Genomic DNA, 144,179 nt, shown 5'->3' on the forward strand with positions numbered 1-144,179 from the left:
ACTCATCAATAGAGCTAAAATATACTATAACTCATGTCAGCCCATCAATAGAAAATAAAACAATATTCACAGACATATCGGCATAACTCTAAACATGTCAAAGTTACTCAATATTAACTATAACAACTCATAAAGTCTTACTCTACAAATTCAACAACTCAAAATTAACTCCTTCGAGTGGCAGCCTTAAGTAATAATATAACTCAAAAGAACTCTAAATATTCAAATACAATCAATTTCAACTCTAAAGCTCATCAAATTTAACTTTAAACTACTCGAAAACATGTCAAAGCAACTCCAACAACTCTATAACACTTAAACAAGCTCCCACATAACAAATATGACTCTCAAACTTATTATTAAGGTAACGAAAAGTCAATGAACTCAAAATTTCTCAAAACTCGCCAAAATGGACAATAAACTTGTAAACGTTGATCTGCCCCTCGTCGATCTGTAAACTGATGCTGCCACCATATTGCCCAAGCGATATGTCATTATCGCGCGGCTACCGCCGACTGCGTCTACCCGCCGTTGAGTCGCGATATTCTACTATGGGTAAAATTACGTTGTGCTGCTGTGGCACCTGGCCACATGCGCACATTAGCGTCGTCACGACCATTATCGTGCATGCCCATTTCTGACCGCGGCTCTTGCCCGTGCGCGCCGCTGATGCCAGTCCATCGCAACTTCGCTGTGCAACCCAATTTTTCAACTTTTCTATTTTTTTATGTTTCGGGAAAAAATGCCATTTGGGATTTTCCATGGTTTTTCAATTATCGCTAAAAAAAATAAATCAACCACATACAAGTTATATACCATAATCCAATTATAAAAAACTTGCCCAAAAGATACAACCACATATTATTATACAACAACAAGGCATCAACAAGGAATTCAGTAACAACAATTATAACATATTCATGAGTATAAGAAAAACCTATCTATCAATGCCTTAAAAGGTTTTTCCCAAACCCTTTTTTGGCCACAAACACAGAAGGAGAAGAAAAAGATAGGAGGGTAAGGATCCCTCACTATCTGACTGCCTAAACATCCATGTGTAAAGAGTTTTCCCCCTTACCTCAAAATTGTCGATTGATGAAAATCTTTGGCCTTTTGGGATTTTTCCTCTCTCAAAATTCTCCTAGATCTGCCTCTTTTCCAACTTTTTCATGTACATTACGAAATTCCCTCCATTTTATCTATTTATTTAATCTAAAAGTCTCAATTACTTCTCTCACTCTAAAACTTTCCTCACACCCTACTAAAACTCTATTTTTTTATTTTATTTCTATTACTTAATTAAATAAATAATATTCTAAAATAATTATTTCATTTTAATTTAATTAATTTTCTAATTAAATAGTTATCTAATTATTCTAATAAACTCGATTATCTCAATTATTTTATTACTTCACTAATTCTCACTACACCCTTAACTCTTACTCAAAACACTTATATCTCAAATATATCTAATTATATAGTAAATAATTAAATAACAATAATTCAAATAAAATACATATAATACTCAATTAAATAAAATAAATTCATATAAAATCAATTAAAAATAATTAACTAAAGTTGCAGTGTTACATTATACCTTGAGTAATTGGATATCAAGTCTGCATTTTTTTCACAGAGACTTAGACGAGGAGATCTACATGCATCAACCTAAACATTTCTTAGAGGAAGGGAAAAAGAATATGGTATGCAGATTAAAGAAAAGCTTATATTGTTTGAAATCAGCTTCAAGACAATGGTATAGAAAGTTTGAAAGCTTCATGCACAAGGAATGTTTTCAGAACTGCAATGTCGACCACTATTGTTTCTTCAAGAGATATTTGTCTAGTTATATTATTTTGCTACTTTATGTCGATGATATGTTAGTAGTAGGTCCAAATATGGGTGAAATTGGAAACTTGAATGTGCAATTATCAAAAGAATTCGTCATGAAGGATTTAGGTGCAACAAAGAGGATTTTTGGAATGCAAATCACGAGTGATAAACAAAGACGAATTTTGCAGTTATCTCGGGCAGCGTACATCAATTGTGTTTTGCAAAGATTCAACATTGGAAAGGCCAAGCTGGTTAGCACACCGTTGTCTAGTCATTTTCGCCTAAGGATCAGTCCTCTCAGACAGAGGAAGAGATAGAATTCATGGCTAATATTTTGTATGCTTTAGCCATAGAAAGTTTGATGTACGCAATGATCTATACTAGGCTAGACATTGGCCATGCAGTGGGAGTTGAAGCAGGTTTATAGCAAATCCAAAAAAGCTCATTAGGAAGCAGTCAAGTGGATTTTAAGGTATCTACGAGAAACCACACAGAATTTTTTCTACTTTGGAAAAGGAGAGTTAAAAGTACAAGACTACGTAGATGCATATTTCAAAGGTAAAGTTGATCATTGAAGAAGTATAATTGATTACATTTTTACTCTTTGTACTACAACCATCATTTGGATGTCACCAGGGGCGGAGCTATAGCCCAGCGAGCCCGAGCACGCGCCCGGGCTCAACTCCTCCTTTTGTTGTATACTCCCTACCTAATAGTTGATTTTTTAGATAACACTAGGGGCAAAATTAGTAATATTTAGACAAAATTAAGGGCAAAATTAGTAAATACAGGGTGTAAAATTTTTGGACAAAATTAAGGGCCAAATTTTTAGACAAAATTAAGGGTAAAATTAGTATAAACATGATGTAAAATTAGTAAAAACAAAGTATACATTTTTTGCCCTGACTCCCCAAAAATTCTGGCTCCGCCACTATGTCACATATATATAAGATTATTGCTTTGTCTATTTCAGAAGTTGTAGCATTAACAACAGCCAGTAAAGGGTTGATATGGCTTCAAGGATTGTTAACAGAGCTGGGATTAATCTCGGAGAAGAGTGTTTTGCACAGTGATAGTCAGAGTGCAATACTTTAAAAAAAGAATTCAATATTTCACGCTAGGACAAAACAAATTGATATACGTTACCACTTCATCGGGTCTTTGCTTGAAGATGATGTGCTAAAATTGAAGAAGATTGTAGAAAGTAAAAACTCAACATACATATTAACAAATATAGTGACTATTGACAAACTGATGTTATGTTCAATGTCAATTGAAATCATTCTTTAAATGAGAGATTGTTAGACTATGTACAATGGTTACATTATTCAACACCCTACTTTTTCACTTTTTATCTTCCACATCATCTTCTCTCTCTTCCACCTAATAATTCAACACCTATTCAATTTTTTTTCACTACAATGGTTTTGTTTAATAAAATTCAACACCCTACCCCACATCATATTCTTATTTTCTTTTAAAATTTTGTTTTTATGATTATATATTAATATCTATTATCAATTAAAAGTGAATTTTTTTTTATGAGTCCAAATCAAATGAACCAAGTCTCTATTTATAGAGGAAAAAAAATAATGAATTTTGATAAAAATAAAAATAAATAAAAAATTTATTTACTATGAAATAATTAATTTTAAATGATTAAAAGAAAATAAAATCTAAATAATCACAACAACCAATAAAATTGTGTAAAGTGTTGCATGTGGCCCCACTTTTTTCTCATTCAACATGTTGAATCTTTTCAACACCAATTAATCCACATCACATTAAACACCTCATTCAACAAACCATTGTAGACATTCAACTATTGAATAATTTTTTCAACACCCCCATTGTAAATGGTCTTAGAGATTGTTGGTTAATAAGAAAAATAGAAAGAAGAAAAAATAAAACAAAAAATAAATAAATAAATAACCAACGTATTTTGAGAACTTTAAGGAGATTTTAATTCGATAAAAGTTTTGTGTTTTTATTTGTAATACAAAACATCAAATTTCAATAAATATTTTAACGTAACTAAGTTCTAATTTTTTTCAGGATTAATTAATTTATAGTTTTAATTTTTTTTATTTTAGTATACTGAATTATTTTCTCTTTTATAAATATGATAATATGAAGAAATTTTGATGTAATTTTCTAACAAGATATGACATATTGTGCTTCTCTTCTAGAATGGAAGAAAAAGCACCACCACATGATATACTTATCTTTTAGTTTATTAGGAGACAAAACTAAACTTTCATCCATTCTCACAAGAAAAATCACTTTTATTTAATTAATAACCTAAATAAACAAATGGTGCATCAAAGCAACATAAAATCTATAAAAAAATATATTTTCAATTTTCATCAGTTATTATCCAGATATTGAAATATGTGTTTGGCAGATATCACTTTAAAGACATGAAAGAAGAATCATGATAGATTCAGATGAAGAGAAAAATGATTATTTGTCATCCTTGATCTGAATTTGGAAAGCGACGGCCAGGATGAATTGTAGTCACGGATGTAGTATTGTGTTGTGGGGACCACCATACCGAATAAAGGAATACTGTAGCGAATAATAATGCAATAAGATGATAGTAGTAGTATCACGCGCTTCACGTGCTCCAATCATATGGATTCTAAGTGCGAGTAGGTTTGCTTTTGTCACAAGAGTGTGGATCTACAACGATAATACCGCGCGTGGGCTCTGAATATTATATGGGGACAATGATTCTCCTTCCTGATCTCTGTCTTTTTTTCTTCTATTGTTTTTTTTTCCAAAGAAAATCAAACTCTTACAACAACAATATAAATTATTTTTATTCTGTCAATTGGAGTGGGAATAAGTTCGGTCGAGCAGCGTGTTAGATTTTGTCAAGCCTGAATATGGTCGATTAAATTTACAAAATTTAAGTCTGGTCTATGGCCTATCATAAATTTATTTTTAAGTCTGCGTCTGTTCTTTTTGAATGTCTATTTGACATATTAGTCTATATAAAAGCCTATTTAATTTGAATATTTATAAATAATCAATTTAAGTATTCAACTAATGTTTAATTTGACTAAATAAATGGTCAATTAGACTTAATGCTTATTTGCATTTACTTATTCAAGTTTACCTATTTTAATATAAGTTTTGAGATAATATCTGTTTAAGAGAACTCATGAAAACAACTTAGACATTGTTCATAAGTTTTTTCCAGCTTATCTTCAAAAGTTTTTCAAGATAATTAAACTTTATTTTTGTATTTTATTTCAAAGTATATATTTAATAATAATAAATTTATTCTTATTTATTTAAATAGGTCAGTTTGATAGGCTTAAAAAGCTTTTTATATGGCATGTGGCCTAACCTTTTTAACTAAGTATACTTATAAAAAAGCCTAAGCTTTTTCTATTTTTTTAAAAAACCTGTTCTGGCCTAGGCCTGTGTAGGCTAGATCATAGGCCTCTGTTAACCGGTCCGACCTATTCTCATCCCTAACTGTCAACCCATAACAATCATGTATTTCGTCAAATCAAATTATTAATTTTAAATTACTTGTATAATTTGACACTTTGAAATATTCTGAATGGATTAATGTGTAATTTTTTTTATACTAACAGTGTACTATTATTAAACTAAAAAAATAATGTATTAAATAAGTTTTGGCTAAATATTATTTCTTCCATAATAGAAAAAATTCCACTTTCATGGAAGAATATTAAAAAAAGAAAGGATTTTCAAGCATAAAAATGAGGATGGGGAGGAATGGGATAATCACATTCAATTAGAAGAAAAGTATCGCAAAGAAGAAGATACTAAAGACTAACTTATTCATAAGAAAATATATGTTGTGAAAGATGTGAATGTGAGAAAAACACAAGAAAGGAAAGTTGAATTGTGTTGCCTTTTGCTTTCTTTTTGAAACTCTCTTATCAGATTCTGAGTATAAAGCCTAGAATCTGATTCAGGTAAGTTGTTTACAACAGATAAAACTATATCAGAGTTAGAGAGTAAGGCTTTGTTTGGATTGTTGGAATCGAATGGAGCGGAGTGGAATGAGATTGAATGGAGCAGAGCGGAATGAAGTGATATAGATTTCATTCTATTCCGTCACATACCACCATATTATTTCTCTTCTGATTTGGGTGGAATGAAAAACTTACGTTGTTCTGTCCTAAAATTTTCAAACAATGGTATGATATCTTCGTTCTGCTCTGCTATGCTCCATTTCACTCTATCTCACACCACTCTGCTTCATTCCGCTCCGTTCATTTCATAATATTCAAACATAGCCTAAGATAAAGATAGACACAAGCAATTATCCTGGTTCCTCCCACAAATCAGAAGTAATTCAGTCCCCTTGTAGTCTCAAGGGATTTTCACTATAATCACTTTTGATTACAATTTGTTTAAACACACAACCAAGAGACTTCCAATGCTAAAACACACAAGTAAAAGGCTTCTAATGCTCAAGAACACAACAATAGACTTCAGATGCTCAAACACACAAGCAAGAGACTTCAAATGCTCAAGCATACAAGCAAAATACTTCTAACGATCTAACTTAAAAATGAGCGATTGCATGCGTATTACACTTGATATATAATCATAGGTGTACACAAAATACAACATAGAAAGACTCTTAAGATTTAGAAATTTCTGAAATATAAAAGTGTTAATAAATTATAAGTTAAACTTGTGCTTTTATTTTGACAGAGTAACAACTCTTTGTTTGTTAGTGGTTCGTTGTATTTCTTCGTGTCTTCATCGCCTTATATAAAGAGAGATAGAATGATTCATTGAAGAACTTGCACAAGAGAGTCATGGAGAAGCTAGATCAGAGACATTGAAATGTTTCTTCAAATGGTTAATGCATGGAAAAAGTTTTTGAAAATCCTTTGCCCCAAATGAAATTATTTGTTTCATCTCTGCTGTCTTTGAACTTGAATCTTCATGTGATCAAATGAATACAAATTTCTCTCTGAGTCTGATAATGACATATATGAGTTTCTTGATCCTAGCGATTAACTGACTTCTAAGTCTTTAGAGTCTGGATCTTCAGAGGTTAACTTTCTTCAGACTCTGGTGTTCAGAAGCTGACCTCTTGATAGTCTTCTTGATCTTTGTGATGGCCAACTTCAGAGATTGACTTTCTTCAAACTCTGGTCTTTAGAAGCTGACCTCTTTAGAGTATGATACTTTGAATCTTCAAATTTAGGATCTTCAAGCTTCTCTTTGTTGTTCAATTTTAGTGTCAAAACTTAACTTGTATCACAAATTTTAGCATATGATCCTGCACACTTGAACAAACATTAGTATACCCATTTGTTCTTTAAATACTTTATTATCATCAAAGTCTTAGGGATACGATACAAACTAATTTTGATCCAACAGGATGGAAAATCTAACAAGTCCAATGATAATAAGGACATAGATAATGAAGAGGGTCATGACAATAATGGAAATGGATAAAGAGAAAAATTCAAGTGCACGAAAAGATCATTTTGTTGCATAGAAGTAACTTCCAAAAATTACTCATTTTTAAAAATGTGTATTCAGTGTTGAAAATGTTATAATTAAGTGTGTTGTATGTAAGAAGATGTAGTTTTTATTTTGTTCGCAGAATTAATCACGTGTTATATTTATATGAGAGTGAGATTTATATTTATTTACAAAAAAAATTAAATATAAAATTTGGTTATTAATATCTCCATAAATATTGATATTAGAACACATTTATTTGTTAAAGTTATGATTATCAAATTTTTAGAATGATTGGAGTATTAAATTGGGAATTTCTTTCTCTAATCACGTGCTTCAGTATTTATGGTTTTCAATGGAGCAAACTTCAATTAAGTGTATTTCAATGTGACAGAAAATGAGACATATCATATCTATTTATAAGATAACTATGGAGACAAGATCAAATTAGAATATGATTATGATGAAGACAAATGACTATTAAAGAAGGATAAAGATCTCAATTAAGGTTCAAGAAAAAGATCAAACTTGCAAAGCCTAAGATAATTTGGAATTCAAATGTAACTGATCATTAAGTAAGGTACAATAACAATTCACTTTGTATAAAACTTTAGGTGCTCAAAAATCTTCATATCATCTTCTCTAAAGGTTTCCCAAATATCCATACATCATACACTATCAAGCCATAAGCTTTCAAAGGCAAAATTTCAAGTTTTTCAATAGTGTAACCGGTTACACTAAAAGTGTAATCGTTTACGCATATTCTCTTCCTGAAAAAATATGAATATTTTAAAGGATGTAACTGATTACACTTAAAATTTAACCGGCTACACCTGCAAAAATTACAAAGAATCTGAACCATTGTGATAACTTTGTATTTCAATTGTTCATGAATTTTCTACAAACAGTTGCATCAAATACCATAGGTATGGGTGCAGTTACCGTGCATAGATAAAAATTTATGCACCGTGCATAGATTATTATGGACCCTTGGATCATTGGATCAAATTCTAGACATCAATTGTTATTACTCAATACTCAATACTCACCACTCAATACTCAATACTCAATACTGGATTAAAAACATGATCCAATGGCTTATGTAGGCTTATGCATGGTGCATAAGGAAAATCCTTATGCATATTAGCCTAAGCCCCATAGGTATTATGGGATGTATTTAAGCCAAAATAAGTCAGATTTTAAACTCACCTCTTTCACTCAAATTTTCAAACAATTCATTCAAATTTCAAGTGTCCAAAATACAAAGTTATTAGAAACTTTTGTTGCATAATTTTCATTTATCATAAAAAAAGTTTACTAAACCATTTGAGCACTTAAGTTTTATATTATCGTGAGTTGTTTATTGAAAAGGGAGATAAAATGTTAAAAGATTTTAAAGTGTCTAAAATAATTGTTACTCAAAATATCTTTTTATCAATTTGTTGTAACTTGTTCACCAAAGTATGGTGACAAGCAACTATAAAAGAAAGTTGTGTACTTTCTTGTTTGTGTTAGAATATTGTAAAAGAGTCTTTGAGTGAGGCTTGTACAAAGATATAACATAATGAAAATACTTCATGTTGTGAAGGGAATGGATGTACCCTTATGTTTTTTTACTAGAAAACAACTTTCATTCAAAGAAAAAAGGTTGAAACAACCGTTACAACTGTTAGAACAAGATTTGTTCTTATCAATTATCTTAGTTTTGATGATAACAATAATATGAATTTTGCTTAAGATAATATGGTACTCTAATCCAATGCAATTTCCCTTTCAGGAAATATATATAAAGAGTACGCATAATTCAGCGCTCAGAAGTTGTGTCTCAAATGGTTCAGCATGCAACATCAGAACATGGTCTGGCAAGACATCAGAAGATGGTCGAAGCAGAATCAGAACATGGGTCTATGGAAGCATCAGAAGAACATGAGATCAGAAGCACTGAAGATCAGAAGATGGTATCACGCTCAGAAGCACTTCAAGGTCAGAAGATCAGAAGATGCTATGCACCAAGCTGTTTGACTCTGATGATATTCAAACGTCGTATTCACAAACATCAGATCAGAAGGAAGTACACGTGGCAGACTACGCTGACTGACAAAAGGAACGTTAAAGCTACTAAAGGCTACGTCAGTAGACACAGCGTGAACAAGGCTCGAGGTAGTTGACAAAAGCGTATAACATTAAATGCAAAGCTGTACGGAACACGCAAAGCATTAAATGCATTCAACGGTCATCTTCTCAACGCCTATAAATATGAAGTTCTGATGAGAAGCAAGGTTAACGATTTCGCACAAATACAATTCAAATTAACTTGCTGAAACGCTATTCAAATCTAAACTCAGAATCTTCATCTTCATCAACTCACTACATTGCTTTTGTAATATACTAGTGAGATTAAGCTTAAACTGTAAGAGAAATATCACAGTTTGTGATTATCGCTTTTAAGAAGCATTTGTAATACTCTTAGAATTACATTAAGTTGTAAGGAACTAGAGTGATCGTGTGATCAGTATACTCTAGGAAGTCTTGGCAGTTGGCTGAGCAGTTTGTAACTAGAGTGATCAGGTTGATCAGAATACTCTAGAGGAAGTCTTGGCAGTTGGCTGAGCAGAAAGTCTTAGGAGTGAACTAAGCCTAGAGTGATCGTGTTGATCAGTAGACTCTAGAAAAGTCTTAGGAGTGAACTAAGCAGTTGTTCCTGGAGTGATCAAGTTGTGATCAGAAGACTCTGGAAGACTTAGTTGCGGACTAAGTGGAAAACCATTGTAATCCGTGCGATTAGTGGATTAAATCCTCAGTTGAGGTAAATCATCTCTGCGGGGGTGGACTGGAGTAGCTTCGTTAACAGCGAACCAGGATAAAAATAATTGTGCAATTCATTTTTATCGTCCAAGATTTAAAGTCACACTTATTCAATCCCCCCCTTTCTAAGTGTTTTTCTATCCTTCAATTGGCATCAGAGCGCCGGTTCTAAGGTGCAAGCACTTAACCGTGTTTAGAAAAGATTCAGGAAGAGAAAAACGCTTCATTTAAAAGATGGTTGATGAAAGTGAAAGGACTACACCTACACCTGCATCTACATCTGGCTCTGCTGAGCAATACAACGGTAACAATGGTTATACTAGACCGCCGGTATTTGATGGTGAAAACTTTGAATACTGGAAAGATAAACTGGAAAGTTACTTTCTGGGTCTAGATGGTGATCTATGGGATCTTCTGATGGATGGTTACAAACATCCTGTGAATGCCAGAGGCGTAAAGCTGTCAAGGCAAGAAATGAATGATGATCAAAAGAAGCTTTTCAGGAATCATCATAAATGTAGAACTGTTTTGCTGAATGCTATCTCTCATGCTGAGTATGAGAAGATATCTAACAGGGAAACGGCCTATGACATATATGAGTCCTTGAAAATGACTCATGAAGGAAACGCTCAAGTCAAGGAGACCAAAGCTCTAGCGTTAATCCAGAAGTATGAAGCCTTCAAGATGGAGGATGATGAAGACATTGAAAAGATGTTTTCAAGATTTCAAACTCTTACTGCTGGATTGAGAGTTCTTGACAAAGGATACACCAAGGCTGATCATGTAAAGAAGATCATCAGAAGCTTACCCAGAAGATGGGGTCCGATGGTGACTGCATTCAAGATTGCGAAGAATCTGAATGAAGTTTCTCTGGAAGAGCTGATCAGTGCCTTGAGAAGCCATGAGATTGAGCTGGATGCAAATGAGCCTCAAAAGAAAGAAGAAGATCAGAATCTGAAGAAGAAGATGAACTGTCCCTGATCTCCAGAAGGCTAAATCAACTCTGGAAGACCAAGCAAAGGAAGTTCAGAGGCTTCAGAAGTTCAAGGAAATTTGAACGTGGAGAATCTTCTGATGAAAGAAGATTTGACAAGAAGAAGGTCATGTGCTATGAATGCAATGAGCCTGGACACTACAAGAATGAATGTCCAAATCTTCAGAAGGAAAGTCCCAAGAAGAAGTTTCATAAGAAGAAAGGTCTTATGGCAACCTGGGATGAGTCAGAAGATGATTCAGAAGATGAGCAGGCCAACTGTGCGCTGATGGCGACAGAAGATGACGGATCAGAATCTACATCAGAATCAGATTCTGAAGAGGTATTTTCTGAACTTACTAGAGATGAGTTAGTTTCCGGTCTAACTGAACTTCTGGAACTCAAGTCTCAGATCAGTCTCAAATACAAAAAGCTGAAAAAGCAATTTGAATCTGAAACAAAGAAGCTTGAGTTGGAGAATTCTGAATTAAAAGAAAAACTTTTAAAATTATCCAATAATGTTGGATCTCCTTCTGATTCAGAAAAATCCACTCCCAGTCTAAACCATATTCTGAAAGAATATGATCTAAGTTTCAGGAAGTTCTTATCTAGAAGTATTGGCAGAAGTCAGCTAGCTTCTATGATATATGCTGTGTCTGGAAACAAAAGAGTTGGCATTGGTTATGAGGGTGAAACCCCATACAAACTTGAACCTGTTGATGAAATGAAAATTACATACAAGCCATTGTATGATCAGTTCAAGTATGGCCACTCTCATGATATTAGGCACACCTCACATGCACAAAGTTTTCACATAACACACACTAAGAAGCATGTGACACAACCTAGGAAATATCATGAAACTCACATTAAGAATTATCATGCTGTTCCTCCTATTGCTTACAATGTTAAACCCAAGTTCAATCAGAACTTGAGAAAATCTAACAAGAAAGGACCCAAAAAGATGTGGGTACCTAAGGATAAGATTATTCCTATTGCAGATATCCTTGACTGCAAAAAGGACAAGGCACAACATGTCATGGTACCTGGACTCTGGATGCTCGCGACACATGACAGGAAGAAGGTCTATGTTCCAAGACCTGGTGCTTAAGTCTGGAGGAGAAGTCAAGTTCGGAGGAGATCAGAAGGGCAAGATAATTGGCTCTGGAACTATAAAGTCTGGTAACTCTCCTTCCATTTCTAATGTACTTCTTGTAGAAGGATTAACTCATAACCTCTTATCTATCAGTCAATTAAGTGACAATGGTTATGATATAATCTTTAATCAAGAGTCTTGCAAGGCTGTAAATCAGAAGGATGGCTCAATCCTATTTACAGGCAAGAGGAAGAACAACATTTATAAGACAGATCTGCAAGATCTTATGAGTCAGAAGGTGACTTGTCTTATGTCTGTTTCTGAAGAGCAGTGGGTCTGGCACAGGAAATTAGGTCATGCTAGTTTGAGAAAGATCTCTCAGATTAACAAACTGAATCTTGTCAGAGGACTCCCTAATCTGAAATTCCAATCAGATGCTCTTTGTGAAGCATGTCAGAAGGGCAAGTTCTCCAAACCTGCATTCAAGTCTAAGAATGTTGTTTCTACCTCAAGGCCATTAGAACTCTTGCACATTGATCTGTTTGGACCAGTCAAAACAGCATCTGTCAGAGGAAAGAAATATGGATTAGTCATCGTAGATGATTATAGCCGCTGGACATGGGTAAAATTCTTGAAACACAAGGATGAGACTCATTCAGTGTTCTTTGATTTCTGCATTCAGATTCAATCTGAAAAAGAGTGTAAGATCATAAAGGTCAGAAGTGATCATGGTGGTGAATTTGAGAACAGATCCTTTGAAGAGTTCTTCAAAGAAAATGGTATTGCCCATGATTTCTCTTGTCCTAGAACTCCACAGCAAAATGGGGTTGTAGAACGAAAGAATAGGACTCTGCAAGAAATGGCCAGAACCATGATCAATGAAACCAATATGGCTAAGCATTTCTGGGCAGAAGCAATAAACACTGCATGCTATATTCAGAATAGAATCTCTATCAGACCTATTCTAAATAAGACTCCTTATGAATTGTGGAAGAATAGAAAGCCCAACATTTCATATTTCCATCCTTTTGGATGTGTATGTTTTATTCTGAACACTAAAGATCATCTTGGTAAGTTTGATTCCAAAGCTCAAAAGTGTTTTCTTCTTGGATATTCTGAACGCTCAAAAGGCTACAGAGTATACAATACTGAAACATTGGTTGTAGAAGAATCAATCAATATCAGGTTTGATGATAAGCTTGGTTCTGAAAAACCAAAGCAGTTTGATAATTTTGCAGGTTATGATATTGACATATCAGAAGTTGTTGAGCCAAGATGCAATGCATCAGAAGCAGAGCTTCTCAGAAGCAAAGAACCTGAAGATCAAGTATCAGCTTCTCTGGAGGATCTGAGTATTTCTGAAGAACCATCTGTCAGAAGATCATCCAGACTCATCTCCGGTCATTCAGAAGATGTCATTCTTGGAAAGAAGGATGATCCAATCAGAACAAGAGCATTCCTTAAGAACAATGCAGACTGTCAATTAGGTCTTGTATCTTTGGTCGAGTCAACTTCTGTTGATCATGCTCTAGAAGATCCAGACTGGATAATTGCTATGCAAGAAGAACTGAATCAGTTTACAAGGAATGATGTTTGGGATCTTGATCCTAGACCAGATGGATTCAATATCATTGGTACAAAATGGGTCTTCAGAAACAACCTCAGAATGAGAAGATGAGAAATTCTTACGTATGAGTATCCTTTGATATGAAATTATTTTTTAAGAAGTTCTGATAGAAATCAATTAGAAATTGTGATTCAGTTATTACTAACGTTTCAGTGTTTAAGTTGATTCAGAATCTCTCTAAAAGCAAAACAGCTGTAACTGGCTATCCAGATGGTAAACACGTGTTCACTATTCCTGGACAAGCGTGCGTGCAGTTGAGGGGACGTCTACTTAGGTAACTGTGCAAATCACGTCTTTTGTCATTATTATCTCTCCTCATGTCACGTAACATTAAATGCTTTTCATCATTTACTCTCTTTCAGTTTTTTTTTATATACTCTTCAAAATGGTTTTTGGTTTTCTATCTCCTTGCATTCCTCTTAAAGTTTGTCTCTCTCCCTTCCATATCAAACCCTACCTGTTCATTTTTTTCTGCAAACCCATCATGAACTCTTCATCAAGCCCAGGAAATAATGAAAGTGATCAAAACAACAAAAGAAAAGCTGTTGAAACATCACCTCCCAAACCCAAAAAGATCAAAATCACCTATGATCCTCTCAAGGTGAATCCATTCGAAGCAATGCTGTCTGGAAATTATTCTAGACGAGTGTTTCATCCTCCTGGTGAAAGCCCTCCATCATCTCCATCTTCTTCCTCATCTTTCGATCTTCAAGACTCAGCTTCCTCTTCATCTAACCTTTCCTCTCCCTTAATCTCTTCTGAAGAAATCTCTTCATCTCCACCAGCTGGTAAAGATGGTGGAAGATCTGCTTCAGGACCAAGTCTCCCTGATCCCTCGCCTGAAAGCCCAAGAAGCAGTCAATGAGGCGTTTCACTCCTTCATGGCATGCTGGCTCAAACGGTGTCTTAGCTAGGGTCCTAGGATTTGGTCTTAGTAGTTTTATTTTTCTTGATTGTCAAACATCTTCTTGTAATCCTTTTTTGATTATCAATGAAAAACTTTCTTTGTTTTACATTCCAGTGATTCTATTTGTCTTATGCATCTAATTCTTTTTAAATATTCTTTTTGATGTTATGACAAAAAGGGGGAGAAAGATAAATGATAAATGATTTGATTAAATCTATCAGTTGCTGGGTAAGGCTCCCACACATTCACTAACAAGAACTGCAAGTTCTATATGGTTTAAGTGTTTTGCAGGTACAGAAGTGAATCTTCAGAAGCAAACACTAGAAGCAAAACCATAAGAAGCGTTATTCTGTAAAAGGAATAAGCTCTTGGAAACTGAAGCAAGCTGAGTGCTGTCAAGCTTCAGAGATCAGAAGCAAGAAAGAAGAATGAATCAGAAGCACTGATAATAGAATTTGAATATCATTGTCTATCCTGTTATGACAAAATTCTATTTGCTCTGATACATATAATGTTATGGCTCTGATACATTATTTGCTCTGATACACGTTTTTAGCCTAAATGCTCTGATACATTTGGCTCTGATACATATCATGTATTTGAATATACATTTTATGTTCTAACTCGTTCATGCTGACTTTTGTCGTTTAGTTTTTGTTCTGTAACATTTCAGGATGTAGAGATGCTCTGATGATGCTCTGGTACATTCAACAATGTTCTGATACAAATCTAGCATGAAGTGATGATTGGTAGACATTCAAAGTTCTGAAGCTATCCGAAGGAAGCAGAAATCAGAAGATGTGAATGTTCTAAAAGATCCAGTAATTCAAGTTCTGAAGCTGTCCTGAATGGAAGCACAAGTCAGAAGCTGTGAATGTTCTGAAGATCAAAGAAATTCAAGTTCTGAAGCTGTCCAATGGAAGCAGAAGTCAGAAGCTATGAATTCTCTGAAGACAAAAGCTTATATGATCGTCTCTACCGAAATAATCAGGGAAGTCTTTTATCAAAGTTCTTCGAGTATTTATTTCAGGGGGAGATTATTTATCTCAGGGGGAGATTGTTAATCTCAGGGGGAGACATATTCATATGCTTATGCTATAGCTGTGTAATTTGTCTTTTGCCGTCTACTCTTTCTGATCGCAAATTCATATCATTTATATATGTTTTTGTCATCATCAAAAAGGGGGAGATTGTTAGAACAAGATTTGTTCTTATCAATTATCTTAGTTTTGATGATAACAATAATATGAATTTTGCTTAAGATAATATGGTACTCTAATCCAATGCAATTTCCCTTTCAGGAAATATATATAAAGAGTACGCATAATTCAGCGCTCAGAAGTTGTGTCTCAAATGGTTCAGCATGCAACATCAGAACATGGTCTGGCAAGACATCAGAAGATGGTCGAAGCAGAATCAGAACATGGGTCTATGGAAGCATCAGAAGAACATGAGATCAGAAGCACTGAAGATCAGAAGATGGTATCACGCTCAGAAGCACTTCAAGGTCAGAAGATCAGAAGATGCTATGCACCAAGCTGTTTGACTCTGATGATATTCAAACGTCGTATTCACAAACATCAGATCAGAAGGAAGTACACGTGGCAGACTACGCTGACTGACAAAAGGAACGTTAAAGCTACTAAAGGCTACGTCAGTAGACACAGCGTGAACAAGGCTCGAGGTAGTTGACAAAAGCGTATAACATTAAATGCAAAGCTGTACGGAACACGCAAAGCATTAAATGCATTCAACGGTCATCTTCTCAACGCCTATAAATATGAAGTTCTGATGAGAAGCAAGGTTAACAATTTCGCACAAATACAATTCAAATTAACTTGCTGAAACGCTATTCAAATCTAAACTCAGAATCTTCATCTTCATCAACTCACTACATTGCTTTTGTAATATACTAGTGAGATTAAGCTTAAACTGTAAGAGAAATATCACAGTTTGTGATTATCGCTTTTAAGAAGCATTTGTAATACTCTTAGAATTACATTAAGTTGTAAGGAACTAGAGTGATCGTGTGATCAGTATACTCTAGGAAGTCTTGGCAGTTGGCTGAGCAGTTTGTAACTAGAGTGATCAGGTTGATCAGAATACTCTAGAGGAAGTCTTGGCAGTTGGCTGAGCAGAAAGTCTTAGGAGTGAACTAAGCCTAGAGTGATCGTGTTGATCAGTAGACTCTAGAAAAGTCTTAGGAGTGAACTAAGCAGTTGTTCCTGGAGTGATCAAGTTGTGATCAGAAGACTCTGGAAGACTTAGTTGCGGACTAAGTGGAAAACCATTGTAATCCGTGCGATTAGTGGATTAAATCCTCAGTTGAGGTAAATCATCTCTGCGGGGGTGGACTGGAGTAGCTTCGTTAACAGCGAACCAGGATAAAAATAATTGTGCAATTCATTTTTATCGTCCAAGATTTAAAGTCACACTTATTCAATCCCCCCCTTTCTAAGTGTTTTTCTATCCTTCAACAACAAGGTCCAACTCGGGATACCCACATAGCCAGGTTCGAGAACCATGCAACTTCCCTAGCAACACCAAATTGTGAGCGTCAGCATTAAATTGTCTGTTTAAGAAAATTACAGAAACAAAAGAAAAATTATGAACCAAAGACCTACATTCCGCCGTAATGGGCTCAAGGACAACATTACAAACAAGAGAGTTAATACAATCGACCACAGAAAGCGCATCCGATCGGAAAACCACTTTATTCAACTTAAGCTCAATATCCAACATGATACACCATCAAATTGGCAAAAGCTCCGCAAGGCTCAGGTTAACATCAATGAAATCCTTCTTGCTAGCAGCCAGAATAATGATGTACCCTTATGTTGAAAAGGGGAACTAGGATAAATATCTTGTGTCTTTTATTTTCTTGCATTTTATCTTTTATACATTTCATTCAAAGTTTAAACACTAAATTCTAGAAAAAAAATTAAAATGAAAGAATCGTCGTATAAAATAAGAAAAATTCAGAAAACCTAATTCACCTCCTTTTAGGTTGCTCTCTATAGTTATAATTGGCATCAGAGCAGGTTAAGGTAACTTGTTCCTTGATCTAGCTAAATATGGCTTCTCCTAAACTGTTCTTAGAAGATGGTGGCAACAACAATAAACATCCATATTTTGCTGATGAGTCTAATGACTTATAGAAGATTTGCATGTAAATGTAGTCAGAAGCACAAGGAGAAGAAATATGGGATGCTGTTGAAAATGGACATTCATTCCTACAACTATCATAAATAATGTAGAACAACCAAAGGTGGGAGGATATTGGAACGATGATGATAAAAAGATAGTGATGTATGACAAGAAGGCAAAGAACATACTTGCGTCGGCATTAGGAATGAACAAATTTTTTCGAGTATTGAATTGTAAAACTTACAAAGAAAATTGGAATACATTGGAAGTAACACATGAAGGCATAGTGGAAGTAAAAAGTTCCAAACTAAACACTATATCCTAAGAATATGAGATGTTTAGAATGTAGTCTGGTGAAACAATTCTTGATTTGCAAAAGAGATTTACACACTTGACAAATCACTTGATGGAACTTGGAAAATAATTCACAAATTATGAGTTAAATCTCAAAGTCCTTATATCATTGACAAGAGCGTGGAAACCAAAGGTGACAGTTATATCGGAGAAGAAAAGTCTTTCCAAAATATATTCGATGACATTGTTCAGAAAACTTCAAGAACATAAGTTAGAACTTGGAAGGCTAGAAAAGCATGAAGATCATGAAAACAAACCCAAAAGTGTTGTCTTAAAGGTGGATGCAAAGGAAGAAGTGCAATATAATGAGTCAGATGAAGAGGAAAATATTACCTTACTTGTCAAAAAGTTTAGAAATTTCTTTCAAAACTACAAGACTATATGGTTTGGTAAATGAAGAAAAAATTTCAAGAAAAAGAAGGCTTCAACATTAAATCAGAATTTCACTTGTTTTGAATTCGGTAAGCAAGGTGACATGAAAGTAGATTGCCCATCACTAGCAAAGGAAAGAAAGAATTCAAATCAAAGAAGGCCTACATCACATGTAAGGACAACGAATTAAGTTCATCTTCTAATTCAGCAAATGAAGATTGTGCAAACTTAACATTGATGACCTACCATTTAGATGATGAACATGGGGTTAGTGATTTTGAAATTAATGATAAATCTTCAAACGATGAATTATAAAATTCCCTTTGTGAATTGTATGAGGAATGTTAGACACTTTCTAGGACATGTTTAAAACGAAAGAAAATAATTTTGTCTTTAGAAAACAACGCTAATGACACTAAAGTGGAATTAGATAAAATCAAAATTCATGTAATAAATGTCAATTATATTAATCTAAATTTTTTGAATTAAACCAAGACATAAAAAATATATGAGAAAGGTAAAAATGGTTTGAATAATGTGCGAAGTAGACAAAGATACTCAAATGATAAATGTAAATTTGGTTTCTCTAATTTTAATAAACCAAGTACAAGTAAAACTAACTTTTTTAATGCTCGCAATAAATTTAACATTGTAGAACCAAAGAAAGTGCATGTTGTAATTCATCCTAAGAGGTCTTATGCTAGCAATAATTATTATGTCGATAAAAACAACCATGTCTTTAAACTTGTATGTTTTTATAGCAAATAAAAAGGTCATACCCCTAATGCTTTTTATATAAGAAACTTTGGTGTTCCTAATAATGAGTGTGCATGGGTTAAGAAAGGACCAAACTAACATGAACATAAAGCACATTGGGTACCTAACAAAGTTTAGCTTGTTTTGTAGGTATGCTTGAAGACCGCTACTAATATGTGGTATCTAGATAGTGGTTGTTCCAAGCACATGATTAGAGACAAGTCAAAATTTTCATCTCTTACTCTAAAATCTAAAGGATTTGTGACATATGGATACAACAACAGAGGAATAATTCTTGGTATTGGCAAAGTTGGGACTCCTCCATTTACTACTTGTTCTGTTGCAGAACCATAAATGGAGAAGATTGTGGAAGCTACAGCAGAGTGAAGCTTCTTAAGCGATTGAGTGATGTGAGACCTTGGATAAGAGGTTGCAATTGTGATGCCTCTTGAATCTGAGACGTTGATCTTGAACTTATGTTGTTAATCTCCATTGCGGCAAGTCAAAAGGGGGTACACAATTTCTAACATCCAATTCATTTTAGGCTTCAAGTTAAACATAGTGAGAGTGGAGATTAGAAATTGTGTACCTGAAAACACTTTATGAAGGTATTTCAACCTTGGGCTCAATGGAGAAGTAGAAGAAGTGGGACTTATATTATTAGGTCTTTGGCCGGCACAAAATAATTTCCCCTAAGACTTGTCGGGCACTCTAGATGTCGGGGGAGTCTTTTAGCAGTCGTGGCCAGCCTTTCAAGAAAGGTTGGCTAGGTGTCGAATGACATGCACTGCTCTGGTTTCTAAAAATTGTGATGGGGAATATGAACATTAAATGCAGTTTCACCATTGAAACGTTTCGTCGTTTTTCTCGATGTGTGACCAGAAAAGGTAGAGAATGGTGTGACACTACTTACTATGCACTTGAGTGTACTTGAGTTTGGTTTTGTTCCCAAGATAAAATATGATTGTTAATCCGCACTTGCCTTTTACTTTTAATCTGATCCTCCCGATAGTATTCACTTATATAAAGATATAGGAAATACGGAGAAACTTTTTTTGCAATCTTTTAGATTAAGTTTCCCTTGTTTTCTTTGAGTCTTTCCCTTTTCTCTTAGAGCGTATTTACAGGAGTAATCGTCGTCACGTATTCAAAGCTTAAAAGCTTTGACTTTTAGCCTTATTTTTTGCTTACTAGCTTCGACCTTATATTTCTAAGTACATTTTCTTCACCTCAGCTTAATCAAGCATTTATTGTACCGTTGTTACGATGATCGATAGCCCTACCATCATAGAGAGTGACTCAGAGGGAAGTGCTTCTTCCTTTTCGAGAAAGAGGATGGAACTTGAATTGTACTTTCTTCCCTCAACTAGGGAGAAATTTTTTATCAGAGGTCATTTATGTGATTAAGGATTTCAAAACAGAATGAGTGTCTAGGGACTATTTTTTGAGGAAACTTCTTTCGACAACTTTTCAGATGCCCTCCTTTTAGGAAAAATCGGTTGGGTTGAGGATTTTGTTAAGAAACTGATGCATTCCACTGCCTTAACTGAGGCAGAGATAGAAGTTTCCCAGCAAAGGTAGGAATATATCGGTAACTTTGTCAAGGTATACCGGGGAATGAATGGTTGTGAGCCTAGCGATTCTGAAATCGCACGTTATTTGGAATGTCAGGGACATTCTAAATTTGTCTCTTGGATTAGTCCTAATGACCACTTTAAAGCTTATGAATTGGCTTGCAAGGGATTTGAGTTATTAGAGCCGGATAACGTCAATAGATATCATTGTGTGGCCACCAAAGTGATTAAGACTCCTTCCATCTTGAACACTATCACGACTATAGAAAATGCTGATATTATGGTCGACAACCCCTTCACATTGGTTGATTCTAATAGTAGGTCCGCTGGAGAGGATGTGAAACTCTTTTAAAGAATGTTCGGCTCCTCTGTATGAATTCCTCTTCACCAGGTTGGATATATGTTTTCTCTTTTTTGGTTTCGAGGTGGTCGTGATGAACTGTTTGAGAATTTCCCCTTCGCAACTTTATCCCAGAGTCTGGGCTTTCATGAAGGTGTTCTAACTCTATGTTGAGCATAAGGCTGAGAAAAATACACATTCATGATTATTTATTGTCTGTTACATAACCTTGATGATTTGGCCAAGTAAAATACTTAAAAAATTGGCTTGGTGAAGAAACAAGATTACTCTTTGATTCTTTTGTTGGAGACACCATGTTAAACAAGTCTCTTACTGTAGTAAAAGAATTGATATATGACATGGCCCAAAATGAGAATTGTGTGTTACCTGACTAAGATGTTAGAAGATAAGGAAGTGGATCAATTGATACTCATAATGCACTATTAGCCTACCACAAACAAATGAAGGCATAATTGTACGTACTGCATTGTAAAATGGTGGATCCCCTAAGGGGTTATCATCAGGTAAAATACGTGCAACAAACTATTGCATGTGAGTACTGTGGTGAAGATCGCGAAATTGTCCAATTTAAATTAGGTGGGTACATTGAAGAAGTTAATTTCATTGGAGAATTCATCCAAATTTCAGATGGAGTGATAATCTTGATAAGGATCAATCAAGGGTGGGAGTATTAAAAAAAATATCAAGATCAAAATCCAAGATCATCACACCAACAATACTCAAATCAACAACATAAGTATTCAAACAAGCAACAACAATGCTTGATTCAACAAGAATAATACTAATATTATCAACAACCTCATCAAATACAATAGAGGTACCATAATGATAACCAACGACGATACCAAGATTAACTATTAATCTTCTAATAGTAGTCTTCTTTTCCCCTTCTTCTTGATATCAAAATTGTAGGAAAATTAGACTGTTGAAATTCTTGTCTTTCTTATTAAATAGGCATTGTAATGGACTTTTAGAGTTTAGAGAATAACCTAATTTTATCCATCGACATTGTAAGATCATCATAATTTTACTTGTTATTTTATAGTCTGAATTAATCTTTTGACTTCTTCATGAAAGTTATATCTCAGGAAGTTAGCTTTCCTAGTTTCACTTCAACCAGAGTTACGAATCTCCAGATATGATCAATATATTGCACATAGGTAAAATTGAATTTGTAGCAATGTGTTGCTATTTATCCAAACTATGCTGCTATTTTGTGTTTAATCTAACGTGGAAGTTTGGCATGGTGAGAATCGCGTTGCACCTTCCTTGAGGAGCGAAGTTATTGTTTGGCAAAATGTATGGATTGCGTTGTTGTGCTAAGTAGTTTTGCATAAAACATTGAAGAGGATTATAAATATTATGCACAAATTGAGGCTTGCAACTTACAACCAAATTCAGCATAATCTATATATACAAGCAGGAATCCTAAAACACAAACCTCTAATTAGAGCCAACCCTACACAAAGTAGAATTTCTCTATAATGAGGTCGACTTCAGCTCTGGCAGTAGTTTGTAGATTTAATTAAGCCTTCAACCTTCTGCACCTGAATTCTGAAGTCGCGCAGTGTCTAGTTCAGACCGCATCAGCACGTTAAATAAATTTATTCTGCAGCGTTAAACAAAACAAATTAATCAACTTTCAGTAAAAGATAAAAGTATTTGGAGGGTTGTATATGCCGAATCCAGTAGAAAAAGTCAGAGTTTGTGTTCTTATACCGTACCCGTCATCAGTTATGCAATATTCATTGAGTACAATAATCTTATTGTGCTTTTCTGTCTTGCGTCCGGTCCTGTTTCTCCAGGGGTAAAAGCGATAAAATCCACATCCTACATAAACCAAAATTGAAGTATTCGGCTACAATGATAATATCTCAATAGATGCGATTTTAATGCAATGTGAAAGAATAAGTAATGAAGAGCTTACGACACATTATTTGAAACATAAAATATCGGAAGCCTTTCCACTCCTGCAGGTCTCCATTTAGATCTTTCAAAAGATATTTCTTGGTCAGCCTCCGATCCAGTTGCAGTTAGAACAAACTGAAACGTACGATGTAACATACCAATTTACTATCACTCATAACTATAACATGTTATTTTAGTATTTGACTAACAAAACAAAAAATGTGAAAAATTCGTAAGTCAAAACGCAAGGGTAACACTCACAACCAACACAGTCACACATACCAGTGGAAAAAGTATAGCCATAATCCCATAACTCACAAGAGGAGAGAAAAAGAATATAGCCAAAACGCATGGACTTCCTGTAATGGCACAAATCACTTATTAATCTCAAATATGAAGAGAATCATAGGATGAAGTATCATACATGAAAGAAAAATGTATTCCATAGTTCAACACTCTTCAACAAGAAAATGCTGCTAGACTAAACTTTAAACATCAACAAGCCTAGTAGGCAACAACATATATTGAATTATTAGCATTCTGTTCTGTAAGTGCACAATTCTTAAAGTTGAAGATTCTCAATTCCCATTCTCATACACCAAATCTATCCTTGCACAAACAACCCTTAATATTATCTCTAAGCAGATATGTTAAGGACTGGTTGTATGATTGTATCATATCTTTTATTATCAAATATACAGAGAAAAAGAATTGTTCTTCTTAAGGTTTGTAAAATAAGTCGTTTTATCTGAGAGGCGTCAAAAAAGAGATCACGTGATTTTGAACATGTATTTTTGGTTAGTGAAACAAACAGGTGTTCTTTATAAACTTAATTGCAAAAAAAGATTGTCTATAAAAATCTTACCAAAACCAGCAAAAAATGGCCAGTAAGACTGAAAGTAGTCCAGCCTTCTGTCAAGAGCCACTTCATTGAAATTCCATTTATACCTAATCAAAAAGCATACTTTAAAACATGTATCCAATTGGTGAAGGAGAACCTTAAGCAAAGGTGTATTAGGACTACATACTCGAAGCAGTAATATGCATACATCCAGGAAAGGAGTAAAAAGTTGAGCACCTTCCCTATGAATGGTATGAAACCAGTTGCATAAACCTGCAAATAACATTGGATATTGCATGATTCTAAACGAATAGGAAGGATAAAACAAACCAAAATCAAATTTATTGAATATAAGGCATAGATAGTATATTTCCCAACATGGGAACAGAAAGTATAACAATTTATTACCTCAAGAAAGAAAACACTCAAAAGGAGTATCGAGTACACCTGCTCTCCTATTCCGATCATAACCCTGAGTTAAGCAAACAAAGTAGCTGAACCTTTTAGTGTTGATTTACTTGGTAACAATTAATATCAATAAGAAAGAGAGAAAAAATGCAGTATGAAGCAACTATTAATTAGATCTTTACCCTTCAAGGCCAGATGGTCTTTTTGCTTGAATAGCATTTTGCATAATTGGTGTGTTGTTTTGGCTGGAGACTTTGTCCACAGTAAGCTTAGATCTTCCCATTGCAGCATACCCATACTTGGCAATGTCATTGTACCTAAATACACACCCTTAGCACTTTTTATAGAAATAAATCCTACCTTTCAACTCGGCATGAAAACAAATATGAAAAATAAAAGCAAGAGTTCCCAGAAGGGGACAGAGCTCCTAACAGTCAAAGCTTTCAGCTAGAAAAGAAGCAAAAAATGTGCCCTCCTCCTTTCTTTGTGATTCACCCTCCTTTCACCAGACTCATTTTTCATTTCCTCTAAAAGCTCACTCCCTCCAATCTCTCATACTCTCAGAAGTCTTGCGAATTAGGTAAGCCTACAGAATAAACCCTTAGGACCTTAGCTTTTGGATCCTTGTTACCACAAATTCTCATTTAGATAACAATATACTAGTTCATGACCACTTTATGGAAAGTTAATTAGATATGGAAATCCAATTGACATTACTTTGTTTGAGATTGCAATGAAAACATGACAATCAACTGAAAACTCGCCTATGGAACCAAACACTATTTCGCAATATTGATGTGTTTTGACACCTGTGTTGGGATTTGTAAGCTAGAATCTCCAACAAGAATTTCAATTCAGCATTGTTTTGGTAGAAAAAGAAGCAGTCCAGAATATCCATTCTGTAGGATTTGACACATGGGTGCAAAAAGGGATTGGATGGCTACACTATGTCTCTACTTTGTGGTGTTTAATGACCTTTCAAAGAATAAATCTTATTCTCTTAAAATACTTCCATGATTTATGAAATTTCATTTCTACGTAATGAAGGCGCAGTGAAATAAGTAATAACTTGACAAGGAAAATCACAAAGAAGGCCAGCACAATGCATCAAACATGACAAAAAAGATGGGCAGAATAAATTAGAGAGTGAAAATTACCATAAGGTGCTTAGAACTATGCTAAATACATATAATGGGTAAAACCAAAGAGCCTGCAAGGAGACAATCACAAAAGATTAGTTGGAAAACCACATTCATTCAAAGCCTTTGCATGGTGGCAGTCTAGATATTGAAAGATATCTAGAATACATTTAACAATAAAAAATGAGAAAATTCTCAAGAGCAATTATGTAATTATCTCGACAAACACTAGCTTTTGAAACTTATATTTCTCGTAGGCATTCCATACTTTTATTTATCGTAAGTTTCAATTGGCGTGTAATTTTTCTTCTCGAGCGCTTGGCTCGGTTTTTTTGTAACAAGCTTTGAGAACTTGGGTTCTCCTTTCTATATATTCTTGATTACAAAAAAAAAAATCAACTTATGGGTCAGCCGGTCTGTTTAACCTGCCTGTAACATAGTATGTAGATCAACTTATTGGTGAAAATCTGATTCAGCGCAAATATTTGAACCGTATTGCTATCTTAGGCATATTATATAAGATAACAAAAAACCCAAAAGCTGTGATGCAGAAAGTCCATGATCAGATCTGCTTCCAAAGTGATATTAGCTCAAAAAAATCGATTTTTTCATACATAAACTAAAATGCTGAAAATCCATGCTAGTTATAAAGGCAAGCGGATAAGAACGAGCAACAAAGCGATTTTTCAGATCAAAGTACAGTTCAAAAATAACATATTATATACTTACATAAAAGAGCTGAATGAGAGCAAGACGTAAGAAAGAATAAAATTTCAAAGTTCCACCTAATGCACAGAGTTCATGAGAAACAAGCTGCGAGCATCGATCAGGTAATATCCACCACAAAGTAGGAATGACAACCGAGTTTAGGACAAATATACTGCAAAAAAAATTTAAAGATGTTCAAATCATCAAACACATCGATTATGCATGTATGTATCAACCAATAATGTTCAGGTAAGTCAAAACAGATCTTCACATATCACTGATCAGTTCACTCATCTGATCTGAGAACAGTCAAAACCAGTGAATAGGATATCAAAGACACACTAGTAACAAAAAGAAACAAAAAACATGGCAAAAATACAAGGGTCATTCTAACAAACACCTTAAGGGCACTGTTTAAAGAATCCACACAAGGAAAACCTAGGGTTAGAAATTGATTGGTAAAAACAAAAATAGTAAGTAAAAGTAGATACCTTCCTAAGAAAATGAAACCATTGAGGAGAAAACACTGGCCTGTTCGCATCAAAAGATTCTTTGACCTACAAAACACCAAATTCAATTTCAATTTCAATTTTCAATTTCAAGTTCAAATTCAAATTGGTGAAGTGAAAGATGAGTAATTGAGTATGAAAACTTACCTGAGACAGAGAATAACAACGCGGTGAAGGCAACATGCTTCTTTCAAACCCTCAAGCCATAGAACACCGCAAGACTTCACCTTTTCCGTTATCTGCTTCATCATCAACGCTTTACTTTTACTTCACCTTCAAAATTCGCATATTCATGATCATCATCAAATCAATATTTATTTTTTATTTTTTATTTTTTTTATTAATAAGAACCGATCAACTAAATTTATAGAACAAAAGTAACTTGTTCTGTTTTTATTTGAAACATAGTAACAAACTTTGATGAATTTAAGGATTTGAAACAATAACCTTAAAAATAACACAATTTGATAAAGCTAAGGATTTTAAAAAATAGCCTAAAAACAACTTAGTTGTCAATTAATTTTAACTTGTTTGGTTTTTATTTTTCTTCTCATTTTTTAATTGTGATTTGACAATTCATGTCTCATACATACACACATCTATTGTAAACCAAAAATGATATAATTAGGTCTTTAAATAAATTAAAGAAAATTTAGTCCTTAAAAAAACTTTATTCAAAAAATAAATTAAAATTTTAAACATTTTTGTTATATATATATATATATATATATATATATATATATATATATATATATATATATATATATATATATATATATATATATATATATATATATATATATATATAGGGAGCGTATCCGGTGAGAACTCATATCTTTTATGAGAAACGAGAACTATCAATATCAACCATCTGATTTAATTAACGCTTAAGATTTAATAATTCCATATAAAGAGCACCTTATTGAATCTTTTCTATTATATTTAATATTTAAAATTTTCATAAATATAAAATCTTTCCAAAAATATTTTTCAATATGATATTTAATTTTACTATTAACATATAAATTTAAATTTTTTACAAGATATCTCGTATAATGTTTTTTAAACTCTCGTGATCCTTTATAACTGTTTCAAAAAGAAATCATATATTTATTGGTATGGAACTCTGTTATTATTTATTTTACCAAAATATACATGTCTAAAATATATAATTTTTTTCAATTATTAATCGTTGTATTGTTAAGGAGTTCGAAATATTACTATTTACAAAAAAAATCATATTCTATATTTTTGTTAATTGTTAAGAATTTTTTTTGATATTTTAATTTGGATTATTTATTTCTTACTAAATTTTTTTTCTTCAAATTTTACCATTGTGATTATTTTAAATAAATTTTATTTTTATTATTATAATATTTTAATAATTGTTGCCTCTTTTGAATATTGACGAACTAGAAATTTTAGTCTTATTTTTTATTTAATTTTTTTATATGTTATCATTCTTGCAAGTAGCATATTGAAAATTATTTTCATTCTTTCAAGAATAATAATTTTATATCGAAACAAAAGGAATAAATAATAAGATTAAAAATTATAATTTATTAATAGTTAAGAGGGGTCATAATTATTAAAATATTATAATAATAGTATAAATTATTAAAATAGTCACAATGATAAAGTTTGTAAAAATAAAAAATTTCCAAACACGCAAATAAATAAATTAAAAAAATTAAAATATTAGTAATACTTTCATATTTTTTAAATATTTTTAATAAAACATAAGTGATAAATTAAATAAAAATATTTTTTTATAAAAGAAATATTTTTAATTAAATAAAAATATAGATGATAAATCAAGAATGTACTTTTATTTTAGTAGAATTTGATAAAAGAATAATTTCCTAACTTGTAAGTAAATAAACCAGACACAGTAAAATAGAGGTAATAATTTTAAATTCTTCAATATTATTAATAAAACAATTTACAAGTGATAAATAAATAAAGTTCTTTGTCCAAAATAAAATTGTATACCTTAGACATGTCTATTTTACTGTCATGTATATTTTAGTAAAATAAATAATATCAAAACTCTCCAACAATAAAAAATAAAATAAAATATGATTTGTTTTGTAATAGATGTAAAGAATCAAAAGAGTTTGAAAAAAAATGTACGAGATAAGATGAAAAAATTAAAACTGATATGTTAATGATAAAATTAAATATGATATTGAAAAATATTTTTGGAAAGATTATATTTTTATGAAAATTTTAAATATTAAATATAATAGAAAAGATTCAGTAAAATGCTCTTTATATGGAATTATTAAATTTTAAGCGTTAATTAAATCAGATGGTTGATATTGATAGTTCTCGTTTCTCATAAAGATATCAGTTATGAGACATAGTAACAAACTTTGATGAATTTAAGGATTTGAAACAATAACCTTAAAAATAACACAATTTGATAAAGCTAAGGATTTTAAAAAATAGCCTAAAAACAACTTAGTTGTCAATTAATTTTAACTTGTTTGGTTTTTATTTTTCTTCTCATTTTTTAATTGTGATTTGACAATTCATGTCTCATACATACACACATCTATTGTAAACCAAAAATGATATAATTAGGTCTTTAAATAAATTAAAGAAAATTTAGTCCTTAAAAAAACTTTATTCAAAAAATAAATTAAAATTTTAAACATTTTTGTTATATATATATATATATATATATATATATATATATATATATATATATATATATATATATATATATATATATATATATATATATATATATATATATATATATATATAATAGGTAATATTTTCTTAGGAAACTAATATAATTTTTTTTAGTACAGACTAAATTAATACTTTCATCTTTTATTCTATTAAATTGCTATTTTATTTTATTTTTAATACATGTTTTGGAATTATTCGGTAAGAAGAAGTCGATTTTGACTCTCAAAGTAATTAATGATTATTTAATTATTAAGTAAAAGTATTCTATAGGTGTAAAACTTAATGTACATGTATTTTAACCAAGCGTTTGGGTTTGAGTGGCAAACGAGTCTCTACAAAGGACGACATTCGGGGAATATCGAGTTTGATTCCTGATAGAAACAACGCTTGGCTAGTGCACGTGCCTCCGTAGCACGACCCGGATTAGTCGATCTACTAAGTAGGTCGGAACCGGTGGTGATAAAAAAAAAGTACATTTATATTACCCAATAACACTTGGATGAGATGGCGGAGGTCTTTTTCAACTTAATCATAGGTCCTAGGTTCAATCATTGTCTTGGGTATGCAGGACTCTTAAATCTCTTAAGGGTTTTTTGGTGTGGGAGTGCTAACCTTGCAGTCCATGATTTTGGTGTTGGAGTGCTAACTTTGCAGTCCATTCTTTTAAGGGTTTTTTGGTGTGGGAGTGCTAATCTTACAGTCCATTCTTTTAAGGTTTTTTTGTGTGGGAGTGCTAACCTTGGAGTCCAGGATTTTGGTGTTGGAGTGTTAACCTTACAGTCCATTCTTTGTGATATACTGCATTGAAGACTTCTAGATCCGCTCCATTCTTTGTGATCTGCTGCATCGAAGACTTGTAGATCTGCATCTGATGTGAAAGTCAATTTGCCATAGCGAAAGGCCAAGATAAGGAAGAATGATCTCTATTTAGAACTCCTTCATACCCTTTCTACCCGACGTCCCTTCCAATTTTTGACATCGATGAGGCCAAAAGGAATCACCGAGCAAGGGGAAGTGGCAACAAAAATCTCAATAGCTTGTGTAACGCCCCCGACTACTTTCGGGATTATCGACTAACTCCACAAATTAACACTGATTTTTTCAGCATGATTTGTCCTCACTCACAAGCTTTTTAGAAAACTTCCCAGAAGGTCACCCATCCTATTGCTCCAAGTAAAGCACGCTTAATTGTGAAGTTCTTATAGAATGGGCTACCGAAAAGAAGATGCATTTGGTTGGTATAGGTAGTACCTATCAATCTTGATAAGACATCTTTCAACCATGCAGTCTCTTTCCTACACAGCCTCAGGATCCCTCTCATTCCGATGTGAATTTGGTTTTCCCCTAAAAGCTGCTAGGAGTGTCTCATTGTCATGCCTCGTGCACCGACAAGCACTCCCCCGCCCTAGGGTGTTACATGTAACCACTCTCCGTCCTCTTGGCCTCGAGTGTTACATGCCCTCCAGTATGGATGGAAATTGACTAGGCTAGGCTTTAGAAGGCCTGAGTCTGGCCTACGATAAACTTACAAGACCTAAGTCTGGCCTATGACATACTATAGGCTCTTTATTTTGGCCCGGTCTAGCCTTTTTAAAAGCTTAGCCTCACCTGAAAGCCTACTTAGAAGCCTGTTTCTCATTAAGATTTTCAATTAATCCATATTACTTAAGAAGCCTTATAGGTCGGTTTATATATGCATATACAGGCCAACCTATTTAAAATTTTTTCTAATATATATGCATATATAGGCCAACATATTTAGTTTTTTTCTAATATATATGCATATATAGGTCAGCCTGTTTAGATTATTTTTAATATATATGAAAATATAGGCCGACCTATAAGGCTTCATAGGCTTTTTTAATAGCCTAAGTTTGCCCTATCTAATTAAATAGGCTTTTAAAAAAGCTTATACTAAATAAGTCTGGCCTGGCCTGGCCTTAAATAGGCTAGACTTTAGGCCCTTGTAGACCGGTCTGTCCTATTCTCACCTCTACCAGCCAGCTTCCACATGGTTCATTCCCGAACCACATCTTACTGGGAGAGGTCTGACTCTAATACCATTTGTAACGCCTCAGACTGCTTTCAGGATTATCGAAATTGCTCAAAGTCAAGCACGCTAAGTGTAGAGTTCTTATGGAATGGGCTACCGAAAATAAGATGCATCTTATTGGTACATGTAGTACTTATCAGTCCTTATAAGACATCTTTCAATCATGCAGTCTCTTTCCTACACAGCCTCGGGATCTCTCTTATTTCGATGTGAATTCTATTTTCCCTTAGAAGTTACTAGGAGTGTCTCATTGACATGTCTCGTGCACCGACAACCACTCTCTCGCCCCCGGGTGTTACATGTAACCACTCTCCGTCCTCTTGGCCTCGGCTATTACAGCTTGCTGGGCATACCTTGAGATGGTCATGATGTGAGTATACATGCACGTAGTCCGGGTCAACGGGAGATCCCGATTTGCTAGGTTACATCTCGATCTTGCCACTCATCAACACGGGAGTAAGGACATGCCAAAGCCAGATACAAAGCAAATAGATAGAAAATCAGCGAACGTGTATTTCATTGTTATAATTTTTTAGAAGTAGTTGTCAATGCCATCGAATGGATTGGGGCCAACTGCGTTGGACGCATAACTACCTCGTTCCAACTAACAATAGGCCGAGAAACTACCCCAACCGAGGGGTCTGAACAATATTCATGCTAAGTATTTTAGAAAAGGAACTCGAATTTCTAATAATTTTGTATTACCCTCTAATATGAATAACATTATAATATTTATCAAAATGGTGTGAAATGCCCCCCAATTTATTTTTAAAACATAGGGAAAGAAATAAAATGCATTAAGTTGCAGATGGTGCACCACCCCCTAGAAGCTAGCCACTCCAAAGGCATGGGCAGTGGAGTCCGGAGACGTCAACCTCGAGCCAGGCTTAAACCAGGGGGCACGGAGTGAGAATTACGCCAGTTCCCCACATGCAGGATGGGTAATGATGTAACGCTTAAAGATCATGTTAATTCCCAACAAGTAGAAAGGTCAAACAAAAATATATTAAGTTACCCTACTCCCGACAAGGATGAAGCACGATACCAATCAACAGGGAAAACATCAAATCCTAGGCTAATAGGTCAATAAAAAAGGAAAACAACTTAAATAGATTAAACCATTAAAGCAACCCAGTGGTAGGGAAGAAGGATGATTAACATAACAAAAACAATTTAGTACAAATCCTAAAAGTGCAACAACGGCACTCAAGCCTGGCCAAGACAAAAGGCTATATATAAGGATCTCCTTTGGGGTCTTCGTTATCTTTTATAATGGCTCTATCCCAAGCCATTTTCTTTGGGTCCAGTTTTGTCTGAGGATGAATGTTAGTACATAGAAGCTTCACCTTATCGGTCGTATCCTTAAAAGCACCAAAGGTAGCCTTAGGACCCTCGTCAATAGCTTTATTGACTCACTTGTGCAACACCGTCAACTTTTCAGTATGAATCTCTTGCTCCTTGGCATGATAATTTTCTCCTTCTTTGGGGCTTCTTCAGCCACAGTCAGTTGAGAGGTCAAAAAGACCAAAGAAGCCTTTGTATCCCTAAAGGCCTTATCTTTGGCCTCTAAATATGTCTGCATATCGGACATGTGGGAAGCCAGAGTATAGGGTGTTCCATGGGTGTCTACCTCCTTCTGAAGGACATATTACCTAGCCATTTATTTCTATAGGTCGAGCAACTTCTTCTGTAGTCACGATCGGTCAAGGAAAGTTGTGTGATACTTCTTCTTCTAGATATCTCTATCCTTATATGGATTACCTGGAGTAAGAACATACCCTCGACATGAACCATCCATGGACACCGAAAAATCACTAGGAACATATGGAACGTGTTCTCTGAAATCGACTTCATCTTCTCAGCTTCAGAAAATTTTTGGAGGAAAGCAAGGTATTGCTCTGGCACTCAAGCATGTGCCTCCTATAAAGTGAGTGGTATCGCATATTATAGGACATCAGGAAACTTGAAGAGAGTATACAGAGTCCCAGAGCCAAGAGCAGCAAGTCCTTTGGGAGAAGAATTAGATAGCTTGAACCTCTTACTTGAACTTTACCCTGGGAAGCATCTAAATCCCAACCTCTATGGGCATTATCAATATAAGTTAAAGCCCAATCATTTGAACCTTTTCCATCCCAATAGAAAAAGTCTTCCCCCGACCAAAAAGGGTCGAGGAAGATTAAGTCGCAGATGGACCCCTAGTGTCACCTAGAAGTTTCTTCGGAACTCCCCCATTAGAGTGGCGGTAGAAGAAGTAGAAGGAGAATAAGTGGTCACCCCAACTTTCTGCTAAGCTTTATTCCTGTCAAAAATACTTTTCACTACATGAATACCGCCCGAAGCACTCGTATTGCAAACGGATGTATATATTTGTTAAGGAATTACATAAGTAAATAGAAATTAAAGTCAATTTCTCTCCTCACCAAAAAGTTCCATCCTCTCATTAGCATCAACGACACCTATTATGACTCAGGTATCAATGAGCCACTTCTTCTGGAGTGAGGGACCCACATCTTAAGGGTCGACCTTGGACCTTCCAACAGGCCGCCATGTTTTTCTTCATTAATTCCATAAGTAAATAAAAATCAAATTCAATTTTCTCTCCTCACCAAAAAAAAAAATACCTCCTCTCATTAGCATCAATGACACATATTATGACTTAGGTGTCAATGAGCCACTTCTTCTGGATTGAGGGACCCACATCTAAAGGGTCGACCCCTTCCTTGTAACATAGGACCTTCTAAAAGGCTGACATGATTTCCTTCATTAGAACTTCCTCTAGGTCATAGAACCCAAAGGAACAATGCATGTATTAGATCCTCGATTAAAATGGTTTTAAGCCCAGATTATCCAAATCTGGTATCCATAACTAACTCTTCCTATCTGAGAGAGATCAAAAATTATAGACTTGTCACCAAAGTTTTCTCGAAAGATAAGGAGTGCCTTCAAAATATGAGGGTGCGCCAAGAAGAAACAATCTTTGAAATCCACCCAATTCTCGTAGTAATTACTAAATTGTTTGACCTCTTGCCCTAACGAAATCAACCCCTGATTTTAAAGCCTGCCAATGGGGGTAAAACCCACAAAAAGAAGGTGAAAGAATAGGTTTAAGGAGGGATACCAACCCCATTATTCACACCAAAGCTGGAACACCATTAGAAAATCACAAGCATTAGGGTGCAGTTGGGAGGGCACAACCTTCAAATGTATCAACACTCTAACTTTAAATTTGTTAGACAATCAGAAATTTAGTTAATTGAACAGACGCTCATAAAAGGGGATGGAACACCCATCACAACTACTAAATATCCTCTCATCAGAGTCTACTAGAAAGATCGTCCAGTCAAGGAGTGCACCTATTTCTATAAGAGCATTCTCCATCTCGTATACACTATAAAAAACAAATGCGATCCTCAATAATCCATAGTCCACCCAATGATATAGATCTGCAACATTCGACTCTTGAGATGGAAACTCGCCCTGATCCTCGGTCAGCGGATATCGTCACCCAATCACGTCTAACATATTTAGAATTTCAATTTGGTGTATAATCTTGACCTCATTAGGATTAAAACCTTTTGTCCTTATATATGAGTGATGACATTTTATCATTACATATATTTCGTTGAAGAATTAGAGAAAAAGTCAAAGATGAGCAAATATGAAATATAAAAGCCAAAGAATGGTGCAAAAATCACTAAGTATGAAGAAATTGGGACTTAGTGAAAATTGGCCGAAAAGAGAGCAAAAAGAACAAAGTTATTTGAATAATCACGCTCTGCATCGCGCACCATGGCGCGCATGATAGAGTAGTACACATAGCATCGCGCGCACGCGACACTGTCCATGACGCGTCATGAATCCTTTTTCTGGGCTTTTTTTAATGTGTTATAACTGCTTCAAAAGGGTTTTTTTGGCATCTTTTGAGGGGTTCTGCGAATTTAGACTGAAAGTAACGGAAAAAAAGAGTACTGGGAGTGGAATTCTGAGAGCATCGGAAGCCATTAGAGGCCATATCTTCAAGGATTTTCTCATGCAATCTTTGTCTTATCACTTGGTATTTGTTTGTATTAGTATGAGTAGCTAAACACTCTTAGGTTAGGTTTTGTATGATGAACTTGTTTTGAACCTGTTGGAACATATGTTTAATTTGTCAGTGCATGAATAATTGGATTTATATTTCTATTTAATTGCCTCTTGTTTAGAATAATTGGAACATATGTTTTTTATTTTAGATACTCTGTTAATCTGATTATGGGCGCATAAGGAATACTGACCATTAGTCTATATGTTGGAACTAGGGCAATTATTGTAATTACGCTAGTTGAATAGGATATGAGAACTCTAGTCATGGCACTTGAATTAACATCTTGTTGCATTGTGTGAATACAAGATTACACTCAAAGATGTTTTTGATTCATGGCAAACTCAAATAAGCATTCAAACAACAAGACTGAAGCAGAAAACTTAAAGAAAAGCAAGCATTGATCACTCATAAGTCAACCCATTATGTGTATATGTTTATAGGTTGCCTCAACACAAGCAAAACAAGAAGAATGCAGAAAAACAGCAGTTAGGTCGACCTACCATCAACCCAGGTCGACCTAAAATGGAGAAAAACTCATATGTCCCTGCTAGGTCGACTCACACATCATTTAGGTCGACCTAAATTGATGAATTCTACATACCAGCCTGTTAGGTCGACCTACACATCAACTAGGTCGACCTAATCTGTGAAAATGTCCCCAGAATGCATCAGAAGAGGATTCTGGTCGACCTACTCCTTCAACAGGTCGACCTAACTGGGAGCAAAATTCTGCAAGCTCTGTTAGGTCGACCTAAGCACTACAAGTGGTCGACCTAACTGATCAAGAAAGTTCAAAAATCAGTTTTTCTTGTTTCTAACTGTTATGCAATCATATATATTGTACAAGGGTAATTATTCAAGCAACACCAACGACTGAAAGATACACAAACGCTTCTCATCTTCGTTCTTCATCATCTCCAACACAATTACACATAATCATTCTTGCGTTGCGGGTTAGTGATGAGTTCGATAACGTCCATGGAACGGAATTGAAGATTCCTAGTGGGTGAAGGTTTGTGGGGTTTGTTGGTGAATAAAATCTGCGGGTTTTGTCCTCCACGACGGGTGGTTCTTGGGGGTTTTTATCAAGAGGCGTTCATTGAGGATTCGGCTGAGTGTAACGATTGAGGAACGGGGAGTTCAAGGAATCAAGACACTGCAGAAGGGAATCAAAGTGAAGCTCTTGGATAACCTTGATCTGGCTCAAGATTAAGGGGGAAGAAGATTCAAAGGATCGACATAATTGGTTTATCGTTTATCGCTTTGTTATCTTCTTTGTATATACTACTTTCAACATTAATGAAAGATTACCCAATTTCAATTTGGAATTGGGGGCAGACGTAGTCGTAGCGAGGACGATCGACGAACTGCCTAAACAAATATCGTGTTCTTGTCGCTTTTACTTTCTCTTTTACTTTCTGTTCATAATTGGTTATAAGTGCAAAATTGATCAACGATTCAAGTGTTAAAATTGTGAATTAAAGTTCTGCACAAACATCACAATTCACCACAACTTGAATCACTATCAATTTGAACCTATCACCAAGTGTTTGTGTTTTTGCTTAATCCAATCTTACTGCATTGCAAATCAAAGTTGTCAATCTAGAAGTTAATTGGATTTCAGTTGTTAAACGTATTGGTTAGCTATCATATTACTTCACCATCAATTCCACTTACTCTTTGGTTTTGAAACACATACGACCTTTGCAATAGCGGTCCAGAATAGACGCAAGTCGATTCAGAACCGCTTTCGCTCGAGTCTGTAGAAAAATCTGTAAAAACTTAGTGAGATCTATTCACCCCCCCCTCTAGATCTATAGGCCAGCGTCTAACAAGTGGCATCAAGAGCTCTGGTTTATTCCGTGCTACGTGAAACACTTATTGGAAAGATGGCTTCTGGACCTAAAGGGGCTCATAATAGAGCTCCAGTTTTCAACGGAGAAAACTACGGCTATTGGAAGGATTGTATGTGTGTCCATATCAATGCAATTGATAGGAACATCTGGACAGCTATTGTCAATGGTCCATTTCAGATCACTATGACAAATGCAGCTGGTGCAGTTGTTCCAAAACCAGAAGATACTTGGAATGCTGAAGATGAAAAGAAATATGCATACGATTGGAAAGCGAGAAACATTCTAATCTCAGCTCTAGGAGTTGATGAATACTATCGCGTTTCCCATTGTAGATCAGCTAAAGCTATGTGGGACACATTGCAAGTTGCCCACGAGGAAACGGATGATGTCAAACTAGCTAGGATCAATACGTTAACTCAAGAGTTCGAACTTTTCCACATGGAAGATGGTGAAACCATCGAAAGCATGCAGAAAAGATTCGTTCACCTGAAAAATCGATTAAATTCTCTTGATAGACCTGTTTCCAATGCAGTTGCTACTAACAAAATCTTAAGGTGTTTGAACAGGGAATGGCAGCCCAAAGTTACAGCAATTAAGGAAGCAAATGATCTCAACACTTTAGACATTACCACTCTCTTTGGTAAACTAGAGGAACATGAACAGCATCTTAAATGCCTTGACATGCATGAGAAGAGGACAAAGAAAGAAAAGAACATGGAGAAAGAGGTAGAGAAGAAGTCAATAGCTCTAAAAGCTTCGAGCTCCAAGACCTCAAAACGAGAGCCAAAGGATAGTGACACAAGTGATGACGAAGACTCCGATGATGAGGAAATGGGACTGTTTGTGCGAAGATACAACAAATATCTAAAGAAAAATGGAGCAAAACATTCCGACAAAGGATTGATCAACTATAGAAAGCAATCAAACATGTTCAAACAAGATGACGACAACAAAGGAAAGATCAAAGGTCTTTGCTTCAATTGTGGGAAAGCCGGTCACTACAAACCGGATTGTCCATACCTTAAGAAAGAAAAGGAGAAGAACCAAAGCAAAGGTCATAACAAATCTAAAAGAGCTTACATAGCATGGGAAAGTGATTCATCTAGTGAAAGCTCGTCAAGCGATGAAGAAGAATCAGCAAACCTATGTTTCATGGCTCATCAAAACAAGAAAAAGAAAGCTGTAAGTCATCTTAAACCTGAACTCGTAGATAAGGTATCTCATTCTCAACTAAAACTTGCTTTTGAAGAATTACATAGAGATGCAATTAAAGCTTTCAAACTTTTGGCCTCAAATAAGAAAATATTTTCATATCTTGAATCAAAAGTTGAGAAAACCGAAAGGGATATGGAAGCTTTAAAACAATCTATGCTAGACATTCAAAAGGACAAAGTTGAATTAGATCCTACATCATGGTTTGGTTGTGAGACATGTCACATTTGGCAAAAAGAAGTGAGAGATCTAAAAGCCAAGTTAGACAAGGCTCTACAACCAAAAGTGACTTTTGAGGTTGATCCAAACAAGTTCAAAAGATCGTATACTCCTTTATATAGTAAATACACTTTTGTACCAAAAGTATCAACTAGCAAAACTCCATATTCTCATCATATTACCTGTCATTATTGTTGCAAAAAGGGACATACCATTGAAAAATGCAAATTTAGGAGAATTTTAGTTCCTAAAGGAGTATTTCAATGGTTGCCTAAGTGCAACAAATTGTGTACTCACTACCAAGGACCCAATGAAAATTGGGGACCTCCCTCTTTAAATTAATCCTGCAGGAAAAGTGTCTTGACATTGCCGAAAGGTTGTGGTTCCTTGATAGCGGATGTTCAAGACACATGACTGGAGACCTATCTCTTTTCGTTGAGTTTCAAGCAAAGAAAAAGGGGTATGTCACCTATGGAGATAACAATCGTGGAGCCATACTTGGTAAAGGAAGTGTTGGTAACCCTTCTACCACTACTATAACTGATGTGCTGCTAGTAGAAGGTCTTAAACATAATCTTTTAAGTATAAGTCAATTGTGCGACAAAGATTTTAAAGTAATGTTTACAAATTCTGGATGCACAATAGAACATACTAAGAAAAGAGACATTATGTTTAAGGGCTTAAGAGTAAACAACATCTACATGCTAAACTTGGATGAGGTATCTAAGTCTAGTACCAAATGTCTAGTTGCTCTAGGCGATGACTCATGGCTTTGGCATAGACGTCTCGCCCACATAAATTTTGACTTACTAAATAAAGTTGTCTCAAAAGATTTAGTAATCGGCTTACCCAAAATGAAGTTTTCAAAAGATCATCTATGTGATGCTTGTCAAAAGGGAAAGCAAACAAAAATCTCTTTTAAATCAAAGAACGTGGTTTCAACATCACGCCCTCTTGAACTACTTCACATGGATCTCTTTGGCCCTTCAAGGACTAAAAGCATAGGTGGAAACACCTATGGTTTTGTCATTGTCGATGATTACTCGAGATTTTGTTGGACAATCTTTTTACCTAGTAAGGATCAAACTTTTTCAGCCTTTACTCAATTTGCAAGATTATGTCAAAACAAAATGAACAACAAAATAGTTGCAATTCGAAGTGATCACGGTGGAGAATTTGAAAACATTCTCTTTGAAAAATACTGTGATAAACATGGAATTGAGCATAACTTTTCAGCTCCTAGAACACCTCAACAAAACGGAGTAGTTGAACGTAAAAATCGAGTTCTAGAGGAGCTGGCAAGAACAATGCTGAATGAGGGTAATCTACCAAAGTATTTCTGGGCTGACGCGATTAGTACAGCATGTTATGTTTTGAATAGGATAACAATACGTCCTATACTGAACAAAACTCCCTATGAATTACTAAAGGGTAGAAAACCAAATGTATCTCATCTCCATGTATTCGGTTGCAAGTGTTTTGTTTTGAACAATGGTAAGGATAATCTTGGCAAATTCGATGCTAAAGCTGATGAGGGCATATTCCTTGGTTACTCACAATCTAGCAAAGCATATCGAATATATAATAAGAGATTACTTATAGTAGAAGAGTCAGTACACGTTTCTTTTGATGAATCTTATGCAAAATATGTCGAGAAAGGTCTTTCATTTAATGGTGCAGGCCCATCCACTGAAGACATTGTAAAGGATAAGGAAGATGAGGATGAAAGTATTGTAAAGAAAGATGCTGAGAGAGAGAAAGATGAGTCTCACAATGAAAATGAAAAAGAAAGCATCTCAAACAATGAAGAACTTCCCAAGGCCTGGACAAACGTGAAAGACCATCCAATTGACAATATAATAGGAGACATCTCAAGGGGCGTTACAACACGCTCAAAGATAAGTAACTTCTGCCATCATTTTGCTTTTGTTTCACAAGTTGAGCCGAAAAACGCTAAGGACGCATTACTTGATGAGCATTGGCTAATGGCCATGCAAGAAGAATTAAACCAATTTAAACGGAATGATGTTTGGGACTTAGTCCCTCATCCGGGAGATCATCAAGTAATAGGCACTAGATGGGTTTTTCGTAACAAACTTGATGAAAACGGTGTTATTACTAGAAACAAAGCTAGATTAGTTGCTCAAGGTTACAATCAAGAGGAAGGTATTGATTATGAAGAGACATACGCTCCTGTAGCAAGTCTTGAAGCTATTCGCCTTTTACTTGCTTATGCTTGTTCTAAAGACTTCAAACTATTCCAAATGGATGTTAAGAGTGCCTTTCTAAATGGCTATATAAATGAAGAAGTCTATGTTGCTCAGCCACCCGGCTTTGAGAATTACATGTATCCAACTCATGTTTATAAGCTGAAACGTGCTCTATACGGTCTTAAACAAGCCCCTCGGGCTTGGTACGAACGTTTGAGCAAATTTCTCCTTAGTCAAGGGTACTCTAGGGGTAAAGTTGATACTACTCTCTTTATTAAAAGAAAAGATAAGGATATTCTCTTAGTCCAAATTTATGTAGATGATATTATATTTGGGTCCACTAATGCAAAACTTGTCAAAGACTTTTCTAAGCTTATGCAGAGTGAATTTGAGATGAGTCTCATGGGTGAGCTAAATTTCTTCCTTGGCCTACAAATCAAGCAACTCAGTCATGGAACGTTTGTGAATCAAACTAAATATTGTACGGAGCTGCTCAAAAGATTTGGAATGAGTGAAGCAAAGGAAATTGACACACCTATGGCAACAAATACAAATCTAGACAAAGATGAGAAAGGTAAAGAGGTTGACGTGAAATTATACCGAGGTATGATAGGTTCACTATTGTATCTTACTGCCTCAAGACCAGACATTATGTTTAGTGTGTGTATGTGTGCAAGATATCAATCTTGTCCAAAAGAATCTCACTTGAAAGCTGTCAAGAGAATTCTGCGATACTTACGTGGAACTACTACATATGGCCTATGGTATCCAAAAGGAAATGAGTGTCATTTGGTAGGATTCTCCGATTCAGATTTTGCTGGCTGCAAATCCGATAGAAAAAGCACTAGTGGAACGTGTCATCTATTCTCAAACTCATTAATAAGTTGGCATAGTAAGAAACAAGTATCGGTTGCATTATCCACTGCTGAGGCAGAATATGTAGCTGCTGGAAGCTGCTGTGCACAAATATTATGGCTCAAGCAACAACTTCTTGACTTTGGTATTAAGCTTGATCACATACCTATCATGTGCGACAACACAAGCGCCATAAACTTGAGCAAAAATCCTGTCTTACACTCACGTACCAAACACATTGAAATAAGGCATCACTTTCTACGAGATCATGTAGAGAAAGGAGACGTTACTTTTGAACATGTAGAAAGCAAGAAGCAACTAGCTGACATCTTCACCAAACCGCTAGCAACGGAGCAATATTTCAACATTCGTAGGGAATTAGGGATACTCGATATCTCTAATTTGGGCTAATTACGTTTGTTTTCTCTTAATATTATTTCTTTACTTTATGTATATATCTATTTGTCTTGCTAACATTTTTTTAGCATAAAGGTAGTTCATCATCAAGCCAGGCGTCATATTGAAAAAGCGGTAACGTAATTGTTGTTCACTTCCAAAAATATTATTGATACTATAATATGCTATCAATTAACATGCTTATAGTGACCTCATGCATAAAAAAAAAAAAAAAAAAACTGCTCCTGCTCACATATGTGTCTCATTCTACCATTAACTACCTTTTACCTACTATACTATACATGCTAGCATTATTATCTATGGTTCTCTTGTTACTCCTCTATTCTCCTGTTTTCGCTTTTTGATGTTGACAAAGGGGGAGATAGATGCTGGATGTACGGGGGAGCTTCTGGATGTACGGGGGAGCTTTGTTGAGAGATTGCCCTGTTGAGAGATAGATGCTGGATGTACGGGGGAGCTCTGCTGAGTCTTTATCATTTACTACCAGAGCTTAGTCGAATGGTTTGCCATCATCAAAAAGGGGGAGTATGTGAATACAAGATTACACTCAAAGATGTTTTTGATTCATGGCAAACTCAAATAAGCATTCAAACAACAAGACTGAAGCAGAAAACTTAAAGAAAAGCAAGCATTGATCACTCATAAGTCAACCCATTATGTGTATATGTTTATAGGTTGCCTCAACACAAGCAAAACAAGAAGAATGCAGAAAAACAGCAGTTAGGTCGACCTACCATCAACCCAGGTCGACCTAAAATGGAGAAAAACTCATATGTCCCTGCTAGGTCGACTCACACATCATTTAGGTCGACCTAAATTGATGAATTCTACATACCAGCCTGTTAGGTCGACCTACACATCAACTAGGTCGACCTAATCTGTGAAAATGTCCCCAGAATGCATCAGAAGAGGATTCTGGTCGACCTACTCCTTCAACAGGTCGACCTAACTGGGAGCAAAATTCTGCAAGCTCTGTTAGGTCGACCTAAGCACTACAAGTGGTCGACCTAACTGATCAAGAAAGTTCAAAAATCAGTTTTTCTTGTTTCTAACTGTTATGCAATCATATATATTGTACAAGGGTAATTATTCAAGCAACACCAACGACTGAAAGATACACAAACGCTTCTCATCTTCGTTCTTCATCATCTCCAACACAATTACACATAATCATTCTTGCGTTGCGGGTTAGTGATGAGTTCGATAACGTCCATGGAACGGAATTGAAGATTCCTAGTGGGTGAAGGTTTGTGGGGTTTGTTGGTGAATAAAATCTGCGGGTTTTGTCCTCCACGACGGGTGGTTCTTGGGGGTTTTTATCAAGAGGCGTTCATTGAGGATTCGGCTGAGTGTAACGATTGAGGAACGGGGAGTTCAAGGAATCAAGACACTGCAGAAGGGAATCAAAGTGAAGCTCTTGGATAACCTTGATCTGGCTCAAGATTAAGGGGGAAGAAGATTCAAAGGATCGACATAATTGGTTTATCGTTTATCGCTTTGTTATCTTCTTTGTATATACTACTTTCAACATTAATGAAAGATTACCCAATTTCAATTTGGAATTGGGGGCAGACGTAGTCGTAGCGAGGACGATCGACGAACTGCCTAAACAAATATCGTGTTCTTGTCGCTTTTACTTTCTCTTTTACTTTCTGTTCATAATTGGTTATAAGTGCAAAATTGATCAACGATTCAAGTGTTAAAATTGTGAATTAAAGTTCTGCACAAACATCACAATTCACCACAACTTGAATCACTATCAATTTGAACCTATCACCAAGTGTTTGTGTTTTTGCTTAATCCAATCTTACTGCATTGCAAATCAAAGTTGTCAATCTAGAAGTTAATTGGATTTCAGTTGTTAAACGTATTGGTTAGCTATCATATTACTTCACCATCAATTCCACTTACTCTTTGATTTTGAAACACATACGACCTTTGCAATAGCGGTCCAGAATAGACGCAAGTCGATTCAGAACCGCTTTCGCTCGAGTCTGTAGAAAAATCTGTAAAGACTTAGTGAGATCTATTCACCCCCCCTCTAGATCTATAGGCCAGCGTCTAACACATTGTTTAATCTCACCTACGCTGGTTGAATATGGATATGAGACTTGTAGTATTGATTAGTGAACTATACACCAAGGGATTGGGTATAATGGTTGTGTTAATTTGTCGTGGAAGTATAATAACTTTATCATTCATGTAATACATTAAACATCAACAGGGGATAAATAAGGGATTCTATGCAAAACCTGGTCGTTTTCACATTATTTTCATAACAACTTTAATTTTTCAGAACAACTTTTATTTTTCAGAATTAAACTTGAACCCTCCCCCCTGTTAATTTTTAAACTTGCACAACTATTATTTTGTTAAATAGTATTCCATGTGAATACGATCTTATTTTATTACTATGACACTATCGGTACACTTGTCGAGAATTGGTAGTGTTGCTGGAAAATGCTCATTCGGATGAGATTCATTGCCATCGCCATTCTTCTTGTCTTGAATCAATTAACCAGAGCTCTAGATACCAGATGTTGGAATTAGACTCTCAAACCTTTGAGTAATTCCTTATTGTTAAAGATGACAATGAAGAAAAATAATAACAAAAGTAGGATTAGGGTTTGCGGAAATTAAAGGAGAAGAAGAAAGTATTTTCTGCAGAGTTTCTCTCTGCCCACAAACTGTGGAAATTCGCCCACAAACTGTGGAAATTTTGTTATTCACTTGTGTTAGCTGAAGATTTCGTTTGAGAAGAATGTCCTTCGAAGATTTGGAATTCAAAGGAAGATGGTTACTGATGATCATCTTTGAAGATAAAAATGGCTACTGATGGCCATGCTTCGAGAATGATGTTTAAGTTGGAACAAAGATAGTGAGCGCCGAAGCTAAATTCGAAAAGAATGGTCTTTGGAACTTAGACGTTTTTGCGAAATATGCAAAGTACTGAAGCTTAGCGTATTTTCGTGGTATTCTTGTTTCTAATTATGTTGCCACACGTCGAAGGGAGATTCAGGCGGGATGATTTGAATTTCGAAGTAGTTTATGTAACCGCACGAAGACAGATGGCATCCCTGGATTTTCTGTGGGCAACGTGGCATTAGATTAGTATAGGACCGTTAGGGTCGAAACTAGTATAAATAAGGGTCTTAATGTTAGGATTCTGTGTGTTCATTTTGTACAAATCACTCACATATTACTCAAGTATCAAGTGTTAAGAGAAAGAGTTCGCTGAGAAATGTACGTATGACACCAACACCATTTTAAATACATGTGTATTTCTCTTTATTCAAGTATCTTTCGATATTACTGCATTCCATTTACTTTATGTCATTTATATTCCCGCACTCTTTACTTTCATGTCATCTAATTTTCGAAGCATTTAACTTTTCTGCACTTTAAGATTCTTGCACTTTTACAGTTTTGTCTTATGTTTTATCTTTAACTTACCTTTCGCTGATGTTATATTTACGTGTATAACAAGGTGATTGCTAATCTTTATTTCCTTGATTAAGTATTTCTTATTTCGAGACACACCAACCATAGACATAATTCGAACTATCATGAATAACAACCTTTTTGACTATGTCCTAGGATCAATCTAGTCGATCCTGCGAGTAACCAAATCATATTTATTATAGTTTGGAAGACTAGCGGTTGTTTACCGGAAATCACCGTAAACAACTTGAAACTGAAAATTCTGTGAATACAAGTTAATGACTTAATTACTAAATAATAAGGGTTACTCCTTATTTATAGATTTAGGTTAGCTTTCTCCCTAAGCCAAAGCCTAAAACTATAAAAGCCCAACATACCTATTTTGGAACTAAATCAAATATAATCTATTTTAAATCTAAATCAAATCTATCTAGATCTAAAATAAATCTATGTGTAACAAACTGTTACACACTTCGACACACCTTGTGTTCGAGCAACAACCTGCTTCGACACAAAAAATTATAAATTAACAGAATTAACCTACATGTCCACACCTGTGATCCACCACATTGAAAACTTACAACCCTACGTACATCATAATTCAAACTTAAGTCTCGCTCCATACGAAATAGTACCTAACTTCAAATTTTAAATTTTGTTGGGCAATAAATTAGTACAACTATAACATAACAAACAATAATAGTTTTAAAATTCAAAAATATTATAAACTAGCAATTATTTAAAAATTCTAAAGTCATGAAAACATTATAATTGAACCAACAAAAACAAATTAAATTTCTAAAATATTAAATTTAGACATTAAGATTCTATGAAGTTAAAAAAGCAATGATATGTCATTCTTAGAGGTGTTTGTTATGGATGACAGTATATGCTTAAAGTTAAAACATCATTTTTGTTGTAGTATTTTAGCCCAAAATATATATTAATGAGTGATATAATATATTGGTGTGATGTTATAGTATTAAATTTTGATTTTTCTATTTGGTTATTAGTTAAACAAATAATGTTATTGTAAAAAAAAATTCAAAGGTGTTATTTATGCTTTTATGCTATGAATTTAATTATTATGGATCATCGATATAAAAATTCGTATACAATTAAAGTTTTATAACGACCATTGATGTTATTTGAGAAGTGATTAAAATAAAATAAAATTTAAATATATGTAATAATTTAGCTGATATAATTAATTAAAAATATAAACATATATTAATTAAATTTATATGTAATTTTTTTAATGTAATTTGGTTCAAACTAACTAAATATTAGACGCATGTTAAACATAATAATTGTTATGTAAGTGTGTAGAATTGCATACATAGTGTATGATATGAGTTGATACATGGATTGGATGGCATGTTAAGACATAATGAATGCATTTGATTTAAATCAACAAATATTTCATCGGTAGTATTATAATTAAATTTTACTTTATATACATTTCACATCACTCTATTTTTTAGCTCTGTTTCTTTTTCTCTAGTTGTTATTTTCATTTTTCTTTTCTGTAAGTTCTTTTTTTCTTTTTATTATTAATTGTTTGTTTTTTTTATTGTTTTACATTTATTTTCCTATTCTCTAAATAAATTCTCATTTTCCACACCACAACTTTCACTAAAAAAAATTTTTATTAACTTTTCTACCATTCTCCATCATCCTGATGGTTTTCATCATCTTAACTTATTTTGAGTCAAATACATATCAAACTAATCTTATTTTAAATCTTGATAAAAAAATCAATTCTACACATCATCTACACAAAAACAACATTACATAATACAAACATCATTATTTAATTTTATTTATTCTCCTTATTACCACCACGTTTGTCTATCATTATTAAACTGTAAGTTAAATTTTAAAATATAATCAAAAGGAATAAGATTTAATTTGTTGTGCGTTTCTCTTTTTTATTTATATATAAATTTTTATTTTTGTGCTATATTTAAGGTGAAATTATGTGTTAATATTCATTTTAATAAAAAGAATCTTAAAATCACACATATTTGTGTTGTTTTTAAGAAAATAGTAAATCATTAAAAATATGAATGAACAAAAAAAATAGATTTTTAAAAATAGAATTAAAAAAATGCAATATTGTTTGTCAGAATATAAATATAAATTCTTTTGATCCATTTTCTTGGATTTGTGTGTTGATTTCCTTTTGATTGATATTATAATTACATTTAAATAAAAAGATTATATTATAACCAAAAAAATAAAAAGATTATATTATAATTACATTTAAATAAAAACTATTTATATAATGTAACCCAAAAAAATAGACTAGCATTGATAGAGGATTGAGTATATTAGTATGGAAAATAAAACACGCTGAACAACCGGTGGAATAGAGCGGATTCAGATCAAAGTTCCAACCAAAATTTATAAGCGGGTAACAGTTGAATTCGAATAGTTATTTCGAATTATTGAGTCAACTTTAATTTAAATTTAAAGGCCCAAAAATTTGTTTCAACTTGTTAAAAATAATCTTTATATAACGTGAGTCATTTTGAGTATATTATAAAAAATTAAATGTCCATATCAAAGGAAATTGAAAATTTAATATAAACTTAAAACTATTTAAAATCTAATAAAGTAAACAATTCTATCTATAAATTGAACAATTTTTTACACAAATGAATCCTTTAGCTCTTAAAAAAATGATAAGCAGTATATCTTAAATTTCAACATTAACATACGTTAACAAAATTGTAAAAATCGTAAAAGGATATAACTTTAATAAATAAATTTCAGAAAAAAAAAATTTATTTTTGTTAGAACTTAAAATGAGTTTGATAAAACAATATTAATACTACTTCCTATTAAAATTTGTTTTGACAGGATATACTTCATTATTTTTCATTTTATTCTTCAATGTATAAAAATAAAATGAAGTAGCTATCAGGCATTTAATCTACTATCATAAGAAATGAAAATATGTATTCTTATAGTGAATCATCCTTCTTTTTGGTTCCATCTACACTCTTAGTCACATTAAGTTACATCCATATTCTTTATTAATAATTAACTATGATATACCTGTGTGAAGAGTCTATCATAATCCAAACACCATGATCTATTACTTATACGTGATCAAAAACACTTTCTCTTGCAAAAGTCTGATAATCAAATGTCCATTTAATTGAACCAAAAAAAGGAAGCAAAGCCTAGCAATCTACAAAGACCAATATAAAGGTTAACCATATTTAGTGTACATATTCTCAACAAGAAATTAAGAAATAATATAACTCAATACATGCATTAATACAACAACAAAGCACACCATTATTAGTGTCAGGTTGATGTGCATAAGGTATATCCTTATGCACGGTGCATAAGTCTCGTACGAGTAATATTTAAATTGTTTCGAGTAACATTTTAGTTAAAAACGAGTAATAATATTATAATCCATGAATAATATATGCATTATTGTACACATCTATTAATTATGAGTAATTATTAATTGTGAGTAATGAGTACACTATTCTATGTAGTATTTACACAATTCTGAGTAATATCGAATTTTAACTATTTTGAGTAATATATTCATTGTTCTGAGTAATATTTATACTGTTTTGAGTAATCTGTATATTATTTTGAGTAATAAATATAATAATTTGAGTAATATAAACAATATTTGAATATTTATGCACCGTGTATAAGGATATACCGTATGCACATCAACACATCCCCATTATTATATGCTAAACATACTTCCTCTTACTCTGTCTCATAATAAATATTTTTTTCCCTATTTTTATTTATCTTAAATTATTTGTCCCTTTAGAATATTAGTTATTATTTCTTTACACTAACTTACTCTTACTTATTGTGTTTTAATTCATATAATTACTTCGCTATAATTATTTCAGTAAATAATATTAATTTTATCATTGAAATTAACTCAATTAATAATTTTTTAAAAAAGTATAAGAATTTTAAAAAAAAAAAATTCTATTGTGAGACGAAGAGAATATTATATTATGGGTTGTTAGACCATTATGGATATAAAGTTATGAACATAGTGTCATCTTGCAACCGAAGTTTAAGTTTCAATAATTGTTCATAATTCACCAAATACTGATCTTTAACATCCATTTTTGATGTGGCTGTATAATAAATTTGAGACTTTTAACTTCACTAGTCCAAGTAAGAGATAAAGTATTAAATAAAAAATAAGAACGGGTTTAGAAAAACATTAATTAAAAAATAAATAAAAAATCATTCAGGTACTACTTGAGTTCGATTTTTGGTGGAAATAAGGTTTGACCAGTGAGTCGTCCCTCTGAACCACTAAAAATAAGATTACTCGATTCACTATGTGGATCGAAACTGATTGGCTAAAACAAAAAAAATAATAAAAAAGACAAAAATCTGAAACTAAACCCATTTAAAACAACACTCACTTACCTTGCAATGTTGAAAGTTGAGTACATAAGAACAAATCATAAATAAAAACAATAACAAGTTAGAAAGATTACTAAACACAAAATTGAAAATGACAAAAAAGATAAAAACCAAATGGGAAAATACCCTATTTTGTCCCTTATCTTTGACTCGGGGTCCAGTTTGATCCCTTAAATTTTAAAAAGACCATTTTGATTCCTTAACTTTTCAAAACGTATCACATTAGTCTTTTTCGTCTAAGTAAAAGTAACATCGTTAAATTTTGCTGACTTGGCAAGTGACGTGTAAAAATAAGCTTTTGAAACCGGTTTAGCGACGGAAAATTTGGTTACTAAAAAATTTCTGAGTTTTGATTATCATTTTCATCAATACCTTCAACCGAAATCCAAATTCTACCTTCAACCCCAATTTTTTTTCATATATCATACTTATAGAATCATTAAATAAGGAAACATTGTAAACAAAATTCATGACTCGTATTTCAAAGTTGAGAAACAATGAAAATTGAAAAGAAATAAAAAAAGACAAAACTTGTAACACCCTTCTAAACCCCGCGGCAATTATATAAAAATTTCAGAGCAAACATGAAAACAAGGGTGCCACGACTCAATAAAACAATTTCCCATAACTCACTCGTCATGCTTTCGCTAAGGAACAATCATCAATTTATTAAAATCATGTTTCTGCACAGCGGAATATTCATCATACGGATAAGCATAACATCATCTATGCAATATCCCACAAAGTTAATGCAATAACAACATAGTAGAGTATCTGTGTAGACTCTAACTAGCGTGCCCCAGTGTTACAATATCAGAGCATGACACTGACGCTATACTTAAACAAATTGGCCTATGAGTTATCCTCACCAAAGCCAAAAGCCGCTACTCGCCAATCTGAAAATGTCAACAGTAAGGGTGAGTCTCATTCAAATTAACAAATGTTATAGAGTCATAAACAATAACACATCATAGTCACATTATTCACCCAATTGTATCATATACAGATATTCAAACAAGTTTCATCATCACAACAACCAACACATCATCAATATTCATAACACTGGAAAACATCCATTCAGGTTATAAAAATCATGCATATGAATGCAACTGACACTATGCATGTGGTACCAACATCATCAATGGGATTAACCCACCGACCAATCCAACATCTTCAAGATACGGCCCTGCCAGCAAAAATTCCACACAATGGGAATTATGCCCTTCACTGAATCCACAATGTCATCTGAATTCAACCCTCAACACATGATTATGAATGAATGCAAACATATATGAAACATACTTATACCATCGTCATGTCTATGAGTAACATCATCCAATACTCAACCATCATCATCATCAAAGTATGTTTATATACATTAGCATCATCCAAATACAATCAATCATCATCATCATTAAGAACATACATGTATTCACATCTTCCAAAACAAATCAATCATCATTATACAATTCTCAACAATCATCACATAATAATGTTTTTCAAAACACATCTTATATTGTCACATTTCATCATATATGTCAACAATACATCATCCATCCAACAGACAAGATATTCACATCATACTCAAATCATCATAAAAACTATCTCATAAGCTTCATCATACCAACAAACAAATCATCACATGAATCATGTTTTAAACATAGTTTGTATCGTTACATCTCATTATATATGTCCACAACACAACATTCATCAAAACAAGCAAAATCGTGATTTAAAAATAATTTCAAGCTACTGCTTATTTCATCATCCTAACATAAAGAATACTTCATAAGCTTTATCCTGCTCGAAACGGAACTTAAAACAGGCCAACGGTTCAAAAGATACGCATCTTTACATTTTTCAAATATTATCATCAACACGCGGCGCCATCCGTCTTTCGCGATGCGTCACCAAAATCGACGCCTTCGCGGCGCAAACAATGTTCGCGGGGCGAACTGACAATATTTTCGTCGCCATCGCGGCACCAACCTACCTTCGCGGCGCGAACTGGCAAAAATCAGAAATCTCACAGCGATTTGACAACATTACGGGACTTATCCCAAAATCCCCAAAACCTAAATCAAATTATGTCATGAACCTCAAATGCCACAACATCAGCCACATACATGTTATAACACAAATATAACACATAAAGAGGATCATTTAATCATCATGACAATCATATAATCATGCAATTCATCAAATCATACAGTTCCCCTCAAAATCATCCCAAAACCCCAATCTAGCATATAATTAATTGACACAAATAATGCATCTAAATCAGTCCTATTATCTATAATACGATAAAAGATGTTAACCGGAAGAGTCCCCCCTTACCTTAGCAAAAGATCTTGATTAGCCCTCTTCCTCTTCTGTTCCTCCTTCACGTATCAGCTCTTCTGCTCCTCTTTCACATCTATTTTCCTTTTTCCCTCAATTCCTTATTTTTATTAAAATAGATTTTAATTTAGTAAAAGGCCTATTAACATAGCACCCCCTCTTTACTAACACCACACTTGGCCCAATAGCCTATCTCATAATTCTTTCCAAATAATTCCACAAAATACCGAATAATTCTAAATAATAATTTAAATTCCGATTAAATTAAAATTAGAAAATATGGGGTGTTACAAAACTCATTATCCAAATTGATGAAAACCGAATAAAATCCATGAAAGGACATTCGTGGTGATGATGGTGACTAGTAGGCTTGTAGGTTCCACAAGTCAGTGTGTTAACTTTAACCAAAAAAATAAGAAAGAAAGAAATTACACATTGACTCATCATTCATAAATTCATAGTTACATAAGCATGAAAAAAACTAGAAAGAAAATACACATTGATTTAAAAATTATACAATAAAAAAACACAAACCTTAGAATTAGAAAACAAGTTAGTTAAAAGATTTAGTAAATTGAGAATGGATGGATTTCAAGTGCTTCAAAAACAACAAATGACCCATTGTTGCACAATACACTTGATGACAATGTGTGGAGCAACTACCATTCATTTGTACTTGTGTTATTCTTTTTATCCTCTTTCTTTCTTTAACTTCACTTCAGTTTCCTAATTTTCTGATTCAACAAACCATAATCGTTGATAATGAATAATGTGAAAAGCTTTTTGGATCTGGGTATGTGAAAAACATTTTGGTTTTGTGATTTTAGATCTGGGTTTGTGTTCTCTCTGTTGTACAAATGCAGTAACTTTCACATATTTGATTTGGTTGGAAGTGTAATCGAGTTTCACATATACGAAGTTGCAATTTTAAGGAAAGAAGAAAGTTGTGATTTTAAGGTTTTTGTTTATGGGTTTTTTAGGATTCTAATTGCCCATTGGTAACTGCGGACCCGATGAAAGTTTCAATTTTTCAATTTTCAATTTTCAATTTTTAAATTTTCAAATTTTTAGGACCCCCTTAATTACGAACTTGTGTGAACCGTTTACGGTTTTGGTTAGAGAATGTGAGCTCGTTCGGGGAGAAAGAATTTCAAAGTTTCCTTGTTAGTGGATAAAGAAAGGGAAGAATGTGGGAAGAAGATGGAAAATCATTATTAAAACCCAGAAAAAAGTTTAGTGAGAGATTTTTGCGTCGCTAAATCTCTCAAAAAAATGATTTAACCCACAGGTCATTCACGTCAGTGCCACGTGTCCTTATGAGTTGACTTTGACTAACATAATGAATGGAAAGGATTAACGTGAAACATTTTGAAGAGTTAAGGGATTAAAATGGTCTTTTTAAAAGTTAAGGGACCAAACTGGACCCCGAGTTAAAGATAAGGGACGAAAAAGGGTATTCAGCCAAACCAAATCAACCAAAAACAATTCTAACCTTGCAGATTTGGAAACAAATTTGAGTTCATGATAAGAGGTCATTAAAAAATTAAAACAAAAATATTAGAAAAATCAATAAACTACAAAACTTGGAAAATCAACAATAAAACAATAAGCCCTCTTTTGAGTGAGTTAAGAAACCTACCCATAAATAAAAAATAGAAAACCCTAAACTTGAGTCAGTGGTTGAAGGAAAAACTGCCTCCAATAGACCAGATCTTTCTTTCAGGTACAATATTGAGAATATACATGGTGACGATGTCTACAATTTTGAGTTTGAGGTGACGGCAGAGGAAGGAAAAATGTTAAGGGGTGACGATGGTTATAGTGAGATACTGAGAGTGATAGGGTTTGTGATTAAAATTTGGACAAAAATTATATGGATGAATAATGGTGGTGGTGGTAGTAGCGGCGATGATGACATTATAGGTTTCCTAAATTTTTGAATTGAGACGAGAGAAACAGAGAGAGGAAAAAATTTGTACAGTGATAGTGAGTTAGTTTGAGAGTGAGAAAGGATCTCATAGTGAAATCAGTCTTTACGAGTCGGTTCAAATATTAACGATTTAGTTTTCTTCATCCGGTCCCGTTTGTTCAACTCAAGCAAACCTACAACAATTAACCGATTGACCTCTTTCATCCAAATGAATCCGCCCATTTTCAGTAAACCCATTCGGTTAGGCCGGTTAATAACGGGCCTTCGGGTTTTGTCATTCCCTAGGTGGTGGTGGTAGCAGTAGCGGTGTTGACATTTTAGGTTTTTCGAGTCTTTGACTTGAGACAAGAAAAATAGAGAGAGAAACAAACTTTGTGTAGTGAAGAGTGAGTTAGTTTGAGAGTGAGAAAGAATCTCATATTGAAATTAGTCTCTACGAGTCAATTTAGACATAGACGATTTAGTTTTCTTCATCGTCTCGCCCGTCCAACCCAATCAAACCTGCAATAGTTAACTGATCGACCTGTTTCATCCAAACGAATCCGTCCATTTTTTACTAAACCCGTTTGGTTGGGCCGATTAATAACGGGCCTTCGGATTTTGTCCTGCCCTAGGTGGTGGTAGTAGTAGTAGCGGCAGTGGTGACATTCTAGGTTTCCCGAGTCTTTGACTTGAGACGAGAGAAATATAAAGAGAAAAAACTTTGTGTAGTGAAGAGTGAGTTAGTTTGAGAGTGAGAAAGAATCTCATAGTGAAATTAGTCCCTACATGTCGGTTCAGACACCGACGATTTAGTTTTCTTCATCCAGTCCCGCCTATCCAACCCAATCAAACCTGCAATAGTGAAGCGATTAATTCGTTTCATTCAAACGAATCCCTCCATTTTCAATAAACTCGTTCGATTAGGCCGGTTAATAACGGGCCTTCGAATTTTATCTTGTCCTACAAAACAATTATATAATAGAAAGAAGGCAAAAAAAAATTACGATTAAGTAATTCCATGAATAAATAAATTAAGAATTTGGTCTAATTTAATACAAATTAGTGACAAAATAAATAAAAAAATTAAGCATATTAAAAATTTCTTATGCCTCGTTTTTTTAAACTATTAAGATAAACTATATTAAAATACAAATGATCCCATAGAACCAAAAGTTAAATAGCAAGCAATAAAATATTGGTTTATTATTTCATCAAGCTATTTGATGAACCATTTTTTTATTGTATAGTGCACATATATGCACTTTGAAAAAAGTCTTGTATATGCGTTCATATCCCCATGATCAATCAACATTTATATTTATATTTGTATATGTATTCTATGAGTACCTAAATTTCCTTATTTGTTATCTGCATTTTTAATAAAAATAAGTTTATGAGTTAAAAAAATCATATGATTTTAAATTTTTAATAAAATTCATATAAAAAAAATTAAATTTTATTGTTAAATTATGAAATAGACAATTACTAATATTAAAATGTGTAATAGTTTAATTGTGACGTATTATTTTAAATAGATAAACATATTTTTTTTATGATTATATATATATATATATATATATATATATATATATATATATATATATATATATATATATATATATATATATATATATATATATATATATATATAACTACTTATTTTAATTTTAATGGCTAATTATTATGTACCCGTACTCTTACCTATTTTGGAGTTTTTTTTTATTACAAAGAGGGGCAAAGACCTAGGAAAAACAAAGAACCCCACGCACATCAAGCGAGAAGAGGGGACACCCCTAGCATCCTCGTCCAAAAATCTCAATAAGAACTCTGGTGCCGAATTGAAAAACATTGTCTCTTGACTGATCCTGGAACCAACTCTAGCATAAGCATCAACACATTTGTTCGTCTCCTTAAAGGAATAAACCACACAAACTTTCTCATGATTGTCAATCAACTTCCGGATATGATTAATAATTGCTAAGATCTCCCTTAAATTCGAACCACCCTTGTCAATGGCCCGAACGTCCATGGAGAAATCCACACTTGCTTCGACCTTCCTAAAACCTTGAGACAAAGTAAGCTTGAGGCCTTCGTACAAAGCCCATAATTCTTCCACAAACACATTTCTAAGACCCATAATTTTAGCAAAGCCTCCCAACCATCTACTATCCTCATTTCTAATAACTCCCTTTCACTCCCTACCAAATCATCTTTGCATGTTTCGTCGGTATTCAAGTTCACTTTGTTACTACTCGGGGGCACCCAAGTAATTAGTTTAGTGACTTTCACCATCCCCGGACATCACAATTCAAACGCATGGCATTAACATACTCCTTAACTTTCACCAGAACAAAATCTGCAAGATCAAAAGTCTCTCAAAATCATCACTGTGATATTGTTTGTTCCTCCAAAACCAAAGGTAGTAGCAACCCAAAGCCCAAAATGTATTCCAATGAAACATAGAACTATGGATATGATTAATGTTCAGTGTAAACCATTCTTCCAAATCCAAATCAGACCGATAAAACTACTGCACAATATCCAAAGGAATCACTTTCCTCCACAATTGAATGGCTTTCGGGCAATCTCTCACTATATGCAATATTGTTTCACACACATGGCCACAGAGGTTACACGCAGTTGAGCCCAAACCCTTTCTGCTATTGTTGTAATTCATAAGCAGTTTATTGTGTTTCAACAGCCACGAAAAATATTGAATTCTTTTGGGAACATACAAGGACCACATTATGCGGTAAAATGGCACGAATTTTGCGCAATAAATTATGCGGCATCCACCCTTGCATAGATTGCCACTTCCACTCACCATTCTCATCCACCAAATCCTTCCCTATCGCCCCTCGTACATTCTTAGAATGCTAATATTCTAATCTTCAATGCACACACCCGACTCCATCCCCGACTCCACCCAATTGTATCTCCAAATTCCCGTTTCATGCAACTAAGGCAACAACTTATTCAAAGCTTTCCACAAACTCGAATTAGAGCTTTTGATTTTGCATGGCCCGTGTAACTGAACTCTATTATAGATACCTCTCACTACCTTGCACCATATATCATTATAATTGTTTATTAACTTCCAACTTAACTTCATAATACAAGTCTTATTCATCCCCACTAAATTTCTCAACCCTAATCCACCAAGATACTTAGGTTTAATTAGGGTATCCCACATCACCGCATGGATCTTCTTCTTCTCAGTTGTATCTCCCCAAATGAAATTACATTGCAAATGTTGGATCTCTTCTATATAAGCTTTTGGAGCAAGTTCGTAACATAGTATAAGTTGGGATCGCTTCAACGACGCTTTTCGCCAAAGTAATTTTACCTGTAAAAGACAAAAAGTTAGAATTCAAATTCGCAAGTCTACTTTTGACTTGCTCCACAATGTACTGACAATCTATTATTCTCAATGCTTTTCCCACTCAACGACATGCTAAGATACTTCCCAAATTGATTATTCTCTCGAAATATAGAAATATGCAGCAACTTCGCTTTTATGCCTCTATTTAAATTATTAGAGAAAAGAATACTAGATTTTTCCTCACTAACTTCGCCTTTATACCTTTGGAGAGTATCCATAACACAATTCTTTTGGTTTTCTGTTGTTTCTCCCTCCGAACAGTACTAAATCATCCGCAAACATGAGATGGGATATCCTAGGGCCTTGTTTTCCCATTTGGATCGGATGCTAATTATTGTTCCTAACTTCTTGATCTATCATATGAGTTAATTTGTCCATACACAACAAAAAAAGATACAGTGAAATGAGATCTTCTTGTCTAATTCCACGTTGAAGGCAGAAAAACTCACTTCTAGAACCATGCTAGTTAACATCTGTTTTCACCCTAGAGACATCATGCATAATCATGTCAATCATGGCTTCCAGTAACTTGATCTCATTTAACACATACCAAATGAAATCCCAATTAAGTTTATCATAGGCTTCTGAGAGATCAGTCTTCATAACAAACAAACCTTTCTTACCTTTCTTCCTCTGCATAATATTTTGCGGATTTTTAGCTTATGTTATAAGTATTTTTTGTGGGTATCTATTTAATACGAATACAATTGTCATCCTTAATCATGCATTGTTGTAGAAACATCAAACAATGATTTTGTATCATATGAAATTATCCAATTGCCCTTACATAAATCGATTTTGTTTTTAACAAAATGTAAAAACAATATACTTATAATTGGTACAATTCTTTATTAATTTGAAATCAAAGGTTTTACTATAATAGAAAACTAGTGTGAAACCCGTGCCTCCGCACGGGTTCTGGTGTGGACCGGTTTTACGTTACCAGTTAGAATATGGAATTCAAAAATAATAGAAAAAATTAAAATAAATTATAAAAAAAAGGATAAAAAAGAAGTCTAAGATTAATATATAAGTTAAAATTTAAAAGATTTAATATAGGAGTTTTTTATAAACCACTAATATTTAAGTTTTTGTCGGCCACCTTGAGTAATTCATAAAAATTTTAAAAAGACATTTTTTTTATTTGAACAATAATTATTATTTTTCTGTATATAAAAATATATTTTCCTGTATTTATTTCTCGTATGTAAATATTATTTTTGTTTTGACATTCTTTATAAAATTATTGGAATCAATAGTAAATTTATTCCCGTATATAAATTTTAATTTTTTGAATTAATAATAAATTTATTCTCGTATATAAAAAGGGTTTGCCAAACAGAACCTTATATATTACAAAGAAATGGAAAAAAGTATGTTCAATAAATTTATTACAATTATTTTGTTTATTGATAGATTAAAAATATAATTAGTTTGATGAATGATAATATCTAATAAAGTATTTGAAATATTTATTTTACTAATAAAGTCTAATAAATAAATAAATAGCAAATAATAATAAAATAAATAAAATATAACCCTAAAATAGTGAATATCCGAATAAAAATGAAAAAAGAAATGGTCACTAATGAGAAATTTTGAGATCTTAGATATTCAAGCTATCTTAGAAGATAATAAACTCACATATTAGAACCAAAATATAGATGTTTGTAATGACTTTCCAAAGTGCAATAAACCTAAAAGTTCATATAGACATACGGATGACATAACTAACTATAAGGATGATAAATATACCAAAACTGTAATTCATGTATCAATGAGATATAGCCGAAAGAATTATCGATGAGATATATACTATCATCAAGAAGGAAACATGTAACCATATATAAAAAATAGAATCCACTTAATTGCAAACTAAGAAATACTGTCATCATGATGGAAACATGTAACCATATATAAAAAATAGAATCCACTTAATTGCAAACTAAGAAATTAAAATGAATAATCCAATTGAAAGCATGTTGTTGTTTAGAAACAAAGTACACCACTATTCTTCGTTTATAGTTGTATATAATTTGAAATCCTACTATTAATGATATCGTTATTCTAAACTGTACAATTAACAAAAAATGTTACTCCTAAAATAATTTGGGATAGTAATCTTTCTTATAAAATATGTATATCAGTATTCCAAACATTATAATATGTAGTACGTGTTGTATAGAGACAAGAATTGGATAAAATAATATAAGATATTTATTACAGTTTCACCCAAGTATAATTGAAACAAAAAATGTAATAAAAATTGAAAAGGTATTGTTATGCAGGTTATGACAGTAAAAGAAATATGAAAGTGACCATATAACATTGACAGCTAAAATCAGAAAATATAATTTATAATGTAATAGTTTTATAATAGAAAATTTCATGGTTAACAGATTACAAAATTTAATTTCAATTAAGGTAGTCCAGAACATAAACCAAGATTTTCATATAGTTGGAAATTTCATTACAACATAAGATGATGTTTGGCATATAGTTGGAAATTTCATTACAACATAAGATGATGTTTGGCATAGTAGAAAGAATAAAAATTAGCAAAAGCAAAACAAAAATGAACTAACAATAATTGACTATTAAATATAGGGTAATGAGAGCTACAATATAATTATATGTACTATTAAATATAGGGTAATGAGAACTACAATATATTTATATCTACTACCTGATACACAAGCTAAAATAAAATTAAGCATGAGAGCTACAATATTAGTATTAACTGAACAAACTTTTGTATGTTAACATAAACGGAATGACCCCGTCTCGTAACATTCACTATTGCATGTGTCACGAAGCAGTCGATCTGTTTCATCAACCACCTGACATTATAATTATTACCCTCATTATCATATCATATAAAACTATATACATAATCAAAAACAACAAAAGACTTCCAGTTTTCCAACTTGCTTCTCTATGTGAAGAATAACTTAACAACTCCCAAATGAAGAATAAGACAATCAAATATTTGATATACAGAATATGAAACATACCATTGGAATTAATTTTGGATTCACTGTCCAAAAACTTCCAGTACAGTATCCACTACTTACGCCCAAACAAATTCGAGAGCTATATACGAAAACCTACAAATCAACTCTGCCAGCGCCCTGTTCGTACATGTTAGGCTCGGCAAGCTTTGCAGCACCCTCAACCAATGCTTCTTTCATGTTATATTGAAATAGTGTTTCAAATTTATGGGTAACTTACACTTTCTGAAAATTCTGGGCTGGGAATTCCTTCAGCCAAAGATTGAAGTCAGGGGTCGCTGGAAGAGTGGAACACTCCATACTTGGTGAGGCATTTATATGTTCCTCACAATATGGTGACATATCTGCTATAGAATAAATATTGTATTAGTAATTCTGGTACATTAGCTTATTGAAAAACATTTAATTCTTGATAATTTTCAGCATATGATCACTTCAACTGAGAGACAGAAAAAGTACATAGATATTACCTTGTTCCACTTTTCTAGTAGAAAGAATCCCTTCCATTTCAGCTTCATTTTCCTGAAAATGATCAATAGGTGTCATAAGAACAACACAAACAACCTAATCAAAGTTTATCAGTCATAATTCTGCAGTTACAATATCAATACACAAACAGCCTAATCAAAGTCTATCAGTCATAATTCTGCAGTTACAAAATCAATACACAAACAGCCTAATCAAAGTTTATCTGTCACACTTCTGCAGTTACAAAATCACTTTAAAATCATGTTAAATGATAAATAAGAAGACTATTTTAACTTTCCGAAGCATGCTACATTGCAGGGCAACACTGGAAATTGTGTATACTCTAACGAAGCTGGGTTTGAAATTGATAGGTTGGTATGCAGAACCTGATGAATTGATAATATGGAAAAGAAGCCGCAACAAATCAAAAGCACCAAAATAAGTGATTACTACAAGACTTTTCACTGTCTAATAATACCATCCATTGCATATTTCCCTCATTGAATAATACAGGCACTTTGAAAATCATGTTACCAACCTGAAAATACCAGCCCCTGTCTGATAAATCAGGTTACTAATATAAAAAAGCTTACTCTTTATCCACCATTGATTTGAATTGAATATAAGAACATACAAACATCAAGAAAAATTAGATATCAAAATCAACATTATCTAGAATTACTTTTCCTGCATCAAATTTCCAGCTTCATCATAAAGAAACAAAAAATCATTTCTTATTGAAAATTGAAATCTATACCAAATTTATTTACCAAATTACTTTTCCGCCATCCTTATGCTTCAAAGCTAAAAATATTTGATTAGAAGAATCTCATTCAGATAGTCCACCACCACTGACCGCTGATTCATCTGAGTATCTCATTCTGAAGGGAAATTGAGAGTAACTAAGTTACAGGCAGATATCATAGTTAATGACACAACGCATACTTACAATTAAAAGAAATAGTGATCGAATAACTTCATAAAAACTCAAGATAAAGAAGAGTAGGACTCACAATTTTTCATAATAAGAACTTTTCATGGCTTAAATGTATAAAACCACACAACTTAATCATATAGTCTTCTATCAAAGACTGGAAAACAAACAACATTTATAAATATATGAAAGACACAAATATCTCATTTAATCTCGTCGAGAATAATACTGGCACTTCATTTCTTCGAAATCATAAAATAAACAAATATTTCAATTTAGTCCAACCAATCACTTCTTTATTAGTTTCAGCATGTCACCGACGAGATGTATGGAACCGATTACAAAGACCTGATGCATCAACAACACAAATTTTGTAGTTATATAGTATACACATCACACATGAAAAAAAGTGTAGAACATCAAGAAATTAATCTCAATTGTCAAATATTCACACATCTTCAACATAAATACAATGGGTAAATTGAAGAAAGTGAATTAAAAGCATTATAAAAAAATCAAGTGCTTAAGCGTTATATAAGCATTATAATAGCAGTATGTAGTAAAAGGAAACACTAGCAATTCAAGTTCTACCAGAGTAGTCACGCGAGCTTCCAACAATTTCTTTAGCCTCTTGGTAGCCATTGTTGCTTCCTCTAATTTTCTATGAAGAACCTGCAAAAAAAAAACATTGAGTGACAACAACTATTGTAAAATCCTGAATTGTGGGATGTGAAAATTAGAAGCCTTGTTCTATATGTGTATGGTTTCTACTATCTATCTACATCATTCTAATACAAAAATCACACAATTATTTCTCGCCTAATTTAGATCTAGTTAATGTGGAAAGGTCAGTTAAAAGACTAAAATAAAGTTATACACCCTATCATAAACCAAGCTATTAGTACCAAAATCATTGTTCCAACCAGAAAACTAAAACATTGGAAGCAGAAAATACAAATGCAAAGTTGAAAGAGTGAGGAAACACAACAATCATTTCATCAATAATCTCCACCTTCACCATTTAAGGCCAAATGCCTAAATAAATGATAAACAAAAACAAAAGCAAGAATACAAAAATAAGGGCAGAGTTAAAAACAAAATACAAACAAACACATGATAAACACAAGAAACAAATCCATAAAATATGAAATGGATTTAAATCAGAAACGCATAAATAACACCGACATAGAAAACTCACATATTTGTCAATAACCTATCACATGAGATCCTAAAACTCGAATCCAGTCTTACCTCATGAATCTGCCAAAACAAAAATAAGGGCAGAGTTACAACTTCCCTGAAATTTCAATTTAATCAGAAATGAAGCAGAACGATTGAAATCAACGAAAAAAATTAGGTATTATGGTTTATTAGTTTCATCTATATAAACTGAAAGGAAAAAAAAACCCATACCCAACCGATCTCTTTCTTCGTCAACATTAGAAAAAGAGAAGGAAGAAAGAGAAAGAAAATGAAGACGGATGAAGAAGAGAAAAAGGAAGAGAAAAGAGATAAGATGAAGTCAGAAGATGAAGAAGAAGAAGGAGAAAAGAGAGAGAGAGATAAAGAGACAAAGAAATAAGAGAGAAAGAGAAGATTGTATAGTTTTTGAATTAAAGTAAAATTTACTGTTGGTAAAGTCTTGAAATCTGCAACGTTTGTACTGATGAAAATTTTATGGTTAAGTTACATTACAATGCAAATTAGATATTGTACGTGGCCCAATGGTAACACAAACAGACCAAACCATTAGTTTCAATGCAGCCAAATTCTGAATTTAGTCACAAAAAGTAATTTTTAGACATATTTTGCCCCCAAAACAATTAGGTGTAATTTTTTGAGTAAGGGGCAATTGAGTATTTTCCAGATACATTTATTTTCTTATTTTATAGATAGGTTAAACAATTTTACACTGTTAAAAAATAAATTTTATTTGAGCCTTGCATAATATAAAAGGTTAGTTTGGGAATTATACAAATCTATCAGATAAAACGATAAAGGGATAAGAGTCTGAGAAACGAAACCGCAAAATCACAGAGAAAAGAGATAGAAAAAATGGCATCAGTGTCAAGCATATTTGGGTGCGGTGTAGCGATGGCACCAAACTCACTGAGAAACAAAGCAATTCGAACCGAAAGAAGAAACGTGTGTGGAGGATTGTTGATAGAGTGTTCATCGAGGCCACAGAAGAAATCAACTGCACATCACATCAAGACGAGGCCGAGAAAATCGCAACTGTCTGATAAGAAACGGAAGCCGACTGTGTATGCTCCGTTGCCTCCACTACCTCCTGATTATACGGTTGTGATTCCGGCTGAGGCTTCCACGGTTGATGTTACTCCTCCGCCTCCCGCTGATTCGGATTGAGTCGGTACTTTTTGTTAATGTTTCTGTGTTGTTGTTGTTGTTCTCTTTTATTGGATTCTGAATTGTACTGTTATAACTTACTGTTGTATTATTCCAGTTTTATTTGTCAATTAACTGCTGTGTTTTGCTTATATTATATTTTTTTGAAAAATCTTGGTATTCGGGCTTGCGACCAACTAATCTCAGAGTGATCAAAGTCAGGACAAAGTTCTGTATGGACTGGTCCAACACAATGATAGCTCCCTTTAATTTTTGGACTAGGGTTTCTGAAATTGAATTTAATTGTTCTGAAAGTGTAAAGCTAGTAAATCAATTTTTTTATTTCTGAATTTTGTTGCATGAAAGATGGCATGTCTTGAGAGAACAATATCTATGGTTTTAAAATCAATGACTATCTATTGAGCTGAGAAGGGTAGATTTTTGTTACCGCAACGCCACCGTGGCAGTGACGGAGCCAGGAATTTTAGGAAGTCTGGGCAAAAACTTTACACCATTGATTATTCGTCTGTTTTAATTTTCACACCCTAGTTTTACTAATTTTGTCCCTAATTTTACCTAAAAATCGACTATCGCTCCCGGGCTCGCTGGGCCTTGGAACCGCCCCTGCACTGTGGGTCTGTTATATGAAACCTTGATGGGAAATGCATAACTAAATGAACTAAAAACTTCAAAGAGGTTAGGTCTAGTTGTGTGGTATTAGAGTTAAATTCAGTAAAACTATATTTATATGCTTTTGATACAGAAAGATTTATATGGTACAATTCTGTTTAAGTAAAGTAGAATAGCTGAAATTTGAAGCATGGGGTAGTAAATGATGTCAATTTTCATGGGGAGGGAGGGTTTCTGGCAAAGGAATATAAACCTTACTGTTAGGAATTATGGGGTGTGTATAATTCAACAAGTTCTTTAGCAGGGTCAATCGTCTTCATGGATGGTATCTAATGAATAACAGAGATTATTAGTAGAGGTGATTTGACAAGAAAGAGATTTGTAACATGAAGTAGGTTAATGGAGAAATTTGGATGTATAAAGTGTCAAAAAGGATTCAAGATTCATTTCAAAGTTAAGGGATAAAGTGATATGGTGAGGAATTGCATGATAAAATGGAGGTAGATGTGGTGTTAAAGAAGTGGCCAAGTTGGAAGAAGAATGAGAAATAGTAGTTGGTGAGGTATTTGGCAGTAAAGAGCAAGTAGGCTCTAAAATTGCTTGTGCTAAACTGGAAAGTGTTAAATCTTGCTGAATGTTTGCATCTTGAAAACAATCATATGGGATGTTGTGAGCAGCTTTCTGGGATTTAAAAGCTGTGGATTTCCATGTTTGAGAAAACACTATGGTAGTATGATAAGATTTTGAATCCCCTCATCATTTTTCTATTATTCTTTCTTTTTACTCTATTTCTCTATTAATCTCATTCTCTCTTTTGATTATTTTCTCAACTATTTAATTAAGAGAGAAAGTGAAATTAAAAGAAAAATAGAGACCCTTTGTTATATTTTCAATTTTTTAATTAATGGAGAAATAGAGTAAGGAGAGGGAATGAAAAAGTGAAGGAGATAATCCATACATATTGAAGAAATATATCATACAATTAAATTTCAATCTAAAAATAAATATGACGATGTATCAAACAAGGTTAAGTGTACATTTGGTTTAGTTAAGTTTACATTTGGTTTAGCTTTTGGAATAGTAAAAAATAATTTAGAGATGGAAATTTGATTTTTGAATGATTTTGAAGTGTTTGATTTTTTTAAACTAGAATTGATTCTACTTGAAATTAAAATTGGTAATTTTTTAATTCAAATTTCTTTACATTAAAATTTAATGTTCAGTTAACCAAATATTGGGCTCCAGTGGTAACCAGAGAGCTGTAAAGTCCAAAAAAAAAATATATTTAATATTCAATTTAATTTTGCATAAAATTATCAAATATAAATTATTTTATATTGAACTTAACATTTACTCAAAATTAATTATTTTCATCGTAGAATCAAACATCCATCTATATTATGTATGAAATTGATAGTGAGAGGAAAAGCATCCAAACTTCAACATTGGACGGGTAGAAGCCGGAGGTCGTCCAAAGCCCGAATCCGGTCTCGGGTATTTTGCATGTTGCCACCCGCTCCAGATTGATGGGCGAACGACGGGGATTGAACCCGCGCGTGGTGGATTCACAATCCACTGCCTTGATCCACTTGGCTACATCCGCCCCTACCCCCGCACTGGTTTTAGTCTCTATCATTGAAGATAATCGGCTGGCTGTGGCTCAATCGATGCGGTTCGTCCCCTTCCTCCAGCCCCCCTTCCAGCGCTTCTGGATGACCCTTCGTACCCGTATTCAGAATTCTACCTCCGCGGATCTCTCCTGTTGCTTATTATTTTTCCTATATTGTGGTGGCTTATTCAGCGAGCTGGAGCTCCTACTGTTCCCGCGCCAGCTTCCACTCTAGCTCCCTTCGGCCTCGAAGATCATCAGGTTCCATCCAACTCACTCTAGTTTCTAGAATCAAACATACACGCTAAATGCTAAATGGCATTGATACGGTAGGAAAAAGAGTCTGATATAGTAATATAGGACAAGAAATGGCAAACTAACAAAAAGCATTTTTAATCAAAAATCAAGATTACAAGAATTTTTTTAGAATAAAGAAGAAAGTGAAATATTAAAGGAACAACACTTTATTTTCATATAAAAAAATCTCATATATTAAACAAAGAAAAGAAAAGGGGTACAAACAAGAAGGATGGACTAGGCTAAACCCAAAGAACAAAGATAAATAAAACTGAGAAAAATCTTAAGTTAGGAAAGTCTGACTTGTTTCTAACCAACTATTATCTAATTATTAAAGGTACATAGTGTTAGTTAGATTTTTCTATGTATCTCAAATGTTTAACAAGTCAAGAAAAACTCAAAATGCTTGAAGAAATCCAGCTAAGTATGATGATACCCTTTCGACAAGATGTTAAAAGGTTGGTTCGACAGATTTGTTCCAAGGAGCATTTCGAAGTTCTCATGCGCGCAATAGTCTTAGGGGCTTACTGATTTTTTTTCTTGGTTTGGAGGATACTTCAACTGAAGAAGTTGAAATATGAAACAAGGCTAAGTAACCGTTTTTTGGTCATATCTGCATTCGAAGTACGCGTGGAAGTAAGTTAAAGGCGAAACATATGCAAGCAAAGACGTGTCAGTTTCTGAAGAAAGGAGTTTTCGCGACAGTTATTTAGATGTTATTATAAATAGAAAATTCCAGTATTAGATTTCGTGTGTTGCAATTACTACAGAAACTTGTTATACTCAAAGTATCTAAGCGAAAGTGAGAAAATAGTTCAATTGAGTGCAATGTATGTGTTCAGACACCACCCTTTATTTATACAAAGTCTTTTACATTAAGTTATTTTTCTACATCTTTACTTTCTATCAAAGTCTTTTATATTAAGTTACTAAATTTATTTTTACTTTATCCTAAAGATTTCTCCTACGTCGAAATCTACGCCTTTTTACACAAAAATCCATACAAAAACATTAGAAACTTTGTACACATATGTCCTAGGATCACCTAGTCGATCCTGCAAGTAACCCTTTTGGAAAGAATAATGCTTGTTTGTTAAATTTCATGGCGAACACATGGTTCCACCGAGTCTATTCTAGGAGAGTGAGACCTAAAGAAGTAAGTTTGTCAACACAATTAATGTCTTCCTTAAAAGTGTGTTAATCAAAATTCTAGATTAATCTTGAGGTTAGTGTTGAATTTGGGTTTAGGAGTAAAAAAGATTGATTGTTTCATTAGAGGTTCCATGTTGTTTTATGACAATGAGTTTGGTGCAAATGATGGAGCATTGGAAGAATGTAAGTTTTGTAACAATCTGAAGTATCTAGTTTGCATTAAAGTCATTGATCGTAAGCAAAAAACGTATCGCTGTGAAGTCCTTGTTTTATCTGGCGATAATACCAAGGTTGCATAGAATGGTTGCTTCAATGCATAGTGTTAGTCAAATGACATGACATCATACATACAAAATTAGTTTAGACACAATGCGACACCCATCTGATGGTGAGGCATGGAAGCACTTTGATTGAATACATCTTAAATTCATTGCATAACCCATAAATGTCAGACTTGGATTGTTATTAGATGGTGTTATTCTATGTGTTCAAGCATCAGTAATTGTATATTATTGTTGGTCAATTATTTTTATCCTCTTACAACCTCCCCCCTAAGATGTGCATGACAAAACCTTACAAATTCATGGATTGAGGAGAGATCAATCTTGTGGTTAATTATGTTCCGTAGTCATGTCCAAATCTTGGAGGCAAAAGGACATTGAAGGAAAAGGTGGGAGGAGGATTATGTAGGTGTGTGACAAAGATTACAAATTGAATCAGTTGGCATCTTGCTGTGAATAAGTCTCCACATTAGTGTGGATTGAGAATGAGGTATTGCAATGTTTCAAATATAATTTGTCCGCTATTTCTTAGTTGAAGGATTTGCAACATAGGTGTCGGCATCTTTGAGGGCAAGCATAGTAAAATTTGAATGTTTGAATGTTTCCAAACTAGCATATTTTCCCTTATCTCAATGAAATGGTGATTTTTCTGATACGATTAAGAAGATTAGGCATAATTATTTGAAGATAATGAGGAACATACCAGTCATCAGTCATTATTAGAGATGAAATCTTCCACAATTGCATTCAAGAAGGGTTAAGGGGACACTAATTATATAATTTGGCCAATCATCCAAAAAAAATTAATCCTAGATCCCGATCCAATCAGTCATCTTGAATTACCAATGATCTTATTAAAATGATGCTTAATTTCAATCCTAATTGGGCAAAACATGTGATATTTGATGCAAGTTTGATTCCTTCAAATTATCAAATTCAAACTAACTAAATTCGATGATAATTAGATGTTAGAATTGAATCATTGAATTATAAAATATGCAATTTTAAAAATAAAAAATTAAATTAAATTAATGAAAATTTCATTAGTTAGACTAACCTTTATATTTTTATTTTTAATTATAGAATTAAATTATTGTAAAACATTTGAATGAATTAAAACAATTACAAATCCAACACATAAAAATATTAAATCACATCTAAAAAAAATATTTATACTTTCTTTTTGATGAGTCAAATTATGATATTCGTCACATCATAAAAATGTTATTTGTGAAAGCTTTTGCTAATAAGTCTCGTTGGGTTACGTGTTTGGCGTATACTCTAAAAATTGAATTTTTGATTTCTCATATTTTTAGAGAGGCCAATTTTTGTACGGATATCCTGGCTAATATCGATTTTGCTAGCAAAAGCTTCTCTTGGTTTAATTATGTTCATAAGAATATTTACTCCGATTACTTGCTAGACAAGTCGGGTATCCCTAAGACTAGGATTTGCTCCTAAGAGATTTTGGTTTGTTCCCCTCTTGTGTCTTTTGTAATCTTTCTCTTTTTCCTTTAATATATCTTTGGTTTATCTTAAAAATAAAAAAAAAAAATCATAAATTTGTTACATAAACCAACCAAACTAATTCTGACTTGAAAAGACTATTTATAACTCATACAAAAACAAATATTTTTTTATTATAGAAATAATTTATACACAAGTATTTTGTCATGTTAAACATTTATACTATGAGCTGCCTATTTATTGTGAAGTTTTACATGCAATCATCCCAGTTTGCATAATCAGTCCAAAACATGAAAACGTTAAAATCTTTAGTATTCTCGTCTATTAGTCATATTCCAATTTCAATTTTCCCAGGGCACGTGCATGTTAACTTGTTAAATATGAAAATAAATCACTTTAAATTTAGAATCAGCATAGAATACTCTGATGGAAGCATAATCTGTGTCACAAATTCAGCCGAATTGACTTTTCCAAATGATTCAAGTTATAAAACAAGCTCATGCCAAAGTATGGAGTATGGACCATAATGAATGTTAATCTATTGACCTGGTGACTAGATGATAAGCAATGTGCTTGTGCATTTTGTTAATTATAATATTCATATTTAAAAAATATACTTCCAGGCACTGGCAGTGGCATGTATTAAACAATTCATTCTTTTGACTTTAAAATCTACATATAACAACTTCCATATTTTTCTCTGCAAAGTGCAGAGAGGAATAGGGCGGGTTACATTATAAAAACATTGTTAAGCTGTCCAGTTCAAAACTTGATGGTGAATACTTTCATTTAACTGGGGTACACTATATATAATCAGCGTGCAGAAAATTACATTGGTGTTTGTCTTCAGTATGGAGTGTAAAGAAGTGTACAAGACAAGATCAGAAAGCTCTCATCCATCCACTCCAAACTGTATCAGGAAAAAATATTATGGGGAGGGAAATAATCGGTAAAATACATGAAACACTAGGCAAACTCCCTCCCAGACACCTGAAGCTGTTGAGATATCAAGATGTGAAGCAAAGAATATATCACGGCGCTGTTCTCATGGAATCTTGCCTTCTAAGGGGAATCCCTTCAACATCATCAAACACATCTTCTTCTGAATGCTTATTAAGTTTAATAATAGATGAACCTTGTAAACATGTAAAAGAAGATAATATTAATAATCATGTTTTAAGATGGCAAGACCTTACTACACCCAGAAGTGCATTTCAAGACCGAGAGAGGGAAATGTAAGTCATGTTAAGGATGTCACTAGTGCATACCATCAGTCACCATATCCTTAGTCCTGTGCAGAAGAAAAGTTCCTGAAAGTATTGTCACAAATCCACATATTTCTGTGATAACTTGAGTTGGACTTTGCCGATCCCAGTCCTGATATCAAGTTTAATACACAATCAAAATTCAACTTTCAAATAGCAAAACAAAGGACAGACAAATATTTGATATGTCAAAATATCTAAATTATCGAATCTGCAACTGAAACACGAAAAAAATCAAAATGAAGGTTAAAATCAATTCTTAATGTGTTAATAATATCTGTGACCTATAATCCAAAGTTCAATACATATGTGACTAAACGGTTATACTAGCCTACTTTCTCTGGTACCATGACAAATATGTTGTGGCATGAAAAGAAAAAAAAAACTTGTTTTTGCGGGACGTCCATTGTTACTGACAAAAATGTCCTGGTCTTGTGTAACATCCTAAAACTCAAATATCAATAATAAGAAAGTATAATGATTTTAGAGACTACAGTAGTCATTCTCGAATAGGGTATAAAATAGCATCTTAAAATAGACCCAGAATGTCATGTTTTTATGCATGCCACAAAAACACAAATTGCATTCAAATAAAGATACTCAATTGATATTGTAACACACATTTCATTCAAATAAAGATACTCAATTAATATTGTCACACTACCCTCTTTATGAGGAGATTGATTTTCAAAGTAACTATATAGAGACTTCATTTTAAAAATCTATAAGTTATGAAATACATCTTAAGTGACAACATCATAATAAAAAAAAAAGGCCTTGATTGTTTGCTATTGTAGTTCTAGCCTACCTTTAAACTTTAAACATATTGCAATGATACTAAAACAAAATGACACAAGATACCATCTTAACAAGTATGCAAAAATCTAAACATTATACGACCACAATGTCTCCAACTTTCTAGGAGTGACTAAAGAAACCATTTGGAGCAACAGGGAAACTGTTAGGATATTGGTTTGGGCCTTAGTCCAAACCAAATAAATAGGAGTTGGCTCAATTAGTTAGTTTTTTATTCCCGAAATAATTAGGAGTAGCTCAGTTAGTTAGTTTTTATTCTCCAAATAAATAGGAATTGGCTTAGTTAGTATTCCCCATATAAATAGGAGTGTATGGGGCAGTAGCTAGTAGGATTATTATTTTCTGTTTTCCTTATTAGGGTTTAGGCAGTGAGAGAATTCTTTCTCTGACTGAGGAGCAGTAGCTCTGGAAATTCGTTTTGTTTTCACATTCATTAATAAAATAATTTTCTCTATCTTACCTCTGTTCTATCAGAAACACATGAATAAAATCTTATATCTGAACTTCTCTGTTGCAATAATTTATATTTCGCTTTCTATCTTGCCATTACACTAAAAGCAAGCAGTATGTTAACATGCATAATGCAGTGTACAGAAAGATATTTTATGCTTTAAATAAACCAGATCAACATTCAACAATAGGTTTCAGAAAACACAGGTTATAAATTATGTAGCCGGTCTTGATTATGTGAAAAAAATTAGTGATAAAAACTACAGCAAAGAAACTAAGTATTGGCCAATGATATCAGTCTCATAACAAAACTTACCTTAAACATGATAACACTAGCCACGATGGTTAATGTTGTGAACATAACATAGTAAATAGGAGATACCACTGCCGTATTGAAAGTATCCAGCGCCTGATGAAGAAGAAGAAAATTATACCATAAATTAACTAGCCACCCAAAATAGATGTATCAATGTGTAAAAGTTACTATACAATATTAATTAGTAGCAGGATCAAGCCCAAAACAACATCTAGGATTTGGGAACTGTATATTGAAGTTCCATTCTAATCCTACACATTTAAGTTTTAAGCTATAGAGAAAATGATGAGCTTTTTCACATAGACAAATCAGATACCTAAACCTGCATTTATATGCATTTAAATTATTAAACCATTCATTACACTTGTGTCATCACATCTTCCTATTCATTATCCACCTGCAATCCATTCGAATATAAGGTGTCAACTTCAATGCACTAATTCTCTTTCATAAATAATGGCGTAAAGCATGAAGTGTTTTAAGGAAAAAACATTATCTTTATTATAGCAGAACTGCCACAGTGAACTGCAAAATAACTGCATCACAATGTGAAATGGTTAATGTATTCATTATTCCTCCTCTTTGGATCTCTTTTTTCATGCTTCCATTTTTTTACCAAAAAAACTCATTTTTATGAAATGTTCTTCATCATGTTACTTTATGAATTAGCAATTTCTTTTCATTTCAACAATATTTCCTATGAATCAGAAGTTAGTTTAGTTACCTCACATATTCTCACTCATACGAAGCCACAAATTCTCAAACCAAACAACATTAAATTTCCACAGGCTTTCACCTGTTGGCATGCCACATCGGTGAAACCTTGATACACATTTTAAGGGTATGAAACTCTCCTTGTCTTCCTTGTTGATAAACTGTTGAAGGGTTTCAAACTTGTTGATAAAACCTCTTCCTAACCTTTTATTCAATTCTTCCATCAAGATTTTGTGGCTCTATCATTTGAAAACAAATGCTTTTACATTTCACCACTTTTAACATGTTCTACTATTTATTCACTAAGCAGTGAATATGATATGACAAAGCATTTCTTCATTTTTAAATCATCGCATAAAATTCTCAAACAATTGCAGAAATTTGTTAAAAGATCTTGAGGTCGTATGTCAGTAATGTGCTCAAAGACATAGAGTGATAGGTGGGAGAGGAGACAGAGACTAATGTTCAAGAAAAATATCATGCATAAGCCAGATGAGAAGAATAACAATCACCACTTGAACAATTTAATATTCTTATCAATACAATCAAGGAAATAGTACACATGTTAAGTGTTTCAAAATCAAAAGTTATTCACCAAAATAAAGTGTAAAACACATGATACTTCCACCAATGTCAATGGAATAATAGAGTTAAATAAACCAAATAAGCACTCTATGGAAATATAAGATAATACTTCAAATTAACATAAGCATCAAGAAACAAGAAAACTATCATACCTTATTTAAATAATTCATTTGCGTAAGAATACAAACAGTTACAACTAACGCGAATACCCATGTTTGAGGGTAAATTAGCTGATTCATCCCAGAAAGAGTTAACTTTATGGCAATTCCAAGAGCCTTAACACTCATAACCTATTAAAAGAGAACCCGACAACATAAGTAAATAAAAGGAAAAACAAAAACAGAGAGCTAGGAGAAAACAAGGACTATTCAACAGCAAATAGATTATGAGACATACCGATAGGGAACCTACAAGGGAACAAACACCAACATAAACCATTATGTGTGTCTGGCCATATAGAGGTATGAAGTGGAAGATAAGAATAAAAGTAGCTGTTATAACCAATGCCGCATAAAAGAGAAAAGCTGCAAAAGAAAGATTGGTGATTGGTTAGTAATAGAACTACAACATGATATTATTTCAAGGCTGAAACATGGCTACCTGGATCCATAGCAAGACCCCACACTTCTGGCACTGATTCAATTACCCTTTCTTGAGGAGCATGTAGAACAATTGTTGTAGACCCCACAACACACAAAGCGCAACCAAGAACTCCAAATATATGTAGTCTCTCCCGTAAGATAATATGGGCAAGAGCAGCACTGCAGGACAACATCAAAAATCAGAATTTATCAAGACTAGTGCATAAGTATGAAGCTTAAATTTTATCATGCCTGATAATAATGCTAAGAGCGCCAAGAGGAGTGACCAATATAGCAGGGGCAAATGCATATGCTGCAAAATTGGCAATCTCTCCAACAATCACTGTTGAAATAAACAGTGTTAGAACAAACATTTTAATCCATTTTCAGTATCATCAATTGTAAGCGAATCAGGTCAATAAATTGTATGCAGATATTTTGTTGGTATCCGTGGATTGGAATGTAGAAGTACTCATTGGGAAAACATGTGAAAGCAAAAATAAAGTAAACAGAATCGTGAATGACTCACTTGTTATCATGCCCACCCACCAAAGTGGTTCATACAGGTACGAATAGCCTCCACTTCCTGCAAAAGATAATCACTTTGAGAGTTAGCTACCATTGCACATGATTTGATTGGGTATAAACTAGAAACACAAATTAGGCCAAAAAAATGAAATCTGCCCCCTACCCAGTCTATATATAAACCAGGCTTATCCAATAGAAATGACAAGCATCCAATTCATTTGAACATAGTATAATTATCAGTGGAAAGTAAAAGATGTCTATACTGATGAGTAGCAACGAACGACATGAAAACTATTCAACTTGTAGACAGTTTTTTCACCATATTTTAACATCAACATCAAGATCAGACCACAACAAACTCAATTTTCTTCATGACAATTGAGACAGCGCTAAAATTAGGCAGTTTCTCAACCCAACCCCTATATGCTCAAACATGTCAATAGGAAACCCCCCGCGTTTTAGGCCATGACAAACTCCTTGTTCACCATACTTTAACATCAAATCGAGATCAAGCCACAACAAACTCCATTTTCTCCATGACAATTGAGATAACGCTAAAATTAGGCAGTTTCTCAATCCAAGCCCCATAAGCCAAATCTACCAATAGGAAACCCCCCATGTTTTAGGCCACAACAAACTCCATTTTCAGCATATTAAAACCTAGTCTTCAAGATCAGGCCACAACAAACTCCATTTTCCCCATGACAATCGAGACAACTCTAAAATAATCCCGATCACTCATTACTCCATATCAAAGAGCACAAGAAAACAATTGTAAAGAGCACCAAACCCAGAACTAACTCCTATTCAAAGACAACACCTAATCTCTACCAAACGGACCAAAACTACATCTATCCATGTTCTAAAATAAATACAAACATGTTAATATCTCCGCATTGCAACTCATCCAGTTTCAAACAGTAAAACTTCTCCGTTGAAAAAAAAAAAACTAAAACCTCCAAGAATCCAGATCTTAAGAAAAACTAATAATCCGTTGATCCAAAACTACGAAATTGAAGTCGACAGTATCAAGTAAACATAATTCAGCAACTAATTCCCAGGCTAAAACTAAGAACACAAAACAAGTAAACTTCAAAGCCATAAAAACAAAAACCGCAAATACAACACAACAGCATACAATTCACCGGATCGAATACTGAAAACTGAAATTAAAGTAAGATTTCAAGAGAAAACGAATTATACCTGCCCTAACACCACTGGCACCGGCCTTTTTCAAACCTTTCTTCTTAACAATGAAACTAGCACCGATGAAGAAACTCGACGAAAGCGCAAGCACTAAACCTTTAACATTATCCGATGACATTCCTTCGCGCCAGCTTGAACTCGTAGACAACATCGACGACGCCGACGCCGAAGAAGACGAAGAAGAAGTCGCCATCTCGCGAAATCAAAAACCCTAGCGAGTGGGAGCGAGATGGATCTCGCCACTTGCGAAGAAGAGAGAAACCAATCACCACACGATAAATGATAAATCTAATCTAATCTTAATCTCTGGATACAGACAGCTGTCACAAAGGGTTCACTTTCTCTGGATCGGAAGGGAATGCTGAGGGAATGCAATTTCATTCATATGCGTATATTGTTGCATATGAAAAAGGGAAATACAGAAAATTAAAAAGTAATTTTACAGTGTGAGTGAGACATGAGTGATACACTCCATTGTTTGTTGTGTTGATTCTTGTTAATCACTACTTGATTCGGAATTATTACTCTTTCATTTGCTTAATTTGCTTAATCTCGATACCTTTCCTTTCTCGCTTCTTCTTCCTTTTCTTCTTCGTTAATTTTTCTTAATACGTTTAGTTTAATTTAATTTAATTTTACTCGTTGTACAAATACTACTTAATACACGATACTAGTACTTTATTATTCTTCGTTTTTTTTACTTTTTTATTTATTTATAAATGGAAATTAATAAAGTTTTATTTAATTTTTGTCTTTGTTTTACTACTAGTAGTATCTTTTAAGCTCAATGTCCTAATAGATGACATTTCATTTTTTAATGTTGGAATGTCTTGTTCTTCTAAATTTGATTTTACTAAAAGATATTTTTTATAATTTTTAAAAAATTGATTAAAATAATCTTCATTAGATTGTGCGAGCGATGTTGAATATTATTTTATTTATCAAGATAACTTCATAATTAAGAGGAATACTATTGATCATAATATAATCATATAGAAAATTCTCCATATCACACTTAAGAAAAAATTTATTATGTGATGATTGAATTAGATCTTCTCAGAGTCTATGATGGAATATTTAAAATTTCACCAAGAAATGTCTTAGTCTTTTTTACCTTTCGTCTCAGATTGTCGTTATTATTAATTTGTATTTTTTTTCTTTTAAAATAAATATTAATTGGCTTGATAAGTCTTTTTAAGAGTTAGTCAATTAAACAAAAATATCTTTTATAAAATATTAATTGGCTTGATAAATCAGTTATTGCATCCTTTATTTTGTTAGTGATAACACTTATAATCCTTTTTATTTAACCTCAATTAACCTTCAGTGTTTCATTTGACATTTGTTGATTATAAAATTCATGTATTTGAAGCTTATGTTGGTTAGAATATCAAGGTTAAAGACATTTTTAACTCCTTGTGCAGGTATTTGTTAGAACAAGATTTGTTCTGATCAATATTCTGTGTTTTGATGATAACATTATATATGAATTTTGTATAAGATAATGTGGTACTCTAATCCTTTGCATTTTCCATTTCAGGAAATACATAAAGAGTATGCACAAATCAGCGCTCAGAAGCAACTGACTCTTCAGAAGGTTCTGGATGGCTACATCAGAACATGCTCTGGCAAGACATCAGAAGATGATCAAGCAGAATCAGAACATGAACTGAAAGCATCAGAAGAATGAAAGTCAGAAGAACAAGCTCTAAAGTTCTGATTGGTATCACGTTCAAGCTCTTCAAAGTCAGAAGACAAGAAGATGCTCTGCACCAAGTTGTTGACTCTAATATTCAAACGGTGTTGTCATACCCCAAAATTTGCCCATACTACTTCTCTCCTTCAAATTCAAATCAAGTCACATGGCTCAAAAACATCCCTCCTACACAATGTTCAAGGAACTAGGGTTTTGTCGCTCTGATGGAAAATCATTTTGATATGAGACCAAAGACACTGGTTAGAGGACTCTCTAAGGTTTCTAAAAAGGCTTAGAGCACTCCCATACCTCAAAAAATGAGAGAGATAGGCCTTGTCAAAGTTGGGCTATTTTGGAAGAAAAAACGTGAAAGAATTTGGATATTTTTACAAAGAGGCCCAAGATATTTTGGTTCAAACTTGATCCACAAGTCATCCAAGGACCCAAAATCCAATCCCCACGAATTTCTGATTTTTATATGATTTTATGTGAATTTTTTTTATCATTTAAAAAGGATAATTAATTTATATAAATCATAAAAATCAAATATTGACTTAAAAGCTCCACTCCAATCAAATATAATCATCCAAAATTACATTTATGATTCAAATTTCGTGCACATTTGATATAGAATGAGTGAATCAATTTTTGGACAAAACTAGAAAGATTAGGAGGCATATTTCAATCAATGGTTCATAATTTGCAAATCAAAGATTCACAAAAGATTTGTCCAAAATATGTTACCCTAATGCTATTACTATAAGTACTAAATGATTCAGATACAAAAAAGGGGGTGGTCACGAGGTTTTGCAGTGGGAAGAATCCTAAGCGTTCTTGAAAAATCTCAAAGAAAAAGCAAATTCGTTCTTTGATTTTTAGAGCAATTCAAGCCGTTCTAAAGATTCAAATAGCTCCCCAGGCCTTCTCTGAAGCGAACTCGATCGACCCAAACCTTCAAAGCATCCGAAATCGTCATCTGCACGCCTCACGGTTTGCCAATTCTTCCGAATTCAATTGCTTCCATACATATATCTTAAACGATTTTTGAATCCATATTTGTGATTATATCTGTGATTTCATGCTATCTGGACGTTTAATTTGATTTTGGTTGAGGTATGAAAGCTCTGCCATGGTTAGGGTTCGAGATCGTGATTTTGGGGAACGAGGGTTCTAGATGATTTCAGGCCGAATTGATGAGGTCATTGGGATCGTGAGTCCACGTACATTTGATTCATGGTATTACTTGGTATTATTTGATGTTCTTTCGCAGGTTTGGAGATTTACGTTTACGGCCATGGTACAAAAGCGTTGCCTTAGATGTCTGTGTTTTTAAGAAAGTCCCACGAGGAAGAAGACACTGCCAGCGCGCGGTTTTTCAGATTTTTGAAATATATTCTCGTTTATGTTAGTCTTGTTTCCGTTACTTGACAACATCAGCGCGCAGCTCCATTGGTAAAGCGAAACACGCGTGAAGTAGTAAAACCCAGGTTCGATCCCTGGGTAGATTTCTTATTTTTATCTTTTTAACATATTAGTACCTGAAAGAATCCAGCGCACCCAGCAAGCGAAGGACCATCGTGCGTCCTCACTGTGTAACCGTTGGATCATCTCAGATATTGATCCAATGCCCAGAAAGCGTGATGCACACGATGCGCCTTCGCAGCCTTACCTCACACGATCCCAGCTAAGTTTCCTCTCTTTTATTTCTTTTTTTTTATTTATTTATTTTACTTATTAATTCCATATATACTTTTTCTTTATTTATATTTATTGTATTTTATTTATAATAATTTTATTTCTTAATTATGTATATATATTTATCTTAATTATATATTTATTTAATTAAATATTTATTTCTTGTTCTTATTTAATTACTTAATTACTTTTAAAAATTCGTATTTATTTTGTTATAACTCTAAAAATTCCTAAAAAATACCTGCATGCTCGATTTTATTTTCTCATCCCGATTTAATTAATTAGGTCGCGAGACCAATAATTAATTAAATCATTCGTATTTTCTTATTTAATTCGTACCCTAATCAGGGTTTACGAAGATCATGTCATACACTAAAAATATTTCTTTTCTGTGCCTTTTCAGGATTGTCTTTTCAAACGCCTTCCGACTACGCGCCACGTCAAAAGAACGAAGCTAAGTTCTAATTTCTTCTTATTTAATATTTTTCGCCTATTATTTTGTTTTAATTAGGGTTTGATTGCCCCTGTCAATGAAATCCCTCTACACTCACTTCCTCTTATTTCTCTATTCAATTATCAGATGGTCAGAGTCAATGCTTCAAGCTACCTCCAATTCTCAACCTTCATCAATCGAAGCTAAGTTTCTTTTACCCTTTTTCTGTATTATTATGTCTATTTTTAGGGTTAACCATAGTTGCCTCTGAACAAATAATACACACTCTCTTCTGTTTATTCTTTCCTTTTCAATTTTTAGGGTTTGTTGACCGCCAAGGCTACGAGTATTGGTAACCCTAAACCCTAACCTTAATATTTTATGCTTTATTATTACTTATGTCAAACCCTATTAAGGGATCCGCTGGTTACAATTTCCCTCCCCCGTATTTGTTGATTATATTGTTTAAATTGCGTGGTTAGTAATTTAGGGAGTGCAATCTTGAACTGAATTAGAGCCATTTAATTACAAGATAATATATTTCGAATTGAATCACATGATTGGTACACACACGCACACTTTTGGGTAACCCTATCTGTTGCCTTGTTGCCTGTTGCCTTGTATTTTTTGCAGAATAGTCAGTCCCTCGAATACGAGGATACCTCAGCCATGTTGCCTCGATTAAAGGTCATGGTCCCTAATGATGCTGCCTTCGATACACTAACATGACCTCGACCCTCAGAAGTTGCCTACGGAAAAGGCTGAGGTATCTTCTGGTTGCCTACGGAAAAGGCTATTCTGATCCTTCCTCTTAGACTACCTGCCTCTTTATGGCATGGGTCAGTCTTTGAGCGAATGATAATTCGATGACCCTTCTACCTCCAAACGAAAGGCTTCCTGCCCTCTTATGGCAAGGATTGACCCTTTCATTCTGAAAGGCTAAAAAGAGACCTATCATCTGAGTTTAAGGTAATTGCCCCTAATTGCCTTGCCATGCTCTATTTTCTATATTCTTTCTCAAAATTCTTCAAAAACTGGCTACGCTCATTTTACGAGCTAAAGTCCATTTTTTCCTCTTTCATCTACATTTTCTGAAAACGAGCAAGCAAAGCAATTAAGAGCCCATGGAAAACCATGGATGCAAAGGGTGCCTTACACCTTCCCTTTGCATAAATTACCCCCCGAACTTAGATTTCTTTAAAAGGTTTTTTCTGTTTCTTTTACCCTTTCTGAATTTGTTTGGATAAAATAAAAGTCGGTGGCGACTCATGCTTAACCGCGACATTTCGATCGGTAAAAAGTCAGTTCACCGTATTACAGAACTGGCGACTCTGCTGGGGATGAATTTCGATAAAAGAGGGGTTACCTTAAAAGTTTAGGAATCATTTAAATGTTTTCTATTGTTTGCTTTGCTTGTTTTATTTTTCAGGGTTGTCTTGGGAAAAGTGAAGGACGAATCCTATTCCCAGATTCAAGAACACTTAAGTTTAGGAGCGGCATAGTCATGGAGACCCCCCTTGTGCATGCTTGGGGTTGGTCAAAATGAAGTTCGCACTTGAGTTAGGCCTCCATTGGTTATTGTGTACCTCTTTTGCATGAGAGAGGTTTACGCATGTATCTTTGGGTGTGTCGGAGCTCAGGGACCTTTAGTCACCTTTAACCCATCTTAAACTTTTAGGAACGTAGTGGGGGGGCTATTCTTGGTGCATGCCAAGTTATGGTCGCTACCCGATACTACAGCTCAGATAGGTTTCTTCCTAAAGTATCATTGCGTGGTATGCATGTACCATGTTCGAGGGTGCTTTAGAGGGGGCTGACAATTCTGGGTCACTTGGTAGAACCCGTTGCTGAAATCTCTTTATCCATAGAAATACCCTTGGGAAGGACACCTGATCAGACTCCATGCAAGCCTTAAGCCAAAAACTGTGTGACTTGTGTGACTTGCGTGACTTGTGTGACTTGTTTGTGTTTACTACTAACCCTCATTTCCTCGCAGGTTTTGTTGAAAGGACTTGTTTGTCCTTACCATCTCGCATTAAGTCTAACAAACTGCATTCGCATAACATCATGACATCATGACATCATAAGCATAACATAATTAACTAACCCTTTCAAGGATCTTAGGAATTTAGGGCGCACAATTTCAGGTGCTATTATCAAGGACTGAATTCCTATCTAGGGGCAAGAGGATTTATTTTCCTCTAGCCATACACTTTCAAATTCAGAAGTATCCCGAATCAGAGGCTATGACCCACTGGATATGGTGAGCTTGATTCCCATAGAAGAACATCCAAGAATCAGAGATTCGACCAAACCATTTTCAATGTTGCTAACTAGATTCCTAAAGATCCTTGAAAGACATTGCATTTGCATTCATAAACATCGCATAACAGGTTTCTTACAATAGGTCTCTCATCCTTCCTCGCTGTTTATTTCAGTATCATGAATCTCGAACAATCAGTTAAGGATCTCCAAGCTCAAAACACTGAGTTCCAAGCCTTGATTCTGAATTTGTCCAAGGGGCAAGAAGAGCTGAAAGCCATGCTGACTAAAAAGAAGAAGAAGGGTAAGAAGACTCAGGTGAAAAAGCTTAGACCGATCTTGCAACTCAGGGATGCTGAAACCTCTGAAGACAGTGATGAGGATGAGCAAGGTGATGATGCTAGTATCAAAACCGAGGCAAAAAGTAACCATGATACTGCCAAGCCTTCTGAAGAAGATGAAGACTATCACCATGAGGATGAACATCCTGATGACAAATACAAGCTGCTTGAAGAACGTATGAAAGCCGTAGAAATTCAGAAGATACCTGGACTGGATTTTGAAGAATTGGGACTCGTTCCTGGAGTCATTATTCCTCCGAAATTCAAGACTCCTGCCTTTGCTAAATATGATGGGATTTCATGTCCCAAGTTGCACTTGAGATCGTATGTAAGGAAGATTCAACCTCATACTGCTGATAAGAAACTCTGGATCCATTTCTTTCAAGAGAGCTTGTCTGGAACTCAACTCGAATGGTACTATCAACTGGAAAGTACCAACATCCATACTTGGGAAGATTTGGTTGTTGCTTTCTATAAACAATATCAATACAATTCTGATCTTGCGCCAAATCGCATGCAACTACAAAGCATGTCCATGGGACCCGAGGAAAGTTTCAAGGAGTATGCTCAGAAATGGAGAGATCTAGCTGGAAGAGTCAAACCCTCCTTAGCTGACAGAGAATTGGTCGATATGTTTATGAGTACACTGACTGGACCTTTCTATAATCATTTACTGGGAAGTTCATCATCTGGATTCACTGAACTCATACTGATTGGGGAACGTGTCGAGAATGGCATTCGAAGTGGTAAGATTCAAGTGGCTACATCCTCAGGTACTACAAAAAAGCATTTCAATGGGAGGTCGGATTCAAATGCTGTGTATGGGCAGAAAAGGATGAACCATGATCAATCTATTGGGGCAGTTCTGAGCTCCACACCGGCGCCTCAACAAGGTCGTCAAGACAAACAAGTTACACCCAGACGTCAATTCACAAAGATCAACACGTCGCTAGCTCAGGCTTTACAACATCTGCTAAAGGAAAATTTGATCACCCTGAGGGATCCTCCTAAGAATCCTAACACCTCTGCTCCTAGTTATAAGCCCAATGCGAGGTGCGCATATCATTCTAATAGTCCTGGGCATGACACAGAGAATTGTTGGCCGTTGAAGAACAAGATCCAAGATATGATCGACGCTGGTGAAATTGAGTTCGACCCTCCTGCAACTCCTAATGTGATCACTGCTCCCATGCCTAATCACAACAAGATTGCTAATACTATGGATGGCTAGAAGGATGAACTTTTTAGATCATTAGATTTACTTTTGTTTGCAATTTCTATTCTGTTTGTTTAAACATTCGACTTATGATAGACATTATCTGTTTTAATAATTATCATCAGTGCATTGCATATGTTTGTCTTGAATACATTATTTCGTTACCACTCATTTCAAATCACGTATTTACTTTGCATATGTTTTGTGTTTATTCAACTCCTGCTAAGCTGTAAGCCTTTTGAGGGAGGATGACGAAAACGATACCGCAACCTCATACAATATGCTTTTGAACGGACTATGTTGACGATGTACAGACATTGTTTCAATTCCTAAACAGTGGAGATATAAGGATGTTAATCCCTCGTCAACCCCTTTGAGCCTAAGAAGTAGAAGTTTCTTTCTTGTACTAATTAAAACCCATGATCATAACCTGGGGCAGGGTAGTTCTCAGTTAATTTGGCCATGCATCCTATTTCAAGAGAATCATTCAGTACACCTTTTTTCAATCACAAGCGTTCATCCGCACACATCAAAGAAGTGTTGGAGATGCCAATCAAAAGACAATGATGGTTCATTAATCATCAAACAAGGCAGTCAATAACCTTTCAAAAAGAAAAAGAATGATGACAAAACGTATATACAAAGAAAAGCCTACTAAATCAACATCAAAAAGATGACTTAGGCAAAAATCAAGGCATCCCGCTGACTGTAAGCTCAAAATAGACAGTTCAGGCAAAAGTTAGGGATATCAAAAGAAAAAAAGAAGTCAATAAATTCTTGAACAACTCAAAGTTGTGACTACCAAAAGGAAGAAGTGACTGCCATCTCAAAAGTTCTCTCTACTTGCGAATCATCAACATTATCAAAATCTCTTGGAACCTGAATACATAAGGTGAATTAACTGAGATTAGGATCGAAGAACATCACGAAGAGGGGTGGGTACAAATAAACTTTGAGCCTTTATCCTTTGTTTCTTAAACTGTGAACCAAGCCACGTTACAACCTTTGAAAGTCCTAATTGAAACATGGTTAGTTCGAAAGCATATTGTCACCAGAAAGGTATCCTGACTCCTTAAGGTTTACCAAAAATGCTGAGTTGATATTTCGTTTTTTACAAATATCACGTTGTTACAAATATCATGTTTTTACAAATGTCATGTTTTTACATCTCCTGTTTTAAAAAAACTCAAGACCAACGTATGCATTGCATCTTATGAATACATTATTAAACATATTCTGCTACATAATTTCAAATGTCAGCAACAGAAAGAATTTGCACAGGGTACAACTAATGACTGAAAGTTATCCCGAAAGACACTATTATTCCAAGAAGCCATGTCTCTGACGTATACAAGGGGCATGACATGTTTTGCCCAATCAATCTAGGGCAATCAAGTCAAAATTCCAAGAATATCTCATGGACGCCCGAACAATCAGGGGCATGCATCCAAGTATATCTAAAGCTACTCCCCAATCAACGTAAGACATTGTCATGAGCCTATGATTACTGGGGGCATATCGCCCATGGTGAACATCTCACAAAGTCCTCGCGAGGCGAATCTTTCCAAAGTTCCTGCTAACTGGGGCAAATCTATGCAAGTCCAGTTCAACATCTTGATCAATACTCAATGGCGTGTCCTGAATCGAGTAGTAAGTTACTATGATACTGGGGGCAACTTTCAAGACATCCACATCTCCCCACAGAGCCAGGCTCATAAGATCATATCCCCACAAAGTAATCATTAAGAAGATATCTTCAAAAGTTCTCGTCCCGACACAGATATGGATCCCCAACAGAGTTTACATCTTCAACACTGTCGTTTCTCCAACATTTTGCTCTTCGCCAACATGGTTTATTATGGTCTTTATTCCCAATCAGGGTACATCAAGTTACTGATCATCCCCAAGCAAGAATCATAAATCCCCGGCTGTACTTCTTCAAGACAAAATCAAACGACAAAATCACAATGATACAGAAATTTATTTTCTCAAAGATACTCCAAATAGCATAAATCATTTTCATACATCATGTGTCATAGTAAATTCATACATAACATACATACGCCTCATCGCCTATGCATAACACTTTCATTCATAAACATTACAATACATGCATCACAACATTGCATAAAACTAATGTTCCTTTTTCAGCCTACTTTTACAATCAAATAAACATTGTCTTCTAGATATAGTACAAAGATAATCAAATCAAAGATTTAATTCTGACGCTCATTCAAGATGGAGATTTAGTTCTGATACTTAATTTTGGATATCTTCCAAAGATAGCTCAGAGATAATCAACACATATATCTAAATTCTGATACTTAGTTCCGGATATTCTCCAGAGATAGTTCAGAAATGATCAAAACAAAGATTTAGTTCTGACACTTAATTTTGGATATCTTCCAGAGATAGTTCAGAAATGATCAAGACGAAGATTTAATTTTGACACTTAATTTTGGGTATTCTCCAAAGATAGTTCAGAGATAATCAAGATAGAGATTTAATTTTGACACTTAATTTTGGGTATTCTCCAAAGATAGTTCAGAGATAATCAAGATAGAGATTTAATTTTGACACTTAATTTTGGGTATTCTCCAAAGATAGTTCAGAGATAATCAAGACAGAGATTTAATTCTGATACTTAACAGTTAAGAGATAATCAAGATAGTTATTTAATTCTGACACTTAATTTTGGGTATCCTCCAAAGATAGTTCAGAGATAATCAAGATAGATTTAATTTTGACACTTAATTTTGGGTATTCTCCAAAGATAGTTCAGAGATAATCAAGACAGAGATTTAATTCTGATACTTAACAGTTAAGAGATAATCAAGATAGTTATTTAATTCTGACACTTAATTTTGGGTATCCTCCAAAGATAGTTCAGAGATAATCAAGATAGATTTAATTTTGACACTTAATTTTGGGTATTCTCCAAAGATAGTTCAGAGATAATCAAGATAGAGATTTAATTGTGACAATTATTTTGAAGATAGTTCAGAAATAACCAAGACGACGATTTAGTTCTGATACTTAGTTTCGAGCATCCTCCATGAATAGTTCAAAAGACTTAGGTCTAATTCCGTCACTACGAACTGTGCTGCCACGATCAATCTCCAATAAACTTTCTCTCAAGGCTTCGATGGCATCTTTAAGCCCATCTCCGACAAAAGTCCCTACTTCAGCTAGGGCAAATTTCTTGGTATTCTAGTGTTCAATCATCTTCCACCTTCAGATACCGACTGACACACAAACCACTCTACATCTTCAGGTTTAAGATAATTAAACAGGGGCAGCTGTCATACCCCAAAATTTGCCCATACTACTTCTCTCCTTCAAATTCAAATCAAGTCACATGGCTCAAAAACATCCCTCCTACACAATGTTCAAGGAACTAGGGTTTTGTCGCTCTGATGGAAAATCATTTTGATATGAGACCAAAGACACTGGTTAGAGGACTCTCTAAGGTTTCTAAAAAGGCTTAGAGCACTCCCATACCTCAAAAAATGAGAGAGATAGGCCTTGTCAAAGTTGGGCTATTTTGGAAGAAAAAACGTGAAAGAATTTGGATATTTTTACAAAAAGGCCCAAGATATTTTGGTTCAAACTTGATCCACAAGTCATCCAAGGACCCAAAATCCAATCCCCACGAATTTCTGATTTTTATATGATTTTATGTGAATTTTTTTTATCATTTAAAAAGGATAATTAATTTATATAAATCATAAAAATCAAATATTGACTTAAAAGCTCCACTCCAATCAAATATAATCATCCAAAATTACATTTATGATTCAAATTTCGTGCACATTTGATATAGAATGAGTGAATCAATTTTTGGACAAAACTAGAAAGATTAGGAGGCATATTTCAATCAATGGTTCATAATTTGCAAATCAAAGATTCACAAAAGATTTGTCCAAAATATGTTACCCTAATGCTATTACTATAAGTACTAAATGATTCAGATACAAAAAAGGGGGTGGTCACGAGGTTTTGCAGTGGGAAGAATCCTAAGCGTTCTTGAAAAATCTCAAAGAAAAAGCAAATTCGTTCTTGGATTTTTAGAGCAATTCAAGCCGTTCTAAAGATTCAAATAGCTCCCCAGGCCTTCTCTGAAGCGAACTCGATCGACCCAAACCTTCAAAGCATCCGAAATCGTCATCTGCACGCCTCACAGTTTGCCAATTTTTCCGAATTCAATTGCTTCCATACATATATCTTAAACGATTTTTGAATCCATATTTGTGATTATATCTGTGATTTCATGCTATCTGGACGTTTAATTTGATTTTGGTTGAGGTATGAAAGCTCTGCCATGGTTAGGGTTCGAGATCGTGATTTTGGGGAACGAGGGTTCTAGATGATTTCAGGCCGAATTGATGAGGTCATTGGGATCGTGAGTCCACGTACATTTGATTCATGGTATTACTTGGTATTATTTGATGTTCTTTCGCAGGTTTGGAGATTTACGTTTACGGCCATGGTACAAAAGCGTTGCCTTAGATGTCTGTGTTTTTAAGAAAGTCCCACGAGGAAGAAGACACTGCCAGCGCGCGGTTTTTCAGATTTTTGAAATATATTCTCGTTTATCTTAGTCTTGTTTCCGTTACTTGACAACATCAGCGCGCAGCTCCATTGGTAAAGCGAAACACGCGTGAAGTAGTAAAACCCAGGTTCGATCCCTGGGTAGATTTCTTATTTTTATCTTTTTAACATATTAGTACCTGAAAGAATCCAGCGCACCCAGCAAGCGAAGGACCATCGTGCGTCCTCACTGTGTAACCGTTGGATCATCTCAGATATTGATCCAATGCCTAGAAAGCGTGATGCACACGATGCGCCTTCGCAGCCTTACCTCACACGATCCCAGCTAAGTTTCCTCTCTTTGATTTCTTTTTTTTTTTATTTATTTATTTTACTTATTAATTCCATATATACTTTTTCTTTATTTATATTTATTGTATTTTATTTATAATAATTTTATTTCTTAATTATGTATATATATATTTATCTTAATTATATATTTATTTAATTAAATATTTATTTCTTGTTCTTATTTAATTACTTAATTACTTTTAAAAATTCGTATTTATTTTGTTATAACTCTAAAAATTCCTAAAAAATACCTGCATGCTCGATTTTATTTTCTCATCCCGATTTAATTAATTAGGTCGCGAGACCAATAATTAATTAAATCATTCGTATTTTCTTATTTAATTCGTACCCTAATCAGGGTTTACGAAGATCATGTCATACACTAAAAATATTTCTTTTCTGTGCCTTTTCAGGATTGTCTTTTCAAACGCCTTCCGACTACGCGCCACGTCAAAAGAACGAAGCTAAGTTCTAATTTCTTCTTATTTAATATTTTTCGCCTATTATTTTGTTTTAATTAGGGTTTGATTGCCCCTGTCAATGAAATCCCTCTACACTCACTTCCTCTTATTTCTCTATTCAATTATCAGATGGTCAGAGTCAATGCTTCAAGCTACCTCCAATTCTCAACCTTCATCAATCGAAGCTAAGTTTCTTTTACCCTTTTTCTGTATTATTATGTCTATTTTTAGGGTTAACCATAGTTGCCTCTGAACAAATAATACACTCACTCTCTTCTGTTTATTCTTTCCTTTTCAATTTTCAGGGTTTGTTGACCGCCAAGGCTACGAGTATTGGTAACCCTAAACCCTAACCTTAATATTTTATGCTTTATTATTACTTATGTCAAACCCTATTAAGGGATCCGCTGGTTACAATTTCCCTCCCCCGTATTTGTTGATTATATTGTTTAAATTGCGTGGTTAGTAATTTAGGGAGTGCAATCTTGAACTGAATTAGAGCCATTTAATTACAAGATAATATATTTCGAATTGAATCACATGATTGGTACACACACGCACACTTTTGGGTAACCCTCTCTGTTGCCTTGTTGCCTGTTGCCTTGTATTTTTTGCAGAATAGTCAGTCCCTCGAATACGAGGATACCTCAGCCATGTTGCCTCGATTAAAGGTCATGGTCCCTAATGATGCTGCCTTCGATACACTAACATGACCTCGACCCTCGGAAGTTGCCTACGGAAAAGGCTGAGGTATCCTCTGGTTGCCTACGGAAAAGGCTATTCTGATCCTTCCTCTTAGACTACCTGCCTCTTTATGGCATGGGTCAATCTTTGAGCGAATGATAATTCGATGACCCTTCTACCTCCAAACGAAAGGCTTCCTGCCCTCTTATGGCAAGGATTGACCCTTTCATTCTGAAAGGCTAAAAAGAGACCTATCATCTGAGTTTAAGGTAATTGCCCCTAATTGCCTTGCCATGCTCTATTTTCTATATTCTTTCTCAAAATTCTTCAAAAACTGGCTACGCTCATTTTACGAGCTAAAGTCCATTTTTTCCTCTTTCATCTACATTTTCTGAAAACGAGCAAGCAAAGCAATTAAGATCCCATGGAAAACCATGGATGCAAAGGGTGCCTTACACCTTCCCTTTGCATAAATTACCCCCCGAACTTAGATTTCTTTAAAAGGTTTTTTCTGTTTCTTTTAGCCTTCCTGAATTTGTTTGGATAAAATAAAAGTCGGTGGCGACTCATGCTTAACCGCGACATTTCGATCGGTAAAAAGTCAGTTCACTGTATTACAGTTGTTATCTACAAAATCTGAGTCTAGAAGAAAGTACGAGATGAAAGACTAAAACGTCTAATCTCTGACTAAAAAAAGGAACGTTAGAAGCTACAAAAGGCAAAGTCAGTAAAAGCAAGAAAAGCAAGGCTCGAGGTAGTTGACAAAAGTGTGAAACATTAAATGCAAAGTTGTACTATTCACGCAAAGCATTAAATGCTCCCAAAGGTCATTTCCTCTCAACGCCTATAAATAGAAGTTCTGATCAGAAGCAAAGTAGAACACTTGTGCATAATACTGAAACGCTGTCAAAATAAAATCTCACGAACTTCATCTTCAACCTCACAAACTCTTGTAATATTTAGTGAGTGTTAAGCTTAGACCTTAAGAGAAATATCATTGTTGTGATTACAGCTTTATTAGAAGCAATCTTACTTTTGTAAACATTATTTTACATTGTTTGTAAAAGGTTCCTAGAGTGATCAAGTTGTGATTTGTAGACTCTATAAGACTTAGAAGGTTTCTAAGTGGATAACCATTGTAATCAGTTGGATTAGTGGATTAAATCCTTAGTTGAGGTAAATCACTCTAAGGGGGTGGACTGGAGTAGTTTCGTTAACAACGAACCAGGATAAAAATAATTGTGTTAATTGTTTTTATCTTACAAGTTATTGAAGTCACACTTATTCAACCCCCCCCCCCCTTTTCTAAGTGTTTTTCTATCCTTCAGTATTATGTCCACCATGTAAGCATTTCCAAAATATTATTTATAACTCATCCTAGTTTGTTGTATATTTTATTAAAAATATGTGTTTATTGTGGATCGTTTTAAGAACAAATTGACAAGGTGAAATGGTAAGGTGTATTATTCTTGTTCAAAGTTGTATTATGAGTCTTCCAAATCATGTTATGCAATTTGTACTTGATAAAAGTACAACAATGGGATAAAGGTATAGGTTTCTCACTTGATGGTTGTGAGAGGCCATGTATGTTTTCCCATCAGATATGTGTTGGTCTGTAATCTTGGAGGGTTAGGGTGTTTATAGAGACTCATGGACTTACATGATAATGAATCTCATAACTTCATCATAAAAAAACATGGGGTTGGAGAAAGCTCTTCATCCTAGATAATGGGAGATGATTTTCCCAAATGTCCAAATGAACTAAGTCAAAAATATCAATATACTTGTAAGTACTATGAGGACATGACAACATTTTTACTAGATTTAGAAGCAAACAATAAAGGGTATATCAAATTGCATAATTTGGGAAAAAGGAAAGGTTTTGTTTATTTCGATTAACTTGTCATGTGAAGGATGACCAAGTCTTAGGAGTGAAATTTTACAATTATTGTCAAGTGTGAGAGCATATAACTAACAGCATTGACACAAGGATTATGCTTCAAAATAAAAAAAATGATAAATGCATCAGTGTAACAAGAGGGTGTGTGTGGAACTGCAACTTGTGGATGGTTGAGAATGTAAACTCCACCTCTTAATTCAGATGCACCAATCATCTTAGTGGAGTAGGAGTTCTGTATTAAACAAGTGGAATTATAAAAAATGAATTGGCATTCAAAACTGTAATTTAGTTTAAGGACAAATATAAGATTGAAAAAAAATTGAGGCAAATATAAAACATTTGGAAGTTTCACTATTTTGGGATAAATTCTTTTCAAACAAGTGAAACTTTTTTGAGAAAAAACAAACATGATCGGTGGTACCAGTGTTAAGGATGAATGCTTCAGGTTTGGCATGATGAGGTAAAGTACATATAATACATGTGTTTGATTTTGGTTGAGTAATGAGATGATTTACACTATGAAAGCTTGACTTTGATGATTATTGAAGTAATGCCAACAAAACTTTATGTTGGTCATGGGTAAAACCTATGAAATTTGAAGACTGGTCGTGAGGCTGATCTTCAGTAGGTTCAGATAGTATTTCATCTTTTTATGAGTGTGATCATATGATACATTATTGACGTGGTTTTGTTGTTGCCAATGAGGAGGGTAATTAGGCATGACAATAAAACCCACACCTGTGGGTACCCACCCGAACCCGCCCCGAAGTTGACGGGGAAAACTCGCTTTGACTGAGTTTGAGTTCGGGTTTGGGTTTTTCCCGATTATATATTGGTCGGGTAATGGGGACACTAGCACCCACCCCGAACCCGCCCAGTTTATTTCATTATGTACATTATTATGTATATTTCATAATTTATATTATTAAACATGTGACTAATATTTTGATTTGTATTTATTATTTAAAATATTTGAAATGTATGTATGGAATTTTTTGAGATTGTTTTATTTTATTATTTATAATGTAATTTGATTTTTGAAAAAATAAATATTTTTTATTAAAATGATTGATTTTACTAAATGGATGGTGCCGGGACGGGGATACCCGAACCCATTTGGTACGAATTTAGATTTTAATTCTCCATCCCCATTTAGGTTTGGGGTGGGGAACAGGGATCAATTGGGTATTCGGGTTTGAGTTTGGGGGAGGTAAAAACCGTCTCTGACCCTCCCCGTTGCCATGCCCGAGGGTAATCATGCTTTTTAAAGCATGTATATGGTATGGTTGGTCATGCTACAATGTGTACAAATTATTGTACTTCTACATTGACTTTTGAATGATCTACCACCTTTAACATTCTTGCCACGGAAAGAATCAGTACCTCTATCTTGAAATTGACCAATAATAAAAGCTAGCAGTTTGAATTCATCAATCAGGGAAATAATCAGTCTTTCTTGTTGAACAAGTAAAGAGTAAACTTTGTGAATGTTAGAAAGTGGATCTATCAGAATATTTTGAGATCTAATTGAAGGATAGAAAAACACTTAGAAAGGGGAGGTTTGAATAAGTGTGACTTTAAAAACTTGTAAGATAAAAACAATGAACATAATTATTTTTATCCTAGTTCGTTGTTAACGAAACTACTCCAGTCCACCCCCTTAGAGTGATTTACCTCAACTGAAGATTTAATCCACTAATCCAACTGATTACAGTGGTTATCCACTTAGAAAACTTCTAAGTCTTTTAGAGTATACAGATCACAGCTTGATCACTCTAGGAAATCACCACTTAGAAAACTTCTAAGTCTTCTAGAGTCTACTGATCACAACTTGATCACTCTAGGAACCTTTTACAAACAATGTAAAATAAATGTTTACAAGAGTAAGATTGCTTCTTATAAAGCTATAATCACAACAATGATATTTCTCTTAAGTTCTAAGCTTAAACACTCACTAAATATTACAAGAGTTTGTGAGGTTGAAGATGAAGTTTGTGAGCTTTGATTTTGATAGCATTTTGGTATTTTGCACAAGTGCTCATATGCTGCTTCTGATTAGAACTTCTATATATAGGCGTTTGAGAGAAGATGAGCGTTGGGTTGCATTTAATGCTTTGCATGGATAGTACAACTTTGCATTTAATGTTTCACACTTTTGTCAACTACCTCGAGGCATGCTTTTGCTGCTTTTACTGACTTTGCCTTTTGTAGCTTCTAACGTTCCTTTTGTCAGTCAGAGATTAGACTTAATAGCCTGTCATATTGTACTTGCTTCTGAACTCAGATTTGTAGATAACAACGTTTAAATTTCAGAGTCAACAGCTTGGTGCAAAACATCTCCTTGTCTTCTGACTTTGAAGAGCTTGAGCGTGATACCGTTCAGAACTTCAGTGCTTTTGCTTCTGACTTTATGTTCTTCTGATGCTTCATAATTCATGTTCTGATTCTGCTTGACCATCTTCTGATGCCTTGCCAGAGCATGTTCTGATGTAGCCATCTAGAACCTTCTGAGTCAGTGCTTCTGAGCGCTGATTTGTGCATACTCTTTATATATTTCCTGAAATGGAAAATGCAAAGGATTAGAGTACCACATTGTCTTATACAAAATTCATATAAAATGTTATCATCAAAACATAGAATATTGATCAGAACAAATCTTGTTCTAACACTAACAGTAGGGTATTGGTCATATTTTTTGTTTTTATTATCTTATTGTTACTAATATTGGTAGTTGATAAAATTTACTTATGACTTATTTTAAAATTTTAAAATGTATTAGGGTGCGTTTGATTTGCAAAATATGAAGTACTGGACAGAACAGTACTAGACAGTACAGAACAGTACAGGATAATTTTTTGTATTGTACTGTGTTTGATAGTTATTGGACTGGACAACAGTATAATTTTTATTATAACATTTTTTTTTATATATATAAAATATTAATATTATATTTATGAATTAAAATATTAAATAATAAGTAAGAGAGTAAAAAAATATTTTTTTAATATTTTTTTTATAATTAGTGCTTGAGACAAAAAGTTGTCCCATGGTTTGTGGGGGACAAGAAATTATGGTTTTGTCAAGTACCTTGCCAAATTTTTTGTCCAGTACCATGATTAGTTTCTGCATCAAACAGCAGAGTACAACAAAAATTGTCCTGTCCAGTACCTTGTTTTTTAGCAAATCAAACGCACCCTTAGTCTTGTTTATAAATTAGCAACTTGAATTTTAAGAGTGATAAGATTTGTACATGAAATATTAAAATATAAATTATTATAAAATTGTAAAATATGATTAAAATGTGGCACAATTTTAACGTTGGACCCACTATTTTATAGCATCATATCCATTTTTTTTTTTAAATGAAAGAAAAAAAAGTAATTGGACATACGATTAAGATAAGTTAATTCGGTCAAACTGTTCATGTTAACATGCAATCCATCTCGTCAATTGTGAACTGGGCTAAGTAACACTTCTAGACTCAACCCACCTAATTTGGCCCGTTGTCTACCCTGACTACAATCTACAAACAACATATGTGAATTATGGCGATAACATTTTCTAATAATCATGAATCTAAATGTTACATAGGCATAATGATACTATATTGTTATCATACGACATAAATGTTCAAAATCATAAAAAAATATCGAATCAATTCAATTATTTATGATTAAAACATATTTTAATCAAACAAAGACATATTATTTTAATTATATCATCATATCATATAAATATTAATATGTCTAAATTATTTTCGAATTAATGATTTAAAGAATTAATGTCTATATTACTAGTGAAAAGATTTAAAAGAGGTTTTTTTTTTTAAAAAAAAATGACTTTCTTAGTGAAATAATACAGTTGCATGAATTTTGATTAAACTATTCATCACAAAACAATTATCAAATCAAGATGAATACCTCTTGAAGCGTCAATTACCTTTGATCATAAATATAAAAGATACCATTGTATCTACGAAGTTCACACGAGTACAAAGTGGAACACAATACTAGTCGTTTTTATGAGAAAATTGACAATTATGATCGCAAGAAAAAATTTCTTTTACGTATAGAAAACTATTATCACCTTAATGCATTTATTTTATACTTTTCTAAAATAAACTCAATCTTATTTACATTTAATTATTACTTTTTAATTATTAACTCATATTTATTTAATTAAATTATATTTAATCAAATAAATTATATGTATTAATATATTGAATAATTTAAATAATATTAACATGTAATTAAATTATATATCATTTAATTAAATCCTCTAGTACACTATCAATTTTTTATGCGTCTCATTATGTAGGTTCTCGTAACGTTGACAATAATATTATATTACATATTTAATATTATAAATAATGAATAGTATCTAACAACATATAATTGCTACTCAATTAACGAGAACGTCGTTTGATCTAACATGATATTATCATGTTTATAATCACCCTTTTACCTTTATATTTATATTGAACACAAGACATAAAACGTGTCATTCTTATATATCAATATTATATTTTTTTAATATCCGAACATATTTGATAACAATAAATAAACTCAATATCTTCTATATTTTACAAAAATAATTTCAAATACAAGAGGGATGGTGAATTGTTATAATAAAAATTCGTGATTATTCTAAGATTTTGTTACTTAAGAAACAATTTGTGTTAATATTAGAATATCAAAATGTAAAATAATAATGTAAATTGCAGAAAGAAAAGAAAGAGATACTAGTAAGAGTTTAAAGAGATTGCAGCAATAAATTATCCAAATTAGACATAAATTTATTTTTGTCAAATCTTTAATTTTTTTAACAAATCAAATGCAAACTACCTTGAGTTCAAAATGTTACTTCCCATAGAACTTTGAGAAAGAGCGAATATACCTTTTGAAGTTGAGAGGCGAGAGCATCTCTCAGGGTGCTATTTGTAAATCTACAATTGTTAAAGCCCATTCATCAAAAGGACTAAAAGATAAAATAATCCCCCATAACCCATTTATCACGTGTCATCATTTTTGCACTCATCATCACTTCACAATTCAGATAGTACTAGTAGTATACATTTGTACAGTGACCACAATTGTTCACAGAAACGGCCAAGGAATTCGGCGGTAACCGGTGAAGTAGCAATGTTGACGATGACAAGTCCGATTCGTTTCCCTCTTTACTTCAAATCCGGAACTCATTGCTGCTACGCCTCCGCCTCAATTTCCGAACCTCAAGTCCTTAACGGCAACCCTGGCGGCACAGTCTCCTCCCGGCAAGAGATCCGTCTCGGTTTGCCGAGCAAAGGTCGAATGGCTTCTGACACACTCGAACTTCTCAAGGTTCTGATTTCTTTCATAACTCCTCTAAAATTCAGTTACTGATTTCTGCATCTGCAATTTCGCACTCTATCTTCACTAATAGTGTAATTTCACTCTATTATCTCCTGTAACTAACTCTAACAAACTCTAAGTAACTTCGGAACCTTTGTTCTTGAAGGATTGTTGATTGTTGTTGAACTTATCGATGTTAACTTGAATAAGCTAACAGATTGAAGATTGAATATGAAGTGTTTGTTGAAATGACCTATTAAGCTAGTTATATACAAGGTTTAAAGCGGTCACGTAAAAACTTTCGCGATTTCGGTTGGCACAGGTGTTGCAACAATGATCTCGGTCGTCGCGGTGTGAATTAAGTACAATTTGTTCTTTGACATAATAGCCTCTCAATACCGTTTTGTTGTGTCCGTTTTGGCGGTTGCGGTCACCTAAAAACTTTTGCGATTTCGGTCGGCACAGGTGTTGCAACAATGATTTCGGTCGGCACAGGTGTTGCAACAATGATTTCGGTCGTCGCGGTGTGAATTAAGTACAATCTGTTCTGTGACATAATAGCCTACCAATACCGTTTTGTCGCGGCCGTTTTCTTACTTGCAGAACTTTTTTTAAAATCTTGGTTATATATATGAAATGATATAGAAAAAATATGATCGATTATTTAAGTTTTTAATTAAGATGATAGAGTAATATTGAGAGAAAGAATGATAAGGATAAGCTACTTGAAATAGCTTAATAGAAAAACGCTATATGCTATAAGCTTGTGAGATATCAGCTATAAGCTAATTTTGAGTGCTTACTAAACATACCCTATCTCTCTGTTACTAACTTCAGCTCCTTTGCTCTTGAAGGATTGTCAATTGTCAGTGAAGCAGGTTAATCCTCGCCAGTACGTTGCACAGATTCCTCAGGTAAGATGCCTTTTCTTTTTTATCGTAATTTTGCAATACTCATTAGTTTTGAATATAGTGCTAATTTTAAGCGATTAAGCTGGATACCAATATTCAAATCAGGGTTATAAATTCCGGATAAATATGTATAATTTTTCATCACGCTCTAATCTTGGATTTGTTATATCCATGACCAAAAACATAATTGATTTTCAGATGTCCCCATTGTTTTTATTCTCTACTTCTTTATGTTTGATGCAAGAGTTTAATGTTTTTGCTATTGAAAAATGATTTTACAGAGTGTTCACACTATGCTTGCTGTTGTTAATTGGTGTCTCTGCTTGCTTTTCTTCTTTCTACATTTCTTGTTAGTCTTCTGTTTTGAGTTTTTAGATGTTTTTTTATACATTAAGATAGCCTTTTTTGGGATGGTTTAATTAAGCTCAATTTTAATTTCTGTTACATTATATTAATAATGATTATAGATAGTTGGTTGGTTTTAGAGAATATGTGCTTCTACTATTGCTTCAACTTGATTGTTAGCTACGTCAAGAAGTTTTCAACTGCCGTCACTGTCACTGTAACTGTCTATCTTGCAGTTGAATGCTATAATGCCCTTATACTGAGACTGCAATAGTGATTGCAATCCATTTAAAAACCACACTTTCAATAGTCTATTAGAATAAGCCGACTCCCTTCTAAATTTTTCTCACACCTTTTTCTCAAGAAATTTAAAATAGGAAAGTTAACAATACCAAATTGTCATGATTTTAATAGCATAATTACAACATAAGGACTGTTTTTTTACTTCTTTTCTGAAATTAGCACTATTCCTTGTTCCAAAACCTTAAAAAAATGTACCAATCTTTGTAATTACTTGTTGTTACATGATTAGGTCCAGTTAGAGCTGGTTAGTTTCTTTTGAATTACATGATTTCTAATGTTACAGGTTTACATCCAGCTAGAGTTGCTTAGCTTGCTGTTAATTGGTTATATTGTCAGTTAGTTACTTCACTTCATAGTTAGTAGAATAATAAATATATAGTTAGTAGATTTGGTTAGATAAGTTTTCATATCATGATTACTGACTAATTACTCTAGGTACTTGTGCTGATTGGTTATAGTATCCAGTGATAAAGGATTGTGGATTGGTTATGTATACAATCGATGCATGTGCAAATCTAGTTTTGAACTCCATTACTTCATGTTTTACCAACATTAATTTACATTGTGTATTTCACTGTTCAACCCCAACTATGATTTACAAATCAACCCTATGTATGTGTTGTTACTCACATTTTTGTAGTTGCTAGTTTAAGTTACTGAGTTTGGAAGTCGCTTTTGATGCCCACAATGCCACTTCTTGTCTTGCTATTTGAATCTGTTTCGGTAGAACAAACCCGTTATGTTATTATTTATACGTGTTTACTGGCTTTGACTTCTCTAAAGTGAGTATCTAGTAATGTGAGAAAATCAAAGATTAACATTTCAACACACCCATGATTTGTTTGCCGCATGCACAATACAAAATTATTAACCACAAATTTGTTTACCAACTGTTGATATTACTCACTAAACACTTTAAAGTGAATATTGTTTATCTCGAGTAAGGTGACATCTCCTCCTAGCTCTTCTAAAGGATAACAAGTGATTTTTCATACATTACAGCTTTCCAACTTGGAAGTCTGGTTCCAGAGGCCAAAAGACGTTGTAAGAAAATTGTTATCCGGTGATCTTGACCTTGGTATTGTGGGACTCGATATAGTCAGTGAGTTTGGCCAGGTGAGCATATCTGTGAAATTTGTTTATTATCTTTTGGGGAAGTTTCTATTAATTTATTTCTTTTAGTTATGCAAGTAAGGCATCTCACTTTCCACCGACCAAATGCCAATGATTATATGTACAACAATTTACATTCTGTTTTATAGTTTTGCAGCAACTACCCTTCTCAATTTTTGTGATTGCTTTTTCCGGTTACTTAGTCTATACTATATGTGGTTAATGGTACAAAATTACTTTGCAAAGGAAAATCATTGACAATGTTTAATACCATCATTTTCTTAAAGTTAAAATTTGAAAAACACGCCTTCTACTCTACTCATCTGATCCCTTCAATTTCTTTGGAGATGACTTAGATCACCATCTCTTTTCCATTTCTTCAGTCTTCTTTGCTGCCACAGTAGCAGCAATATCATATCCTCTTTCAACCTTTTATCTGTTTGACTCTATCTTTTTCCTAGGGGTGGTAAACGGACATGCCCGGCCTGCCAAAGCCTGCAAAAAAATGGGGCAGTCCAGGCCGGGCAAAGTAGACGAGCAGGCCAGAAACCTTGACTTGGCCCGCTAAAAAATGGGACTGGGGTGGGCCTGCCGGGCCCTGCCTCTCCTAAAGCCTAAAAGTGGCAAAAATCCATGCCACCTGTTTAGGCACGCGCCATCCCAAAAAACGGGATGGGATGGGCTTTTGCAGGCCCAGCCCATTTTGCAAAAAATGTCAGGCAAAACGGGCCGTCCAGCCTTTTTGCCACCCCTACTTTTTTCTATTAGATGTAATGCGAGCCTTGCATTGTTTGACACTATTGCCTCTTTAGTGACAGATTACAGGCAGTGAAGCAGTTTTCTGCAGTAAAAGCTAATTGATTCCACAACTTTTGCTTTTGGAATTTAACCCTCTCCCATATCTGAAAACATTTATGGCATATTGTTTCCATTTACTCCCACCACTGTATTGAAGTCACAGGTTGACCGACGTCCAGAGGTTTCAATGAAGGTCCCAAGCCAAATCTACGCACATTCTCTCTCCACCGCCATGCCAAATACTTCCATCTTTTCTGACTTTTACAGTTCAACGCAGGCCTCAAATTCTATCACTGTTTTGCTTCTTGCTATACCTGTATGGAGGGTTGCCGCCGCCACCATCGATTGTGGTTGTTTTTGCATCTACTCACTCTGCATCAGTTGCTAAGAAAAAGATGTCATCCACTCGACCCTTAAGCTCGCTACCCTTGGTTTTCCCTTCATTCTTCTCTAACACTGCTGTTGCGACACACGCACCAAACACTACCATTTTTTTTGTTAAGATACTTGTTCTGAGAGTTTGAGCCCTCTGGATTTACTTAGTTCATCTTCATCACCATCTTAGATTTGGAACTGAATATTCAAAAGTAAGAAAGAATGAGCACCCTCAGATGATAGAAGATCTTGCAGTTTCGCAAACTCTGTCATCCTGATTTGACAGAACTCCTCCGCATTTTTTTGCTGGGAGTCCTCGCTATGTGATTCTCACTTCCTATGCATTCAAATGTTCAAACATCTCCAGTGTCATGAGTGAGATGGCGACTTCATCAGCTCCTCTCAATAATCTGGAAGTTTGGACCATTGATAGAACCCGTAAATTCAAAAATGATGAGAGTAAACTGTATATTATTTATGAAATAGTTGAGCTCATAAATGATAGGCAAAACGTAAGGTCCCTTTTACTTTGTGAAAATATTTTCTATTTTCATTTCTTAAAATATATGTTAACTTTAACTTGTTAATGAGGAGATACTAGACTATTGGAACGAACCATTGTGTGCATTTTTCAGAAACAATGAAAATGCCAAAAACTTGTTTTCATTATTTCCAAAAATGCATCATCCCAAGCTAGCATTTCATCTTCTCTCCATCACAATCGTTTCTTTTAAGTGTCTCAATCTCCTTATTAACAAGTTAAAATAAACATAAAATTCATGAAATGAAAACAAATTAACAAAATATTTTCAAAATATACAGGGGCTTAAGATTCCTATCCCAGAGCTAAGCTCCTACCAGAGAGAGACTACTCTCCTAACAGACCATCAACAATCAACTTGAATGATTCTCTCACTCCTCTTGCTGCCCTCATATTCCCATTCATTAACAAAATTGAGCGGGCTTTAATGCCACTTCAGTTACTACCCTGCTCAGCTTAAGTGTTGGGCTTAGGCCCATATCCAAAGTCCTATCAGAAGTAAGAATAGCATATCCCATATCTGCCAACGTATAAACTAAAAATTCTTATCCTATATTTAGTATAACTAACATGAATTATAGTTCCCTGACAATTCCTATTGAGAGCAGTAAGTATTGACTTTTTATAATCCGTGCAAAAAATTATTTTGCCAGTTTTGATGAGTCCAAAATTGGAGATGCTAGTCTTATACGTAATATTTGAAATGTTTCAAGATCAACTTACTTCTTTAAAGCATCCATCTCTAGGATCATGGAAAATGTCTCTGCACATGTTAAAATTTTATATGACTTGGTGTGCTTTTAGCACTGGTTGACAGTTCTACTTGTGTTTCTTTTTTGTACGTTGTCTATCTAACTTATATCCACAATTTTCCAGCTTGGAACTTTGCTTTTCCCCTAAGCTTAACTGCAATTGCAGATCAATCCTCTCATATCAATAAACAATATAAGAAGACGATATAGGCAAATGGGCTGAGTTAATGTTGTCAGTATGTAATTTTAATTATGTTGGTTGAACTGTCTGTAATTCAAATAAATAGGGAATGTAGGTTTGGCAGATTTTCTGGGACTTGTTTTTGGGAGGGAGAGACCAAGCTCTCTAATTCTTGGAAGAGAACCGCCTTGTAACTGCAACCCCATCCTTTTCTTAACTTTAAATTAGTTTGTGGTGTGGTATCTTGTAACATTGCGGGTCCTCTGTTTCTGATACAGAACTCCAGTGTTTCAGTGTAATAAACTTGTTGACATCTAAATTTATTAACATAGATACTTTCTATCAGATATCCACGAGGATCAATTTTTTAAATCTTTTAACGATTATCCTTTTCAGGGGAGTGAAGATCTTATCATTGTCCACGAGGCATTGGATTATGGTGATTGCCGTTTATCAATTGCAGTAAGTTAAAATTACATGCTTGTGAAACTGCTAGATCCTACTTCAACCAATATTATTGTTTTGTTCAATTAACTCTCTTAGGTAACCTCCGTTGTTTCAGATTCCTCAGTATGGAATTTTTGAAAATGTAAATTCACTAGAGGAACTAGCAAAAATGCCTCAATGGACAGAAGAAAAGCCTCTGCGAGTTGCAACTGGATTCACTTATGTATGTGATTCACATTCAACTAATGTTTCTTAGTGTTATCTGTGCTACAGTTTCTACAGTTTTCCTCTTAAAAGAAAAAGTCTGATCTGAGTTTCTTTTTTACTGTTCAGTTGGGTCCTAAATTTATGAAAGATAACGGCATTAAGCATGTTGCATTTTCAACTGCTGACGGAGCACTCGAGGCTGCTCCTGCGGTGAGAGACAGTGTTTGTTTTATTAGAAGCATATATTTGATTGTTCTGCTATGAGTTTGACTTATACTATCAAATGATATTTACTGGGGTTTGGCTAATATAGTTGTTGAAAAGTTCTGTCTGTTTTTCTTATGGCAATTTTTTTTTTCTTTGGTGTATATCTTAATACACTAATCACGTTAAAAAATTTCTGCGATCCCAAAGATCAATGATGACAATTTTTTATGTCTAATTGCTGAAACCAATTATGTTCAAATTTCATAGGATGAAAAACTGTAAAACTGAAGATGTATTCTCCCTGGTTGATTACTCTGGTTAAATATACATAGAGTAGTTAATATTCTGGTTTCAAGGAAAACAAATATGCCGTTGAATTGAGAAGTTTGATCTAATTACAAATTTCTGGTTTATTTGTTAAACTTGATTGTATTGAGTTCTTTTTTCTCTTTTATGCTAGGGGAGGGGGAATGGCAAATTGTTACTAGTTACTCACTCTTGCCTGGACTTGAACCCTAAACCTTCAACTCCCTTTAACCCTTAAATCAACTAGTTCAAGCCAGTTGACCTACCCTTCCCACCCATATTGAGTATTATTTGACAATTGGGTTCCAATCCCGAGGCATGTTGTCATTTGAACTCCGTTCTTAGTGATATATGGCAATATCTATGCTGTGTATATTTCAGCTATGATTTTAGTCGACGCATGATGCAAATTACGAATTTTTTGTTTTGCAGAAAATATATTCTCTTTCCATATAAAATATTTCCCTATTATAATTTTTTTAGTTTTTTTGGTCTTTGCACCTAAAAAAAATGATTAATTGCGTCACGACCATCTCTATCTCATTGATGCTGTTGCCACCCTATGCTTGACCTGATCTTTTTGATTCATTTAGATAGTTGTTTGTCTTTGCTCTATTTAGATGGGGATTGCTGATGCTATCTTGGACCTTGTAAGTAGCGGAACTACATTGAAAGAAAATAACTTGAAGGAAATTGAAGGTGGAACTGTTTTGGAGAGCCAGGTTGGCAATTGTCAAAATTTATGACCTTAACTAGCATGATCTGTTTTTTTTAAACCCACCAGGAAACTGCTGCTTCCTGTGCCTTGTCAGACTTGATTTCACTCTAACAATTGAACACTTTTCAGGCTGCTCTTGTTGCAAGCAGGAAATCATTGATCAGTCGAACAGGAGTACTTGAAACAACTCATGAGATGCTTGAAAGATTGGAGGCACATCTGAGGGCCATGGGGCAGTTCACGGTGCATATATAGAATTTACAACTCCTCATCTCCCCAAACTCCAGTTTCTTCTTTTCTTTTTGTTCCTTTTTCTAATGCTAGATTTGGCAGGTTACTGCAAACATGAGAGGAAGTAGTGCAGAAGAAGTGGCTGAGAGAATACTGAGCCAACCATCATTAGCTGGGCTGCAGGTGTGATACGGGATGAAACATTTTTCCCATCCCTAATTAATTTCGGGGGAGGATCTTCTACCTTTCTGTATTTGCTTTCTGCACTAGCAAAATCTGATCTATACTATGCATTGTAATAGTGAGTAGTATAATCTTTCTTTGACCCCTCCTGATTTTAAGATGTATCCTTAATGATCCATATGCAGGGGCCCACTATAAGTCCTGTTTTCTGCAAGCGCGATGGAAAGGTAGCAGCAGACTACTATGCCATAGTCATATGTGTGCCCAAGAAGGCATTGTACAAGTCTATACAGCAATTGAGAGCGGTGGGTTTTTGAACTAGTGTCAGCTCTGTAAAAGTTTTTGTACTCCTCTCAAAGTTTCTGCTTTATCATATGGCATTACATTTTAGCTAAATACCATGCTTTCTATTTGAACCGCATATCAAAAAACTATAATTCTCATACCAATCTTCTATTGACTGTGTTCCTATGATGCAGATCGGAGGCAGCGGAGTTCTCGTATCACCCTTGACCTATATTTTTGACGAAGAAACTCCTAGATGGCGTCAGCTCCTTTCTAAACTTGGGCTTTAGTCATGCATTTATGGAGTTGTTTTGTTGTTTCCCCACCACAGAAAGATAATATGAAATGCAGAAAACTGTAGAAACTGAAATGAAAGAATTCCTACTTTTGCATCAGTTTGTATGTTTAAAATTTTGTAGCAAGCCAGTAGTTTCTTCAATTAATTCCCTCTGTAATAATACTTGGAGTTATAAGTGGGGGTGGGTTCAACATTGTTGTGGTAGTTACTATGTTGTTGTAATTTTTAACTTTTTAGTTGATTTTACTTGTTACCAGCTACCTAAAGGAGCTGGTATCTTCTTTGAAATGGTCTTGATGCATGTGAAATTAAAAACCCGTTGAAGGACCAGCATTAATTAATTAATTAATTAGGTAGAGGGTGATGATTCTCAGATGGTAGATCGAATTAAATTGTTGTCTTGGATTTGGTATATGTGTATGACAAACCGAACCCGAGAATCTCATTCTATACATGGGTAACAAATTTACCTAATCTTCATTTTATCTTTGGTTGTAGGGATGTAAATTGATATCCATGAGGACGGATAGTATGATATCCGTGTCTGTTGGATAAATATGATATTTATATTTGTGTAGATATCCGCTAAACGGGTAATTCATGAGTTTTAAGGTATCCGTAGATATTTATAGATATCCATTGATACTATTATTATTTTTTAAATTATGTTTTGAAAAAAATATTTTCATTTTTTTTTGAAGATGAAAGATGTTATTATTACATGACATTTATATAAATCTCCTTTATTTTAACAACAAATTTTTTTCAAATTAATTTCCTTCATTTTTACCAAAAGCATAATATACTATACATTTCGTTTTAAAAAAAAAAATGATATTATGATTGTGAGGTATGGTGGAAGAGCGGGCGACAGAGGAATAGAAAGGATGACACTAGTTGGAAGGAAAAAAACGATATTGGTTAGTTGCACGGTAGAATTATTAAAATGCGGTATAAAGTATAGAAGAAACTCAAAGATGAAATGGCCGATAAGAGCTTATGTTTTTTTATAGGACTTGGTTAAAATTGAGAAAAATATGAGGAACTTAAAAGAAAATCTCATTATTTTTTCTATTGAAAGGTTTTCAACAATTAATATTTATGATTTGAAGTAGATTTGATAGAAGGAATTGAAGGTTTAAAGTTTGAATGAAAATGGTAGGTGAGGGAGTATTGAGTTCAGTAAGAGAGAAAGAGGAAAAAGAGATTTTTACTGAATTTTATTGTTTGTATTCTTGACTTAAGTCATCTTCACAAGAAAAAAGTATCAAATTACCCTCACCACTTATTATTATCCTTACTTAGGCCAGTTCCTACTAGGGGTGGCAAGATGGATGGATCGGATGGATATGGATTGGATTATTAATGAATGGATCAAAACAATCCATTAATCCATTAACAATCCACTAAAGCTTCCTCAAAAATATCCAATCCAATCCATCCATTGAGGAATAAAATCCATCCAATCCATCCATTAATATCTTTTAATGGATGGATATCCATCCATCCAAAACATTAATTTAATTTAAATTAATTGTTTTAATAATTTTATATTCTAAATTTTACAAAAACTATTATTTTAACTTTAGGAGATTAATTTTTTTAAAATAATTTTTTAATTTCTCATAATGATAAAATAGTGCACTCCCGTCTAAATTATTGGCTACCAAAGTTTAAATTCATTAAAATAATGTATCAGAAAACAAATGAATTGATTCAAAACTAAAACATAAAAATGAGTTTCTTTAACTTAAACATAAAAAAAATTGAAACTTATAATTATAAATATATTGTGGTGCGCGCCCTTATTCTTCGCTTGCTCCGCAGTACGAGCCTCATACAGAGTGAATTTGAGTTGCTTTTCCATCATCTCAGTAAATTAGCTATATTACAAATCTCTCTCTACATATATTGTTCTACATATATTGTTTTGTGCTATATATGGATTTAAAATATTTCATCACATATGAAAAAAATGAAAGAAACACTACTGTAGGACAAATGTATTCTCTCATTCAATATCTAATTAGATATTTATGTTTTTTTTTAAGTTACAGACTTTTATAAAATCAAATATATAAAATAAATTGATTAATCAAATATTTAAATCTAAATATTTAAGAAAGAGAAGAAAGTGTGTGTGAGAGATATATTTAAAATAAACTTTTTAAGAAAAAGGAAAAATAGTGAGATTTTAAATTGAAATAAAAATTGTTGTAAAAATAGTTTTAGAAAATAAAATATGATCCATTGGATTTATCAAATGAGATGGATGGATTGAATCCATCCATATAGTTAAATGGATGGATTGGATCCAATCCATTAAACAATTTTTTATTTAATGGATGAATCGGATGGATAAAATATTGGACGGATTGGATGGATATTCCCTTAATAGATTTTAAGGCCACCCCTAGTTCCTACCAAGTAAATACATTTAGTTAATAATATTACTATTAATCAAATTTGGAGTGTTACAGCATTCGGTACCATAACAATATACAGGTCAACAATCTCAGTCATACATCATCATGGGAGTACTTCATCAATAATGGCAGCAAAAGCAACCAACATATAGAGCATTTTATCAAACAAACATGCTGTCTCTCCACAACATACGGATTTACTAGCTGCACAAGGCATATCAAACATGCATCCAAATCAGCATATAGATTATCCATTATCAATAAATCTAAAACACTTGAATTTCAATAGGTACTATTTCTTAAACCCAATGTAAAACAGGTAGCTATTCTAAAAATTCACAAACAATAGTTTGACTGTATAATAGTAATGGAAGTCTTCTTCCAGTGTGAAAGCATTATATTAAATCTACTATACATCCCATGTAATGTAATACTTTATTCCCATTAGTGTTTCATGAAAGATTTTACAAGAATGCCATATAAATTTATCTTGACGCTTCGTTTTGTTACCAAAATATCATAACAGCTGAACTGCTGCTATCGCAGGTATTTTTTCTCGCAATTTTTGTGTAACAGCAACACGCACAGTTATGACACCAGCAGCTGGACCTGTGATTCGAACCTTTACAATTGGCTCCTCAATGGCTACCAATTCAAGAGATCCACCAGCAGCCCCAACCAGGTATGGCCTTATTTCCTCTAACACCTGAGACATGAGACAGTTACTACATATTAAACTCATCAAACATTACAGATTAACAGACAAAAACATGTGCTCATTAAGACAAGTGAACAGGTTCTGTAATTCGCAACGGCAATAGTAATTAAACTAACAGATAATGATATTAATATTGATATAAAAATGAAATGATAGGATAGAACAGAAACACTATTCGCGTCCCATTTGTTGTGTCAATATTAAGTTTATTTTGATATTTTAGACTAGCCTTAATAACCTTAATCCTATAAGTAAAGCAAAACGCAGAATATTCAAAGTTTAAACACATAATGGGAACAACATCTTTCTATTGACAGTTAGTACTCAACCAGAAATCCCATACCACCAAGTAAACAGTGTATCGTTTTAAGCTAGAAATTTACTTTCAATTGTCTAAACTAGATACTTTTTGCGTGAGATATGTATTAAAGTTTTAGTTAACTTAGATAACAAATTACTACCGAGAAATTTCTATGAAAAAAGTGTCTAACTTTACCCCAAAGGGTTTGAACTTCACAAATGATCTGTGTCCTCTATGATGGTCATAAAATTAATTCAGCAAGTGTAGCCATTTCAGAAAGCGGAAACGAGATATGATCATTCTCGCCCAAAGCATATATAAATGTACGAGTAGCCATTTCAGAAAGCAGAAAATATGATGATAGAAAGTTTCTCATCAGATAACAAAAATAATTAATATTCAAATACGAGGCACATGCAGAATAAGCAGTTTAGTATATGCAATGCATATCCATAATGCTACGCATAACGAACCTTTTCAACATTTTCATCATTTAGCTCAAGACCGGTCTCTTCATCAGATATGGGTTCAACTGCGACTATTTCAGGGATCTTTTCCATTAATCTCCGTTCAATGCCCAATTTCATTGTCGTGACAGAACTCGGACACGATCCACAAGCACCTTGTAACTTCAAGCGTACAACATTGCCATCGATCTCATGTAGAGCAACATTTCCACCGTCTGAAATAAGATACGGTCGAATTTCATCGAGCACACTTTCTACATTTTCAGCGGTTAATGGCAATTCTACAGCTGGATCTGGAGTGGCAACCGCCTTTATAGCTGTATAAACATAATAAAGAGGATCAAATTAGGGATCCCAACTCACAATTTCCCAAATCGAATTGCTATATAAATGTAATTGTTTAGATAAACAACAGTTTAATTACACCCTTATTAGTGATTATATATAAACTATTTATACAACAAAAGATAAAATAAGTCAAACTGTTTCCAAATAAGTGATGAATTGTTTTCACAAGCCATTTGGGGCAACATAGAGAAATAAGCTGGACACAACTTATGTATAAGTGTTTATGCTAGAAGCCTATGTAGTCAAGCACTAAGTAGGATAGGTTGGCTTGACAAAGATCGTAAAATTCGGATCGTTAGCACGGCAGTAAGATCCTACCGAAGGGAAAAGGGTAATTTCAGTATACACACGCATACACAACAGCATGAAAACCATAATACAGGCCCCAAAAAAAGACCCAACATGTTTTTTTTTTTTACGAACTTGCTTCAAAAAGCTTGATCTTAACCATGCCGGGGAAGAAAACGATCTTTCTCTGATCGTAGCACTCTCAGGCATCCTTAGCACGTAAGATCTTAGGATCCAGCACTCGATCTCGACTACACTGCTAGAAACTGTCAACTCAAGTCTTCTAATAATCATGAAACTAAAAATTGATATCCTTTCGCAAAATGTTCCCTTTATACCAATCCAAGACACCTTTTCATTTTGAAACTATTCAGTGAACAACACAGATTCAAATTTGCAAAGTTTAAATAACAAATCTCCAAATTATTATGTTTAAAAAACTAGTCCCTCTTCCCGCCACCTCTCTAATTGTGACATTCCCAACCACCAGCCTAGTAAATGAAACTATCCCACCTTCATACGATACATTATATAATACCAGGGCCTCATAGGCCCGGTGTAGATTAGTCGTAGTTTAATCATGGAAAAATGAATAGAGGCCCTATCCGACCATAGTTTAACTAATATGAGGCCCTATTTAACCACATGTTAAGTATGAAAAATTTGAGGCCCTGTGCAGTAGCCTGTGTTGCACGCCCTCAAAGACGACCCTGTATAATACAATTGGGTATGGTGAAGTAATTGCATATTCGGCTCTAATTTAGCCATTTCAAACCGCTCATTCACAGTTCTTAGCCGACATATAGACAATTGAATCGAATAATCAAGGGATTAACTAACCAAATGGACGAGTAGAGTGCGGTGAATGAAACCAAACGCAAGGACGCAGAGAGTTATTGTTCTTCCTCCTGAAAAGAACATGCTTACCGAAAAACCCTGTACCCTGCGATGAAGAAACTATATCAGAACGAGTTTATTTATTTATATATATATATAAAAAAAAGCGCAAGGAAGAAGATAGAAAAGGAACCTTTTCGGTGGTGGAGGAAGAAGGAGACGGAGAAGATTGAAGAGTTCTGCAGTAAGATTGTGTATTGAGCACCACACCTTGCATCGGTGTGTTGATATTTTGACCTAACAAAGCTTCAATCAATCGATGTTCGAAATTGTTGTTGTTTGTTTGTTTGTTTTGTTTTGTTCTTCTCTCACCACCCAAACACCATCGCTATTCGCAGCAAATTCCGTTTCTGCCTCTGTTTTCTTTCTTTTGGGCTTTTCTTTTTAAGCCCAACCTTTATGGGCCAACGTTTTTTTACGGAGTTACTCACTACACCTCATAAATTTGAAGAAATTTTTTCATTATTAATAAATTATACATTATGAGTCATTTTTAAATTATATCCACTATAGCCTATAAACACGAGTCATTCATTAATAAGATAAAATTGTTAAACAAAATATTGGCAAATCATACATCAATGTCCATAAAATACAAAAATCATACAAAATTAAAAACCAAAATATTATTATTGTGTATATATGATGTCATTGTTCCTCATTGCTTCTTATATTGCAACGCACCTTGTACATTTGTAAAAATTGTTTATAGAGTGATCCTTTCGAAAATGTCTTCTTGAAACTCGCTCCTATGACCTGATCCTTTCGAAAAATTATTTATCTAACTTTTTTTTCTTTTTTAATATTTTTATTTAAAATAAATGATTATCCAAACGTGTAATCGAATAGAACCCGTACGTATGCACGAGTTTGTTACTAGTTTTACATCCAAACATCAACTTTTATATAAAACTTTACAACACAAAAACACACACATTCCAGAAATTAACAGTACAAATCCCAATCACACATGAATCAATCAATATAAAAAAAACAATGAAAAATATAAATCAACTAAAAAGGAGAAGCATAAAGAGGATTATTATGGTGATGATTAGTAGAAGAAGAACTCTTTCTCTTGAAAAACAAAAACAAATCACCCACAAGAGGCACTATAGGCTTCTGCTTTCTAATCTTATTATTATTATTATCATTCCTCTTTTTCCCTCCAAAAATATCATCATTTTCTCCAAGACTTATTATATGAGCCAGTGTTTGTGATTGTGGAGAATTCTTATTCTTATTCCTATGAACATTCTCTCTCTCAACAATGTTCTCAAACCTCACACTCTTTGAAGCTGCTTTTCCAGCTGCTTCAGCTTCTGCTTGAGCCAACTTTGACATGTTCTTGTGAAGCTCAGCATTCAGTGTTGCCAATGCTACCTCAGTTTCACTTCCTCTTTCCTTTAAAATCTTCAGCTCTCTTTTTGTTTTCTCTAGCTCTTCCTCCAGCTTCTTCACTGTATCAAAAAGAGTTTCACTATTGTTATTGTATTTTTCTTCTTCTTTGAATGATAATGATTTCGTAGGACTAATCGGTGATGGCGATGGCGACGATGGTATTGATCTCCACGACGATGATTCTCGCTTAATAGACACAGAAGGAGAATAATAAGACGCGGTAGCGATAGCCGCATTAGTAGTAGTACTAGTAGTAGTAGTGTCTGAGAATGAGAATGGTTTTGGAGTCGGAGTTGGAGATGGAGAATATATTTCTCCGACAAGAATACGTTCGCCGAATATGGCTACCGCTTCTTTGACGGAGGTGAAAGGACGAGAGGTATCGACGGTTGAGCTATAATCAACCGTCGGGCTCTCCGATATAGGTGGATAATGTTCCATTGTTTTTGTTTTGTTTGTTGAATGATACAAAGATTATGTTTTATGAGTACTAGTATTTGTTTGAGGTAAAGGTTGGTGTTTTATTGGTTGGTTTCTTTGCTTCTACTTCAGAGTTGATATATAGGTAGTAATAGGTAGAGAGAGAGAGATATGTTTATAGAATATAGACAATAGAGTAAGGAATATGGTAGGTTGTTATTTGAAGGCTAAGACAAAACAAAAATTGGATTGTGATGTTGTTGTTCATGAAGGTGACATGGGAACTAACGGTTAAATCAAGTGACAAGTATGTTTAATGATTTGTTTTATTTGTTTAAGATTATGAATGTGTGAGAATGAGATGATGTATGAGGTGGATAACTAGGACATAATAATTTGTACCAAACATGATTTTGTTACAACCTGACCTAAACACATGATCATGAAAGTGATGTTCCACTTGGTTATTGCATCATAACTGAAATTTGATATGAGATGTCTTCTATTATTTGTCAAGCAAGAACAAGTTTGTTAGCTAGAAAGATGATTGACCTCATATTTTTGAATTAATTGCCTCATAAGAAGAAGCTAAATCGAATATACCATCATCATTTGAGAATTGAGAGTGTCTATGTAGGCTATAACTATAGTTCATTTCATTCGAAATATAAATCATTTTTTGGTGTAGATTTATTTAGGTAAATAATGCAAATAAAATTTGTTATAAAGAGATACTGACACAACTTTAGATTTACCAAACACTTGTAAGTCATTTAGCTACCCCTCAGGTCAATATTATACCTTTCATTTAATTCAATGTTTAATGCAAATAGTTGTATAAAAAATATCAAGAAAATATGAGAATTGAACCGAGTAAAGATCCTCTCCATTTCTCAAAAGAAATGGAGTTCTCTATTACTAAAGATCAAAAGTTCTGATAGAGTAACGCAGTGACATACAAAACGCAAACAACAACAGAGCCACTTGTGAACCAATAGAGAATCTACAACTCAACATACAAATTGAATAAAATACAAAGCTTAGAATCAAATGGGAAGCCATTAGAAACATCATCATAAGCAAAATGGTTACAACATTCAAAAGGAACAACTCCCAAGGTTGATTGAAGAAGCAAGCCACATGCAGCGCGTTGGAAAGACAAGCTTAGCCAAAGAAACACGCCATCAACTGTAATCATCATATTGAAGATAAGGTTCTGCCAAGAACAACATTTGTCATTAAAGTTTCAATCGAGACAAAGCATTCAAGGCAAATCTTCAAATAATTGCAACGGCTATATTCAACCGGTAACACATCAAGCTATATATATAGATCAAACTTCAAACTTGAATGTGTGTCGATGGTACACCGAAAGTGTCAATAGCGCACCAAGTGGTGTATCCAAAAGGTGTATCCATGGTGCGACTACAGAGTGCAACAAAAGAGAGATCTTGAGAGAAAATCTGTAGAGAACAATTGAGCATGAAAGGTTAACTGAAGAAATGTTAAGTCATGCGTCAAATGATACACAAAAGGAAACACATACTCAGTATGTGATGAATCAATCCACAGTGTTGTTATACACTAAACATAAGCTTATGTGAAGAAAGAAGGAAATGGAGAGCATGAACATGAAAGCTTACAAGCTAAATCAAACTGCTCCATTAGAGGCAACATACACTAAGTGTATGATGATCAAATGTTGAAATATACATCATATGCCTACGAAAGGAAAACTCTCAGAGGATGAAGAGGAAGACCTGCATGCTATGCAGAATGCTCTAATGGAGATTAGAAGATATCCACTAATACTTGATCAATCCTTAATTTGCTCATATTGAATAATAAAGGAAATTGAATACATTGAGTTGTTGCTCGAAGAATGTTTCATGTTTACTGATGTTGATCAATTTGTTATCAGCTGAAGTTAGCTTCATGATCATTATTGAAGAAGAAGATGAAGATCAAGACAAGAAGCAACCAAGACAAGAACTACTGCTCTTAATCTACTTACAGAAGAAGAAGATCTCATCCAGAAGTTCAAGAATAGAAGAATACAAGATTATGTATTATTCTTGTAATTAATTGTAAAATACATAGAGTTGTTGCTCGTAGTGTGTTATATCTTAGGAAACTTCTGAAAGACTGTTTAGGACCAGAAGTGACTTCTAGTCAGAGTGCCGTAAACATTTGTACTTAGAATAGGAGAAAATCTTCTTGAATAAGAAGCACATTTGTAATCTCTAGTACAACAATTCTGAAAAGAATTGGTGTTCCTTGAGCGATCAAGTAAAGGTCAGAAGCTTGAGAAGACAATGATGGTAGTCATTATGGAAATTCTCTTGGAGATCAAGTGAAGGTCAGAAGTCTAGGAGTCAATGAATGTTATATCTTGTGGAGAACTGAACATTTCATTGGAGTTAGTCACAACAGATAGCTGTGCAGGGAGTTAGTCACAACAGGTAGTTGTGCATGTTACTAGATTGATGAACGTTATATCTCACTAAGATCACTGAACTGTTCAATCATCTAGGGGTTAGTCATTCGCGGGTAGCTTGTGCAGGGTTAGTCACAACAGTTGGCTGTGCGAGATTGTTAGTTACGACGGAGGATCGCGCAGGTGTAATCAGTTTGGTTATAGTGGATTAAGTCCTATGTTGAGAGGCAAATCACCTGAGGAAGGTGGACTGGAGGTATCCTTATTCAGAAGGTGAACCAGGATAAAAATGAACGAGTATTTTACTTTCTGTATAATTCATTTTAACTCAGAACCTTCACGCAGAAATCTTCAGAACTGTATTGAGACAAGTCAGAAGTTTTGATGATGCATAGAAGTTAATAATGAACATCTCATTGGTTATGAAACCCCATTCCAAACATGCTTCCGCGACATCTAAAGCATATCCAGAAGATGAGATACAAGAAGAAAGAAAATAATAAAGAGAAAGGGATTTCTAATTTGATAAAGAACACAATTCAACCCCCCCTTTCTTGTGTTTTTATCCACCTTCAAAGACTGACATTCGAACACCAACACAATATCAAGATAGATGTTATGACATCACCTGCTGACAGAAAATACTTTTATCAAACTAGAAACTATGCAGAATTAAAATGCAGAAGGTAAAAGAACACGTTAAATTGTTAACCTAGTTCAGTGCAATGTCACCTACACTGAGGACTACCAAGTCAGGAAGGAAATCCACTATGATAGTATTTGTTTAAAGCATAAACAATCTCAGTTTACAAATTTCTCGCATAATCACTACCATGTGCGACTTCTACCTGACATATATTGGTCTTGGTATTGAGATTGGGCGTTTGTGGATAGGTAACTTCGTTGTGTTGGTTGGATGGTGGGTGTGTATTGGGTTTGTTGTTGGATGGTGGATGTGTGTTGGCTTTGTTATTGGGTGGTGTACGTGTGTTCGAAAATTGACGATGATGCAACTCATGTGCATGGGTCAATCAAATACTTCGGGTGGGACCCAAACGCCTGAGGTGTAGTAACCGCGAAAACATTGTCTCAATCGTGCAACCAACTCCATAACATAATTTTCGTATGCACTCTTTAATTAGTTTTTAAAAATTTCCTAAACATTTTTTATTCATTAAGTAGATTGGTTACAACAAATCCAACACAAACATGACTAAAACAACAACACAGACAACAAATAAAATTACTTAACATAACAAAATATCTAAGAAATTACAATTGTCAAAACAATTTCATCTGATCCATGCATCATCACCATTACATCCCTGTCATTTTTGACATCATCCCACCAATGTTGTGGTTCTCCGGTAGCAAGTGAGCTGACCGTTCTAAGTCTTTGAACTCTTCTAATGATTTCACAATCTTCGATCTTCCTGTCTAATCTTCTGATCAAGAACCTCTTAAGATGGTCCATAAAATGGATGTTCTAAAATTTTATTTTAATCGATTGTTTGATAACCGAGAAACAAACATACCCATTTCTTTTGAAAATCATGTTAGATGACATGGTGAAAAAATTAGAGAAAAAGTGAAAAGAGGTGTGAAGAATGGTGGAGGAATTAGGTGTTATTTATAGAAAATATAAATACACTCATGTGCCATATGAGATGACTTTTCTTCACAAAAATTACATGTACACATCATCTCATACAACGCCTTAGTATTGCAGTTAGGGGTGGCAAAATGGGCAGTGACCGCCGGCCCGACCCGCCACCCTCCATAAAATGCCAAGTTGGGTTGCGATTTTGGGTCCGCCGCCCACCAAAGCTCGCCCCGCCAAAATCCATCGCCCACCAATGCTCTCCCCGTCAAAACACGCCGCTCGTTAAAGTCCACCTCGGCTATTCGTTCAGCCTATCATGCCTTAAGCCCGCCTTTTTTTAGTTAATTCTAGTAATTCTAATTCTTGATGGTTTAATTTATGACAAAACTTATGTACAATGTTTTAGGTATGGTTCTTACTATTTTTCAATAAAAATATGACAAGTATATAATTTCCTCTTACATATATGAATTTTTTTTCTATTTTCACTCACTAAATAATATTTACGTATATTTATCATATTTGTTATTGAAAAATAGTAAGAACCACACCTAAAGAATTGTACCTAAGTTTTGTCCTTTAATTTATACATTTATTTGTAAATATATATAATATTTTTTAAGTAAAATTTGTTAAAGAGATGTTTTATAAGAAAAATATTTTAAAAAATAAGTGAAAAATTTAATTGAAAGGTAACAAAATTCTATTAATCTATTAAAAAATGTAAAAATAAATTAATAAAAAAATAGACGGAAAAGTCCGCCGCCCGCCAATCCACCACTTTGGCGGGACGAGCTTGATTCTTAGGCTCATTTCTACTTGATGAGTCCGCCCCACTTTTTTTTTGGCGAGCTTAAGAAGGAGTGAGGCGGGCGGCCAATTTTTTCACCCCTAATTATAGTAGTTATGTCATATGACAACTATGTACAATTAGGTTACATATGTAACTAGTGGGAAACCCGTGCGTCCGCACGGGTTCTGATGTGGGTTGGACCGGGTTTATCAAATACATATAGTCTTAAGTAAAAAAATCGAAAAAAGTTTTTTATATGAAATTGAAATATAAAAATTATATTGTTTAAACAAAACTATTAAATTGATATCAAAAAAGTTCAAAGGGATTTATAAGTTCATTCATTCACCACAAAAATTATATTGTATAAACAAAATTATTAAAATTTCAATGCACAATATATCTCTCTATTAGTTATAAGTTCATTTATTCACCACAAAAAGCTAAATATATAACACTGATTTTGATTAATAGCTATAGAAATACCATATTTGGTAAATGATACTTTGACAACAACAATTGAGTGTAGCAGAACCTTTCAAAGAGTGTACCGAACATTTCAAAGAGTAATCTCAAATATTGGTTCCTGTGTAAATCCACAATTGTTTAGTCACAGATAGGCTCCAGGCCACAAAGAAATATATTAAAATTGTTATTCCAAATATTGCTTCCAGTGTTATTCATATATGCATGTGAAATTGTTATTTCAAATATTGTTACACATCCATGTCATTTTCATATGCCAAAAGCAAGCTCAAGTCTTACATCTTCATACAACAATCTCCAACCTACAAAAGAGAAATGCAAATTGCAACCAGATTAGCTCCAAATGTAAGGCAATTCAGTGAATGTTCACAAAGCAATGTTAAACAATAGACACATCATGACTCAAATAGTTCAAAAAACTATGACAATATACAAAGCAGCTCATGCTAAAATAATTCACAGGTCATGCTTACATTAGATGCCAGTAGGGAAAAAATGAAAGTGCATAGCAAGAAAAACCAACAAAACGTCAGCATAAGTTTTCAAAACATGTTCACAAGTGCAGAATTCGGGTGAAAACTTATGTTCGCACGGGTACAAAATGTCAGCATCAGTTTTCAGAACATGTTCACAATTTAGTTCCTACTTCTATTGAATTTGCTCCGCTTTCACCTCTTTTCAAATCTAGATCAACAACAAATACACTCATACTTTGTAATTTTCAATAGGGTCAAGCAATCCTAGAAATGCTCCAAAAATATATGTGATAAAATGTGCCCTGCTGCACATAGTTATGTTCACCTTAAAAGCAATTTAAGCATTGCCATCAAAATTCATTACACCCTCTCATGTTCAGATTCGTGTTCAAATCACTTCAAATTGATATGTGAGAAATGAGATTCACAGAATCCATTTGGTAAATCTGTTAAACACAACTATATGTACCTTTATTGCAGAACTTCGTGCACTAACTTTGTCAACCAAATGCAGTAATCGTGTTAGCTTGATTGAATATCTAAAATTCTGCAATAAAAAAGAAGATGGAAAAGAAATCAATATAAGTTTCAATTTCAAATCATGAAAACAACCCAAAAAATCTCAGATCAAATGCAGTATATTGCCCAAATAATTTATCAAAAATTATTATGAAAAATGCAAAGTAATAGTTTTAAGTCTAATAAGCATACATGCACTGAATACACATCATAACCACAATACCTCCAAAACAGATATGGTGTTTAAAATATCATAAAACTCTTCTAAGAGTTGCTTCTCAAGTGTAACAACTTTTGCCAAATTTGACAGTATTGCAGCAGTCTTGTCAGCCTGTTGATAGAGAAACTTTCAAATATGAATTCAGCCGCCATAGATGATAAAAAAAATGATATGACAACACAAATTTTGACATCAATTTGAATGGTTTGCGCAATTCAAAGATGTGGTTAATTACATAAGGTTCATAGTTAATGGATATACCATATATACTAAAACTCATTACACACCAATATAACTACATTAATCATGAATTTGGACATATGACAAGTACAAAATAGCAGCCAAGAAATATATTGGATATGATTCAACTGTGACTATAAGTAAAACAGTCTAACTACATTAATGATTACTTACATTAATGTTTCCTGCAATGAAAAGGATACTGGTGTGAATCGGTTCACATTGATATAAGGTTGTTGTATAACTATCTCCACCTTTTTTCTCTGATAAATCAAACATAAACTATAACAGATTAATATTATAGAAAAACAACATATTTCTAAACTATATTCAATCATATCAGCAAGAAAATTCAACGAAATACAAACATCAAAAGAGTAACGATTATATCTACAACATCTAAAAACCGAAAGCACCAAATACAAATTATTCATGCTCTTACCTTAATGTCGATAATTTCGCCTACAAATCAATGATGGAAGTTAGATTAAACGATTAATACAAACCAGTTGCTCTCAACTTATAAAACTTCTCTGTAGGCATAGCCATTGATGAACAATGTCGGGCTTAAAGCCACTGTATGTGTTCCGTAACCGTTAGTAAACAAATTACCGTAGCCACACGCTCCTCCTTTAAGAACAAAAAAATTATATATTAATATTGGTTGAAATGGCTTGAGCAGAGTGAAAATTAATGATAATTTTGATTAACATATAAATATATACCCATGGTTTCAGAAGCAGTTTCATCTCCATAAAAGGTTGCATGAGCAAGAGACCATTTACTGGGTCTAAATCTCACAGCAGTTTCAAATTATAATATTACCAATGCATTAACAAATCTTCGATGTAACTCCTTGAGCCCAACATCTTCTCTGTTTCCTAGCAATCTGCTGCGGCTGAAATGGTGCACCACGCAAACTCGACTGCAAAGTAGGAGGAGAAGACGAAATAGAAACCGCCCTGCTAGAGCTATTTCTCGATCCCCTCAAATCAAATCCTTCCCTCAAACTCTTCACTACAGCCATCAAAAAAGACTGTCTATTCAAACCAGTTTCATCTTTCTCATCTTTAGGTGATGCCAATTTAACCGTCGTCACATGAACAAAAAAATAACTCGAAAATGGCATAAAAGCACTTCCTCCATTGCTATTACTACTACACGATTGAAAACGATCTTCATCTATAATCATAGATTTTTCCTCCTCTTCCCTTTTCTTTTATCTACAAATTGAAATAAAAAACGTAAGTAAACAAAATGTTTTCGAATTTGTAGATCGGGCAAAATAAGGTTAGAACCTAACCTGTTTCAGAATAATCAATGGCGGAGAAGCTAATAATCACCTGTTTCAAATTTTGTAGATTTAAGGAACTAATGTTTAGGCCTCCGACATCCCAAACGGTGAAGCTAATGTTCTTGTACTCCAACATCTCCACACTGAACCATAAAACAAAAAACAAACAAATGACTTTAAAAGCATATATAAAACAACATTACAAATCGAAAACGTTGTTCTATTTGCCTTCATGTTACCATAGAGCATACATAGAAACAAAGTGGATAGTGCACAAAGAAGTATCACAAAAACTAAAATCCAGATGCTTTCCTTGTTCAAAATAATTCGGTTTGCATATTTAACTTGTTCAACTGCGTCGTAGACTATAAATTTAGTTGAAACACATTTATGAGTATAAGCTTCTTGATCATAGTGGGTTGGGGAAAAAGATATGTACCTGAACCTAAATTTTTCAGGCTCATTCATGTTTGACAGATCAATAAAGGACCGAACAAATTTTTTTAGTGATGATAGCATATGTTTAACGATAAAGATTTTCCTAAAATTAAGCAACCACAGAAATACACTCAATTTTTCCATATCAAAAAATATCTTCACAATCAAACCTAGACTTGTCCAGCTTTAACCGCCTTTTCTAAATCAGCTGGAAAACTCTCCAGCGGCTTACCGACCTCCGCAAGTACCATAAGCATATTTCACTATAAAAAACTTAATAACAAAAGCAGAAAGAAAATGTTGGCAGTGTTAGAAAGTTTACCTTTTGCATATGGAAGTCGACTTAATAGACCTCAAGTATCATGACCATATGCCAGTGAACAAATGAGAACTTGAAAAGTTACTGTCAAAATCTGATTTTAGAAGACACACTCCATCTCTAGCATTGATTCTTCCATGCGCATGATATATGTAATAAGAAATCAATCAACAATTAGTCTATCACGTCTAAATTTCATTTCGATTTCAAATCTATGGCGAGAAATCACATGAACAGTTCAATAATCTAACTCCATCCCAAACTTGAATTGTCGAAAATAATCTCGACGATGCAGAAACACTGTGAAATCGATGATGCATATCAATCCTACAACTCCGCCAAAAAATGCACATATTGCTTCTGGCAACAGCCTCTCCAAAACTAAGAAGCATTGCCATACTCCAGAAACAAAAACAATAAAACTAAGGAAGTGATGAACCATATCCAAGATGTATGTAGAGAAGCAATAATAAAAAACTGCATCAAATAGAAGAACATTAAAATACGATTCTACACCATTAATCAATAATTCCATATATACCTGGAAAAAGCTCACTTGTTGGAAACAAACTCCTCAGCTTCTCTTCAATTTATGCAAGAAATTGGTCAGCGCTAACTTCACAAAGGCGATAACAGTTGTTACGTTTGAACGGGTGTTTACTCAGACCTGCATTTCATTCAAAACAACATAAACAACAAAGAATCTCAAAATCAGTATATGATTTGTTTGAATCAGCAAACCGAAGGGCCAACAACAAAACCATAAGTTTATTTTCTGGACACTATAACAACAAAACAACAACAATGTCCAAACCTTCATCCTAAAATACTCAAATAATTAGAATAGAAACAATGTCCAAGTTAACCCATACCTTGTTAGCTTCAAACTCAGCGGTAAAACTCGATCCAGTCTATAACGTGAAAAATAAACCACAAAATCATCAAATAAACCACTAAAACCCTACCTACAAATTCAAAACCATAAGTTTATAAGAACCCTAACTACAAAATCAAAAGCCTAAGTTTATAAGAAAACCAAAGAGAACCCATACCTAGTTAGCTTCATAACTCAGCGGTAAAACTTGATCCAGTCTATATCCTGATAAACAAACCACAAAATCATCAAATAAACCCCTAAAACACAAACTACAAATTAAAAACCCTAACTTTATAATCGATTCTCACTATTTGAAACCCTAAAAAATCCGAATCCAACCGATTCGCACACCGTAAACCGATTCAGACACCATTATTGTTTCAGGTAACAAAAGAGAAAGAAGGGAGAAGAAGAAGAGCAAAAGGAAGAGGGATATGGAAGCAAGAGAGAAGAAGAAAGAGAAAAAAGAGAGAAAGAAGGTTGCTGTAGAGAGATAAGAGAGGATGTTGCAGAGAGAAAAGAGAGAAAGAAGGTTGTTGGGGAAATTTTGAGAGAGAGAGCGTGAGGAAAAAGAAAGTGAGAGAGAAGAAATTGGAAATGAGTAGAAAATTGAAATATGCATATATAAAATGATCACTTTAATATAATAATAATAATAAAATCTGACCAAAAAATGAGAAAAGACAATAAAAAAGCAAAATTGGATAGGTGTTGGCAAAAGGGCAAAGGGCAAAAATGTATTCTCCAGGTACATTTCTTTTCTTATTTGATAGATTATAGTAGTTATCTCATATGACAATTATGTACAATTAGGCTACATATGTAATAACGTCACCACTTAAATCAAATCTCAAACCTGATTATTTGAATGATTTCTTGGAAAACATGGTTATTGAGAAATTTTAATTGAAAATGTTGCTTATTGCAAAAAGAAAAAATTACAATAAAAAATATAAACATTCTTAAATTTATACTTTGATAATATTATTACAATTATAAGACCCTTAAAATTTAAGACATGTGCTAAGGGTCTTGTTGTAAAATCTGATAATATCTCGATCTTATTAACAATTTTGATGTATCTTATCTAAAGAACACAGACAATGTTTAGAAATTTCAAATATAAAAAAAATTTAAATAAATAAATCATTTTAATTTACAATATATTAAATGCAAATATTTTTAATAAAACATATCTTTGATTTCTTAAAAAAGTCAATTATTTCAATTTTTATTATATTAAATATGAGTATTTAATAGACAAAATATATATTTTTAAACTCTTAACGAGTGTCTTCGAAGTACTAGTTAGTATTTCTCTAAAAATATCATATATCATGTTGTTTATGCTTTATATCTATATCACCCCTCCCTCAACACCGTTTTCTTTATCTTTTTATTTAAATAAGTGGTTATCCATATAGATTTGCTTCTTCTTTTGTGTGTTTTTAAGTTTTCATCGTCTTGTGTGGTGTTTGTTGGTTTTCCCGTCTTAGTACGGTGTTTGTTGGTTTTCCCGTCTTAGTACGGTGTTTGTTGGTTCAAATTGACACATTTACTTCAAATCATTGCAGATTTGAAGATTTGAGGAAGACTTCAATGTTGCAGATCCAGAAGTATGAATATTCTGGTGACTTTTATTTTGTCATATTTGTAGGCACTTTCAGTTTTCCGTTGTATGCTATTAACCTAGGTGTTGCAAGATTGTTTGCAGATTCACCTTTTTCCGTTTTTAGCGATCTTGAATTTGTAATGATCGATGTATTTTTCAATTTGAATGAATGAATATCTTTTTAGTCAAAAAAATGTTTTATATCTAAATGTGATTTATCAAATAAAGATTGAAATTAAAAATAGTAAATTTTATTTTTCTTTTCAAGTTGATATGATTTTAAAATATATTATCATATTTTGATTTATATTTAAAATGGATTCAAATGAAAATTTACTTATATTTTTAGATATAAAATAAATAAATTTGAAATATATGTAGAAATTATATTTCATTTAAAAATGTGTAGCATAATTTCAGATAGTGTTTAATAACACATCTCAAAATATTTAATTTGGAATATGTTAAATTCTATAATTAATTTGTACAATTATATATTTATATTTATATGTATATTTATATTTTTTCTTTTACTAAGGAAATAATTAATTAGAATTATTTATTCGTGAATTCAAAAAAATATTTAATAACATGAATATGATTTTAGGAGTGAAAAAGTAGACATGACCACCCTATTTAAATTAATTTTATGTAAACTCACTAATAAATAAAACGAGTCAAGTGAGTCAATATAGGTGGCCGAATCATAATCACATGTCTCATTTATTAACCAGCAAGTGAATTGTGGGATAAAATATAAAAAAAAAAATCATCTTTTAATTTTTTTAATTGGAATTTCAAAGTAAATATTTATTATCCTAAAATATATTTATTTAACCATGATAATTAACAAACTTCTTTCTTTCATTCAAATTAATGAGCTTTTAAGCATATTTTTATGAGTTAAAAGGTAGTGCACTGACAGTGTAAAATAATTTTACACTGTCATCCAATAGGAAGTCATGAATGTGCCATGTCATTAACATTTTTTTTTAAATAAAAGAATGTTTTAATTGGATGCATGGTGGTGATTGGTTGACAGTGTAAAAATATTTTACACTGGCAGTGCATACCTCTTTTCTCTATTTTTATATATTAAAACACATGAAGAAATAATTGATAATTGTGAATGATTCAAAGAAGGGTGTACTTTAACGAAATAATTGATAATTGATTGTATAAACTTAATTATACAATTCTTGATTGTGTTTATTTATATATTTACAAATAATTAAAAATTGATTTTTAGTAATAGTATATTACTTATTGAACAATCAATTTTGTAATTATTATATTATTGTCTTACTTAAAAGATTTACCGTTATCCATAATTTAGTAAAAGGGTAATGCTAACGAGTGTTTCAGTACTGGTTAAGAGTTTAAAATAATATATTTTGTTTATTAAACATTTTTATTAAATGTAGTGAAAATTAAAATAATTGACTATTATAAAAAATAAAAAGTATGTTTTTCTTAAAAACACTTGTATTTAATGCATTGCAAGTTTAAATAATTGATTTATTTAAAAAATATTTTCTATATTTGAAATCCTTAACCAGTGCCCCTGGGGCACTCGTTAGCGTGACCCAAGTATTTTTTATATTAAATATTAATATTGCAAGTAACTTTTTAATATCAAATATTAATTTCAATAATATAATAAATTATTTTTAATAATATAATATTAAAATTTGTCAAAGTGTAATGTGTTTTAGGTTTCCTATGTTGGTTTTTAGGCACAGTTTTGTGCTTATTTGATTTTTAATTAAGTATTAACATTTAAAATATTAAAGTTGAGTATCTAATCTAATAATATACTCCAATTATGAAAATATTTTTTTTAATCTTCCTCGTATCGATTCATCCCATAGTTATATTCGTCATTGAATAATTTCAAATTTCAAATCATTATTCTTGATGTGAAAGAATCAATGATGATTGAATTATCATAAATTTATTATATTTTGTAATTAATTTTTTTTTAAGTAGGGCTAATGTTTATATAAATCAATGATATTCTTTGCAAGACACAAGTTGTTGAAGATGAGGAAATATTTGGCCGCCACCACCGAAAAGGTTAGCAACATTTACATAGCTATTGATCTTGCATTTTCTATTTTGTCCAAATTACCACTAAAATCTGTAAAGCGGTTTGAATGCGTACATAGATCATGGATCCTCTTGTTGAAAAATGCTTATTTTTTGAGTATTTATCACAAAAATTTCATATCTAAAAATTATTATGATTCTGATGACAAATATTGTCTCTTACAATATGATATCGAGGCTACTCTCGAATTGCGGCCTTCTTTCTATTTTTTCCCAGGCGAAAAGATGGAGAATAAGATCAAATTTAATTGCACGTTTCCCTTTGATATTTTTGACCAAGCTTATCTAATTGTGGGATCTGGTAGTATCAATGGAATTTTCTGTATCTCGTGTATGTTTCCTGAGAATCATAATTTTCATAATTTTGTATTATGGAATCCAGCTATTGAGGAATTCAAAATTATTCCTCCTAGCCCTCTTGAGCTTGTACCTCGTAGGTATTGTTCATTGCTTGTTCATGGATTCGGTTATGATCATTTTAAAGATGATTATAAGGTGATTCGACTTTTATCATTTATTGAAGTGGGTATTCTCAAATCTGTGTGGGAGATATATAGTTTAAGAAGCAATTCTTGGAAGAAATCAGATATTAACTACCCTGCAAAGAATATTCCTACTTATGAGAAATGAGAACAATGAATCACGACCATTAAATGTTGATTTTGTTGATTTTAATGGACTAGATTGGTTTCTCTTTCTAAGATCCTTAATATTTATTTTAAATCAACATAGAAAGAGAAATCAATCCAGTTCATTAAAATCAACAAAATCAAAATTTAATGGCCGTGATTCATTGTTCTCATTTCTCATAATAACCAAGTGTTCTCACCTGAGTCGTCCCCTATATATATATATATATATATATATATATATATATATATATATATATATATATATATATATATATATATATATATATATATATATATATATATATAGGGCATATCATATGAGAATGACTTTTTTATATGAGAATGTGAGAATGAATCTGAACCATTGGATTTTAAAATAAATGGTAAAGATTATGGGTGAGTCTTTTTTTTCTCTCTCCTGCATCATTTATTTCAAAATGTAGGAGAGAGAAAAAAAAGATTCACCCATAATCTTCACCATTTATTTTAAAATCCAAGGGTTCAGATTCATTCTCACATTCTCATATAAAAAAGTCATTCTCATATGATATGCCCCCTCTCTCTCTCTCTCTCTATATATATATATATATATATATATATATATATATATATATATATATATATATATATATATATATATATATATATATATAAGGTTTGCTAACGTAGACCTATATATATATATAGTATATATATTGAGAGAGAGAGTGAGGAGAGATATATTTACTCTAAGAGTAAGTGTAGAAGACTTACTCAAAATCTTAACCATTGATTTTCATTAATCTAACGGTTTTAATTGATCATTTAATATAATTATTTTTGGAAATATTTTTCTATATAAAAAAGTAATTAAAGTCGTTAGATTAATGATGATCAATGGTTAAGATTTGGAGTAAGTCTTCAACACTTACTTTTGGAATAAATGTATCCCTCCTCATATATATACATATATATATATATATATATATATATATATATATATATATATATATATATATATATATATATATATATATATATATATATATATATATATATATATATATATATATATATATATATATATATATATATATATATATATATATATGAGGGATCAAATTACACCCGAAGAGTTACACCACGAGTTACACTCGTTCAAAAACTACATCTCGAATTAATATTTTTTAAATTCAACCGTTGGATTGAAACATAATATCATATAGATCATACCTATAAAGTTTGAGCTTAATCTATAATGATTTACTATATCATCAAGATATCCAAAGATTAACGTTAAAATGAGCTTTCATATAACGTTAATTTTGATGTGATTCAATGACATAGTAAATCATTATAGATTAAGCTCAAACTTTATAGGTATGATCTATATGATATTATGTTTCAATCCAACGGTTGAATTTAAAAAATATTAATTCGAGATGTAGTTTTTGAACGAGTGTAACTCGTGGTGTAACTCTTCGGGTGTAATTTGATCCCTCCTCATATATATATATATATATATATATATATATATATATATATATATATATATATATATATATATATATATATATATATATAATTTTACCGGAATTTAAGTAGTTTATTGGAAATTTCGCAAAACTAAAGAAATTTCTTTCTCGGCCACTAGGGCCGGTCTCGACCTTTTAGAGGCCCTGGACTAATAATAAATGAACCCCTAAAAAAAATTAAGCAACTAACCTTAAATTTTAATTATATATTAATTTTTAAAATATTAAATAGTAAAATATTAATATATTTAAAATTTATGTTTAAAAAAGAAAATAAAATTAAAATTTATTACAGAAAATAATTAATTTTAAAATTAGTGTTAAGAAATGGATGAAAAGGAATAATATTGCTGGAATGGTTGATAGTTAATTACACCATTAATTCTTTAACATATAATGATGCTCCATAATTATTATATAAAGTTGATTCCATATAATTAGGACTAAATATAAATAGTCGAGTGGGATGTAAATTGTTAGATTTTCAATGTGTCAAAAAACTAAAAAATGTAACACAAATACCTCAACATAATTAGGACTAAATATAAATAGTCGAGTGGGATGTAAATTGTTAGATTTTCAATGTGTCAAAAAACTAAAAAATGTAACACAAATACCTCAACATAAGTATTGAACCCACAACCTATTAGATAAAACAAACTACCGCAACCGCTGGGACAGTATTGTAATATTTGTCTTAGTTTTCAACAATCAATATATATAAAATATTCTATTATATTACTAAAGCCCATAACCCAATTTTTGAGGCCCCATTTTTTTAGGCCCTGGGCTGTGGGCCTGGTTGCCCTGCCCCAGGGCCGGCCCTGTCGGCCACCACCCAAATTTGTTCATGGGCATTTATGTAATAATGGAAAATGGAGGGTGTCAGGTATAATTTGGGGGTAGCAAGTTAAATCCTCTAAATCTACTTGTAAAATGCAGGACTAGTCCTGCACAACTGTAATATAATTCAATTTAAGATGCCACCCTCAAAATTATTTCTAGTACCTCCGTATTTTCGTATTGACAAAAATGTGTTTGTTACTATTTACCTAAATATAATTACATTTGTTAAAAAAAATTCACTTTTCAAAATTAGTAAATTTGAAATTTCCAATGCCCTCTTTGAAATTTTCAGTATACAAAATCGAGTTTGAACCGAAATTATTTGTATTTTTCAAAATTTCGGTAGCAATTTATCGGAAATTTTGAGATTTCCAATGCTGATATAGAAAAGTAGAGAAACTCACCGAAATTTTGAAATTTCCGGTTAGCCACAAAATCTACCGGAAATTTTATAACTTTCGGTATCTGAAATTTTGAATTTGTTTGAAATTTCAGGTATGTCCGTAGATCATGCTCTTTACTTGTATGGTCCAGAGTCATCTACTTCTTCGACGGATTCTTGTACATATTTTACATAGTTCTTCACCACATATACCATATGTTTTCTATTCAACAAGTGCAGTTTTGAATTATTTTACAGTATTTAAGAAAGTGATAGTTTAATATTTATGTGTTGTAATTGACAAATATTTAAATCCCGATCTAAAGCTTTAGCATGGGCATAGGCTACTAGTAAACGACATAGTATTATTGTTGTCACTATTCATTATGATTATGCTAATGGAATACTAGGGAGGAAGGATAAATTGATTATGGATTGTGATTACCCAACATAATGCCAATCACAACACAGAGAATTAATAGTGGTCAACATGTTATGGATATAAGGAAGTATGTGACATCTGTTAGTATTTTGAAGGAATGTGTATAAGAATGTGCATAACATATTGCATGTGTTTATTTTTCTAAAAGTTGGCCAAAAGGGGATTTTGTTATTACATGTGATTGGAAGTATTTTGTAGACAACATGAGAAGCTAGATGTTCTATCAAGATGTGAGACTTTATCTCTCGGAGTGATTCATGGCATATTAACATAAAGCAACATGTTAAGGCAAATGTTCTAATATTTTGCAAGACAACTTATTACGAGATTTATGCTTGGCGTGCAATTTTTATTGGATTGCATCTCACGCATTTGAGATTTGTTTCCATTTAAATTTAATCAAATATCTTATTTGAAAGCGTGTACTCATTTGAAAATATTTATTCTGAATCCGTTTTAGAAATATTGAAATTCCTATTTTTATCAATTTCATATTTAATCAAGATTTATTTCAATCAAGATTCAAAATCAATATTATGGAGATTGATATTTTATGCGCTTTTTGGAATCCTACCGCTTTCACGCAAAAAACTAATTGGAATTTTAATTTGGACTATTGTTTCTATTTAAGGATATGTTCTCCTTTGTGAAGACTCAAATCTAACATTGTTTTAGCTTGGAATTTTTGATTTTTTATGGAGTCTTTGTGTTTTAATTTGATATATTTATTCTTGGGTTATCTTTCTAAGTTAGGAGAATAAAGTTTATGTGTTGTGTAATTGAGTTTCTTCAAACAATTTTATTAATGTATAATTGCATGGGAGAGTGTTTGAGTGAAAGTGAGATTTGTCTCAGATTCAGGGAGAGCCTAGATCAAAGTCTGCAAATAGTATTAGGAAAATAGCATTGAACTGGAAAAGTTCATTTAAGACCATTTTATACTTTTGACTACCTAAGAGTGAATATCCATTTATCAGGTTATTTCCCCTAGATGTAGATGAATTTACACCGAACTAGGTTAACTATTATTGTGTTATTTAGTTTATAAATTTATCCTCTCTATTATGCAATCTTGTTTTCATACACATTGTTTTAGCATTGTGTCCGACATCTTATCATCAGTAGAACAAAACCAAGAAATGACTTGATAGAAAATATTAGAAGAGAGAATATTCAGAGGGCCAACAAGTACTCCTCTACAACTTAAGGCTTATGCTTTTCCCTGGTAAATGAAAATGAAAATGGTCAGACCCTTTCAAACTCATTAAGGTATATCCTCATAGGACTGTAGATCTTCTCAATGAGAAAATAAGAAATGGGCTTAAAGTTAATTTACAAAGAATGAAAACTTATTTTGACGACCCTTTACATAATACAAGGATCACCGTGGATTTGGAAGATTAAGGATTTTGCCATAAGGCATGCTAAATGACTTTAAAATAGCGCGACAAAATGACATCCTAGAGTAATTTAATGTTTGTTTTTGTAGTTTCTAAATGTTGGCAGGTCTATAAAGAAAATACCATAAGAATGTGTTCTATCATAGTGGAACCCATTAACTTTTTAGATTGTTGTTATTAGGGTTGTTAAGAAAGAAATGAAGCGGAAAATAAGAGGAGATAAGAAAATTCATACTGAAATATAAGGAAAACAAAAAGAAAAAAGGGAAAAGCGAAAAGTTTCAGCGCGTGAGACAATATTGTGGATCTATTTGCTTGCAGATATAGTTAACCAGAAGTTGCAAGTCAACCAGAAGCTCCTTAGTTTGATGGTAACAATACTTGAAGTCAAGCAACAGTTGAAGATATTTTAAATGGTCAAAGATGCAGGAGTTGGTTGATCAAACTATCCTCTCGAATCAAATTATGCTCAAGAAGATCAAGACATTTGTTCAAAGTGAACAATTCATTCCAATGACTTTCAAGTGAAGACTTAGATTTCAATGGTTCAATATTTTAACCTATCAGATGATGGTTGTAACACCCGTATTTATTATTCCGTATTTTATTTTATTATTTTTGAATTATGTGAATTAAGTATGTTTCTATGTGTTTATGTGACTTTATGTTATTTATTGAATTTTACTAGTAAATGACATAAATTGGTGATTAAACTAGTTATTGGGCCTATGTTAGAATTAGCAATAGAGGGGTGTTAATTAGGGCCTATTAACAATTAGAAGATAGTAAGGGTTTAACAAAACAAGGGTTTTAGAGGGAAATATAATTAGAAGCTCATTTGGGAATTTTGGTGAAAGAAGAGAAGAGAGAAGAGAAAGAGAGATTGAAGGTTAGAGTTGGCTTCAATCCAAATTCCAAGGTAAGGGTGGGGTTCTTTCATGCTAAAGGGATGTATGATGATGTTTAGGGTTGAGTTTTGATTATGTGTTGTATCCATGAATTTGTGTATAGAATGTTAGGGTTTATGATGAAAATGCATGAATCTTTGATTGGAAATGTGTTTTAATTGATGTTTAATGATAGATGATGATAGATTTCATGTTTACATGTGTTTAATTGTTGTTTAGAATGAGTTTTTGTTGATGGATGTGTGATTTCGCAGTTCTGTGCCTGCTGTTATTTTTCTGCATAATCGCACGTCCGCTAAGCGGACACTCTTTGTTTTGAAAAATTAAAAGAGCTCGCTAAGTGGAGCCTGTCTGCTAAGCGGAGCTCATAAATTGTTCGCTTCTATTATGGTCCTCTTGAAGAGGGGTTGTTGATTTTTGTAATTGCATAAGCGTGCTTGAGGGTCGCTAAGCGGACCCTTTTGTGCAAAACTTGTTTAAACTTTGACATGATGTACCTTTTGATCCGTAACTCCTTTTTAAGTACCGTTTGAACCTCCATGAAGCTTAAATTGATGTATTTCTAATGAATATGATTTGAAACTCATTTAGAGACCTTTTGAATCTTTCCCTAAATGAAATGGTTTGATGTTTGTGATTGTTGTCAGTAACAAGATGAACTGTGGATGTTTGTTGTAACTTGACGAATTGTGACGTTTTGTGAAGTGAAGTGATGTATTCTTATGAATGATGATGATTTTTGTTGTTGTTGAAGTTCGACATTATGGTGATAATGTTCGATGGTGATTTAGACGATGTTGTGACGTATTGTTGTGATGTATGTTGTGTTTGTATGGATGTTGCATTTATTGAGTCACATCCATTGCATAAAAGAGACGTGGCCTAATGGTAAAAGAGAATGTCATACACCAAAATTTACCCATCATATTTCAAGATATTTTGGCTCATATGATCTTCAGCTACTTATGGCCAGACAAGAAATAGGCATGACTATCTGTCTCCTAAGCAACGAGCCTACAACTAGAGTTTTGATCCTCTCAAGGTAAAATTAAGTCCTAATGCCTCAAGTGGTCTTCACACTTCCTCATATGCTTCAAATTATCACCATGTCAAGTTTCAAGCCTCATGGCTCAAGATTTCTCAGTCAAAAGCTCAAATGATCAACAGTCGACTAGTTTGACCTAAAAGTCAACTATGGTCAACTTACAGTCAAAACTCCTGTCTTTTGGTCAACATCAAAATTTTGAGGTGATATTCATCATTTGATAAATGGTTGATCATGATTCATCAAGAGAAGTTCAAAAATCAACAAAACTCATAGTTTCTAAATTAGGGTTTTGTAGGAGAAAGTCAACTAAACTTTGACTGGCCATAACCATCACATGGTTTATCAGAAATTGTCCAACCAAAGCCTACTCTCAAGGAAATTTCATCCTATACAACTTTGATGTTGGTCCCAAGACCAAGAAATGCATCAATTTAAAGATAGGAGCCAAAACTTTACAAGTCCTTTTGAAAGTGAACAAAAAGTCATCTTTTTCAAAAGCTTTGAACATGAACATGGAAGACGCAATTGAGATGAAACAAAAAGGATCATTTAGAGGACATATTGAGATTTCTAAAAAGTCCTAGAACACCTTCATATGATCAAAATTGAGAAAGTTATGAATGGTGCAAGTTGGGCTATTTTTGAGAAATACTTAAAACGCTAATTGACAATTTGCATACTTTTGAGTATTGAGCCTTAACATTTGAAGCATCCACGTGATTTTGAGCCCAAAGGAGGTCCATTGGTCAAATAATATTATTTTTATGATATTATTTTATTTATATTTGATTTTATTCATTAAAATTCAAAATAAATCAAATAAATCACCAAATAATTATGTGATTAATGAACCAACGTTTTCCCTTGATTAGATCTGGATAAATCTCATCCAATGGCCAATAATTCTTGAAAAATATGCATGGAATAAAGTTGGATACAAGAATATAAAGATTTAGTACAAGGAATAAAATCAGATTTTTTTAATCAAACAATTGATTCCTTCCCAAGTTATGAACCCTAAATCATCCCTCCATATATATCCAACATATTCAGATACAAAAGGGACGAATTCACAGCTTCCAAGAACATCTCAAAACTCACGGAAAAAAAAGAGAGGAAATCGTAGTCCCCTTTGCAACCCCATTCAAAGCCAACCAGTCTCTACATTCCCTTCCTAAGACATCAAAGAGCAAGCAATGCGTGTCTACCATGCGTGAGCACTCTTAAATCGCACGTAGTGTAATCATCATATTCATTCATATTACAAATTTTTGTTTTTTTACATACTAACGTATTTTAATATGATATGATGTTACTAACGTGCTTGTGAGGTCATTTAGAACAGGTTTGGATGCTAGTTTAAGGGTTTATACTAAAGTTTCATAAACACCATTACTAGGGCATAAACTAGCTTGCTTTGCGTTTTCACATTTGCACGAGGTTTCAGGCCAAACAAAGACCATCAATGAACTCACAAGGTCCAAATTAGTCGATCTGGATCGATAGATCTCTTGCCTTGTTGTTTTTGTCCGCGTTTCAAATTTGCAAGATTGGAGATGATGAACTTGTAGCAAAATCCGCAGCAAAATCCGAAGGAGAAATCGCTGCGAAATCCGCAGGTTTCATGGAGGAAGATGATGAACAATGTCATTGGCCGATCAACCATTCAATGTCTCTCTCCGGGCGCATGGCCCATTCCCGTTCGCTGGCCAACAAAATTGATTCCTCTCTCTCCTTCTCATTCGCCAGTCAGACGTACATGGGCCCCAATTCTGACCATTTTGACTTTTCCATTTAATTTGTTGTTTTTTTTATTGTTTTTTGATGATAGCACTAACAACAAAACCTCGCAGCCCAGATGGTAACAGATGGAAACCAACCATCCTTAGGACCTGGGTTCAATACCCAGCGTCCTACCTTCTTTTTTTTGTCAATTTTCTCACCTCTTCCTATTTATTTTGTTCTTCTAATTAATTGTTTAATTAAACCAACCATTAACAAATCACCATAACTAGGATTAGGATTTTGGACAACTCTCTTTTTTTTCTTGCCAACATTAATTTAATTTATTTAATTAGAACATTTATTTATAGTTAATTAGTTTAATTACTTAATGTAATTTAATCATATTAAAAAACACCAATTTTTTTTAATTATTTCTTTTTCTACATAATTTTTAATTAACCTATTTCTTTTAATTTTTTTTGCTATTTAGATTTTAGGTTTTAACATAAATTAATTAGATAATTGTATATAATCAATATAATTATATTTTAATTTAGCTAATTTAGTTAACTTATAATTAGGTTAACTTTAGAAAATAATTTAATAATTAGGTTTTTACTTAAATCCCTAACCTAAACTTTTTACTAACCCTAATTTCTTCCTTCAATCTTCATCCACCTCTCGAATTCTCGAGTTTTCATCGCAACGTTTATTTATTGTTTATCGTTTTATTTTTCTTTAAAATTCTAGAAATCAATGTATAGGTCGCAAGGATATTTTTGTAATAGCGTAGGTTTATTTTCTTCGCACTCCCTTTTTATTGGTTGTAATCCCCCTCCCCAAAGCCGTGTAATAGTCTTAGGGTTTATTTTCCGCATCTTTACTTTCTGCACCACTTAATTGCTAGATGTATGCTAATAGGGTTTGTATGGCAAGATAACTTAATTAATCGTTAGCTAACCTAATTTAAGATTAAATATTCGAACATAACACACTCGCACTCACTCACCCCTAGGGTACGCCCCTCTTGGTTGCCGTACGAATAATAACGGTCGTGTCCCTCGAATATAGAGGTACCAATAGCAAACGTCCCTCGATTCAAAAATCATCAAAGATCATGGTCCCTCGATGACCCTCAAAGTTGCCTACGAATACATGATCTTGACCCTCGATTGCTGCCTACGATAAAAGATGATTTGTCCCTTCGAATCTGCTAAAGGTACCTCTACCATGTTGTCTTCAACGACCATAGATGGCCCTTCGATGTCTCGTATATGTCCAATAGATAGGACTACCTACCCACAAATGGTATGGTTAGTCTTATCCTTCAAAGAGAAGTATAAAGTATAGGAAATACTAAGTATTAGGGTAAGTAGCCCTTAGATTGCTTGCTCGACAAAAATGTTTCTTCTCACCACTTACTTTTTCAAACAAAACAAAACGAGTTAAGCAAACTAAGAGCCCGTAGATAACTACGGATGAAAAAGGTGCTAACACCTTCCCTTTTCATAACTTACCCCCGAACTCAACTCTTTTCTTAAAGGTCTTTCCTATAATTTTATACCTTTCCAAATAATTGGACAAAATAAAATTCGGTGGCGACTCTTGCTCACCGCAACATTTATTTGCGAAATATTAAAAGTTAGTTCTCCCACCGAGTTACAGAACTGACGAATCTACTGTGGACTATGCATTGTTGTTCTGCTGCGATATTATGCATTGTTTGGTTTGGGAAGTTTAATGAAGCTTGATTCCTCCATTTGTATGTGTTATGTATTTATGATTATGAGCATGATTTGTGATTTGTTAAGTCGATAATTTATGACACTTCAAACGTGATGTATGTTTTGAGAATTTGCACTCTAATTTTCCTGTATATTTGCGGGTTAGTTTTGGAGTGTTACAATGGTAATCAACATGAACACATGTCAAACCTCATCAAGAAGACTCAAGGTTCTTGTGATGCTAAAGTAAAAAATAACGAGTCAAGAACCTAAAGCTCCAAAGTGTGAAAGTTCGCTTGGTGTGTCTGTCTGAGTAACCAATTGATTGTAAATACAGAAAGACATTAATGGAAACATTAAGGTTAAATCACACACACACACACACATTAAAATCCCTTGAGAAGCCTATCATGTTTTAATAAAATCACAAAAAAATTTTTTTTGAGGCTTAGCCAATTAATTTATTACATGATGCTTAATTAGGTCTATAATCGATTGGAACAGTCTCTTAATAATTAGTAACGAATCTATATCAAAACCTCTATTTTGAGCCACTGCTGTCATTATTTGAGGTACCTAATCGATTTGACCATTCATTTAAGCCATGGATTGTTTTCAATTTAATACCACTATTTGGCCGATAAATATAAAGCTTTTTATCACTTTTATAGAGCACAAACCCTTCCTTCACCATGAAGTTATTTAGTCAAGAAGAAGTCTTATCTCGCATGTGCTCGCCTAGCATGCCGATGACATGGCCTAGTGAGCCTTTCTTGTAGAAATTAGGTCTTGGAAAGGTCTTTGTGTGTTGCTTGGTGTTTTTCAAGTCATTTTAACCTACTTTTCATAAATGTGCAAGTAAAAAGTCCAAATAGGTGTTTTATTACTTTTTATTGATAAATCAAAGGTTTTTATATCAAATTCTTGTAAACTTGGTCTATAAGTGCTTATGTATTTTACATAACTTTGGCACTTATGAAACCTTCTCTACTTATATTTTTTTGTCCTAAAACAAAATTTATTTTGATGATTCGAAAGATTTTGAAATGCATGTTTCATGAAAAGGTTGAATGAGTAGGTCAAGAGTTTTTGAAAAACATTTGAAGAACATGATATTCTTTCTAGTGCATGTTAATGATCCACCATCTATAGAAACTTGGTTATGTTGCGGATAATACTCCCACCATTTTTAATTTTAAATAATTTTCTATTTTTCAGTATTAGAACGTTATAACTATTCTTGTATGAAAAAGAGAAATTATAAATTTTTTTATAAAATTCTTCTTCATTAATAATATTAAAAAGATAAATTTATTCGAGATATAATATTTAAAGGTATAATAAGAAAAATAACATTAATAATTTATTGATATATAAAACGGCTTATATTGTGGTACAATTTATTTTTTAAAATGACTTATATAAAAAAGGAGTATATAATATCAACCATGATTAATTTCTTTTTTTACACCAAATATGTATGCCAATATTAAAGGTGACAAAACAGATCCGACACATTGGACATGCATATTTTACACGCACTTTAGTGCAAGACAAACAAAGTATTTAGACATGCACCCTCTTTCATCTTGTCCCGTTTTTTGCGGGCATCACATTTAAATGAATTTTTTATATTTTTATACTTAAAATATACAGTGTCTGTGCAGGCCCACTCCACCCTCATTTTTAGTGCAGTATGTGGCAAAACTTCAGGCTCATAATCTTAAGTATGCCCTCCTCACCCCCACCTTATTTTTTTTTCTGGATTTTGCGGGACGGACATGTTTGTATGTCAACCTAACTAATATACAGTATAATACATTTATATGTTTTTTTCCAATTTTTTAAAATATAAAAGATATTATTCATAATAAAAATATAAAGAACTTTTTATAATGCAAAAATTAGATTATATAATTAACCAATTTTATCACTTAATTAACCATAAAAATGTATATAATTAACTATTTATTTTATTTATAATTCCTTTATCATTTTTACTATTTCATTAACTAATAGAGTACATAGTATTAACCAATTTTAGACATTAAATTATAAATTTTATTAATTAATTTTTATACTTTATTAATTAATTAACTTTATTTTTCCATTTAAAACTATTTTTTATATGTTTAGACACTCGTTAATCAAATTATTATATTAACCAATTTCTTACATATAATTAATCAAAATTTATTAATTATCAAAAAAACATTTATGTCATAAATCTCAATAACCAAATTATGAATTTTATTAACAAATTTTTTTACTATATCACATAACAATTACTTTTTGATATCAAGGTATTTATAAAAAAATATTAGGAATTGTGCCAATCAAATTTTTATACATAATTAAGCAAGGTTGTTTTTAACAACAAAAAGAAAAGAAAGAAAAAAAAAGTTTAAAAAATTATTATTAACCGTATCTATATGATTGCGATGAAATTATTAACAGTAATATAATAATAAGAATAAATGTTAAAATAATATCTTTCATTAAATATATATGATTGCGATGAAATTGGACATACCAAATTATTACAATTGTACTGTAAATAAAATACAAATAATGCATAACTCTTTTATTTAAAAAAATATATCAAAAGCTATATAGGTAAGTACTATTTAACTGGTCTGAGATCTTATTTTTTTTCTCTTATGACTCTTTATCTCTCTTAATTTTATTTTTCTTTTATTATAAATTAAAGTTATAATAAATAAAAAATAGTAAAATTAAAATAGAGATAAAGAATTAAGAAAAAAGAATAAAAAAAAAATCATGGAGGGGTTGGTGTTGGCCAATTTGAAGGATATGGAATAGTATATGGAACACCTACATATCCTCCATTGCCATATGTCGCGTAAGGAATCGGATCATATTCCTGAGAAAGTAATTTGCGTCCTACACCATATAAAATTTAAATGAATCATTTATCAGATATTTGATTAAGTGTAAAAAAAATATTCTAAGTTAATTGATTTTATAATTTTGATTTTGATTAAAAATAAAATAATTTTCTATAAAAATAAAATGAGTTAAACGGTGAATTTAATATAATAGTGATATATCATAACTTTAAATGTTTAGTTCTATTCGAGAACAAACAATTATATCAAAATTAATTATATATGTTTAAAATTAATGTTAAGTGTCAAAATGTGTGAAGAAAAAAAAAAAAGTAAAAACAAACATTTATAGAAATCAACAATGATCCGTATATGATATGGTTCTCAAAGTTTTAAACTATATTACAAAATAAACAGATACATACCATGTTTGAAATTGGATTGAGCATCAGTAACCATCATAGATGAGAGTAATAAAAGTATTGCTAAGAGAGCAACAAATGACTTTAATTTGTAGAGAGGTTCCATTTATAAATATCACTTGAAGGGAAGTAGTATATATATCACTTGAAGGATGTGTCTATTTATAAAGAAAAAAAAACATAGATGTTTAGAAGCGTGATGATCCCGTTGCTGACAAATTCTTCCTCCCATACATTACTGACTCTTTTGCATAACATTTAATTTTAACAGTGATAAAAGTAATTAAATAACTAGTTGGGTAGTTTGTCAAATCAAATTTATTAAAAGTTCTAAATATTTATTTCCTTTTTAATTCAAAATCGTTCCGTGGGTGTTTGGTTATGCAAGGAAAAAAATTAATTTTGTAGAATTGATTTTAGTTAAAATTGAGTTTAATATAAAGTGATTTATGTTTGGATATATTCTTAACAAAAGTAATTTGTATGAAAAATGTTATATGGATTTTTTTTTTTATCAAAATGGCTTTTTGATGTGTAAATGACGAAAATGATAAAAAAAAGATGGTGAAAATTAAGGATATTGTTCAATTTAAGGGTAAAAAAAAAAAGTTGATGGAAAGTGAGAATTTACATTGAATGCTTTCATCATTTTACATTTGTTAAGAAATGTAATTATTATTTTAAGAAATGTAATTATGAAAGATTTTTTAAAACTATTTTTTTATTAGTGGTATATATTTTGAGCCGACTAAAGACATAGTAAAACATGTCCAATTACAAGAGCTCAACTCAACGCATCATCACTAGAGGGCATAAAAAAAGTGGAACCCCGTTAGAAGGCATCACACCTGATCCAAGTTGTTGGTCCATAAAGAACCGTCAACTATTATCAAAAAACTCCAAACACAAGAGAAAAGAGGTGAATTGTGATATTTGAATTATAAAAAAAATTAGAAAATCGTTTGATTTTAAAAAGATTTATATTAAGAAAGATATAAAATCTAGCGGAGATTAGGTAGCAAAAAAAATGATAGAAATAAAGAGACAGAGTAATAGAGATCACACTAGAGATTATCCTGGTTTAGTCTAAACCACATGGCTTACTCCAATCTCCAAGAGTTTCCTCTTGAGATTTCTACTAACAACAAATTTGAGTTTTTACATAGGTTCAATGCAACAACCTTATACCAACTACTTGAAATTTTACGCAGGTTCAGTCCAACAATTTTACACCAATTTTTTTACAAGTTTACTTTGCAACCTTCAGATCTATTACAAATCATAACATAACTATGAAGGTGAGAAAAACATAAGAAGGGATTTGAATTATGTTGACTTTATCTTCTTTTACTTCTTAAGATCTGTAATCAGATTTTGATTATAATGTTCAGAATCTGATTCAGAGTCTGAGGGATAGCAGCGGAAAATATTGAACATAAGTAAATAATAGAGTAAGACAACACATAAGCAATTTATCCTGGTTCCTCCTACAAATCAGGAGTAGTCCAGTCCTCTTGCACTTCCAAGAGATATTCACTAAAACCAAATCCAATTACAAGTTGCTCAAGCACACAAGCAAGAGACTTCTGATTGCTCAAGCACATAAGCAAGAGACTTCACTACCCAAGCACACATGCATGAGACTTCCAAATGTTCAAGTACACAAGTAATAGACTCCTAATAATCCATCTAACAGATAAGTTAATAGTGATAGAGTGATATTTACACTTGATATATAATCAGAGGTCTAAACTAATCATGATATAGAAAACTCTAAGACTTAAGAACTTCTAAGAATTTACAATTGGTAAGAAATTCTAAGTTAGCTTGTACTCTTTGTTTTGATATAGTAACTTCTCTTTTTCTTGTCAAGGCGCTGTGTTGTATTTTTCTACAAATCTTCAGCTCCTTTTATAAAGTTCCATGAAAGAGTTGTTGGAGAAATCTTCAAGCACAAGAAAGACGTTGTAGAGAAGCATAAACAAATATGTTGCAAAGCTTCCTCAAATGGGTAATATCGTTTCAAGCTCATTTGAACTTCCTTTGCTACAAAAGGAATTATCAGTTGTAAACCAACATGCTTCTGCAACTTTCTTCTGAGTTATCACATGAACAGAAGAAGACAAATTGACCTCACACTACTACAAATAACACTTTTTATGACGAAGCTAACACCTCGAATAACAGAAAAACAAGGGTATAGGTCCAGGGAGCTTCATAAGAGATGTCACTATAATCATATTAATTGATTACATATCATATAATCAATAAGATTTTTGGAAGCGATCAACAGTATATTGTCATCAATCATTAATATGCAACATATATTTAGGACATAATCAATCACACATTTAGTCATACCAAAATAAACAAGACGACGTTACCTCAAATGATGACATGGGATGGAGGATGAAAATAACTAAACAATTCCTTTTCACTTGAAGACTTGGGAGTCATAAGAGAAAGGAAATGTATAACTTTAATTGAGATTAGAGACATCTAGTATCCCCAATTCCCTACGAATGTTAAAGAAAGGTTCAGTTGCGAGTGGTTTTATATAAATATCGACAAGTTGATTTTGTCGTGGCCTTAAAAAAATATTAAGTCTCGTAGTCCGAGAACTACATTAGCTCTGACTTTCCCATAGCACTTGGGAAATATGTAGGCACAAGATACAATATCTTGACGAGCTCGATAATAAAATAAAATCATATTCCTTTTTTTCTTAATAATTAGAACACAAGTAAACATAAGCAAACATTCAATCACAAAACAAACTAAATGGGTCCCATCGAGTACTATGGATGTCAGGGATGCTAATATCTTCCCCTCACATAACCGACTCCTGAACCCTAATCTGGTCACGAAGACCATCTTATCCGTTTTTCTTTATTTCGTGGGTTTTATCACTATTTCCCCTTTCCCATAGGAATAAATAAAATTTGGTGGCGACTCTGTTTTCTTAAGTCGTGGAACTTGATTTTTTTTAGGCCGCGACAGTTGGCGACTCTGCTGGGGATTGCCTAAAGAGAGTCAACCCTAGTTTAGTTTTTATTGTGACATTGTTTGCTTTTATTCACTTGCTTCTTTATTGCGTTTATTATATCATTGTTTGATTTCTCATCATTATGGTTGGAATCCTTTGATCATTGGCACTTTATGGACAAAGCTCTACACCCGAGCTCAATAAACACATAAGATAAGATGGTGGTTTAGTATTAAACTTGCTTGACGTAGAGTCACGTGAGAAGTACTAATACCCCGCCTATAGTAGGTTCTTTGAGAAGATATCTTTGGTTGAGTAAGTCATTTAATTGAGCGGCGATGTTTTCAATTTGGATCGTTAACTCTAGGGACCTCTAGAAAAACCCTAAAACCATAACTTTTAGGAAATGGTGGTTCCGCTCTTAACCTGCGTAACGTAACTATTATTGTGGGTAAGTGCAAAAACCACACTCAAAATAGACTTCATTTGAAAACGAGGTTAGATGGCAAGTTATTTGCTAGATGATTGAGTTTTCAAAAGGAGTTCGTAACTCTGAGAACCGTGTCTAGAACCTTGTTAAAAAAACCTTAGAACTATCCTATTGTGTGCCGCTTTGTGCCAAGTGATTAGAATCTTTCTGTATCCATATGATTTGAAATTCTTTACTTGTGAATCACACATTATATGACATGGCATTCATTTTTGCAAATAAAAAAATCATCATACATTTGCATTCATTAACCTGCATTCTCATTCAATACTCATACTTTTCTTCTTCCAAAAGAATTGACAATGCAAGTCTGATTACCCAACACCATATTGGACTTGAAAGATGTTGAGTGAACTCCAAAAGGATAAGAAATAAACTCAGAGGATCCATGGTCAGCATCATGGAAATGCGTCACGCATTAACCACCAATGAGGATCAACCTCAATACATTATGAGGTCAACAAACC

At 33.2% G+C, this 144,179-nt stretch overlaps 6 protein-coding genes and 1 long non-coding RNA gene across 7 annotated transcripts; 2 read left to right on the plus strand and 5 right to left on the minus strand.

Moving 5' to 3' along the window:
• Positions 1–22,594: 22,594 nt before the first annotated feature.
• On the minus strand, positions 22,595–27,221 carry LOC131635615 (protein EI24 homolog). Its single transcript, XM_058906249.1, has 12 exons — positions 26,935–27,221; positions 26,770–26,835; positions 26,300–26,450; positions 25,589–25,641; positions 24,614–24,748; positions 24,432–24,495; positions 24,211–24,296; positions 24,048–24,130; positions 23,465–23,541; positions 23,202–23,317; positions 22,999–23,104; positions 22,595–22,883 (listed from the first exon to the last, which is right to left on the minus strand). Exons 1-11 carry the CDS (start codon positions 27,036–27,038, stop codon positions 23,038–23,040), a joined length of 1,002 nt encoding a protein of 333 aa, XP_058762232.1. The 5' UTR covers positions 27,039–27,221; the 3' UTR covers positions 22,595–22,883; positions 22,999–23,037.
• A 33,696-nt stretch (positions 27,222–60,917) lies between these two features.
• LOC131635620 (uncharacterized) lies at positions 60,918–63,864 on the minus strand. Its single transcript, XR_009293839.1, has 5 exons — positions 63,726–63,864; positions 63,511–63,572; positions 62,149–62,984; positions 61,381–61,432; positions 60,918–61,254 (listed from the first exon to the last, which is right to left on the minus strand). It is a non-coding gene; the product is annotated as an uncharacterized LOC131635620 (long non-coding RNA).
• A 442-nt stretch (positions 63,865–64,306) lies between these two features.
• On the plus strand, positions 64,307–64,830 carry LOC131635608 (large ribosomal subunit protein cL38). Its single transcript, XM_058906239.1, has one exon. The coding sequence runs from the start codon at positions 64,368–64,370 to the stop codon at positions 64,677–64,679; it is 312 nt and encodes a 103-aa protein (XP_058762222.1). The 5' UTR covers positions 64,307–64,367; the 3' UTR covers positions 64,680–64,830.
• Positions 64,831–70,855: 6,025 nt separating this feature from the next.
• LOC131635633 (probable magnesium transporter NIPA4) lies at positions 70,856–77,161 on the minus strand. Its single transcript, XM_058906267.1, has 9 exons — positions 76,553–77,161; positions 75,351–75,407; positions 75,074–75,164; positions 74,841–75,001; positions 74,637–74,764; positions 74,393–74,530; positions 72,942–73,034; positions 71,363–71,471; positions 70,856–71,229 (listed from the first exon to the last, which is right to left on the minus strand). The coding sequence occupies exons 1-9, from the start codon at positions 76,746–76,748 to the stop codon at positions 71,126–71,128; spliced, it is 1,077 nt and encodes a 358-aa protein (XP_058762250.1). The 5' UTR covers positions 76,749–77,161; the 3' UTR covers positions 70,856–71,125.
• Positions 77,162–97,141: 19,980 nt separating this feature from the next.
• LOC131635634 (ATP phosphoribosyltransferase 2, chloroplastic-like) lies at positions 97,142–105,943 on the plus strand. The gene is made up of 11 exons (XM_058906268.1): positions 97,142–97,463; positions 98,309–98,368; positions 100,016–100,129; positions 103,170–103,235; positions 103,336–103,443; positions 103,554–103,637; positions 104,561–104,662; positions 104,788–104,901; positions 104,992–105,072; positions 105,258–105,377; positions 105,552–105,943. Exons 1-11 carry the CDS (start codon positions 97,266–97,268, stop codon positions 105,645–105,647), a joined length of 1,143 nt encoding a protein of 380 aa, XP_058762251.1. The 5' UTR covers positions 97,142–97,265; the 3' UTR covers positions 105,648–105,943.
• A 2,487-nt stretch (positions 105,944–108,430) lies between these two features.
• Positions 108,431–111,427, minus strand: LOC131635617 (nifU-like protein 2, chloroplastic). The gene is made up of 4 exons (XM_058906251.1): positions 111,234–111,427; positions 111,044–111,146; positions 109,574–109,884; positions 108,431–108,787 (listed from the first exon to the last, which is right to left on the minus strand). The coding sequence occupies exons 1-4, from the start codon at positions 111,315–111,317 to the stop codon at positions 108,599–108,601; spliced, it is 687 nt and encodes a 228-aa protein (XP_058762234.1). The 5' UTR covers positions 111,318–111,427; the 3' UTR covers positions 108,431–108,598.
• A 329-nt stretch (positions 111,428–111,756) lies between these two features.
• LOC131635618 (uncharacterized) lies at positions 111,757–113,068 on the minus strand. Its single transcript, XM_058906253.1, has one exon. It carries the CDS (start codon positions 112,940–112,942, stop codon positions 112,115–112,117), a length of 828 nt encoding a protein of 275 aa, XP_058762236.1. The 5' UTR covers positions 112,943–113,068; the 3' UTR covers positions 111,757–112,114.
• Positions 113,069–144,179: the final 31,111 nt, after the last annotated feature.

This window comes from Vicia villosa, unplaced genomic scaffold (assembly GCF_029867415.1).
Source record: "Vicia villosa cultivar HV-30 ecotype Madison, WI unplaced genomic scaffold, Vvil1.0 ctg.001519F_1_1, whole genome shotgun sequence".
NCBI lineage: Eukaryota > Viridiplantae > Streptophyta > Magnoliopsida > Fabales > Fabaceae > Vicia > Vicia villosa.

Excerpts from the sequence above, each read along its gene's own strand:
- LOC131635615 (XM_058906249.1), bottom strand. The coding sequence starts at position 27,038 with ATGATGAAGCAGATAACGGAAAAGGTGAAGTCTTGCGGTGTTCTATGG. Across the intron at positions 24,749-25,588 it reads ATAGTTCTAAGCACCTTATG|GTACAATGACATTGCCAAGT; the intron begins GTAATTTTCACT and ends GTGTGTATTTAG. Across the intron at positions 23,542-24,047 it reads GCCATTTTTTGCTGGTTTTG|GAAGTCCATGCGTTTTGGCT; the intron begins GTAAGATTTTTA and ends GTGCCATTACAG.
- LOC131635608 (XM_058906239.1), top strand. The coding sequence starts at position 64,368 with ATGGCATCAGTGTCAAGCATATTTGGGTGCGGTGTAGCGATGGCACCA.
- LOC131635633 (XM_058906267.1), bottom strand. The coding sequence starts at position 76,748 with ATGGCGACTTCTTCTTCGTCTTCTTCGGCGTCGGCGTCGTCGATGTTG. Across the intron at positions 75,408-76,552 it reads TGCCAGTGGTGTTAGGGCAG|GAAGTGGAGGCTATTCGTAC; the intron begins GTATAATTCGTT and ends TATCTTTTGCAG. Across the intron at positions 75,002-75,073 it reads GCTCTTAGCATTATTATCAG|TGCTGCTCTTGCCCATATTA; the intron begins GCATGATAAAAT and ends GTTGTCCTGCAG.
- LOC131635634 (XM_058906268.1), top strand. The coding sequence starts at position 97,266 with ATGTTGACGATGACAAGTCCGATTCGTTTCCCTCTTTACTTCAAATCC. Across the intron at positions 103,444-103,553 it reads TTGCAACTGGATTCACTTAT|TTGGGTCCTAAATTTATGAA; the intron begins GTATGTGATTCA and ends TTTACTGTTCAG. Across the intron at positions 104,663-104,787 it reads GAACTGTTTTGGAGAGCCAG|GCTGCTCTTGTTGCAAGCAG; the intron begins GTTGGCAATTGT and ends AACACTTTTCAG.
- LOC131635617 (XM_058906251.1), bottom strand. The coding sequence starts at position 111,317 with ATGCAAGGTGTGGTGCTCAATACACAATCTTACTGCAGAACTCTTCAA. Across the intron at positions 111,147-111,233 it reads CTTCCTCCACCACCGAAAAG|GGTACAGGGTTTTTCGGTAA; the intron begins GTTCCTTTTCTA and ends TCTTCATCGCAG. Across the intron at positions 108,788-109,573 it reads ATGATGAAAATGTTGAAAAG|GTGTTAGAGGAAATAAGGCC; the intron begins GTTCGTTATGCG and ends CTCATGTCTCAG.
- LOC131635618 (XM_058906253.1), bottom strand. The coding sequence starts at position 112,942 with ATGGAACATTATCCACCTATATCGGAGAGCCCGACGGTTGATTATAGC.